We start from the raw sequence: 132,748 nt of genomic DNA, 5'->3' as shown, positions 1-132,748 counted from the left end.
TGACATCATCAGATTCCAATTAACAGGTAGTTTTCTTGTTTTTTCGTTTTTGGGCAAAAACGAAAAAACAAGAATTCAACTCGTTTTCTCGTTTTTCCATTCTGACTGACAAAACGGATTTTCCACTGTTTTTTTCATTTTTGACAGGTAGGTGGGGCTAAACACTTCTCGCTCCTGATTGGCTCATGTTTGCACCGTGCTCTTCAGAGTAAAAGTCTATCTTTACATATCATAACATATATATATATATATATATATATATATATATATATATATATATATATATATATATATATATATATATTTAGATATCATAACAGTTGCATTAGTGTTAAACACACAGGCTCACTCTGTGCTGTACTGCTCTTTTGTCCTGATTGTTAGACGCTAAACTGAATTTTTTTACACCCGACTTAGTTAAAAAAAATGACCAGCAGGAGTCGCCCTACGTGGATCTCCTCATCACTCCGTGTTCCGTGATCAATATCTTAATCAATAGAAATGTGGATTGATGCACTAAAAATAAAAAAAGATTATTGTTATATTTTTATTTTCATGTTTCACCACATAAATATCATTAAACCAGTACAAAGTCTGTCTCCAATACATATTTCAAACAGAACTTCTAGTAGAATTCTTCATTTCCACAGATATGAACATGAAACTGGAGCCATCAGAATCACAATATTCATTTTTGTGCTTCTGCAGTGTACAATGAGATTGGAGAATTTCTTCTTACCAGTGCAGGCACAACAAATATAACAGTACTACATTTCCCTTGTTCCAGACCATAATAATATCTGGGATGAGTCAGTATTAGTCCTCTTAATGTGCTTGGGAATGGTCAGAATCCATTCTGATGGTCGTCTCATGTCAGCAGTGTGAACCCATGCTCTCAGACTGTGTCATCCTGGTGGTGTGTAGGGTGGTGGTATGGATTTATGTAGATGGAGTCTTTCTAAAGTGGAAGACTCAATCCCAAACTCTCCCCCTACCAATTTGCATGTGTTTATTTTAGTGCTGTCAGTTTTAATCGCATTGATCACAATTAATCGTGATTAATTCATGGAGAACTGTCAACAATTAACTTTTTTAAAGTTGAAATTAATTGCAATGAAGAATCTAATCCTCATAAATCAGTCCCAGTGTCAGGAAAAAACACTATTATCCTCTAGTTATTTTCTTTGACCCAATTGGCAGACCTCAATGGATTAATCGCGATTAAAACTGACAGCACTAGTTTATTTATCGTTTGCATATTTCTAATCACATGAACATTCAATAAATTAATAAATTCTCTCTTTTATCTCACTCCTTTGGAGTGTCAGTTGCCTGCAGAAAGAGTTGAAGCTCTAACAGGAGTTATGAAGTTTGTCTAAATGTAGAAATTGCCATGTGCAAAGTCTGAAACTTTGATATATAACTAATCAGGATATTTCCAGTAGTGACAACAAAGACAGGAAGCTGCAGTGGTTGTTTGACATTGAGGAGCACGACCAGTCTAAAGTTTGGACACACTTTCTTGTTCAATGTTTTTGTCTTTTCTTTATTTTCATGACTGTCTGCATGATAGGAGTTCAGTGAAGGTATCAAAGCTATGAATGAATACACATGGAGTGTGAAATAAGACAAAGCATGTTTTATATTTTCCTTTTCTCAAAGTTTGCACCATTTGCTTTTGTAACCCAGGTGGGAAAATGGGTTTTTGCCTCAGAATATCCTTTATTAGTTTCCCTAAATAATTATTCAAAAATCCTCCTCGTTCTCCGCGCGTCATTACGTCACGCGGTCACGTGACGCCGTGCGTCCAATCACGATCTATAAACACCGGTGGCCGGCTGGCACCCGGAAGTAATGAGAGGGGCGCACGACGGACAGGGACGCTGCCGGAGCAGTTTACCGGAGCCGCGGTGCTGTGTGGAAGCCAGCTGTGCGCGATCAATCTGAGGAGTTGGCCAGGTCGATGGCGAGCCGCTAGGCCCGAGCTGAAAGCTGCACCTGAGAAGCAAGTCTAAGTGGAACCCAATCTGCTCAGGTTGGGTTGGTAGGACGGCTTCTACCCTGCAGCTTGATCTCCTTGTCCTTTCTGCAACCTATCTCTGGGCCACCTTTCTATCATTTCATTTCCCCTCCTAAACCCTTGGATTTTTCTCTGGACGTTTCAAGGTGGACTCAAGAACTGTGTTGCTCCGTCTCTGACGGGAACCTCATTGATCCCCGGCTGGGTGATCAACAATCAAGAAAACAGCGTTGGTGTCCGCTGTCGACACTGATTTGTTTGTACGAAGATCACTTCATTGGTTAAGGCTTCATTGTTTTTTTTGTTTTTTCACTTATGTTTGTTGTTGTCTGTGGTGTTGCATTTATATAAAAAAGGTACCGCTTCACTCAGACGTGTTCAGTCTCCTACTTCTCCACTCCATGAGCTGATCTAGTCTTCTGATTGGTCACTGCCCAGAATCTTCACGATCATTAAAATGTAACTTCCAGGCTACATGAAGTGGCGAGCCCAGCCAGGAGTGGGGAAAAAAAAAAAAAAAGCTGAACATTTTTTTGATTTGTTTTTGGTATTTTTATATATTGTGTAAACATGGACATATTCGAGAAACATGGTATTAAGATTTCAAATGCAGTTTTGATAAAAGAAGGGACCAAAACTAAAACGGATGACGAGGTTATCGAATTCCTAAAACAATACGGCTCCATTTCAAAGTTTGAATATATCGATGAACCGCATTCCGCTTTTCACCGTTCGATCGTGGTTGAATATAATTCGGGCGCAGCGTTGGTTTCACTACATCCATATTTACCATATATATGCGTGTGTGACGATGGCGAGGTTTCGTATGAGATTTTGGATTTGGCTACAGCCTGCGTGAAAGAGGCAGGGAAGTTGCAGACAGAAACCTACTTGGCAGAGCTACAAAGAGTCGCAAAACTGACAGGTCAGGATTTCGCTGTTGTCCTTAATGGGGTGATGTCTCTGCTTGGTCACACTGTCACCAAGCTCCACCCCGCCGCCACTGAGGGGGAGTGCTCTCTGGTGGATAATAAGAATGGGTCTCCTGCTGTCACAGCCAGTCCGCATACTCCATCCCCGTGCCCTGCTCCTGCTTTGATTTCTCGGCTGATCCTGCTGCTTCAGGCCACAACTCTGTGCCACAGCCAACCGTCCAGCTTGATCCCACAAGCCGACATAACTCAAGACTCTCCTTGCCAGGCGTGTCTCATGCCGACCTCAATCCGCCGGAAGTTCAGCGTTATGTGGTTGAGCATATCGTCAAGAATGATGATAGCACTATGCACTCCACACAGCGTCTTAGAGCTTTTTCTGGGAGATCACCCAGACCTCAAACTGAGTCAGACTATGACACATGGCGGTCTGGAGTTGAGCTATTATTGAAAGATCCTGCTGTGTCAGACCTCCAACGTTCCCGCAAGATCTTTGACAGTTTGTTGCCCCCTGCTGCTGACGTAGTTAAACATCTGAGGCCCGACACCCCACCAATGGTTTATCTGCAGACCCTTGACTCAGCATATGGGACTGTTCAAGATGGTGACGAACTATATGCAAAATTTATGGACACGTTCCAAGACGGTGGAGAGAAACCATCCGACTATTTGCAGCGCCTGCAGGTCTCACTGAACCAGGCAGTAAAACGAGGCGGAGTTTTGGATAAAGACTCTGACGACACCTGGTGACCCAATTCTGCCGTGGCTGTTGGGATGATTCCCTTATTGCTGCACTTCAGTTAAAGCAACGCAAACACAACCCACCATCGTTTGCTGAGTTTCTGCTCCTTCTGCGAACTGAGGAAGATCGTGAAGCTGCAAAAGCCATCCGCATGAAACAACATCTCGGTTCATCACGAACCAGAGCTGCAGCCCATGCACAGTATGCTTACTCAGACGGTGCAGAAAGGGGAGAGATTGCTGTGCTTACTAATGTCACGCAGCAACTCGCTCAACAGATAGCTGACATGCAGAAGCAACTTGCAGCCCTCACTGCTGCCCAATCAGGCATCAGTCAGCCTATTGCTGTCAAGTCCACACCAGGCCGTAAGTTAGGTGAGGGGCAGAGGGCGGGCAAGCCACCAAAGAACCCGTCTTCTGTTCCCAGAGCCGGCTACTGCTATCGGTGTGGTGAAGATGGTCATATTAAGCCACAGTGTGATAACCCCCCAAACTCTGCACTTGTCGCAGCCAAGAAGAAACGGCTCACTGAGAAACAACAAAGATGGCAGAAATCAAGTACTCCTGCAAAATACCCTTTAAACTAGGGTCAGTTCCTGTTGAGGGGCGAACTGGAACTGTTGTGGACCCACAATGTCCCACTGAGGAAAATCATGTTAAATGTCATGAAATAACCCAGGCCGCTTCTTCTGTTCCAGTTGCATTACCCAAGGGGTTGGTCGGATCCCGCTGCACTGCCAACATTGGGATTGCTGGTGACAAGTTTAATTGTCTTCTAGACACCGGGTCGCAGGTCACTACGATTCCAGTGTCATTCTACAACCAGCATCTTGCTGACCAACCGGTGAAATCGTTGTGTGATCTACTGCAAGTTGAAGGAGCCGCAGGACAGGCAGTTCCTTATCTTGGGTATGTAGAGATGGTGGTTACATTTCCTAGTGAATTCCTGGGAGCTGATTTTGATGTTTCTACACTGGCACTTGTTGTTCCTGACGGCGAGAATCATCAATCCCTGGTGTTGATTGGTATGAACACCTTGGAGCCGCTGTATAGCCAGTGTATGGGGAGTGAATACGCCAACTTCCAACCAGCTGCCCATGGTTACAGAGCAGTGCTTGAACTGCTGCAGATCCGCCACCAACAGCAACTGGTGGGCAGTGACAGTGTTGTGAGGTTAGCTGGCAAGTCCCCAGTCCTGATTCCCGCTGGTCACACCACCCGTGTCGATGGCTCTATCCACACCAGCATGTTGTTATCTGACCAATGGGCGCTGGTGGAGCATCCAGCTTCGCCACTGCCGGGTGGGCTGTGTGTGCAGAACTCATTGATTATGCTCCCAGATCAATCTCATGAGAAGATCCCAGTCATTCTTAGAAATGAGTCAGATCAGGATGTGACCATTCCACCTCTCTCTATCATTGCTGAACTTGCAGTTGCACCCCAAATTCTATTGCATACATTGTCAAATCGTTCATCAGAAAGTTCCCCTATTCTGAAGTTAGAATTCGGAGATTCTCCTATTCCTTCAGAGTGGAAGACCAGAATCACTGAGAAGCTTAATGAGATCCCTGATGTTTTTGCTCTCAGTGACATGGACTTCGGACGCACAGACAAGGTGAAACATCAGATAAAGCTCCATGACGAAACTCCATTTAAGCATAGGGCCAGACCTATCCACCCTCGAGACATTGAGGCGGTCCGTCAGCATTTGAGAGGCTTGCTGGAAGCTGGAGTTATTCGTGAATCTGAGTCGTCATTTTCATCACCAATTGTCGTGGTCCGTAAGAAGAATGGTGACATACGATTATGTATTGATTATCGAAAGCTGAACCTGCAGACAGTTAAAGACGCATATCCCCTGCCAAACCTGGAGGAGTCGCTGTCTGCCCTGTCTGGTTCTAAGTGGTTCAGTGTTCTTGATTTGAAATCTGGGTATTATCAAATCGAAATGCATGAAGAAGACAAAGCAAAAACTGCTTTTGTGACACCCCTCGGATTTTGGGAATTTAATCGGATGCCCCAAGGAATAACCAATGCTCCATCTACTTTTCAACGGTTGATGGAGAAGAGCATGGGAGATCTTCATTTGAAGGAAGTTTTAGTTTTCCTTGATGATCTCATTATTTTTTCAGATACGCTGGAGGAACATGAGCGGAGGTTACTGCGAGTACTGCAGCGTTTGAAAGAATTCGGGTTGAAGCTCTCTCCTGAAAAGTGCAAGTTTTTCCAGAAATCGGTTAAATATCTGGGGCACATTGTCTCAGAGAAGGGAGTTGAGACTGATCCGGAGAAGATCATTGCTTTGAAATCCTGGCCAATTCCTAGAACTTTAAAGGAGCTTAAATCTTTTTTGGGGTTTGCCGGTTATTACAGGAGGTTTTTAAAAGGCTATTCCACCATTGCAAAGCCGCTAAATGACCTGACGCGTGGTTATGCGCCTGCCTCCAGAGCCCAGACGAGGTCTAGTCCATCTAAAGCCCAGGACCCGAAACAGCCTTTCGGAGAGCGATGGTCGTCAGCCTGCCAGGTTGCATTTGAGACGCTCATTGAGAAGTTGACCAGTTCCCCTGTTCTTGGTTTTGCTGATCCGAAACTGCCATATATCCTACACACTGATGCCAGCACCACTGGGCTTGGTGCGGCTTTGTATCAGGAGCAGGAGGGCCAGCTGAGAGTAATTGCATATGCCAGCCGTGGTCTTTCAGAGAGCGAATCGAGGTATCCGGCGCACAAATTGGAGTTTCTTGCATTAAAGTGGAGTGTGTGTGAAAAGTTTCATGACTATCTGTACGGGACCAACTTCATGGTGGTGACTGACAACAACCCGCTCACTTACCTGTTAACAACAGCAAAGTTGGATGCTGCTAGTCACAGATGGCTTGCGGCTTTGTCCACTTACACTTTCAGGCTCCAGTATCGAGCTGGGAAGCAGAACCTCGATGCCGACGCTTTGTCTCGTCGCCCTCACAGCCACACTACTGACCAGGCAACTCAGAAAGACAGGGATCTGATCAACAAGTTCGTTGGAGAACATGTCATCGAGCCTGGTGAGGTGGAAGAGCTTGATTCAGCTGTTGTCTCTGCCATTTGTCACCGCTGTCTTGTTACCAGCCAGCCGAGCGGCTGGGCAGAGAGCCCCATCGCCCTCGTTGAGTCTTTGAGCCTGTCAGCTCAGGCTATTCCTGACTGCTATGCCAGTGAGGACCTCCATGGTCTACCAGTCGTTCCCTCCGTGTCACATCAGGACCTCAGGGAGAAGCAACGTGCTGACCCTGTGATTCGTGAGGTCATCCACCAGATGGAGACTGGGGAGAAAGTTTCTTCAACAACGAGGCAGGAGCTTCCAGATATTGTGTTGTTGTTGAGGGAGCTTAACCGCCTTGAGCTGCAGGAGGATATCTTGTACCGGAGGAGACAAGATGGGGAACAAGTCTTGTTCCAGCTGGTGCTGCCAGAGGATCAGAGGTCGGTTGTCTTCAAAAGCTTGCATGATGACATGGGCCACATGGGCATCGAGCGGACCATAGACCTTATACGCTCCCGTTTTTTCTGGCCTCGCATGGCAGCTGATATTGAAGCTAAGATCAAGGCCTGTAACCGTTGTGTGAGACGCAAGGCACTTCCAGAAAGATCGGCACCTCTGGTTAACATCAAGACCACTCGTCCTTTGGAGTTACTTTGTATGGATTATTTGTCACTTGAACCTGATCAAAGTAATGTGAAAGACATTCTAGTTTTCACTGATCACTTTACAAAGTTTTCAGTGGCTATTCCCACACCAAACCAGAAGGCAAAGACAGTAGCAAAATGTCTATGGGAGAACTTCATAGTGTGTTATGGAATACCAGAACGTCTTCACACAGATCAAGGGCCTGATTTTGAGTCAAAATTGATCAGAGAACTTTGTCAACTCGCTGGTATCATCAAGACCAGGACCACTCCTTACCATCCTCGGGGAAACCCAGTTGAGAGATTCAACCGGACCCTGCTCAACATGCTTGGGACTTTGGAGCACAAGCAGAAGGCCCGGTGGAAGGACTATGTGAAACCGTTAGTGCACGCTTACAACTGCACGCGGAATGACGTTACTGGTTTCACACCATATGAATTGATGTTCGGTCGTTCCCCACGTCTTCCAGTAGATCTAGCTTTTGGGTTACCTGTACGGGAGAGTAAGTCTGTTTCCCATTCTCAGTATGTTGAGAACCTGCGGTCCAGACTGGAAGAAAGTTTCCAGTTGGCTTCACAAAATGCTGCAAGAACAGGTGAAAGAAATAAAGCTCGCTTCGATCAGCGAGTCACTCCATCAAGTCTTCAGGAGGGTGATCGCGTTTTGGTGCGAAATGTCAGACTTCGTGGCAAGTACAAGCTTGAGGACAAGTGGGAGAGAGATGTGTACGTCGTCGTGAACCGTGCGAGGGACCTGCCTGTATATACAGTGCGGCCAGAGGATAAGGCGGATGGGCCAACTCGTACACTGCACCGAGACTTGCTTCTCCCATGTCCCTTTTTGCCAACCTGTGGTGATGTAGACCCTGTACCAGTCACGCCACCACGTCGTCCTCAGACACGGAGTCAGAAACAAACCAGTGTTGATCCAGCTGAAGATCTGGTCGAGGAGGAAGATGAATGGGATGTGCCTCAAATGCAGATCCGTCCAGCCACATTCCTGTTCAAAAGCTCACCGGTGTCTTCAGTGAATCCTGTGGGTTCTACTCCAGGAGCTTTGCCCTTGCCTGTCTGTGGTGAATCCCCTGCTGAGCCTGACGCTTCTTCATCTGTAGTAGAAGAGCTTGAGCCTGTGGAAAATGTATCTGAGCCTGAGGGAATACTACCACCTTGTGTTCCTGAAGAACCAGTGCTCGCTGGCCAAGCAGAGATGTCACCCAGCCAAAATGAGCAGTTATTCAGTCCACAGGAAGTACCGATTGAAACCTCAAATGTACCTGATCCGGTTGTCGATGCGATCCCTGTTGTCCGACAGTCTAGTCGGCAGCGTCAGCCTCCTAATCGTCTTCAGTATGCGGCGTTAGGTAATCCGGTTATTTCAGTTGTGCAGACACTATTTCATGGCTTCATCGATGCTTATAGTAATGCGCTTAGCACCGCTGCAGCAACTGATCTCGTGCCGTCCCGTATTTATGAAGTTTAGCATGCACCGGGAGTTGCATGATCTAAAGCGGGGAGGATGTAACCCAGGTGGGAAAATGGGTTTTTGCCTCAGAATATCCTTTATTAGTTTCCCTAAATAATTATTCAAAAATCCTCCTCGTTCACGTGACGCCGTGCGTCCAATCACGATCTATAAACACCGGTGGCCGGCTGGCACCCGGAAGTAATGAGAGGGGCGCACGACGGACAGGGACGCTGCCGGAGCAGTTTACCGGAGCCGCGGTGCTGTGTGGAAGCCAGCTGTGCGCGATCAATCTGAGGAGTTGGCCAGGTCGATGGCGAGCCGCTAGGCCCGAGCTGAAAGCTGCACCTGAGAAGCAAGTCTAAGTGGAACCCAATCTGCTCAGGTTGGGTTGGTAGGACGGCTTCTACCCTGCAGCTTGATCTCCTTGTCCTTTCTGCAACCTATCTCTGGGCCACCTTTCTATCATTTCATTTCCCCTCCTAAACCCTTGGATTTTTCTCTGGACGTTTCAAGGTGGACTCAAGAACTGTGTTGCTCCGTCTCTGACGGGAACCTCATTGATCCCCGGCTGGGTGATCAACAATCAAGAACCAGCGTTGGTGTCCGCTGTCGACACTGATTTGTTTGTACGAAGATCACTTCATTGGTTAAGGCTTCATTGTTTTTTTTGTTTTTTCACTTATGTTTGTTGTTGTCTGTGGTGTTGCATTTATATAAAAAAGGTACCGCTTCACTCAGACGTGTTCAGTCTCCTACTTCTCCACTCCATGAGCTGATCTAGTCTTCTGATTGGTCACTGCCCAGAATCTTCACGATCATTAAAATGTAACTTCCAGGCTACACTTTGTTGACAGCACTGCAAACAACCAGCCTTTTCTTAGTTTCAACTTGGTTAAAAGAGACAGTTTGACCTGGTGAGGATTTGAGGAGCTGCTCATCCAGGCTGGGTTCATGGTTGGTTTTGGTCTTTGGTCACATGGGGTCTCTGATTTATTAATTTCTAAGCAAAAATACTGGTAATCTGGGTTAACATGATTGTATATTCTAAAACCTGTATGGCATATATCAGTAAACCTGGCCTGCCGGCTGTCCCCTCCCCTCCCTCAAATCGACTCTACCTGGTGCCTCAGCAGAACTCAGAACCTCATCAAGGACAGATCACATCCAGTTCTCAGCTTGTTGACCTGTTGCCCTTTGAGAGGCTTTACAGATGCATTAAAGTGAAGACAAACAGACTGCAAAACTGCTTCTTTCCCAGAGCCATCGCCATCCTAAACTCTCCCATGAAACTACTGCTGAACAGTATAACCAGCTGTGTCTCTGCTGCTGTTCACTGAGTCACATCCACTCAATTCCTGCAATACAGTCACACTAAAGTGTACAATTCACCTTTTTACATTGTTATTCAAAATTCTTTCACACTTAAAAAAAATATATTAATCCTTTGTGACATTTATGTTGTATATTTTCTACATTTGTAATATTTGCTTTTCCTGCAAGGAGAAATTCTCCAATCTCATTGTACACTGTGACAACAAAGAGACCATTCTGACTGTCATGGCTCCAGTTTCAGAGTTCATGTCATCTGTGGAAATGAATTATGATGCTTCTCTGTCAGAAGTACCGTTTGAAATGTGTATGGAAGCGAGCTGTTGTCCTGGTTTTATGATATTTACATGGTAAAAACATGAAATATGACAATAAACTGTGTGACTCCACTGATCACAAATGAAGGCTACAGTCCAGTGAGGCTGGATTAGTTAGAAATAACCACAGGAGATGTTTTTATTTTTCAGCATATCTATTGATTATTAAGATATCAAGTTTATACATTCGGTGTGATGAGCAGATCAATACAGGGCGACCCCTGCTGGTCATTTTTTAAACTACTTTCATGAAGTCATGAATCGAAAAAAATGCAGTTTTTGTTTTGTCCGACAATTAGAACCAAAGAGCAGTGAAGCACAGAGTAATCATGTGTGTGTAGTAGTAGTATTACTGCTATGAGATATTTACAGTCCTGACAGGAGGCTGGACCCTCCAGCAGACAGACATTTACCGCTGTGCTGAGAAGACTTTTACTTTGACGAGAGCGGCCTAAGCCCCGCCCACCTGTCAAAAAAGGAATAATGGGTGGAAAATCTGTTTTGTTAGTCTGAGCGGAAAAACGAAAAAACGAGTTGAATTCTCGTTTTTTCGTTTTTGGCCAAAAACGAAAAAATGAGAAAATGACCTGTTTATTGGAATCTGATGATGTCAATCTGACAGGAAATCAAACTAACAAAAGGTACCTTGTCCGATTACGACCAAGGTACGTTTTATCAGTTTGATTTCCTGTCAAATTGACATCATCAGATTCCAAAAAACGGGTCATTTTCTCGTTTTTTTCGTTTTTGGGCAAAAACGAAAAAACAAGAATTCAACTCGTTTTTTCGTTTTTCCGTTCTGACTGACAAAATGGATTTGCCACTCGTTTTTTCCTTTTTGACAGGTAGGCGGGGCTTAACACTTCTCGCTCCTGATTGGCTCATTTTTGCACCATGCTCTTCAGAGTAAAAGTCTATCTTTACACGATGACTGCAGCTGCTCCAGCCTCCTGTCGGGACTGCAAATATCTCATCGTAGCTATATTACTACTATGCAAATATGATTACTCAGTGCTTTGCTGCTCTTTGGTTCTAATCGTTGGCCTCTGAACTGCATTTTTTCGACCCCGACTTCATAAAAGTAGTTACAAAGACAGCACTAGTTGCCACGTAAATATCATAAAACCAGGACAACAGCTCGCTTCAATACACGTTTCAAACGGTACTTCTGACAGAGAAGCAGCATAATTCATTGTCACACATGACATGATCACTGAAACTGGAGCCATCACAGTTTAGTTTATTTTAGTTTATTTAGTTTCAGTGATCATGTCATACGTGGTAATGAAATGAGATGCTTCTCTATCAGAAGAACCATTTGAAATGTGCACTGAAGCCTCCTGTTGTCCTAGTTTTATGATATTCACATGGTAAAAATATGAAAATAATATAACAACTCCACTGAGTTAATCCACTAATCACAGATGATGAGGCTACAGTCCAGTGAGGGCTGTAATAATTAGAAATAACCACATGAGATGTTTTTATTTTTCAGTATTTCAATTGATTATTTAAGACATTAAGGGTATAAATTCGGAGTGATGATGGCTGTTTCCAAATGTGCACCCTATTCCCTACATAGGGCACTCCATAGTGAAGACGCCATTTCTAGGGCTGTCCGAATGTCCAGATAGCAAAAAGTAGGGCACTAGAAATTTCCCACAATGCATCTTGAAAAGTAGTGAGCGTCGATGCTCCCCAGATGGACCAAAAGAGTAGGTCTGATCGGGGTGACGGCTGATCAGCGTTTGTTGTCTCGCAGCCTGCACGATGTTCCGAACTTCAACAGCTTCAGTGGAGAAAGTGAGCTGCTGCCAGTGTAATGACATGGATGAGGAAGGGGGGAGTTGGGTGAGAGCTGAAGGGAAACCTAGTCGGAAAAGATCGAGTAGGAGTGACAGGAAAGATCAGGGGGAAAGCGCTGAGACAATGAGAACGGAGGACAGTCAGGCAGGAGAGTATAAAGTTATATTCAGGCTGATTGGAGAGCAGGCGGGATTTAGATCTATAAATCCTGTGCGACTCGCTGGAGATTTGAAGGGAGAGCTGGGTGAAGTGCTTGATGCGAAAATTTTGGCAGATGGGAAATTGTTTGTTTTATGTAAATCCGCAGCCCAGCTGGCCAAAGCTGTCTCTCTGCAGACGCTAGGGAGGAAGCGGTTGTCGGGATTTGTCCCTGGAGGTAATGCTGTAGGATCACAAAAGGGCTAAAGTCACAGTTGCATCCAGGATTTGTGTATTTCGTGATGGAGGGAAACAAGACACAACAACTGTGGTCCTGACTTTTATAGAAGAGGCTTTACCAGAGCGGGTTTTTTTTGGGTTGCCTGTCCTTTAAAGTGCATTCGTATCGCAAGCCTCTGTTGAGATGCTATAAGTGCCAGCCATAGGCGTCAGTTTAGGGGGGGACGGGGGGGACGTATCCCCCCCACTTTTTGCCAGGGATAATTTTTTCTCCACCTCACACAAATCCTTCACCTGTAGCCATTGTAACCCCGGTTATTTTCAATAATAAAGAACATTCCGACGTTCCTGAACGATCCGCTAGCGGCAGAGACGCAAACAGACGTTCAGAGGATTAAAAACAATAAATAAACGTTCCTCTGCTGTAAATGTGGTCTGTTCCAGTGAAAGCTCCGACCCAGAGCAGCTCTGTGTTCTGAAACACCTGTGGTGAGTTTGAAAACTTGGTTGCTAGTTTAACCCTGTGATTATCCCAGGTTATAAACACGTGCAGGAGGCGGTAGTTTGTTTTGAAAAGTGGAAATGTCCTGAAGAAGTTTACTCTCAACATGCTAACAGCAACATTTTGAAGCTGTTTAGCCTCATTCTAGTAGAACCTCAGCTAAAGTTGATCATCATTAACAGACTGATCGTCCCTGGGGGACCTGCTGCTTTTGATTTAAAAGAAATGCGAGTTTTATTGAAGGATGAATTTCATATTTTTATATTTGAACTGTAATGAGGAAGAATGCATCAAAGATGCTTTAATTCATTAAAGAAAAACAATTTATTGTAAGATAGATGTAAATGTGCACACTTTAGTGCAGACTATGTAGAGATGACTGCTCCTTGGTTCACAGCTCACTGGACATTTGACAGTGAACATAGAAAACAGAGCTGAAACTCAAACTGTCATTTCATCCCCAACAGAACTGCAGCTGTGAGGACTGGAGGTCCTACAGGTCCAGATTTCTAGGCTACAAGGTAACATCTGCATTTTTAAAAATGCCCAAAAACATTGTCCTGCCGTTCTGAAGTGCTAATGAAGACATGACATCTGTCCTCCTCGTCCTCCTCCCAGCTTGTCTCTATGGACATGGCAGACAGCCACACTGCTGAGCCTCTTCTGGGACATCGTGGAGCAGAGCCTCGTCTTCAGACGCCGCAGAGCCTGAGGCTTCTCTCTGCTTCACAAGAGAACACTGGACCACCAGCTAGAGCCAGACCAGGGTCTGACCAGGGTCTCCACTGGAACCACCAGCAAGAACCAGGGTCTCCTGATTATTTCTGTTGAACTCTGCTCCTGGACAAATAAAATAATGGAAACAGAAGACTGATGGTTCTCTGTGTCTAACACGCCTTGGATGTTCAGTCATGTTTGTCCTTGTTTCGATGGTGCAGTTAGTATTTTTATATATTTCTTCAATGGAGCATCTTTACCCGGCCAGAGACATGTCAGTGTGTAGATTTGGTTCATTAGTTTGATCAGCCTAAAGTTATTTGAGGACGTCTGATGGTGATTCTGTGGATTAACAGACTGCCTCCTCTGATGTCGGCTGCTTTTCTTTCTGACATGTTGATTTGTGATCAGGTCTTTCCTCAGATTTTATGAATGAGAGAAGGAAACAGAGTGACTGGCCGTACGCAGGTTGTACAGGAGGCAGTGAACGCAGCACAGCAGAATCAAACCTTCCATGAAACACCAGAGAGCAGGAGAGGAAGACGTCACGTCAGAGTTTTGCTCCAATAATTAAAGCTAATAATAATTATAATAATGATAGTAAATGTCTCCAGCCTCCCAAAAACAAAGGTCAGACAATAAGGCTTCATGTTGTTGTTCTTCTGCTGATTCACCAGGTTTTTGTGGCAAAGTTGACAAAGAGTCATCAGACTGATCATTGTGGTGTTTCTGCTGTGGCTGCCTGACTGTGTTTTTGTAATTTTTCCATTTACTCCTTGAGTTGCTTCGTGTTAAAATGTTAGATTTGAGTGGGAATGGATGGTGAGGCTTGAAGTCAAGATTCTTCCAGTCAGATATAACATGTTCTGCTAACAGCCTGTATTCTGATGTAGCTCCAGCTGTCCTCCAGTGAGCCGAGGTTTATTCTTTCATTCTGGAAATGCTTTAACTTTATTCCTATTAGTGATGAATAGAGTTCAGTGGTTTGTTTCTGTGTTGTCTCTGAGCTGTAAATCCTGTTGACAGTAGCTGATCTATCTGACATGGAGCTGATTTCAACATGAAGCTCAACAGTGTTGGGTTTGTAATTCATATCAAAGTTTCAGGCCAGAGGATTTTATTCAAAACTTGCCAACTGCCTACAATATGAAATAATTCTCAGCATCCTAAGGCAGCCACACCAAAGTAAAATCAGTTATAGTCATCATGTCAAGCAGTACTCAAAAGCAGTGGTGACTGGTCATGAGGGGCAGGTGGAGCACAGCGCCACCAGGAGGCACCATCAAGGACTGCAGGCAAACTGTTATAAATTATTTAAGATTATCTGAAATATCTGCTGCTTCAAAGAGACCGAGCAATTTTTTTGACAAGTGGGGCTCAGACTGCAGCGTCATCTCCACACTGAAAGCTGATTGGCTGCCGCCGATATAGGCGGGTCCTGATTAGTGACTGACAGGGAGCGTGGCAGTTTTGCGCTGCTAAAGCTAAAGCTAAAGCTAGCGGTCGGAAATCAAAATGAATGAAAGTCACTGAAAAGTTTATCCAAAAGAAGAACCACGGTGCCCCTTTGTTTTAAAGTGAGTCCTCAGCTTTGGTGAGTGAAAGCATATGTTGTCAGACTTTTTATATGTGCGCGCACACTCACACACGCTCACACACACGCGCACACACAGCTCCAAAGTCACTTTTTGCCAGTAGCTAGTTGCCCCCCCCCCCCCCCCCCCCCAATTTTTCAAAACAAACTGACGCCCTTGATCTGCTGTATCACAACTGTCAGTAACGTTACCTGTTTCAACTTCACTCTCAATGTTCTCTGAATGCTTGGAGTTTAAATGTTTCCTTAAACCAGAAAAGGTACTAAAAACATGACATCATCCTCTCTGAACACATTTAAGGCGAAGTGATTTGCCTGGACACAAACCATGACTCAACCGCATATGCCTCACAAGCGCATTGGTTCCCACAAAATGACAACGGCAAACAAAACAAATCAGGCCCATTGTGTCAGTTACTACTGAATGACAGGAAAGTCACTCACGATACTGATAGCGGGTGAAACGTGATGAATGTCTAATTATGCAGCAGCCTGGCCCTCACCTCAGCAACACGTGGGCTCTCCTGGACTTTACCAACATCTCTGTTGTAAGTGGTCGTCTGAATGAAGGCGTACATGTTGTGGAGCATCTGGTGGTACATGGTACCGAATACAAAGTGTGCCTTGAACAGTTCGTCAAAAGCTCCAAGGGAACTGGTTGAGTTGTACGGTCTGACTTGCTTGTCCAGAATGATGAAATACTCATGGACGGTGCTCCTCCTCATCCCAACAGCAAGAAGGTATGGCTGAGTGGTGCATTTGATTGCATCAACATGTTCTTCAATACTTGTTCCATTCTGAAAATAAACAGTAAGTCAAAATTAAAACTTGAAAATAACTGATAAAAACAGGTCCAATCTTAGTGCTAACTGTAAAGATAAAAGGCTTTGTCTATGACAAATAATCAGTGTTGCTGAACAAGATTTCTGCAGAACAGTTTTGCACCACAACATTTTTAACATCCTCTGAAGCAAAACCACAAACCTTCTCGAACAGGACAAGATGCTTCTCAGCTTGGCTGCAGACACCTTTCCCGGTCTGTTCCGGGCTTGGTCTGAAGGAGGTATCAGGTGGAGGAGGAGGATAATTGATGAAAGATCACTGTCCCAGCCTGTACATGGAAATCACAGTTAAAACTTAAATAAACATACTATGCTACAATTTGAATATGTCATATTTTTAAATATAGCTGTACCAAAAACAGATTACTGAATAAAAACAGAAAAAAAATATAAATTTTTTAATTATTTAATATTTTTAAAATTAAAAAATAAATTTTAATTTAAAAAAAGAATCAACAACACTACCAAGGGCACAAGCGTCATCCATTTCCTCTTCAACCGATGTCGCCTCAGCACAATGGATAAGTCCTTCAAGGTCACTTGAAGAAGGGAGAGCCTTACACTGCTGAATGGTCTTTTGCTTGAATGTTGTGGGCCATCTAGAAAGAAAAAAAACATTATTTATTACCAAAATTCAAACACTCATAGATTGTGAGAGAAAGACAATCAATATTAATTTATGAGAATAATAAATATACTGAGTGTCACAAATATCAAGGGAACATTATTCGACAAACCGAAATCCCACAATGTCCCTCTATAAGGTAAGTGTAGATACGACAGAATAAGAAACACAACTATTTGGATCAACACTCAAAATTAGTTTATGACTGAAACTACTGCAGTTGGGACTAACCTTTCCATAAATCTTGCCGCCACATCTTCTCCAAATTGTAGGATGAAGTCCTGCTCGATCTGCAAAACAAAAAAAAAAAGAAGAGAGAAAGAAAATGAAAGAAATTTAAGAGATATTGAGAGAGAAGTGTTTGTCATTAACACTGAAAGGATAACTGCACATTCAATTAGCAGGCCTTTGACATCTTTGAAACGTGTAAATTCAATCAAGACATCTGAAGATTTTTCTCCATCAGGAACCATACTGCCACGATGTTGGAATGTAATTTTCATCTTCTGCTTGATGGTGGGCTCGTCAGTACTGTATCTCATCAAGGCCATGGCCTGCTGGCATCGCTCTTCACTTAAAGTCATCTCAGGACCAAAGGAAGCCTCTCTTCTGGAAGCTGGCCCTCCAGTCAGCTGACCTGACGGTCCTCTGCTCTCTGTTGAAGCACTTCTTCTCTGAATAGTTTTAAGCCGCCATGCCAAATATCCAGTTCCACTTTCACCATCACAGAAATGTTCCTTCAAAATCACAACAGGTTCATTCGTCCAAATGCAGCAAATGAGTTGAAATCATTAAGATATATTCATGCAAAACTGAATAACAACACATTATTCAGTATTTGATTTTATGAGCATATGCACACAATAATTTTTTTCTCATGCAAACACTTACGTATCCATTTTTAGAGTAAGGATCCATCAGGTATGGGAAGAGCTCGATTATACCTCGGGCGTACATCTCCCTCACATTCCGTGGTGGAGCCGTCCTGACAAATGGAAAGTCAACACTGTTAAAAGACAAAGTATCCTTCACTGCAGTCTGTTTACGAAACTTCTGTCTTGACACAGGCAAAGAAAATCCTTGAGAAACCTTCTCATGTGCTTTTTAGTGAATATCAGCTGTTACCTTCAGGACGGCGATATCGGGCTGTTTGTTGTGAATACCAAAGATATAACTAGTCTTTTATCCCAAAGTCTATTACTCTTCTTAATAAAAGCAAGTAGCACTGCACAGAAACAAATGCACTATAACACTTATGGCAGTTCTTGGTTTGTGGTTGACAGTGAGTAACATTGTTGAATTGTTGCAGGCGCCGATTGTTGTCATTTTTGCATACTTTGCACTGTTGTTTTTATTATTAATGTCTTGTGTAATTATGAAATTATTTATTTTGCATTGTAACTATACTGTGTGTTTAACCTACAGCACAACAAGCCCAAGACAAATTTCCGTTGGGGACAATAAAGTTGAACTTGAACTTGAAATGACATACTTCTAATGATTTCACAGTAGAGCAAATAACAAGAAAACCACAGAGGAAACATTCTGGCAGAGGCAATTACCCATGCTTTTCAGTCATGTCAGCCACAAGTATATTGATCATTTGTCGGCGTGAGGAGTCACTCAGACTTTTGGTGCGGTGGTACTCTTTGATGACACGAGCTCCCCCAGGTTTCTGTGTTAGCGCCAGTTCAACCACCTGTGAAGAAGACAAGCCTTTCACTACTGGCAATACTTCAGTGGCAATTTCTCTAAACTGCAAGGGAAGCTCAGCCTCCCCGATGTGTCAGTTACTGCTGTCATTTCTTTAACAAATACTTTCATCATCAGATATCTCACCCATTCCTCTCTTTGAAAGACCAGACGCTGCCACTGAAATACATTTAACAAACTTTGGTAACTCCCAGAGTAATCCCTTCAAGCAATATTAACCACACCAGCTCACATGTTTAGAGTGTTCATCTTCCGTCTGTCGCTTTCTGGCTGGAGTGTCATTCTCTTCCGGTATGATTGTGTCATCTGAGTTGCAGGACATGAGTTCAAGGATGATTGTATCATCACTGCTACCAGCAGGCTGCTCACTGGAACTTCTTTCTTGGGAGCTGTTGGACAAAGTCTCCTTGCAGTCTGTAGTTCAGGAGAAAAACTGAACAAAATACTTCTTTGTAGTTTTTAAGCATTATTTATCAATACCTTCCATTAAACAGTGACCTCAATATAAACAATAAAGAGCAATTTTACCATCCTCAAACTTGATGGTCGGTATTCAGTGTCGGTCTGCTGCGCTATGTCAGCGAAGACCTCCTCATCCACCTCAGTTCCTGTTCCATCAAAAACCTTCACTCCTTCACTGACATGTGGAAGTGAGAACTTCAAGAAAGCTATGACCAAAGACAGACAAACAAACCATCAATCCATACAAAATGCTCAAGACTAAGCACATTCTAAATATCACTAATGCTTAATGAGCATGGTCTGAGACAGCATGCTGCACTGATGCTGGCAGGCATTGAATCATGGTGTACAACCGCACATACAACTTGTCTAAACCAACCACAAAATTCTGATGTTAATTGCTGACCAAAAAGGTGAAGATGATTATTCTCAAATTTTAAAAACACACAAATACTCTTAGTTCCTTTCGCATTATCAACACTGTGCTATGCTGAGTGTGGCTTACCAGAATTAAAAAAATCCTTGAGGCTTGCCTTTTTAATCTTGACATATTTCTGGGCATTGTAAATTCTGGTTTTGATCAACATGGCAATATCTGCGAAGGCAACAAACTGGTAAATATTATGATCCCAACATACTGTGACATAAAACAAACAGACAACCTGAAATGGCCAATTTCAGAATTCATAATTAAATTTATAATCAAATACACTGGCACACTCACCACTGGAGAACCACAGTGAAGTAGAAGCAATCTGAAAGAAAAAAAATGTCAGAAAATGCCTATCAAAATAGCACGAGCATGAAGCTGTCTCAAGTGTGTGCATGAAAATAGTAAAAATATGACAGACAGACAGACACACACACACACACACAATTTAGTGTGATTCGCGAATTTCCAATTCATGCTACTCTCCATACAATCCCACCTCTCCAGCCAGCAGAGCAGACAGACAGCGATGCTGATGTACTGACACCGCACGGTTTACATCAGGGGTCAGCAACCTTAAAGGGATAGTTCGGGATTTTTCACGTGAATCTGTACGGCATCCCCGTCAGCAGCGTTGTGCATTCACACAGACTGACCCCTGACCCCTGACCCCTGACAGTGTCCAGTGAGCGGAGATCCTGTCTGGTTTCGGTCCAGAGGAAAGTAGTTTGCTGGAGTCACGAAAACAAAGCGTTTTTCTTCTCAAACCAGTATGTGTTTGAAAGAGTGATATATTTGCGTCACAAAACCGTTGTCGGCGAAAAAGTCAGACCTCGTAAACGCTTGGCAGTATTTTCTCTCCCTTCATATCACTCCACGCCGTCTCCAGCTGGAAGCAGCCGCGCTGGTTTCACTTTGTTTACCGCTAGTAAAGAGCTAGCTAGCTCCAGCTTTAGCTGTTAGCATCTCCACGCTGCCTGCAGCTGGAGACGGCGTGCTTCCTCGTGCTGTCAATCAAAGTGTGGAGCAGCCAGAGAGCACGGCCGCTCGCCCAGCAGAGGAGAGTTAGCTCTGCAGCAGCCGCCGCTCTCACCTCGGATATATCCACTGTCTGCTGAACATCCACCGTAAACAGCTCAACATGGAGGATGCTGCAGGACTGGAGGCTCTCATTTTCACCCGACAGATAATAGCGTGCACAATTAAAGGGGCGTGGCTTGGTCGCTCATGAAAGCAGAGGGAGGGCGGAGCCTCCAGACTTTGGATTAAAAACAAAACCTCTCTCTTTCAAAACTCCGGACACGAGCTTTAAGTCAGTGCAAATGAATAAAATGCAGAACAATCCTTTTCTATTTTCCCACTGATGGCGGCAAAAGACACAAATGAAAAGGCCACAATTGTGAAAGAGTAATAAAACAGCCTGCAATTAAAGGGCAGATTGCTTTAAAAAGTAAAACACAGTAGAATAGCTTTCTGAAAATGTAAAGCATAAAGTTAAGATAAAGCAGTTTAAGTTCGATTTCTGTGCATTATCCTCTTCTCTTTACTTTACTGCAAATAAGTCAGTGAAGGTGCAGCGCAGCAGCATCCTCTTCTCTTTTCCTCCTCCTCTCTCAGCAACAGACAGCACAACACCAGCAGCAATCCTCGGACCTGAGCAATAAAACACAATAACATCCCTGCGTGTCATTCAGAATACTGACAAAAATCGGAAATCTCTATAAAAACAAATTTGATACTAAATATGTGCCTTTGACAGGATTGTGTTCTCACCCGTTTAATGTGACTTCTGTTTTCGGACATCACTGGACAGCTCGTCAACATCGGACATGTGAGATGAAACTTCAGTCTTCACTCAGGACTGCAGCTCCTCTGAGGCGGGCCGGTTTTTGCGCCTGCTGTTTCTCTCACCGTCTTTGTGGAGAGAGGCAGTTTTCCTCGCGTTATTATCTCTCGGGTTGCAACAAAAATTGCAGCAGTCGTGGAGTTTGGAGATGCAATGCACTTCTTAAATCCATCTTTGCGCTCCTCTAATTTCTTCAGAAGCACTTTTTCTCTCACTGTGAACTGGGTGGTCGGCTGCAAATGTAGCATGCCTTCCCTGAAAATGTCTTTCCAAATGACTATTTTGTTATTTGATAACTTCTCGTTACAAAGCAAACATGCAGGCAATCTCCGCACTTGCAATACAAGCAAATGATTCAGTCCATTCTTCCTTGAATATCTATCTTTCTCTTTTTACCTTTGGGATCCATGGCCCATGACAGACCGGCTGGCTTGTTTACAGCAGCCACCTGCCTGGCGCCGCGCCGCGCTGCAGCGCCGTCGCAGGATGTGACACAAATCTTCGTTGACAGAAATGTTGAAATGTAGTATTATGCACGCCTTTACAGCATTGTAAAACGCTAAGAATGTTTGTCATGTTTGTCCTACAGAACCCACATTAAAACAAAAAATATATCCCCCCATATTTTTCCATTTTCACACATTTTTGAAGAGGCTCCAGGGAGCCACTGGGGGGCGCTAAAGAGCCGCATGCGACTCCAGAACCGCGGGTTGCCGACCCCTGGTTTACATTATCAGGTGCGCGGCGCCTGGAGCACCTGTTGCACTAACCAATACACCACAAACCAATATATTCACGGCCACTAAGACTAAATCTCAATACCATCTTTTCTGTTTATCTCCCCATGGCCTGGCTGCATTACCGCCCGCACGCACGCACGCACGCACGCACGCACGCACGCACGCACGCACGCACGCACGCACGCACATCAGCTAATTTAGCCGATTTCTGACATGAGCAGTGGCAACTATTTCATTGGAATTACCCCTCATGCACACTGGATGCGGTCCGGCTGCGGCCCGGTACACCGCAGCACTGTGATTCTTCGCCTGCGGTGTCTCCGCAGTCAAGCCGGAGGAGGTTGCCAGATCTGTCGTTATCCCCCGTAGACAATTTGAAACCCATTTTACTCAATAGAAAGCAGCCAAACTGCCGTCTCGGATGAAAATGCAGGTTAAAACCGTACTTGTATGATAAAAAACACGTCATAAACACATCATCATTTCATCAACCCGTCCGACGTGTTCAAAAAAGACGCTTGATTTGGCAGAAACCCGCCCAATCTGGCAACACGGAGCTGCTCCGGTCACAGAGCTGTTTTGAGCCATTTTGGAGTCATTTGGCTTCTCAGCAGTGATGAAGAACAAAACGGTTCATTCTTCTAAAGCGTATAATGACTACATCACGTTGTTTGTTCTGTATTCTACCAGATGAAGTAAAAAAAAAAATAGAATATTAAGGCAAAAACATGACACAGATTTTATTCTGAAGTGACTTACTTTGGAACACGTGTCGTGTTTCCTTCCACCTTATGGCACCCGACTTGCTTCTGTCCAGTGTTGCCAGATTGGGCGGGTTCCCGCCCAATTGGGCTACTTTAAAAGTCATTGGGCTGGGAAAAAGAGCCTTGGGCGGGCATGTAAAAATTGGGCTGGTTTTAACTCCTTGGGCTGGAAAAATCAGATTTGGGCGGGAGCCCAAGTTCCGCGATAGCGGAATTTTTTACGGAAATCACGCCTGTCCGCTCTTCCGCGGCTGGTGCAGAAACGCGACACGCCCCCCTCCACTGTGTACCGTGCTGAGACGACTGCAAGGCGGCAGATACGGAAAACCAGTAGTCTGCAGCAACCATTGTCATCCTCCACAGACTGTTACTTGAACGGCTCTTTTAAGTGAACGATGAGTTTTTGCCTTGGGTGTGGGGTGAATGGGTATTTAATAATTCATATGATGTAATATCGGCCTGGTGTCTTCGCCCCCCGCACTGTTGCTCGGAGAGCGGATCACGTGTTGGATCGAAACAGAGGTGGAGACGGGGGGGGGGGGGGGGGGTGTCACCGGGCTGCGTATTTCTACAATGTACAGAATGGTATTTGTATAAATATTACAAGAAGATATTATTGGAAAACGTTAGACCTTGAGAAGATGTATTAACACTATGGTGCACTTTTGGTACTGTTTTGTAGGTGTTGGCAAGCTTAATGTGAGGGTCTGCTTGAAAAAGGCCTGTTGTGAAGCGATCATTTTCTGTTTTAAAGAAAAAGAAATAAAGCCAGTCAGATTGAGAAAAAAAAAAAAAAAAAGTGAACGATGAGAGCCGGTTCACAGCTGTCTGAGAGCCGTTCCTTTGTGCAAATTGTCCACGTTTCCTTCACGTGTCTCCTGAGTGTCTCCTGAGTGTCTCCTGAGTCCAGCTGTCACCGCTGCCTTCATGTGAACGACCGAGTTTCAGTTTTCCGCAGCAGCTCACTAGCGGAGGAGAAGAGTCCAGAACCCAGAGAGGAGCCGGGGTTTTGGAAGAACTGGTTTCCCTATGAATTGGCGAGTTCAACATTCAAAGTAATAAAAAGAAAAAGAAATGGAACTTCAGCCTGATTCTTCATGAAGGTAAGATAATTTCATTAGGATGTACGTGTGTGTGTCCGCGTGCGTGTGCGTGCGCACACGTGCGTGCATGTGAGAGCCGTGCTGTGCACATGAGAGAGAGCAGCTGCTGGTTTTGAAATGCATTGTTTTTTTTTTGCTTAATAATTTTATTGTGGCAACAGAGAGGTGTTACTTGCGTCGTCTTATACAGCTGTTTATCCTCGTCATGGTCACTATATGAAGGTTTGTGCGCTTAGGAAGTGTTTTCTGTTGTGTGTGTAATGTTTTGGCACTATCTCATGGGTTTGGCCAAATTGGGCTGGTTTTTATAAAAATGGGCAGGTTTTCAGTAGTGCTTGGGCTGGAAACTACCATGAGGATCTGGCAACACTGCTTCTGTCTGAATTGACGCGGTAGGGCTCCGGCATGCGGAAAAATAGGATCTTTGCGGAAAGAGACCGGAGCTCCGCAGAGGCTCCGCAGCCGGACCGCGGCCGGACCGGAGCCGGACCGCAGCCGGACCGCGGCCGGTGTGCATCACAGCATTGATTTTAATGACTACAGATTAGCTGCGGTGTCCGGACCGGAGCCGTTCTGGAGCCGGACCGCATCCAGTGTGCATCGGGGGTAAAAGTGCAACCACGACACATACCGCACCACAACAGTCGCCCCGCTGACATTAACAGTAACTTGTGCCGTGTTCGTTCACCTTTGCGTTGAGTCGTCAGCCTTAATTAGCTCCACATGGCTGCTGCATTCAAGCTAGCTCCGACCCGCATCTTGTTAGCCATCCCAAATTCGGTATTTGAAGAATTACAACAACGATGTAACTTTATTCTTACACAGATTGTGCTTGAATAAACTAACAATAGCAAAACTTTTAGAAAAACTTACCGCAGTCTGTCGATGGGCGCCGATGGTCGATCAGTCTTCTTCCTCAGGTTGACCGGGGAGATTGGTTGGCGGAGCTTTTCAGAGAGTTTTTTTTTTTTTTTTTTTTTTTTTTTGAACACTGACAGGTATCCTACTGTAATCGGTGTTAAATTCACTCTGAGAGTCACTTTGCTTTTATAGTGAACATGTGACACTTACAGTGTAAAACCTCTGTTAACTCCAATTATTTTCACCAACACTGGACATTTTTTTCTTCAGTTTTACTCTGTCCATTGTTGGATAAACTCTGAAAGAGTTAAAATTGTTTTGACTATGCATTTTTGACACCGGCAAATTTACTGTGTGGAGGGACCTGGTGGGAACAACACCTTCGCACATTGGTTCCGCTCCTCATCTTTCACATAAACTGAGTCCAGATCACAACACATCTCAAATTAATTACAATGAATGCATGGATGATGCAGTGATTTGAGATAACCAAAATAAAAAATTGCATAAATGCACAGCAAATTGAGGGGAGTTATATTTTCGGTGTAAATGAAATCTTAGGAAAAGCAGAGTTAATTCTACTCTGAACAGAGTCAGATCAGTTATATTTAACTCCAAGTGTACAAAACGTTGGTGCAAAAACAAAGAGTCAAAGCAAAGTGTTTTAAAAATCTTTTATCAAATCTGGCAGTGTTATTGCACTAACATCAACTCTGAACCATTTAACTCCAAACTCCAAACCTGCACCTGACACTTCAGGTGTTAATTAATTGGCCCCGCCCCCGGACTGTGCCAGCAGCAGCTGCAGCGGTCAGACACGGACCGAAGAGCTCCTGGAAATCTGCGGATTACTCCGTTCAGTCCACATTATTCGGTAAGTAAATAAAACTTCTGACAACGTTATGTTTTGAAATGTCGTCTCCTCTCTGACACATGATCTGTTTTTAAAGGCGCAGCCGCTGCTACACTGTCCTGTCAGTCTGATGTTTCTTCGTTAGCCTCCACAGTTCGCTAAAGCTTTATGTTTGTTCTTAAGATTGTATCTGGTGAGATAAAGGTTTGAGGCACTTTTCCTGCTGTGCTGTTTATGCAGAGAAGCTAGCTAACATGAACTGAGCGGTGTCGGGAGCTCGTGTCATCAGCAGTAGCTAAAGCTAAAGCTAAACCTCGTGGGATGAAAACCCAGCAGTCTGAACACGGTGACCGCCAACCACGAGCGAGCGCTCGGTATCCTGAAAGCCTGGACTTTCTTGAGAATGAGTCATAGCTGATGCTCAGACCGGGACATGATGCGTTGATAGCGCTTACTCTTTTAATCGGTCAGACAATGTCATCCACTTTATTTCATACAATTCACATTAAAATAAGGCCTGTCTCTTAGATTCACCAAACTACATTTAAACAGAGAGAAGTGGCCTGCTGACGGTGATTTGTTAGTGGTTTTCTCCATGTATCTTCAGTTTCCATCAGAATTCGCCCTGTTATTCATGAAGTTCAAGTTACAATATAAATTAAAATGTAAGGCAGTTCTTTATTTAATTTGATTGTTGATGTACTGCCTTTTTTGTACTTTATTTGCATTCATTGTATGTGCATTTATAGTTATGAATGATTTTTACTGTAGCAACTGCAAATGTAGGTGACCTGTATAATAAAAATAAATAAATAAATAACCACAACCTCTCCATGTCTTAGGTTCTCCTCAGAAACGGATGCTGCAATATCCTCTCCCGACACGTCTTGTGTTAAGGTATATGTGCTTTAAGTGATACTGGCTCAAACTGACTGAAATGAGCTCTACTCATCTGGTATGTTCTCTTACTGTACTGTGTACATGTATTTGTGTCATTCTACCTTCAGCAAGGAGCCAGCCTCACTGCATTCCAGGAGAAAATTGACGCCACACAGCACTTCCTCCTCTGCGTTGGTGAGCAAAAGACGAACATCCAAAAATTCTTCATCGTTGTGGACCAAAGCTCTCCCATGCAGCGCTCTGACATCACTGGCTGCTTTTGGACCATTCAAAGTTGACTTTGTTTTCAGTCTCTCTTATGATGAAGCTCTCTGCAGTTTCTATACAATCATTCAAACCATGGTCTACAACATCATTGTTGGAAATGAGCTTTGATGAACATTTTCACATTTACTGTATAGAAGAGCAAAATAATGAATATGCTGTGATTTGTATTGACAGACTTGTTTACTTTAAGCCTTTTGACAAAAATTATTGAAATGAGAATGAGAATGGATACATTTTTCCATACTGTTGTGCTTAAAAAAATGTTTTTCTGTGGTACACCAGTTAAATAAACATGTTTCAAATAAACATGGCCTTGTTATTTTAAGAAAATCTTGCTTTTACATCTGATAGAGTTAATATAAAGGTAACAATTGAAGAGTTCATATAAGACCTAAGTGAGAGTTAATGTCTAACACCTTCTAAAAGACTCATCTAAAATCTAACTCTTAACGGTGTTAAGAAGTGTTACATTTTAACTCCAGAGTCAATAATTACACCTAATTAGTGTTAAAGTACCAACACTCAAAAAAGAGTTAAAGTAACACTATGGGTGTGGACCCATATAGACACTTTAAAAGTGTTAAAATCAAATCTGACAGTGTTAATTTGGGTATGCTGATTTTGCTGTGTGTAATCACATATTTTGAGTGCATCACACACTCCCCCACAAACAGAAGTGGCTCCTGACATTTGACCTTTATATAATCTTAATCTGTGTGAACAAAAATCTCAGTTAATCATCATCTAACTCAAAACAGTCGATGAAATGTAATAAAGTCACATGGAATTGTTGCAATAAAGCCCTTGATTCAGATAAACACGGCTTTTTAACTGTGTATTATAAGTGTCTTTTAGTCTTTGGATGGGTGACTCAAAAACAATGAATTGGATAAGCAACAGGTACGTATGGGTTGGAGGGGCAGGGGGGGCAGGAGGAGTCGAGATAAGGGTGAGGGTACTCTGGTAACTGTAATGCATGGGCTGGACTATAACTGCATTCACAGTGGGTGTAGTTGGTAAGCTGGTTGCCCCATTGATTGGTATGTGAACAAGTAACCAGGCTGCCTTACTCTGCTAGACTGTCTCAGGTGGGGTTCTGGAGCATCCTCCTCCTGGTGAGGTACCTGAGGCAACTCTTGGTCATTGTCGGGCTGGAGCTGTTCCACAACCTGCTCATCCTCACTGCATGTCCCTTGCATCTCATCCATGGCATTCTCTTGGCTTCTCTCTCGCAGCTGCATCTCACTTTGATGAGGCTGGTTTTGTGTCTCACCAGTAAAACCTTGACCTGGAGAGTTAATCTCATTTCTTGGTTTTGCTGCAGGTACCCTCAACCAGTAACGAAATGACCCTTCCTATTCTTCAGAGTTGCTTGAATCAGAGCTTTGTGTTCGTTCTGGTGCCTTTGGATGTTCTGTCGGCTTTTTAGTTTTCTTTTTGGACTGAGACGTGTTCATGGCTTGGTTCTGCAGAGATGTCACAGGTAGGTCATTGATTGTAGCAGCAGGTTTCGATGTAGAGTGCGAGCAGGGCGGCCTCCTGTCTCTGGACTTACTTCACACACAGGATTATCCGCTACCTGCTCTCTCACTATGTAGATGGTCTGCTCCCAGTAGGGTGGAAGCTTGCCAGGACCATCGCTTTCACTGAGATTGCGTACCAGGACTCTGTCCCCAGGCTGGAGAGAAACACCTTTGCACCTTTAGTCGTAATACACCTTTCCCTTTGAGCTGGACTGCTGACTGTTTGCTGACGCTATGCGATATGCTTCAGTCATTTTTCCTGCCCATTTTTCAGCATATCCTTGTGGGGTTTCGGTCTCTTCATCTTCCAGGAGGCTGAAGACGAGGTCCACAGGGAGCTGAGGGTGACGACCATACAACAGATAGTGAGGGGAGAAGCCTGTGGCTTCGTGTTTGGTGCAGTTGTAGGCGTGAATGATGTGGGGAAAATGGATCCTTCCAGTTCTCTTTTTCTTTCTCTCCCCGGGTCCGGAGCATTTGCAGTAGAGTACGATTTAGTCTCTCAGCAGGGTTGCATTGTGGGTGATAGGGGGATGTCCTGGAATGACTAACTCCTGCTAGCTGTCTGAGCGTCCTGAACAGTTGGTTTTCGAACTCCCTGCCCTGGTCGTGGTGGAGTTTGACTGGGTACCCAAATCTGGGGATGAAGTCATTGAAAAGTCGGTCTGCAGCCGTCGTTCCAGCTTTATTTTTAGTGGGGTAGGCCTGTGCGAATCTGGTGAAGTGGTCTACCACTACCAGGATGTACTCAAACCCACCTGGAAAAGGCTTTCAGGTGAACAAAATCTATACACACAAGATCAAGGGATGAGTTTGATGTGATGCTGCCCATGGGTGCTCTTTCCGGCATGGTAGGTTTTTTCTGTTTAATGCACGGGTATCTTCTGGTGACAGACTGCTCAAGCTCATTTTTCATAAAGGGCCAGTAGAACCGCTCCCTCGCCAAACTCAAGACCTTTTCAGTACCAACATGGCCCATGTTGTCATGCAGGTGAGTGAGAGCTGTGCGCTTATAGATGGCAGGGAGGACCAGTTGTCTTCGGTCTGTGGTCTTTCGGTAGAGCAAGTCTTTTTTGATGTGTAACCTGTTCCACTCCATTAAGATTCTTCTCGTTGCTGCATTCATTTCCCCTTTGTGGTGTTCTGTGGGTGGCGTGTTGTTTTCCTTTAACTTCATAACTTTTCCAATCACTGGGTCAGCTCTCTGTTCCCTCACCAGTTCATCATGACTTAGGCTGAATCCCATTTCACCCCTTAGCCCTCCCTCTTGGCCCTTCCCCTCCGTTTTGCGCGTTCACGTGGAGGGGGAGGGGTGTCCCGATTGTCATTATGACAGAGGGGAAGGGGGAAGGGGGAGGGCTATACACCCCTCCAAACGGAGATTCTCCCGAGGCACACTCCAAACGGAAGAGTATGATGCAGTGGCGGCCGGTGGCGAGGGGCGGCGGCGGGAGCACTTGTTATGTCCGCCTACACCGTGAGTGGCTGGTGGCGTTAGTTCACTTCTGCATTGGCGGGAGCGCTCGTTTCCACACCCGCGCATTCCAGGCGGGCGGTGTTGAAGAAACCAATTTATTGAAATAATCGTCTATCTGTTGTGTTTGGAATGCACCTAGAATGTGCTCCTGCCAATGCGGAAGTAAACTAACACCGCCCGCCACTCGCGGTGTAGGCGGACAAAACAAGCACTCCCGCCGCCGCCCCTCGCCACTGGGTATGACAGATTTCCCAAAAAGCCTTGCAAAATCAGCAAGATGGCGGCGTCCGCGATGAAAGAAGTTCATAAATGTAAGTATTTTCTCAATGAGTAAAGTTTTAAAATGTAAGAAAAACCTTCTTCGGCAAACAATTTTCGCATCTGCTACGTCATCGGCAGCGCCGACTACTGATGACGTACGCGATTGTCGAAGGGGTGTTCCAATTCGGAGGGGTTTACTTTCTGCCCCACCTCTTAGCACTCCGTTTCAAAGGGGTAGGGCTAGAAAGAGAAATGGGATTGGGCCTTACCGTCTGTAGGGGTTCTGTGTCAGGTTGGTTTTGTGATGCCAAGCTAAGGGCTGCCACCCAGGCTACATCTTACTGTTGGGCCCTCTGGCTACCTTCCCATATGGCACCAACTGCATCTGCTGACAGATCCTCAGAACACTCCGACATTAACGCATTTATGTCAAGGAGACAGCGTGATAATGTGTCGGCATCAATGTTTGCTTTGCCAGGCCGATATTTAACATCGAAGTGAAACTCAGCCAGCTGGCCAACCCACCGGTGGCCCACCGTGTTGAGCTTTGCGGTACTGAGAATGTAGGTGAGTGGGTTGTTGTCTGTGAATACTGTGAAGTGAGGGGCATAGAACGAATAGTCATTAAACTTATCACATACTGCCCACTTTGAGGGCCAGGAATTCAAGCTTCCCGCTGTGCAAGTGGTAGTTTTGTTCAGCTGGTGTTAGTGTACGTGATCCATAGCCAATCACCCTCAACCTCCCTTCCTGTTGCTGGTAGAAGACGGCTCCCAGGCCTTTCTGGGAAGCGTCCGTATGGAGTACAAAAGGGCGTGTGAAATCTGGAGAGGCCAGTACAGGGGGAGAGGTGAGCAAGTCAATCAGGCGTTCCAAAACCTGCTGATGTTCTTCAGTCCACTTCACTGGGGTTCGGGATGACAGCTGGGAACCTTTTGTCCTTCCTCTTGGTGCTTTGGGCTGCGGTATGTCTGGCTTTACCTGGAGCAAGTCAGAGTGGGGCTTGGCAATGCGTGAGAAATCCTGTACATATGTTCGGTAATAGCCCAGAAACCCAAGCAACTGCCGAACATCCCCAACTGTTTGTGTTCTGTGTTTAAATACCTGCACGGCTTCCAGGTCCTTCGGATCAGTTTTCGCCCCTTCTGCTGACACCAATCGACCAACATAACGGACCTCTCGGCGGAATATCTCACGTTTCTCAGGCTTTAACTTTACCCCATGACGCTGTAGGGCGTGGAGGACTTTTTGAAGAACTTGCAAATGCTCATCAAAGGATTTGGAGAAGCAGAGAACGTCGTCGAGGTAGGGGATGCAAAGTTCATCATGGAGTGTGTCGAGCATCTCCTCCATACTCCACTGGAATGCTGCTGGGGCGTCATCAAAATGCGTTAGCTTCTCTCAGGGTTAGCATTAGCTCTTTAGCTCTAGCAAAGACACGCTAAAACATCTTTTCCTGTTAGAACCTTTCCAGGCGCAGACTCTTGCTCTTGCTTTATTGTTGTAATTCTCGGTATTTTGACTCTAACTTTACTTATTGCAGCCTTCAGACGATGGTTAAAGTTTATCTCCATAATCTCCGCTACGCGCAGTGATGGCGTCACTTCCAGTTTACCTGCCAGAATTTGTCAAAGAAATTTGAAAACAAAAAGCGGCAACGCTGATTGGCTCAGCCGTTTCATGACCGAGTCGAATTCCCTTCTGTGGGCTCCAACCCAGACTGAGCCCAGCTCCAAAATCCAAACTGGATGAGGAATCGGCGGGGCTGGTTTACGAGGCCAGCCTGGCAGACACCAGTCTCTCTTTTCCCTGAGCACTGCCTGGCAGGCTGCAGTTGAAAAACCTTTTTAGAAGACTTGGATGCATGAAGCTCAATGGAGGACGAACACGAACAAAACAAACAGAGACTAAATCATTCTGGTGGGATTTTTTTTTTTAATCATGAAAATCAAGCACTGCTCATCCCACAGATGCACGATGCTCAGTTCAATTGGAAAAGTTCATATAAAGTGGTTCCCTGAGAGAAAACAGATCATCTTCACAAGTGATTTCAATAAAATATGAGAAAATTAATCTTTCAACACATTCAAGCGGTCAAAGAGTTCCAGATCACAGTGGCTAAGCTAACAGCTGACTCGGCTAGCTAGCTCTCCAGTGGAAGGTTCTCTAGTTCCCCGACGGTGGAAAAGAGATGAAAACGCTGTGCGTTCCCATCAGGGACATGCTAAACCAGAGACCAGCTGGCAGAAAGAAAACTCGACCAAGTGAAACTGATAAAAACATTTACATTCTGCTGTCGACAAAGTTTATAACAGTAATCATGGATTTTATTTATAACGCATTTCACATTTGTAGGCAAATCTCAAATTGCACAATCAAGAAGACAATAAAAATAATGACAAACACAATTAAAAAACAGTAAGACAGTATAAACAGTAAACACAATCAGCAGCAAAATCGATCAGGGAAGGCAGAACGTAGTGAAAAGATTTTCAGCCCTTTTTGAAGAATCCACCGTCTGTGGAGCCTGAGGCGGTCTGGAGGGGGGTCCACAGACGGGGAGCAGCAGCCTCTAAGGCCCTGTCGGCCCTGGTCCTGAGCCCAGTCCTGGGCCGGGTCCTGAGCCGGGTCCTGAGCCGGGTCCTGAGTGGGGCTAACGGTGCAGCTGGCCTGACCGGGTTCTGGGTGGAGGAGGTCAGTGAGGTGGGGGGGGGGGGGGGGGGGGGGGGGGGGGCTGCACCGTGCAGACAGTGGTGGGTAGAGAAGGATTCTGAACTGAAAGCGGAGGTGAACAGGAAGCCAGTGGAGGGTGTGAAGGATGGGGGTGATGTGGTCCCTCATCAGGACCCGGGCAGCGCTGGTCTTTGGAGGCTCCGGCCCGGGACCTGATGAGGACTCTGATGTCGTCAGCATAGCAGTGGAGTTGTATTCCCTGCCTGGTAGGGGGAGCATGTAGATGATGAAGAGGGTTGGACCGAGGACAGAGCCCTGGGGGACACCACAGGGGACAGTGAGGGGGCGGGACTTAGCGTCCCCCAGGGCTACGAACTCAGTCCTTCCTGTGAGGTATGAGTGAAACCACTGGAGGGCGGAGCCAGAGATACCGATGTGTTGGAGGCGGTGAAGGAGGAGGTGGTGATCAACAGGGGGAGAAGGACGAGGAGGGAGGTGGAGCTGGGGTCAGAGGTCATCAGTAGGTCATGTGTGACTCTGATGAGAGCTGTCTCTGAGCCGTGAGAGAGGAGACCGGACTGGAATTTCTCTACAGATTATTTGATTTAACATGGTTGCGGAGCTGGATGGAGACAGTTCTTTCAAGGATTTTGGAGATCAAGGGGAAGATGGAGATGAAGGAGGGTGGAGATGGAGGGTGGAGATGGGTCTGTAGTGTGACAGAGGTTCAGGATCCAGAGTGGGTTTTTTGAGGAGGGGCTTGATGACGGCTGTTTTGAGGCTGGTTGGAACAGTACCGGTTTGAAGGGAGAGAGTGATATTTGTGATCAGCTGACTGATGGAGTGGCAGTGAGCTTTGGGCAGAGGGGAGGGGAGGGGTGGAGGGAGCAGGTGGATGCTGCACTGTGGGGAAGAAGAGAGAGAGCTGTGTGGGGGTGCAGTGTCGCATTGGGACTGAACTGTTGGCGAGAGAGAGAGAAGCCGGATGTTGTCCATTTTAGAGGTGAAGAAGTTCATGAATGTGTTGCCCTGTGTGACTGTTTGGTTGCGGTGAGTCTGAGGGTGGAGCAGGTGGAGACTGAGGGTGGAGCAGGTGTTTGATGGTGGTGAAGAGTTGTATGGAGTTCTTGGGTTAGTGTTCATGATGTTGGTATTGTGCTGACCTGGTCTTGGACAGTTCTTTGGCATATCTGTGTTGATGTTCCCGGTAGGACAACTGATGCCCCGTCAGCCCAGATGAGACCCAGACCCGGTCCAGACCCGGTCCAGGACACGGCCAGTCCTTTTCAGATTTCTCAGCTCGTCTGTGAACCAGGGGGCGGAGCGGGTGGAGGAAACCGTCCTGGTTTTTAGTAGTGTATGAAGGTCCAGTGAAGCCTGAAGGTCGGTACTGAGGTAGTTGTACCCGGGGGGGGGGGGGGGGGGGGGGGGGGCTCAAGGATGGAGAAAACATCCGGCTGTTGTCTGGTCTCAGTAAGACAGAGAATGTTTACATTATTTCCTGTGGAGTCGTTCATGAGTCCAGCTTCGTTCGATAACGACTGAACATTGAAGAGTTCCAGAGTGGAACGGGAGGCGGAGTTCAGTCCGTTTAGGAGGCGAAGGATGCTGTGATCCACTCCGGGTTTTCTGTCCAGCAGACCGCCGTCTTACTGATCTGACTGACAGGTGGAGGAAGACTGAAAGGCCAGAGGTGGTTCTGCTGTTCTGGATTCTGAAGAGGCTCGGCTGAGCGGCTGAATCACTGGAGGATTTATTTTTAATCGTATTTCTGTATTTCACTTTTTAAATTACATCAGGTTCATTTAGACTTCAAAGTTTGACAGAGCTGCAGGGTCAGGGTTTCTTCTGGAGGTTCTTCGGTTCTGTCCGTGTTCCCCGCAGGCCGGCATCTCGTCACACGGACCTCCCTGAGTGGTTGTCAGAGTCTCGACCGTCGTGGCTCGACTGATCGGCTGCAGAGATCAACGGACCGTCAAACGTTCTCACAGACGGTTCTTTAGTTTCTCAAATGGAACCGTAAAACCAAAAGATTGGACACAATCTGGAATTCAAGGCACTTCTAGAACCTGTCACAGATCTGGAACATGGAGGAGTTCTGGAACATGTCAGATCTAGAACAAGTCAGCGTTCTAGATAGGGCTGAACGATATGGGGAAAATATTGAATTGCGATATTTCCCCTCAATATTGCGATTGCGATATAGATTGTGATATTTAATTTAGTCTTTTTTTTAATTATTTGTTTCAAAGTTTAAACATTTCTTTCCCATAGGTTAGTTCTATTTGTTAGAATTAAATATAAAGATATATGACTTGTAACAAACTGAACTTTATGAGAACACTCATTAAAAAATAGAACAAAATCTGTAGATTCAAAATTTAAAAGTCACTAAAAAACAACTTGAGACACGAGGAATGAAGCACCTGCGAAATGCTTTGGCCTGTTCCAGCACTCTGGAGACCATTTTCTCTTTTGATCCCATCTTGCTGGGCTCTCTGTAACGAGGTTCTGCTCAGGGATGCTGGTCCCTCTGCGCCTCAGTCAGAGCTCTTCTTCTTCCAGCTGTGGGACAAGTGTCCCACCAGCTTCCTGCACATCCTGTTGCCCTTGAGACAGTTATTCCTGTTTACATGATCAGGATCTTCCCATTCAAACCACGACCACAGACGACGCTATGACTGCACTTCTACTTCATGCCACTAGGTGTGCTGTTTGCATGTTCAACCTTATTTTACACAGACACCACAGAGGAAGAAGGGATGCAGGGTCTCTGCATGTTCTTAGAAAAGCGTGTGAGCCGGCAAGACGTGGTAATATGTTCAATGATGCGATGCAGCGTTTTTCAATAAAAGAGAAGAACTGAACGATCGTTTCCGCACATTTTATTTACTTAGTAGCAGCTAAACTGTGTCACAAGTAGTTCCTGTACTCAAAAGACCAAAATTCCTTGCAGATAGAACATGCGCAGAACAGTATTTAATGTGCCTTTCGACCACGATATTCTTCTCTCGCTCTCTCTCTCTCTCTCTCTCTCACACACACACGCGCACACGCGCACGGAGCACGGCATTCCTAGGACGTGTTGCTGTTCTACATCTTTCTTAAATCCGCTGCCATTGTGCAAAACGAGGCTCGGTGGTCACGCTGCTCCAGTCAGCGGCACCTTGTTAAACCAGCAGTCTGCACGGCGCCCTCTGATGGAAATATGCGTCATGTGACTGTCCTATCGCGCACCTTGCGATGTGCAAATTGCTTTTTTGCAATATCGCGATTATCGCAAATGCAATATATCGTTCAGCCCTTGTTCTACAGCATGGCAGGGTTCTAGAAGATGATCGAGTTACAGAACAGGACAGATCTGGAACATGACAGGGTTCTACAACATGTCATCTTAAGGTTCCAGGTATTTGAAGAACTGTGAAGGTCTCATACTCACAGGTGACGCCAGAGTCTGATCCAGTTCCCGTAGAACCTAGAGAAACTGAGGAACAAAGCAAACAACGGTTGGAACCACTGGACACATCGGTCTGATTCTCCATCTCAGCTTCCCCCTCGGTGAGAACGTCCAGCGTGGAACCGACTTCAGCTGCTGGAGGATCTACAGAGAACCGACTCCGAGGAGGAAGATGCTCCGACGGAGCCTGAACGGTGTTCCTGTTGTCATGGTAACACTCACCACTTAACAGAGGGACGGACACAGGGGCTCCATCGGTACCTACACACACACACACACACACACACACACACACACACACACATTAGGACCTGCTTGTTCAGTGACACTGTATCTCATGTTGTGACTGAGTGGAGGGAAACACTGACCGTTGGGGACCTCAGTCGTCGGTACACCAGTTGACACTGACACACACACACACACACACACACACACATCAGAGAGCTGCACCACAACAACCTGCTCGTCTCTACTGTCTTCTGTCCAGAGAGAAAAAACTAACTCACCATTCATGAGAGGCTGATCCACGCTTCCTGAAAACACACAAACACACACACACACACACACACACACACACAGGCTGAAACTCTACACAGGGCCGTTTCTCACTCACCACATGCACCTTCCTTTGTTTGACCATGCTAACGTCAGTTAGCATTAGCGTTAGCATGGTTTCCATTGAGCTGACCTCCAGAGGAGGAACTTACCCAGAGAGCTACTCGCAGCTGTGAACAGACACAAAACAAATGGTTTCATCCGGGGTCAGAGGTCGTCTCATCATCGTCAGGACATCACAGGAACACGAGCAGAGCAGCGACGGTCGATAGAACTCATCATCTTACCTGAGTCGGTTCCTTCATCTCCTGTAAACACAGAGAACCGAGACAGATTTTACCCATCATGACGTCTTAAAAGCCACCAGCCATCTGACCTTTGACCCCGTGGAGGCAGGAAAGCTGCTTCAGGTCAATGATTGACAGGTGATCGACCTTTGATTCCTTTTAGACGTTTATTATAAACTTTGATCCAGTTTATGAGTTTATGACGTGTCCAATTTTTTAAATGAAAAGCTAGCATTAGCACACGTTAGCCGCTGACAGCATGCTACATTCAAACTCAGTTCCTTTGTCTCAGCCTGGTAGCATTAGCAAGACTTGGCTAGTAATAGCATTCTACGCTAGCACCCCGTGCCCCTCTTTACCTCCGCATGGGGATTGGCATTGGCACTGGCATCTGCATTGGCATGGGCGTTGGCATTGGCATTTTATACATCCTTTCTTGCAAAGAACCCTCAGAATAACAGCGACGAGCCCAGCCCCGACCAGGATCCCGACCACGACCACGGCCCCAACAATCACCCCGGTGGAGGAATCATCAGGCGTTTCATTCGGATCAAGCGTGCGATCTGGAACACAGAACATCCTCATGAATTCTCTCCTGAGAACTCCAAAACCAAAACACATTCCCAGTTTTTCCATCTCATCTATGAGCAAACTACGAGCAAACTAGAGGATAGTTTAGATGATTTAATGAAAGATTCAAATGAAAATAAAGCACTTATACTCTGTAGTGATTTTAACATCGACCTTTTAAAGGTATCTACACATAAACAAACTTCAGACTTTCTGGATATATTATACAGCAGAGGACTATACCCATTGATTACAAAGCCTGGTAGAGTTACATCATTCAGTGCAACACTAGTTGATAATATTTCCACAAATGTTCTGGATAACAGCATTACTAGTGGCCTTGTGATAAGTGATATAAGTGATCATTTATCTGTATTTGTAACATATAAATATGAACTACAAGGAAATAATACAGAAAATTGTCGTAGATTTAAAAGGATGAGGACTCATGACTGAATAAATTCTTTTAGAAATGATCTCTTAAAACAGCAGTGGAATGGGGTTTACACAAATGAAGTAAATACTGCATATTTTACTGTCATTTTTACAATGTTATTTAGCTCTTTACGATCAGCACTGTCCATTAGTTCTATGTAAGCGTAAAACTTCTAACAAAAATCCCTGGATATCAAGGAGCCTACAAAATGCATGTAAAAAGAAAAATAAACTTTATAGAGAATTCATAAAATCCAAAACAGAAACTGCTGGAAAAAATATAAAGTGTACAAAAATAAGTTAACCAATATATTGAGAAAGGCAAAAAAAGAATATTATAATGCAATTCTACAAGAAAATAAAATTAATATTAAGGGTACATGGAACATTTTAAATAGTGTAATGGGTTATAAATCCAGCGCATTAGACCTACCCAATCATTTTATTAAGGACAGTAAGGTGATTAATAACATGAATGAAGTGGCAAATGAATTTAACTCTTGTTTTGTAAATGTTGGGCCTAATTTGGCAAATGATATTATAAAAAATGGGGGTCAAATAGATAGTGGCTGGAAAATGGATGATAAGGTGATGCAATCAATGTTTCTTAGTGAGATTAGTGGAAACCAGATTATCTCAGTGGTAGCTAATGCAAAAAATAAGATGTCAACTGACAGTGATGGAATAGACATGAAAATAGTAAAAATGACGACTGACTGTATAATTAAACCACTTTATGTTTATAATCTTTCATTCAAAACAGGTGTTTTTCCAGATGAGATGAAAACAGCAAAGGTCATTCCACTTTTCAAGGCAGGAGATAAACACAGCTTTAATAATTACAGGCCGGTATCTTTACTTTCTCAACTTTCAAAGTGTTAGAAAAATTGTTTGTTAAAAAATTAGATAACTTTATTGAAAAACAATATATTAAGTGAGAGTCAATATGGTTTTCAGACTAATCGGTCCACTCCTTTGGCAATAATGGAAATAATAGAAGAAATCACAACAGCAACTGACAGAAGGAAATATACAATAGGAGTATTCATTGACCTAAAGAAGGCATTTGACACAATAGATCATTCAATTCTATTTGCTAAATTGAACACATATGGTGTGAGGGGAGTCGCTCTAAATTGGTTAACTAGTTATTTACATAACAGACAACAATATGTGCATTTTGCTGGTAACACATCAGAATGTTTGAAGATTGAATGTGGGGTCCCACAAGGTTCGGTGTTGGGGCTGAAACTTTTCATTTTATATATCAATGATATTTGTGATGTTTCTGATCTGTTACGGTTCGTTTTGTTTGCAGATGACACAAATTTTCCTGTTCAGGAGATCATTTAAAAACGTTATCTAAAAAAATTGAAAGTGAAATGATGAAACTTAAAATTTGGTTCGACGTAAATAAGTCATCGTTAAAATTGACAAAAACGAAGTTTATGGTTTTTGCTAAAAGAAATAAAGTTGAAGTCTCATTATCCATTAATGGAGTGAATATTGAGAAGGTATCGGAATTTAAGTTTTTGGGAATCATATTGGATGAAAATTTGTCATGGAAATCACATGTATTATATGTTGAAAAGAAGTTGTCAAAGAATATTTTTATATTGAACAAAATCAAGTATGTTTTAGATCGTAACACAGTGAGAATCTTATATTGCTCACTTACATTGCCTTATTTGAGTTATTGTGCAGAAATGTGGGGTAAAACATATGAGCAGAATAATGACTTTGTTCTTACTGCAGAAAACAGCAATCAGAGTCATTCATAAAGTTAAATCTGGAGAACATACTAATGGTTTATTTATTAAATCAGGGTTATTGAAACTTACAGAGATTATAGAACTTCAGACCTTAGTAATTATGTTTAAAGCCAAAAATAGACTTTTACCAGAAAATCTGCGAAACTCGTTTGTGTTTACCACAGAAGATAAAAATCATAGAAGAAGATTTAATTTTAGGCACCAAGTTGCTCGGACCACTATGAAACATGTGTATTTCAGTTGTTGGTGTAAGAATATGGAATTCTCAATTACAAGATTTAAAAGGTTGTACAGATAATTATAGATTGAAGAAAATGTATAAACAAAGGAAAAATTGTCAATATGGACTTGAAATTTAAATTGAATGTTAATGATGATGATGATGATGATGATGAATAGTTTTGAGCTTTGTTATATTCAGAGTGCTGTTGGTGAGATTAGACTTTTTTTTCTTTTTAATTTTGAAATTGAATGTGTTCAAGTAGGGGCAGGAAAATATAAAAATTGTTTTCTTCTTGCTGCTCCTTTCCAATCATGGAGGTGTTGATTTGAAAAAATGCAGAGTGCATTGATTCACAATTTATATTTTTCACTTTCATGGAAGGAACAAAATAAATTAAAAATAAATAAATAAATAAATAAATAAATTCATTGTATTGCTACATGCCATTGATGATTGTTCCTCTTGTAGCCTATGTACCCTGTGTTTATATATGAATTGTATGTAGATACAAGAAACTGTCTGTCCTATCTAGGGTACAAGTACTTTTTCGATACCTCACGCACGGTACCGGTTCCTGAACGGTACTTTTTTCAGTACCTGCCTTCATGGCGCACAGACGACGCCATGACTGCATTTGCACTTCCTGCCACTAGGTGTGCTGTTTGCATGTTCAACCTTATTTTACACAGACACCACAGAGGAAGAATGGCGCTGCAGCTGCTGCAGGCCCCCCTGCATGTTGTGAGAAAAATAGTGAGAGCGGTAAGACGTGGTCACATGTTCAATGATGCAATGCAGCGTTTTTTTCAGTAAAAGAGAAGAACTGAACGATCGTTTCCGCGCGTTTATTGACCGCGCAGCCACTTTAAGAACCGAAACCGATCCCCGTACGCACGTCTCTTGTTTGGTACCGGTATATACCCAAGTTTTTCGGTCGGTACCACTGAGGTACCGTTTAAACGGTACCCAGCCCTAGTCCTATCTCCTTCTCTTTCTGTCCCCTCACCCCAACCGGAACAGCAGAAAGCCGCCACCTCTGAGCCTCTGAGGTTCTGCAAAGGTTTCTTCCCGTTAAAAGGGAGTTTTTCCTTTCCACCGTCGCTTATGCTTGCTCATGTGGATCTGTTGGGTTTCTCTGCAAAAGTGTCTAGAAACCACCATGTTGTAATTGGCACTTCATAAATAAAGCTGAATTGAATTGAAATGAATTGAATTAATGGTTCCTACCCCAACGCGTCTCGTTGTCGAAACCCGTTGCTTCATGGAAGATACGACAGGTGTAATCAGACTGGTCGGACTTTAGAATCTCCACCCAGTCCCTCTGCTGGAAGGTGTCGTCTTCGTTGGGACGGACGCCGGTGGTCTCCAAGCCGTCGGCCGGTTCCAGGACGCGTCCGTTCCTCTTGATCTGCAGGACGATGTCTTTGGGATAGAACCCGGTGGCCATGCACCTCAGAACCAAGTTGTCCGGCTTCTTGGAAGGGGTGGCATAGATGAACACTTCGGGAGGTTCTGGGGACGGAAACATTTCAGAAAGACGCAATTTGACCATTGACGACTCGGGGAACTAGATCCCTCATGTTCCAGTGGATTCAGGGAACTAGATCCCTCGTGTTTCAGTCACTATGAGTTTGGTTTTCCACTGCAGGTAATAAAGCTTCACTGAGTTCTTCAGGGAAAAGAAAAGAACTGTGACATTGGGACATTTACAATCAAAGAGTACTCTATTACTCTGATTGGTCCATACCATCTGTTGAAGGTCTACTGCAGCTTGTATCGTCTCTACCTGGACTTTCTCTCTGAACTATATGAAACATCGTGATCGTCTGGTTTGGACTCTGCTTTGGACTCTGGAGGACTTTGGCGTCACTGTAGCAGATTCTTATGGTAAACCTGTCGGGTTATTAAATAAGAGTCTTTGCGGTACGTTTCCTGCCTGGCTGAAGAACAGACGACCTGGACGTCACTTACTGGCTTCTCTCAGCTGTTTCTCTCCGTACGTGACGAACTTGGTCAGCCAGTCCATGCACTCCTTCTCCAGGTAGCCCTTGGTGTACTCCTTCAGCACCGGCACGTTGTCCCACTTCCTCTTGGTGGGCTCGGCCGCCGCGATGGGGGCCACCCACACCTGGTGCTCGTCGTCGAAGGACAGGAAGTCGTTCCCGTCGTAGTTGTACATGTCAACGCCGCGGACGAACTTCAGCGAGCCGTCGTCCTGGCGTTCGCCTTCGCAGCCGTGTAACCACTGCAGGACGTGGACGTCTGAGGGAAGACGGCAAGCAAGTGAGCATAGGTTTTGGTGTCTCGTTTTGAGGACAGCGAGACGGAGACGGGACGGAGCTTACCGTTCTCGCTCTGGTTCATTCTCTTCATCAGGATGTCGATGTTGACCTTGAACCACTGCTGCTTGCTCTTCCGGGACTGCGTCCCCTTGTCCCAGTAGTCGGCCGGGAGCTTGTCCTTCATCCAGTCCTGCTTGGGGACCTTCTGCTGGTTGCTGCTGTCAAAGTAGTCGATCATCTTGTGGTTCAGTCGACCCATGGCCGTGAACTCATGGATGCCCGGCAGGTCCACCGGTTTGGACAGAGCCGTGTAGATGTAGGTCAGCTTCTGGATCTCTGGAAACCACACAGTCGTTTCTGTTAGACGCCTGAAGCCTCGTCCAGACGACAGGACTGAAGGGTCAGAGGTCATCAACCTGGCAACGCGTCACACTGCGCCGCACAAAAACCATCCTGAGATCTACATTTTACACCAGAAGCAGTTTCTGCAAAAACAATTCAGTCATTAGACGATAAAACAGAAACACTGTTCTGGAAAACTGGAAGGTTCCAGAGGAAATATTACTTTTTACCAACAGTAATCTGTGTGTGTGTGTGTGTGTGTGTGTGTGTGTGTGTGTGTGTGTGTGTGTAACCCCGTCATATTCACTGTGAGCTCTGAGCTGAGATCAGCCATGACAGACTCAGCAGGTGTGTCTGTTGCCATGGAGACCAGCTGCACTCAGCAGCCATGACAGTGAATCAGCAGTTTTTCACCCAGTTTGTATGGTTGAAGAAATGGCGTTTCTCCAGAACTGAGAGGTCAAATTGTTTTTTTTTAAACTGTAACCGTCAGAAGCTTTTCATGGATTTATCCTAAAAATTTCATGTCAGTAGGATCGTCCATGTAGCCACAGCCAGTTTGTGAGGAGATGGGAGAAAATTCTGCACTCTCCTCAAACAAATGCATCTGCAGAGAGAACCGTTGGAGGTAAAGATAAAATGAAAGGATTGACAGAATCACAAGGAAAATACCTACCTTTTGATGTATAACTTGGGAAGACTGAGTCAGAAATGTTATCTCCAGAACAAGAGAAACACCTTTTTTGGCTTAAATAGTGAGCCTCTCCAAAACACACCCACTATAAACTCCAGAAAGGGCTGGAATTCTCACCTCACTTTCGCTGAATCCCATTTCACCCCTTACCCTCCCCCTTGGCCCTACCCCTCGTTTTGCGCATTCACATGGAGGGGTAGGGTGTCCCAATTGTCATTTTGACGTAGGGGTAGGGCCAAGGGGGAGGGCTATTCACCCCTCCAAACGGAGATTCTACCGAGGCACACTTCAAACGGAGGGGTATGATCCAGTGGCGGTTGGCGGCGAGGGGCGCTTGTTTTGTCCGCCTACACCGCGACTGGCGAGCGGGGTTAGTTCACTTCCACATTGGCAGGAGCGGTCGTTTCCACACCGCGCATTCCAAACACAACAGATAGACGATTATTTTCAATAAACTGGTTTCTTCAACACCGCCCGCCTGGAATGCGCGGGTGGGAAACGAGCGCTCCCGTTTATGTTTTATATGTTTAACATTGGGGAAAATGGTCAAACTTGCAAATTAGTCTAGAAAAATCAATATAAAAAAAGAATCGTGATCGTGTTTGTGATATTGATTTAAAAAAAATCGTGATATGATATTTTTGCCATATCGCCCACCCCGACCAGAAAGAGAAATGGGATTGGGACTTAGAAGCTCACAGTTTAAATTTGGTGAAAGATTTTGAAATGAGGTTTTCACATCTGGATAGAGGACAAAAATGGAAACATTTTCATATTTTAATGGCGTCTGTATGTAATGGTGCGTTCACACCGGACGCGAATAGCGTGGCGAGAGCAGCCGATTTACATAGAAAATATATGGTTTTCGCGCGGCCAGGAAGCGGCGAGCAGTCACGCGGCGCGAATTCAGCGAATTGAGTGGCGGCCGCTCCGCCGCTCTACTCACGCGAACCGCGCGGCGGCCGCGCGAACCGCTCTACTCGCGCCGCTGAAAGTTTGGAATGTTGAACTTTTGAGCGAATTCGCAAGCGGCGAACCAATCACAGAGCCGCTCTATATGACGGACCGGAGCCCTGGGAAACGCCAGAAATGGAGGAGAAACTGATCACAGCGGTCGGCGCTCGCCCTGAGCCCTTTGTTGTATTTTTATCGGGACAGGAACAAAAAGGAGCTTGGAGGAAGACCAGCGAGGAGGCCGGGTCCCGGTGACCTGAGGAGACAGACTGTGGTGAAACGGTGTTACTGTTAGTTAAACATTGAGTTCACTGAGAGGTCGGGTCCCCGGGGGAACCGAGCGCCGAAGCGGGACAGCAGCTCGTCAAACTGACCCGGGAGAGACGGAAGTCCCGCTGAAGGCATCCTTCATCCCGGCGCAGCTCCTGGAGTAAACGGTGAAACTCACCGTACTCTGAACGCCGCTGCAAAATATTCTGAATCCAGACACGTCGCCTGGACTCGCCACCACGTCGTTATCGGGTTTATCAAGCAAATAAACAGATCGCCGGCGACAGAGACGCAAATTCCCCGGCAGCCGCTGCCGGGTCACAAAATGCACAGACGGCCAACCAGGGGCGAATCGTGCTGCGCTGCTCGCGTCCGGCGTGAACACACCATGAAAGTATGGTGAAGCATGACGGACTTGTTACCTAGCGTCAATACATCTGAACACCGTCAAACAAATCACACCGAGACGGAGACAACACCTGAACCGAGAAGGAGACGCTGTAGTTCTGAGCTCCAGCATGAGAGAGGAAACAAACAACAGCTGGAGTTTGCTGCGAAAAGTGTTTGAAAAATGTGGTTGGTCCACAGCGTCATGGCGGCTGACAGGCGGAGCCAGAAGCTGCGTTCATAACGACTTCGTGGTAAACAGACACCAACAATCACCACGAGGGTTGAAATGGCCTCACAGTGAAAGGAGCCTGGAAAACACCTTTAACACACCTGTAATAACCTCCTGCTCGGGTGTAGATTGGAACTAATAATTAACTGACTGAGTAGTAAATGTTGACTTTGCTCTGACGACTCTGGCCGTCGGGTTTAACTCAGTGGTTTGATGAACGACTTCGCCTCTGGAAAAGCTGAGAAACAGGCTCGAAGAAGACGAAGATTTGAGGAGAAAATTTGGATTTAACAAGTTTATTTACTGTTTTATAGTTTTCAGCTTTAATTATTCTACTTTACATGAGATTTACGCCGTGTCTGTTGTTTTAGTCACACGTCTTCATCTAAATAATTGTTCTAGCATTGATTTGTGTTTTTATTTTCTGCTTTTGTGTAGTTTCATTTAAATTAAGTATTATTTATTTGAGAGATTTTTGTTGTATTTTAAGTTCAACTATGTAGGAAATACATTTTGTTTTCACTTATTTTATTATCTTTAACGGGCCTGTGACATTCAGGGTCTCTGTTAAACTGGTCTGTTTTAATGTTGAGTGTAAATAACAGCAGCTTTTATTCAGGCGTGTTAATCAAGATAAACTGATCTGTGAACGCGGAAGGGAGGCGCGCTCCCGAGGCAGGGGTTGATAACTTTGACAACACCTGCAATAAAAACACCTGGACAGAATCCACACCTTCCCGAGGCTGGCTTCACAAACACTCTGTTTAAACAGTAAAATCTGAGAGAACAACACTGAGAGGAAGAGAAATAAAGACTTTATGTTGTTTCTAAAAGAAGAAATCTATATTTTAATCTCACCCTGAGTAACATCTGGACATTTACATGGATTTCAAGAAGAATTCTGAATAATGTGTTAATAACGTTATGGAAACAGAAACTACTTGTGAAAATAAACTTCTATCAACTTTAGGAAAAAACTTTGAAAACAACGTTGGATTTTAAAGACATCTTTGGTATTTTCACTTTCGCTTTTCCGGGTTTGAGAATAAAGGAGGAACTTACCGCAGTTTACCGCCACAGCTGTCCCCAAGAGGACGAGCAGAAAGAGGGGGGACATGTTGACCGTCCAGGCGGACCCCGTCCCGCTCCCCGGACCAGCTTTATTCGCCTTCAGGGCCGACTCTCCCGCCGGAGTGACTCCGCTCGAAGCGTCTGCTGCTCGGTCTCCGCTTCCTGCTTCTGCCCGCTGCCAGATGCCTTCAGGGTCCCTGGGACAAACGGGGCGGTGCTGCGTTCAAGGACCGCGGCGGCTGCGCACTCAAATCTGCTGCTGCCGTCTGTGAACGCAGCGCCACTAAATTATTCATTTTTATTTAAAAGAACTTCCCTCTGGCTTGATAAAGTATTTTTATTGTATATAAATACAAAACATATAAAAACAGAAATGAAAACTTATGAAAACTACAAATAAAAATAAATTAACACTTACAATAAATCACAATGGAAATATAACATTTTAAAAATAGCAATGAACTACATGAGATAGAAATTAAATCCCCAAATTCCAAGAAAAGCATAAAAATTTAAATTAAAAATAGAAATTTCCAAATAACAATGAAAAAATACTCACAAACAAAAATGAAAAATCTTGAAAATAGGAGTAAAAAACATATAAACCATAATGGCGCAATGGTTTGAGAGTGTAGGAATATTCAGCAAAGAAACTAAAATCTCAAAAAGACGGAAAACGTTGAAAAAGTGTTTTGCCACTCGGCGGCCAATCAGAGGACGAGCTGCCTGTTGCTAGGCAGCTTTCATGAGAGCAGGATGTGAGCCTGAACTTCCTGTTGTGTTGGCAGAGCAGTGTTGGAGCAAAGCGGCCAAATCATGAAACCTTGAATAACTGACCCAAAAAATGCTTCTGTTCGAAACAAAAATAACCTTCAACAAAAAAGAATGATTTAAGAAATGTATTGGTTTTAGAAAGTGCTTCACCCTCTGCCAAACAAACAAAAACAGAAGCCCACATTACTGAACTGAATGATGAAACTCCTCACAGTAGCAGCTGCTGCCTTTAATCACCAACTACTCACACACAGTCTTTATTTATTTTCCAACCGGTCCTGAACAGCATGGAAGCAGCAGAATGGAGGTCTGGCTGCTGTAATGTGCCCGAAAGATTTGACTCATGCTAACATGCTGCTTTTTTAATTTATTTTATTAATTTTGAGTACTGACATTGCTGGACTGACAGGGGGACAGAAAGTGGAAGAAACAAACAAGTGAACAGACAAGTAAACAACAACAAAAGGGGGTGAAGAGAAGGAAGAGAGAGCGAGGATAGACAATTTTTTTTTTCTTTTAACTCCAGCCTTTGGGCTGCTGCTCCTACATAAAGACATGACGGAAGACATCTTACTGACTTCTGTTGGAGAACACAGCTGGTCGTGAACTGGGGCGTGAAGCCGAGGATCCAGGTGTCAAATTACACCAAAGCATCAGGATAGGCCTACTACAGATCACGATTAGTCTAACCCACAAGAGAACAAGGGAAACGAGTCCACAGGTAGAATGTGAAGAGGGATGAAAGATCAGTGTGATAATGCAAATGTGACAGTGACAGTGATCATGCATATATGACCTCTGACCCCTGAGAAGATCAGAAGCAGGCCAGAGAGGCACTCAGGGCCCAGACAGCCGGCGGCCGTTCCAGAGTCCAGATCCAAGCCCCTCCCCCAGGCAGACCCACGCTCCGGTCCAGAAGAGGGCAGACGAAAGCCCCGGCCGGGAACCCCGGCGGCCCCGGGCCCCAGGGAGCCAGGACCGGCAGGAGCTTCTCCTGGAGATGCTCTGCTGTTCTTCACGTTTCACTGTCATGTCAGCAAAGAGCCGGTGTGTGTGTGTGTGTGTGTGTGTGTGTGTGTGTGTGTGTGTGTGTGTGTGTGTGTGTGTGTGCGCGCGCGCATTTGTTCGGGTTCATGAATGAAATGATCATATTTTCTGTGTATAAGACTTGGGGGTTTCTCAGGTTCCATACTATAAAAATCAGACAGATTAAAAAAGGATGGATGCTGTTTTTATTTTAACTGACAATAAAGTCTATTCTATTCTATTCTATTCTATTCTATTCTATTGTTTTCTATTCTTTTCTCTTTGCGATGAAGCACCACAGTGGAGGAGAAATGATGGATGATTTCAAACAAAAGCTTCTTCAGCTTCTCCGTCAGTTTTCATTTTATTACAGATTTGATTCAATAAAACTGAAAAAGAAAATTGAAATAAAAAAAAACAGTAGAGTTTCCATTCTGCGTCAGTGGATCAGTGAAAAGCTTCAGAACCAGAAACAGACCCTGCTGAATGAATGAAGAGCTTAACAACATTATCAGTAGCTAAAGGCTAAAAGCCCATCCCGACCACCCCCTCTCCTCCCACCTCCACCTGCCTTCCTCCCCCTCACAGTCCCCCCCCCCTCACAGTGTCGCCCTCCCCTCCCCCTCCTCTCCCCCCTCGCCCCCCCTCCTCCCCCCATCGGTCCACTGGTTCCTCCCGAACCGGAACACGAAGCCCCCCTTCTCCCGGCCGGCGGCCTGCAGTCCCCCCGCCATGGAGGTGAGGGGGTCGTTCCTCCGCCAGCCCTCCTCCCCCTCCCCCCCCCTCCTGGTAGTGGAGGCTCTCCAGGGACTGGCTCCCCCCGGGGAAGGGGGACAGCGGCTGGACGCTCAGGTCCCCCCTCTGGGCCCTCAGCAGTGGCTCCTCCCCCTGTAGCCACCGAGCCAGGCCTCAGGGTCCTCCCTCTGGTCCTCCCAGTCCTCCTGGTCCTCCGAGTCCCCCTGATCCTCGTGGTCCTCTGGATCCTCCTGGTCGTCCTGATCCACCGGGTCTATCAGGTCCTGCAGGTCTACCTGGTCGTCCTGGTCCACTGGGTCCACCAGGTCCTGCAGGTCCGCCTGGTCCTCGGTGCCGGCCTGGAGGCGGAGGAGCGTGGACTCCAGGTCAGGGGGGTCCTCAGTGGGCAGCAGGTTGATGGGGGGGTTGGGGAAGGAGGACGAGGGGGGGGGGAGGAGCAGGGTGAGGAGGAGGGGGGCGAGGTGGGCAGCGCCCAGATGAAAAAAAGAACTCATCTGGAAAAGAAAATGCTGATTTTAGGATGAATTCATGAAAAGCTCATTGATTTACCTTCACTTCAGTATTCATTACGGTTGCTGCTGTTGTTGTTAAAAGTCCAATAAGCATTACATCACGAAACACAACCTCAGGAACTCGCATGTGATTGGCTCAGGAACCAGGAAGTAATGACAGTCTAACCCCGCCCACTGTACCTGTGGTGGTTCCCCTCAGGGACCAAGTGGACAGTGGGTCCAGTCTTCAAAGGAGACACGATCGGTCTACGACTGGAAGCAAGACTCTCCTGGTGGAGGACTCTAATGGGAGATTGATGTTGGGAACACCTTCGCTGTCACTGAACTGCCGCTGTCCCCGAACTGCCAATGTCCCTGAGCTGTCACTGTCTCCGAACTGCCGCTGTCCCTGAGCTGCCACTGTCCCTGAACTTCCACTGTCCCTGAACTGCCGCTGTCCCTAAGCGGCCGCTGTCGTTGAGCTGCCACTGTCCCTTAACTGCCAATGCCCCTGAGCTGTCACTGTCTCTGAACTCTAACTGTCCCCAAACTGCCAGTGTCCCTAAGCTGTCACTGTCCCCGAACTGCCACTGTCCCTGAACTGCCACTGTCCCTGAGCTGTCACTGTCTCTGAACTCTAACTGTCCCCGAACTGCCACTGTCCAAGCTGTCACTGTCCCCGAACTGTAACTGTACGCGAAGTGCCACTATCCCCAAACTGCCACTGCCCCCAAGCTGCAACTGTCCCTGAACTGCCACTGTCCCTGAGCTGCCAACGTCCCTGACTTGCCACTGTCCCTGACCTGCCACTGTAAGTGAACAGCCACTGTCTGCAAACTGCCAATGTCCCGAACTGACACTTTCCTTGAGCTGCCACTGTCCCAGATCTGCCACTGTCCCTGAACTGCCACTGTCTCTGAACTGGAACTTGCCCCCGAACTGCCAATGTCCCTGCGCTGTGACTGTCCCACAACTTTAACTGTCCCAGAACGGCCACTGTCCTCAAACTGCCACTCTCCCCGAGCGGCCACTGTCCCTGAACTGCCACAATCCATTAACTGCCACTGTCCCTGGACTGCCACTATCCCTGAACTGCCACTTTCCCTGAACTGCCCCCTGTCCCCAAACTGCCACTGTCCCTGAGCTGCCACTGTCCCTGAAATGCCAATGTCCCTGCGCTGTCACTGTCCCCCAACCTTAACTGTCCCAGAACTGCCACTGTCCCTGAACTGCAACTGTCCCTGACTTGCCACTGTCCCTGAACTGCCACTGTCCCTGAACTGCCACTGTCCCTGAGCTACCCAGTCCCCGAACTGCCACTGACCCTGAACTGCCACTGTCCCTGAACTGCCACTGTCCCTGAGCTACCCAGTCCCCGAGCTGCCACTGACCCTGAACTGCCACTGTCCCTAAGCTGCCCCTGTCCCCAAACTGAAACTGTGCCCAAATTCCAAAAGTCTCTCAGCCGTCACTGTCCCAGACTGTAACTGTCCCCCAAAATGTCACTGTCTCAGATTTGCCATTGTCCCCGACCTGCCACTCTCCCCGAGCTGCCACTGTCAGTGAGCTGCCACTGCCCCCGAACTGCCACTGTCCCTTCGCCAAAGTGCCACTGTCGCAGATCTGCCATTATCCCTGAACTGCCACTCTCTCTGAGCTGCCACTGTCCCTGAAGTGCCACTGTCCCTGAATTGCCACTGTCTCTGAACTGCCACTGTCCCTGAACTGCCCCTGTCCCCAAACTGCCACTGTCCCTGAACAGCCACTGATCTAAGCTGCCCCTCTCACCAAACTGCCACTGTCCCAGAACTGCCACTGTCCCCGAGCTCCCATTGTCCCTGAACTGCCGCTGTCCCTGAGCTGCGACTGTCCCTGAACTGCCACTGTCCCTGAACTGCCGCTGTCCATGAACTGCCACTGTCCCCGGACTGCCACTGTCCCTGGACTGCCACTACCCCTGAACTGCCAATGTTCCAGAACTGCGGCTGTCCCTTAGCTGCCACTATCCCTTAACTGCTGCTGTCCCCAAACTGCCAATTTTCCTAAGCTGTCACTGCACACGAACTGTAACTGTCCGCGAAGTGCCACTATCCCCAAACTGCCACTGTCCCAGAACTGCAACTGTGACCAAACTGTTGCGGTCACCGAAATGTCACTCTCCCCGAGCTGCCACAGTCCCTGAGCTGCCACTGTCCCCGAACTGCAAATTTCCCTAAGCTTTCACTGCCCCCGAACTGTAACTCTCCGTGAAGTGCCACTATCCCCGAACTGCCACTGTCCCAGAACTGCAACTGTCCCTGAACTGCCACTGTCCCCGAGCTGGCGAGTCCCCAAGCTGCCACTGTCCCGGAAACTTCCATGGTCCCTGAACTGCCACTGTCACCGAGCTGCAACTGTCAATGAACTGCCACTGTCCCCGAAGTGTCACTGTCCCTGAACTACTGCTGTCCCATCACTGCCAATGTCCCTGAGCCGTCACTGTCCCCGAACTGTAACTTTCGCCAAACTGCCACTGTTGCAGTTCTGCCATTATCCCCGAACTGCCACTCTCCCCGAGCTGCCACTGTCCCTGAATTGCCACTGTCCCTGAACTGCCACTGTCCCTAAGCTGCCCCTGTCCCCAAACTGCCAATGTCCCTGCGTCCCCACTGTCCCACAACTTGAACTGTCCCACAACTGACACACAACTGCCGCTGTCCCTGAGCTGCAACTGTCCCTGAACTGCCACTGTCCCTGAACTGCCGCTGTCCATGAACTGCCACTGTCCCCAGACTGTCACTATCCCTCAACTGCCACAGTCCCCGAACTGCCAATTTTCCTAAACTGTCACTGCCCCCGAACTGTAACTGTCCGCGAAGTGCCACTATCCAGAACTGCAACTGTGACCAAACTTGTTACGGTCCCCGAACTGCCACTCTCCCCGAGCTGCCACAGTCCCTGAACTGCCACTGTCCCTGAAATGCCAATGTCCCTGCGCTGTCACTGTCCCCCAACTTTAACAGTCCCAGAACGGCCACTGTGCCCGAACTGCCACTTTCCCTGAACTGCCACTGTCCCCGAAATGCCACTCTCCCAAAGCTTCCACTGTTCCTGAACTGCGGCTGTCCCTTAACTGCTGCTATCCCCGAACTGCCACAGTCCCCGAACTGCCAATTTTCCTAAGCTGTCACTTCCCCCGAACTGTAACTGTCTGTGAAGTGCCACTATCCCCAAACTGCCACTGTCCCAGAACTGCAACTGTGACCAAACTGTCACGGTCCCTGAACTGCCACTGTCCCCGAGCTGCCACTGTCCCTCTACTGATGCTGTCCCTGAACTGCCACTGTCCATGAAATGCCGCTGTCCATGAACTGCCACTATCCCTGGACTGCCACTGTCCCTGAAATGCCACAGTCCCTGAGCTGCCACTGTCCCTGAAATGCCAGTGTCCCTGCGCTGTCACTGTCCCCCAACTTTACCTATCCCCGAGCTGCCACGGTCCCTGAACTTCCACTGTCCCTGAACTGTCACTGTCCCTGAACTGCCACTGTCCCTGATCTGCAGCTGTCCCTGAGCCGTCACTGTCCCCGAACTGTAACTCTCCCCGAAATGCCACTGTCGCAAATCTATTGTCCCCGAGCTGCCACTGTCACCGAGCTGCAACTGTCCCTGAACTGCCACTGTCCCCGAACCGCCACTGTCACCGAGCTGCAACTGTCCCTGAACTGCCACTGTTCCCGAGCTGCCACTGTCACCGAGCTGCAACTGTCCCTGAACTGCCACTGTCCCCTAACTGCCACTGTCCCTGATCTGCCAATGTCCCTGAGCCGTCACTGTCCCCGAACTGTAACTCTCCCCGAAATGCCACTGTCGCAGATCTCCTATTGTCCCTGAGCTGCCACCTGTCCCTGAACTGCCGCTGTCCCTGAGCTGCCACCTGTCCCTGAACTGCCGCTGTTCCTGAGCTGCCATCTGTCCCTGAACTGCCGCTGTCCCTGAAGTGGCCATGTGACGGTACCTCAGTCTGAGAGACTGGTATCTGTGGCGAGGGTCTTGTGGCAAGCTGGGGCCACAGGCAATGGGACACCTCTGGACAACACAGTCCCATCCCTCCATGGGGTCAGGACAAGGAGACACTGCTGGGACACCCTGAGGTTCTGGACAATGACAGCAGACCCAGGGGGACCACATCTGTCATAGACTTTGAAAAGTTTCAGAAAAGAGACGGATGACAGCAATCTGCTCGTCTGGAGAAGAGACAGAGGTGAAGACCACCGTCCACCCTGCTGGAGAACGGCCGGGCCCTCATGCTTGTTGTGTCCAATGTTGTCCCAGTGAAGGTCCCCCTCTGATAGGGACTCTGACCTCTGTAGAGTGACCCTGAGGCCGAACCGGGCCACTTGGGCACAGAGCCTGGAGGGATCCTGGACCACCTGAGCTCCAGAGGACCACAAAGGGGCCAGTCTGCCAGGTATGGCAACACGTTGCCCCCCTGTGGCTGCAGGGGGAAGAGCAGCCTTCACTGGTGAGAGAGAGCCTAAAAGGGAGCACTCAGAAGAGCCAGCGGCGCCCCCTGTAGGCAAACTGAAGAAACCGTCTGTGCTGAGGAGCAACAGGGAGATGAGAGCAGGCGTCAGATCGACACGTGGACCGTTACCTGGGTTACCGTTCTCAAAACAGTCAGCATGTGGAGAGTCCTCCTAGAGGCATCCACCAGGGGGCCTGGCGACATCCTCCACCCAGCTGTCCTAATACCAGAGCAGCAGTCTGGACAGCTAATGCCAGAGCTGTCCACACTGCCCCCTGCTGGGAAGCAGAGAGGGAACATGAGACGAGCCAAGGAGTTCCGGACCTGCCCAGCTGCTGCTGCATTCACGCTCCTGACAGAAGGTTGTTGGATACCCTGTCCCGGGGTGGAGGACGCCTCCCGGCCGGCCGGAGGCATGAGGGACGCCGTTGCAGGCTCAACCTCGGCCGTGCGATCCGGTTTGCTCCGGCTGCATCCAGCTGAGTCTTCATGGTAAATGGACAACACTTATATAGCGCTTTTTCATCTGCATTAGCAGAGACCAAAGCGCTTTACACTGCATTATCACATTCATCCATTTACACACACATTCACACACCGGTGGAGGCGGCTGCCATGCAAGGCGCTCAGTCCACCCACTGGGGGCAATTCAGGGTTCAGTGTCTTGTCCAAGGACACTTCGACATGCAGACAGGAGGAGACGGGAATCAAACTGACAACCTCCCGATTGTCAGACAACTGCTCTCCCCACTGATCCACAGCTCAGCCAGCGCCGAGGTCTGGGAGCAGGACCAGACCATCCCCGGCTGAACCGATGGCGCCGTCTCGGCGGGGGGTATTGTCCTCGGCTGCTCCGCCCAGCAACTCTCAGAGCCTGAGGCGTGTAGCTGCAGGTCATCAGGGGTCGTGCCACAGCAGAGGTCGTGACTCCCAGCAGCCTGGAGAGGGCGCCACCAGCGGCTCGGTGGTGAGGGCCTTCCACTGCACCCGGCTGAGGGAAGGGAGCGCCATCTACAGGGCAGATGTGAGACACGGCCCCCCACAGGGCCGGTCACGGCCTGGAACTCCGCCCAGAAGAGGGAACGACTGCATGGCTCCGCCCTCCTGATGGAGATGCTGCCTTCACCGTTAAACAGACACTGATCGATCCGGTAAACAGCCTTGGCCGGGACTATTTCAAAAAAACAAACTTAAAAAGTAAAGATTTGAAAAGAGAATGATCAAGATAAAACCCCACAGTCTTGTAGTAATCAGATTACCATGAGCCACATTCATCCGTTTAATCAATAGAAATAAATTAAAGTGTCTCAGCTTTTGAGACGAAAAATCCAACGCTCTAAACCCGTCACATTAACTGAAGAAATCCTGAATTAAAATCCACAGAAGAAGAAACGTGTCAGCTGTTAAATCTTTGTTTTATCTCCTGAATCCTCAAATCAGCTGAAACTTAACAATTAATCGACGTTTTCTGTGATCAGAAAATGAAACTTTTATTTCACTGATTTCTGCAGGAAACGGTTTCAGAGGATCGATGCAGTGATCAATAAAACTGTCAATAATATTCAGTAAAACATTATTTACATGGAACATTTGAACTCTTAATTAAATCCTCATCATGATGATCATATTACTGATTACCTTTAAAGTCTCAAATAACCGTTATTCTCGAAGTTAAAAAAACTAAATTCTATTTTTATTTTCTTAGAAAAACAAAGGAACAAAACTCACAGTTTAAGTTTAACTAGTAAAAAATGAGTGTTTCTGTAATGTGAATATTAACTGGAGCCAATCACAGGTTGTTAATCAGTGTCAATGAATCAATCCTCATAACTGCAGCAGATTAATCTGCTGAATTGTTTTAGAAAGAGAGAAACGCCGACTGAATTTAATCTGAATGGTTTTAAAGTTTCTGAATCAGGAAGCAGCAGGATCCACTTCTTACCGTGTCGCCGCTGCTGCTCGTCCTCGTTCTGCTGCTGTCTGGAGTCTCTGTCCTCTTTAAAGTCTCTGTCCTCCTCCATCCTTCCTCATGATCTCTGCCACCCCCCCCCCCTCGCCCCTCCCTCCCCAATTGCCCCCCCAACCCTTCCACCCTCGTCCCCCCCTCGTCCCTCAGTCTCATTCCTGTGGCGGGGAAACCGTCTCCTGACTGGTCATTAGTGATTGTTGGAGCTGGACGAGGAGACGGACGCTCGTCTCTCAGGGAGACTCAGACACCGGCGGAAGAATGTCCTCCACTCCGACTCTGACTCACAGCTGGGACTCACCAGCGTCTCCGTCCCGTCTCTGTCTGTCCAGACAGCTTCAGGACAATCCTGAGTCACGTCCCACCTGAGTCTCTGAATCCAGAAGAGGACACCACTGGGACAGGGACCTGGTCCCCCACCTGGAGACGAGCTGGAGACATAATCTGGAGACACACTCTGGTCCCCCACCTGGAGACACAATCTGAAGACACTAGGTGGGGACAACATCTGGTGTGTCTCTGTGTGTGTTTGTGTGTCTGTAAAAACAGGAAGTTGGGTGGACGGTCTCTGGTCTCTGGTGGTCCCTGGTCTCTGGTAGTCCCTGGTCTCTGGTGGTCCCTAGTCTCTGGTGGCTCCTGGTCTCTGGTGGTCCCTGGTCTCTGGTGGTCCCGGGTCTCTGGTGGCCCCTGGTCTCTGGTGGCCCCTGGTCTCTGGTGGTCCCTGGTCTGGACTTCCCCCAGCTCATCTGTCTGGACTACTTGTGTCCTTTGGGTGATTTTGTCCAGTTGTGGACTCAGTGTGTCTGTCTAAAGGACGTCTTTGTCTCCCTGTCTGGTCCTCTTGTCTCCTCGTCTCTTTCAGTTTTTTCAAACATGAAAGGAAACTTTCAGCTGTTTTCGCAGTTTGACAAACTTTATTTTGAAATGATTCAGAGACCCTGTCCTGAGACAGGAAGGAGACGCAAAAAAAACGCTATTCTGTCTCTGAGTTCTCCACGTTCAGAGTGGAGTGTTCTCCGTGTTCTCCGGTGTTAATGTTCAGAATGGAATGTTCTTCCTGGTTTCATAACAGCAGCGCCATCTAGTGGACCAGCACGAGAACTACATGGATGTCAGTCTCTGCTGTTTCCATGGAAACAGACCGGCGGTAGTGGGACTTTTGGTGCTCAGGATTGTTGTGGTACCTGGGGTTCTCGGTCAAGATGTCACCGATGGGTTCCAGCGCTGCAGCTACAGTCTGGAGGGTCCCTCCTCCCCTGGACAGCCCCCGTTCCCCCTGGCCCGCCCTCAGAGGGTCTGCCGCCCCTCCCCCCTCCACCCTGGTGCATCCTGGGAGTGGCAGTCCAGGAAGTAGGCGGGGCTCTGCGGGAGCGGTGCCGTGAGGAGGGACAGCTGCAGCTGGTCGATGGTGCTGGTGGGGAAGGCGTGCGACTGGTCAGGGGGAGGCAGAGCCGGGGGGGGTGGGGTGCCGGTCGCCGTGGTAACGACCCTCGGGGAGCGGAGGGCGAGTTGACTTGGGAGTCGTCCGAGGTCAGGGAGCGTCGCAGCTTCGCCCGGGCGTTCTGGAACCACACCTGGGGGGCAAGAAGCACACCTGAGGGGCAACAAGCACACCTGAGGGGAAAAACACACCCCTGAAGGGCAGAACACACACCTGAGAGGCAATAAACACACCCCTGAAGCTGAGCTTTAACGAGGGACGACTGAAAGACCTTTAATGACAGACTTTCTGATTCACAAAAAGAAAAAGAAAAAGTCTGATCAGCAGCGAGACGAGACGACAGTGAAAACCTGGACAGACTCTGGTTCCAGACATCTGCCCCACAGTCTCCAGTTTGCTCTGGACAGACAGGATGATTGCATGTGAAAAACATCTCCATGGCAACTGAAGCATCAACAGAGCGCTGACATTCCACATGAATATAGGACTAGTTTAATCGCGCTAGTTTACTCTCGTTGGTTTCCCCTTGTAGTTTACTCGAGCTACTTTACTCCCGCTAGTTTCTTGCGCTAGTTTACTCCCGCTGTTTCACTCCCGCTAGTTTACTCCCACTAGTTTACTCCCACTAGTTTACTCCCGCTGTTTTACTCCCACTAGTTTACTCCGGCTAGTTTAATATCGCGAGTTGACTCCCACTAGTTTGCTCCCACTAGTTTACTCCCCCTAGAAAAGCCACCTTATCGTGGTGGGGGAGTTTGAGAGACCGCATGATTCCAGGAGCTATGTTGCCGGGGGGCTTTATGACCCCTAGTAGGGTCTCCCATGGCAAACAGGTCCTGGGTGACGGGCCAGACTGAGAGCAGTTCAAAAGCCCTTATGAGAAGAGAGACAACAAAGGTCGTTACGGCGCCCGGTATGGCGCAGCCGGGGCCCCACCCTGGAGCCAGGCCTGGGGTTGGGGCTTGTAAGCGAGCGCCTGGTGACCGGGCCTTTGCCCACGGGGCCCGGCTGGGCTCAGGGGTGACGTGGGCCTGACCTCCAGTGGGCTCACCACCCACCAAGGGAACCGTAGGGGCCGGGTGCAATGTGGATTGGGTGGCAGCCGACGGCAGGGTGCCCGGTGACCCGATCCCCGGATACAGAGACTGGCTCTAGGGACATGGAATGTCACCTCGTTGGGGGGGAGGAGCCCAAGCTTGTGAGGGAGGTTGAGAGGTACTGGCTAGATATAGTTGGGCTCACCTCCACACACAGCCTGGGCTCTGAAACCCAACCTCTGGAGAAGGGCTGGACTCTCCACTTCTCTGGCGTTGCCCGCGGTGAGAGGCGGCGGGAGTTCACCCCAGTGAACGAGAGGGTCGCATCCCTGCGCCTTCGGGTCGGGGACAGGTGCCTCACTGTTGTTTCGGCTTATGGGCCAAACAGCAGTGCAGGGTACCCGGCCTTCTTGGAGTCCCTGGGAGGGGTGCTGGATAGAGTTCCGACTGGGGACTCCATGGTTCTACTGGGGGACTTCAACGCTCATGTGGGCAGTGACGGAATGAGACCTGGAAGGGGGTCATTGGATCGCACGGCCTCCCTGATCTGAACCCGAGTGGTGTTCTGTTATTGGACTTCTGTGCTAGTCACAGTTTGTCTATAACGAACACCATGTTCGAGCACAGGGGGGTCCATAAGACCACCTGGAACCAGGACACCCTAGGTCGGAGGTCGATGATCGACTTTGTTGTTGTGTCATCTGACCTCCGGCTGCGTGTCTTGGACACTCGGGTGAAGAGAGGAGCAGAGCTGTCGACTGATCACCACCTGGTGGTGAGTTGGATTCGCTGGCGGAGGGGGAAACCGGACAGACTTGGCAGACCCAAACGTGTTGTGAGGGTCTGCTGGGAACGTCTGGCGGAACCCTCTGTCAGCAGGGTTTTCAACTCCCACCTCCGGGAGAGCTTCTCTCATGTCCCAAGGGAGGCTGGGGACATTGAGTCCGAGTGGACCATGTTCTCCACCTCCATTGTCGAAGCAGCTGCCCGGAGCTGTGGTCGTAAGTCCTCCGGTGCCTGTCGTGGCGGCAATCCCCGAACCCGGTGGTGGACACCGGAAGTAAGGGCTGAAGTCACCGAGGTGGTTGGTAAGCTCCTTGGTGGCAAGGCACCGGGGGTGGATGAGATTCGCCCTGAGTACCTTAAGTCTCTGGATGTGCAGGGACCGTCTTGGTTGACACGTCGCAACATCGCATGGCGGTCGGGGACGGTGCCTCTGGATTGGCAGACCGGGGTGGTGGGCCCCCTGTTTAAAAAGGTGGACCGGAGGGTGTGCTCCACCTATAGGGGGATCACACTCCTCAGCCTCCCCGGGAAAGTCTATGCCAGGGTACTGGAGAGGAGGATCCGACCGATAGCTGAACCTCGGATCCAGGAGGAACAATGCGGCTTTCGTCCTGGTCGTGGAACAGTGGACCAGCTCTATACCCTCCATAGAGTGCTCGAGGGTTCGTGGGAGTTTGCCCAACCAGTCCACATGTATTTTGTGGACTTGGAGAAGGCATTCGACCGCGTCCCTCGTGGTGTCTTGTGGGGGGTGCTCCGGGAATACGGAGTCCAGGGCCCCTTGTTTAGGGCTGTCCAGTCTTTGTATGACCGGAGTAGGAGTCTGGTCCACATTGCCAGCAGTAAGTCGGACCTGTTCCCGGTGCATGTTGCACTCTGGCAGGGCTGCACTTTGTCACCGGTTCTGTTCAGAATCTTCATGGACAGAATTTCTAGGTGCAGCCAGGGGCCGGAGGGGGTCTGATTTGGGAACCACAGGATTTCATCTCTGCTTTTTGCAGATAGTGTTGTCCTGTTGGCTTCATCGAACCCGGACCTACAGCATGCACTGGGGCGGTTCGCAGCCGAGTGTGAAGCGACAGGGATGAGGATCAGCACCTCCAAATCCAAGGCCATGGTCCTCGACCGGAGGAAGGTGGCTTGCCCTCTCCAGGTCGGTGGAGAGACCCTAGGTGGAGGAGTTTAAGTATCTTGGGGTCTTGCTCACGAGTGGGGGACAGACGGAGCGTGAGATTGACAGGCGGATCGGTGCAGCGGCTGCAGTGATGCAGTCGTTGTATCGGTCCGTCATGGTGAAGAAGGAGTTGAGCCGAAAGGCGAAGCTCTCGATTTACCGATCAAGCTACGTTCCCACCCTCATCTATGGTCATGAGCTTTGGGTCATGACCGAAAGCAAGATCCCGGATACAAGCGGCTGAAATGATCTTCCTCTGTAGGGTGGCTGGGCGCTCCCTTAGAGATAGGGTGAGGAGCTCAGTCACCAGGGAGGAGCTCGGAGTAGGGCCACTACTCCTCCACATCGAGAGGAACCAGCTGAGGTGGCTCGGACATCTGTTTAGGATGCCTCCTGGACGCCTCCCTAGGGAGGAGTTCGGGGCATGTCCCACTGGGAGGAGACCCCGGGGAAGACCCAGGACACGCTGGAGAGACTATGTCTCTCGACTGGCCTGGGAACGCCTTGTGATCCTCCCAGAGGAGCTGGAGGAAGTGTCTGGGGACAGGGAAGTCTGGGCATCCCTGCTGAGACTGCTGCCCCCGCGACCCGGCCCCGGATAAGCGGTGGAAAATGGATGGATGTATGGATGGATGTATAGTTTACTCCAATTAGTTTACTCCTGCTAGTTTACTCCTGCTAGTTTACTCTAGGGTTGCACCGATACCGATACTGGTATCGGCAGTGGCCCCGATACCGCACTAAAATGCTGGTATTGGTATCGGTGAGTACTAACAAATAACACGCCGATGCCATTTTCCGACTTTCATATTGCACTTGAACGCACCGCCGTGTGAATTCATTCTTCGACATTCACGCTGTGTGATCTGTGTTTTCAGTGAATGATAGCAGTGATTTTACATCCCAGTGAGGATCAGGTCTTGTTACAGAGCGTGGATCTGAGTCTGAAGAGCAGAACAGGAGTTTTATTAGTATCATGAGTCTTTGTGAGATGAAGCTGGTCTCCAGCCGCAGGAGCAGACTGAGTCTGGAGTTTAACTAATTTCCACGGTGAAGTGAGGAAACCAGCCGGGGCTCCAGGAGGAAGTTGGGCGGAGCGGCGAGCGGTTGAGGCGGGTAACAGGAGCTAACTGGAGGTACAGGTCCAGGCTGACCGCCACATTAAATACGTTGCTATTTTAATCAATCAGCATCGTTACACATCCTCTGCGCTGCGCTTTCTGTATGAACTGCGCAGCCGCGGGAGTCAGGAGGCTGCAGTGTGGCGAGTCCCGGTCGATGGTAACATAAAGAGGCCGTAGTGCAGCCACTGGAACACAAGCTGCCGAAAAACAACAAAGAAGGAGGATCCCACAATGGCGTTGCTTAATTCGCCTTATTATTTAATTACGGATTTACTTTTGTAGCATCTTTGATGTAGTTCTTATTTTTTAACCGGTATATTGAATTCTGTGAGTTCCTATGTTTTCAAGTAACCTGAATGCACCGCTGTGGCGTGAGTGGCTGGGAGGGAGCAGGGGGCGGAGCCAGGAAGCCAGCAGGCGTGCGCTCAGGGCCGGTTTTAGCTATGGGCAATGTGGGCGACTGCCCAGGGCGCAATCCATGTGAGGGCGCACTGGCGCCGTGCGCACGAGAAGATTAAAAAAAAAAAAAAAAAAAAAAAAAAAACTCGCCAGTATTCCAGACTTGCACTATTTTCCATGTCAAGTTAGTGGTGTGAGTGCTGGGGCGCCCTCATTTGCCACGCCATACAGCTTGTATGTCCGTTCGGCTGTCCGAAGAGGCGGGGGGGGCGGCGCGGGGAGGGGGAGGGGGGGCAGACTGATGCCAACACATACTGCTTCAAAATTAATTGTATTTCATAATTAATACAGACCCATAGTAACTGACTGGGTTATGTGAAAAAAAAAAGAAAAAAAAAATCTACGTCAATTTGTTTACGTCACGTGCCTCAGGACTCGGGTGAACCGTGACCGGAAATAATAAATAATTTTCAGTGTGTCATGCTTAGTTAATAGCTCATACTGAAAATCAAGATCAAGCGAGCTTTTGCCCTTCTGCTCTACGGGAGGTTTCTGTCCTCCCTGAGCTCGCCTTAGGACACCTGCGTTACCGTTTGACAGGTGTACCGCCCACCTGCTGGAGAAAGGTAATGTTTTGATCATGGATCCAAGTAAAAGACTGAAGAAGCATCAGGAGCCCAGTTTAGAAAAAGAAGAAAAGAAGAAGAGAAACGGGCAAAAGATAAAGATATGCATGTTTTTATGAGTGATGTGAATGACATTATTAGCCATTTATTAGCCTTTTGCTAAGCCACAGAAGACGACTGTATCTGGTGTTTAGTTTTGCTGAACTACCAACTATTGTAACTGAGGCATCATGTCATGCAACTAATTTCACCCAGAGGCAGCCTGGTATAGTTTGTGTTTCGAGTGCAACAGAAAGTGCAAATTCACACAGACCTCCTGACTTATTCCCATACGCTATATGCTATGATCAATAACTTCTAACATAAAGTGACATGGCACTTTGTAAGATACACGAGATACAGCTTTTTAAATAATTTGCAGTGTGTCATGCTTAGTTAATAGGATGCTGACAAATGTTAATAAAATGGACGGTTCTCGCCCAGGGCGCAATTGTAGCCAGAACCGCCTCTGGATGCGCTTGTTGGAAAAATGGAGAGAGCCGCCTCTCAGCTGTTTTTTCTGTTGTTGTGAGACCCAGTCTGGATAAGTGGTGGATGGATGGATGGATGGATGTTTTGCTGTAGTTTTGCTGTAGTGTTGCCGTGGTTACAACCACAGTAAGTTCTGAAGCGTAATAAACCAGCATTAAGAATCCAACTCATCTTCCCTTCATGCTGCTGGATGTTACATTATCATATTCCAGTGCGTCTTGTGGCCCAAAAAATACGGTATGTAGTAAATGGGGAGAACAGAAACAAGGAGAAGGAGGAAAAACAGCAACACTGCCCCCACCTGGTGGCCGAGGCAGAGGACGTGACAGTTCCTGACAATTAGAAGAGGCGTGGTATCGGCAGGGTATCGGTATCGGCCGATGCTACACAGCCAGGTATCGGAATTGGTATCGGCGACCAAAAAATGGTATCGGTGCAACCCAAGTTTACTCCCGCTGTTTGACTCCCACTAGTTTACTCCGGCTAGTTTACTCCCGCTAGTTTTCTACTGCCGGGACGAAGTCGAATAAAACCCAGCACGGTGGAAGGACACAGCTGGACAGAGCACATCGAGACCAATGAAATCACCACAGTTCTATCAGGATTGTTCTCTTCTGGAAAATAATAGTCTGTACAGGATAGAGGAGAACAACCAGAAACTACACAACCAAAAACTACACAACCAGAACAGTCAGGTACCAGAGTCGTCCATACAGACACAACAGATTCTAACAGACAGAAAAACAACCACAGAAGACGAAGCAGCAGCTCCGGAGGTGTTATGGAGGGAATCCTCTCGCAGAACAGAAAATGTTCTCATAGAACAGCAGTAACATGGAACCTGAAGCTAGAACCTCAGACTCTGAGACTCCAAAACATCCCAGGTGAGCTGTGGAGGCCACGCCCACTCCCAACGGCCACGCCCATACTGCATTCTCCCATAGTCATTGTTTACAGTCTAATGTTTTCTGTAGCACCACCCAGTGGTCCAACATGAGAACTACATTGTTTTCATTGTTCCTGCCGTTTCCATGGAAACAGAAATCGGTTTCAGAACGTTGTAGAAAAAAATGAAAATTTTCTGAAGTGATGTTTTCACTTGAAACAGCTGCAAAGGAGACTCAGTCACAGCAGTCACGGTTCGATTCCCTGCAGCTGCCGTGGTTCACAGCAGTCACGGTTCGATTCCCTGCAGCTGCCGTGGTTCACAGCAGTCACGGTTCGATTCCCTGCAGCTGCCCTGGTTCACAGCACTCACGGTTCGATTCCCTGTGGCCTACCTGCAGGACTCTCTTGGGGAGGCCGGTCTTGTGGGCCAGGCAGGTCCAGTCTTTGCCGTCCGGGTTGTGTTTCTGGGCGAAGTAGGACTCGAGCGCTCTCAGCTGCTCGCTGCGGAAACACGTCCGGATTCTCTTGGTGTGGCGGCGGCTCCGCCCCCCTGCCGGCCTGTCATCCAATCGGGGCTCCGGGCTGCTGACGGACTCGTCCCCGTCCCCTGGGGCCTGGTTCTGACCTGCCACTCAGATTCAGGTGGATCTGTCAGCGGCTTTGTTTCCCGTCTGGCGGTTCCTGCGGACCGGCCCAGGACTCACCCTCTCCGGGTTCTGCTGGGGGCTGGAGGTCGTGGATCAGTGGGACGCTCAGCTCCGCCTGGTAGTGGGACTGACAGTACAGGTTTGGACCCTGCATGCAGTACAGGCTCCCCGGCAGCAGCGCGACGTCACACTCCTGCAACGTGGTGGAAGCTAGCCGTTAGCATTAGCATTAGCATTAGCCCCTCCCTGTTCCGTCATCTCTGACTCTAGTATTTGGAAGAGAACCTGGCAGGAGAAGCACTGCGGGTGGAACGTCAGCTCGCCGGACCTCATGACCAGATCGGAGGCGGGGATTGGCTGGAAGCAGCGAGCACACTGGCCGCCGCCCTGCGTCCTGCGGGGGGACAAAAACAGAGAGGTGTTAATGTCCTTCCGTCTGTAAGAGACGGGACAACGTGTCACCCGGACTCGGTCTCTCCACCCAGGAGGTTCTGGGTACTGGTTTATTGATCTGTGAAGCAGCTCATGGCGCTAGGAGGACCGGTTCAAACAGGACGGCTAGCAGCTAGCTTCCTGCACAGTGCCCCACCCCCCTCTGCCCCCTCCCCTCCCCCGACTGTCCTCACCTGCAGTGGTCCTGCTGGCAGAACACCTGTCCGTCCCTCCAGAACAGCGTGGCCTGGTCCTGCAGCTCGCAGCGGCAGCGGCTGCAGCGCAGACAGGCGCCGTGCCAGGCGCTGCCCGCCACCACCAGGAGGACGCGGTCGCGCACGTGCTCGCCACAGCCGGCGCACGCCATCGGCTGCTGGACGGCCGTCCAGCTCACCTGAGGAAGGATTAATGTGAGACGTCACATGACGTCCAATCAGCAGGCAGGAGGAGGAGACGCGGTATTCTGCAGAGAAAGCTGAGCTACAAGCTAGCGGGAACATCGTTAGCCTGGAGAGCCCAGCCGCCTTCGCTGAAACCAATGTTCTGGAAGAAGCCGCTGAAAAATGGGCACAACAACATAAAAACATGGAGAGTGGAAGACCTCAGCCTCTCGAAGATCCAAACCAGCAACAGCTACCAATCCCCCCAGGCACAAACAGGACACTGTCCCAGAACCAATGAGCCCCGTTCATCGGTGGCAGGTGTGCCTGTTTGACCACAGAAAGCTGCTGACTGACAGGAAGAACAACAAAATTCCTGCGGAAATTTTGGCTTTGTGCCTGTAAGCTGCTGCTGAATCTGAGTGTGTGTGTGTGTGTGTGTATGTGTGTGTAACTCCTCCATATCCACAATGAGCTCTGATCTGAGAGCAGCCATGACGGTCTGCAGCTGCGTGCCTGTTGCCATGGAAATGAGCTCCACTCAGCAGCCATGACAGTGAGTCAGCAGTTTTTCATGCGGTGCACATGGTTGAAGAAATGTCGTTGTTCGAGAACCGAGAATGGAATTTCCACATTTTTTTTCCCTTTCTGAGTCAGAAGCCTTCCATGGATTTATGGTGTGGATTTCATGTCTGCAGGATCATCCATTCAGCCACAGCGAGTGTGTAAAGATGTGTGAAGTTTTGGATTCAGGCGAGAAAATCTCTCTCCAGAATGCATTGGAGCGGATGGGAGAAAATTCGGCACTCTCCTCAAACAAATGCATCTGCAGAGAGAACCGTTTGGGACAGAGATAAAATTGCCAGATTATGAGCGTCACAACAAAAATAGGTAAAGTTTGAGGTATAATTTGTGAAGATTGAGCCAGAAATGTGGTCTGCGGGATGACAGACAGAATTTGTTTTGAATTAAATCCAGAGCCTCTCCAGCCTCTCCAATACACACTCATTATAAACTCCAGAAACGGCTGGAATTCTTTCCATACTTGAGGGCTTATCATTTAAATGTGGTAAAAGATAATGAAATGAGGTTTCCACATCTGCGTTGAGGACAAAAATGCCTACATTTTGAGATGTTAATGATGTCTCTACATGAAAGTATATCGACTCACCATGGAGTTGTTCGGGGATTCATTTTTTGGGGGATTTTTGGCCGACTCATCCGGAATGAAAGGCGAAAAAATTGCCGTTTTTTTGGGAATTTTCTTGGTTATTTTTCATTGGAATGCCGAGAAAAGTTACAGCACACCATTCCCAGAATTTACACACATTTTGATAAGAGACTTTTGTGGCACTGCTCCAAACGGTGCGGGGCGAGTTATCCGTCAAAGTTTATTAAAATGGATAAAGTCCGGCAGGGAGAGAATGATGAGCAGGAAGGAGAGGAGACTGGCGGAAGGTTCTGGAAGCTGCTGGATCCTCAGAGAACACAGAGAACATGAGCTGCAGCTCATCAGAGGAACTGCAGTTCCAGACAGTACGGAGCAGAACCTTCAAGAACCTTCGATGTGGATCTAACAGACATCAGAAGAGACGCTGCTGGGAAAGAACCTCACCTGCTGCTGCAGCGCCGCCTCCTCCAGCGGCGCCTCCTCCCACGCCTCCCGTGCCTCCTGCGGCTCCTCCCCCAGCGGCTCCTCCCCCAGCGGCTCCTCCCCCAGCGGCTCCTCCCCCAGCGGCCGGCTGTACAGCAGCTCCTCCAGGACCCGGTCCTCCGGAGACATCATGTCTGTCCTGAGGAGGAGACGAGTGACGGAGAGACGCTCAGTGATCAGCAGGATCAGTAACACCCTGCAAACCCCGGCGAGGTCAGAGGTCAAGGAGCAGCGTGACCTCTGAAGGCGGACACAGACACACACACAAAAACACACACACAGACACAGACACATGAAATACACACACACACACACACACACACACACACACACACACACACACACACACACACACACAGACACAGACACATGAACACACACACAGACACACCCACCCACACACACACACACACACACACACACACACACACACACACACACACACACAGACACATGAAATACACACACACACACACACACACACACACACACACACACAGGTGAGGATGAACCTACCGCAGCTCCTGGATGAGACTCAGTGCTGAAAGAAGAAGAAGAGAAGGAGGAAGAGGAGGAGAAGGTCGTCCCTCTGTCCTCTGTCCACCGTCCTGCTCTCCTCCCCGGTTCTCCGGTTCTCTTGTCTGCTCGTCTTTCTCCTCCCGTCCACAGCTCACCTGAGCCCCCGTCCCCCAGGTGTCCCCTCCTCCTCCTCCTCCTCCTCCTCCAATCGCCGTCCCAGCATGCCTCGTGCCCCGTCTCCCAGGTGACGTCCCCCTCACCCACCAGTAAACAGGACGGCCCAGAGGACGGGGAGGACACACCTGATTGGACGCCAGGTGAGCAGGTGGCAGCAGCCCAGGGACCAATTAACAAGAAACGTGTGTGTGTGTGTGTGTGTGTGTGTGTGTGAGTGGTCCAGCTCCTGTCGTTTCCACACGTTTCCATGGTAACGCTGTCATCCTGAACGTCGGCAGACTGACCAATACACAGTGCTGTGCTAGTTACTGAAAAATAGTAACTAGTTACAGTTAATAGTTACTTCATGAAAAAGTAGCTCAGTTAGTAACTCAGTTACTTAAACCAAAAAGTAATGCGTTACTGAAAAAGTAACTTTTTAGTTACTTTTAAAGGTTTTTCCAGAGCTGTCAGTAAATAAAGGTTGACTGGTTGAACTCCTGCTGGTTCCATTCTGGACTGATGTTATTTTACTGCTGATGAAACCGACCGTTTCAGTTCATTTCATCCACATCACTGAATCTAACGACTAACTGGCCACGGAGTATCATCCACTGAGCTCCAACACAAACACCAAAGTATTTTTTCAATGCCTATTTATTTTATTCAACAACAGCCTGCAAAAAAAATAAAGTGGCTTAAAGCAAATATAGACTTCCTGATAGAATCTATTAGGGTTGCACCGATACCATTTTTTGGTCACCGATACCAATTCCGATACCTGGCTGTGTAGCATCGGCCGATACCGATACCCTGCCGATACCACGCCTCTTCTAATTGTCAGGAACTGTCACGTCCTCTGCCTCGGCCACCAGGTGGGGGCAGTGTTGCTGTTTTTCCTCCTTCTCCTCGTTTCTGTTCTCCCCATTTACTACATACCGTATTCAAGACGCAGGGATATGATAATGTAACATCCAGCAGCATGAAGGGAAGATGAGTTGGATTCTTAATGCTGGTTTATTAAGCTTCAGAACTTACTGTGGTTGTAACCACGGCAACACTACAGCAAAACATCCATCCATCCGTCCATCCATTCATCCATCCACCACTTATCCGGACTGGGTCTCAAAACAACAGAAAAAACAGCTGAGAGACAGCTCTCTAGTTTTTCCAACATGTGAACACATGCTGGCTTCCTGGCCCCGCCCCCTGCTCCCTCCCAGCCACTCAGGCCACAGCGGTGCATTTGGGTTACTTGAAAACATAGGAACTCACAGTACTCAATATACCGGTTAAAAAATAAGAACTACATCAAAGATGTATATTCCAGTTTCTGGAACATAACATCGTCCTGCAGTCGGATCGATACGATGTGACTGTTACCTCTGCACGGCTCCACGTTGATTATGTTCCTGAGAGATGGGTCCTCTACCGCGGGGACCGGCAGCATGTTTTCCACCACATATCTGAGGGGGGAAAATCTAAAATCTGTAAAAAAATGACCATTGACATCTTGGACCAATAGCCTGATAGTGCTAACGAGCTCCAAATAAAAACTTACCTTACCGTGCTATTTTTAATCAACTTCTGTCTGGCTGTAATTCGTCTGAACTCCAGCCGCTGCTGCTTCAGTGGAGTCCGTCCCTCTTGCTCGTCTGACTCCTCTGGTTCAGATGCTAATTTAGCGGTTAGCTTGAGCACAGCATGCCGCTTTTGTAAATGCTTTAACAAATTGCTATTACTGCTGTTGGCTGTCGACATCAGCTTCGATCCAGGGCGCAGTTTACACGGTACATGGATACGAGGGGGGACCCAAAAGTTTCCGGACTGATTCTATTAATAAAAAAATACAATGAATTTCCGACTTTGGCCGCTGGATGTCGCTACAGGATAGCCTCATGCATAACAGTGCCAGGTTTGGTCTTCCCCCGTGAAGCGGTCAGCTGACAGTCACTGTTTGTGTTGACAGAGTTACACCCCGCTCTTCGATTTTTCAAGATGGCGGATATCCACGGATATGCGCTCTGTCAAAACATTTTGTTTTTTATTGGGAAAACAGCGGCAGAAACACTCACCATGCTGCAGACATTCTTTAAGAAGGATTCTTAGGGTGTCTGAGTGGTTTGGGCCCGTTAAGAGTAATCAGATTACATCACGAAGACCAGGCACGCAGAGGACAACAATCCACTTCCAGAACAGAGGAAAACGTCACAAAAACTGAAGAAGACGTCCTGGTAGATCCACGCAGGACTTTTGATGACATTGCAGATCTGATGGGAGTATTGTAGAGATCCAGACAGATGATCCTCAGGCGGTTATTAGAAGCAGTGAGATGAAGGCTCCCGGAAATGGCCGCATCATAGCAGACAGCAGACCACAGGACGCCCCGTTACGCACAGAAATAGCACCAAATGTTGTGCGTAAAGCATATTTTTGGACTAAAACCGTGACCAGCCAGCCTCCCCACCGCCATATTCCCCTGGTCTGGCCCCAGGCGACTGCTTTTTGTTGTCAAAGATGAAACTGGAGCGGCAGCGGAGAGGTAAGACAGGCATACAGGCGGGGGAGGGGAATCGAAGTTCTATCTTTCCGGCACAGTTACGCACGGTCGTGGCGACTCTTCTGAACAGTGAACATCTCCGGTGCAGCGTTGTATTCAAAACAAAGGAGAGTATTTTGAAGGTGACAGTTTCAAATAATTGCGAAGATTAAAAAATAAAAAGTTATAACCACAGTCCGGGAACTTTTGGGTCCCCCCTCGTATTTCTACCTTCTCTTTTCTCCAGCTACAGAATAACATGATTATTTTCCAGCTCAGACTCTTCTTCTCTGCCATCATGCTGCTCATCAGACCAGAGCAGTCGAGCACCGACCTGAGCGGACGCAGGAGAGCGAGCACCGGATGCTTTGTTTTTAGTTCAATGAAGCTTTATTTATCGCTGGAATGTTACAGGAACTGTGCGCCATTGTAATGAAAACATCTGAAACCTCACCAAAAGGAACGTGGTAACGTAACTTTGGTCACGGAAACGGAGTTACTGAACTAAAAAAAAGAAAGCATTACGTTACTAGTTACTGAAAAAAGTAACGCCGTTACGTAACGGCGTTAGCAGGGCCGGCTCTAGGCATAGGCGAACTAGGCGGCCGCCTAGGGCGCCACGTCCCGAGGGGGGCGCCGCGGTTGTACAAGGGGCGCCACGACGCTCTGTGTTCCGTGTGCCCCGCTGTGCAGCGGTCCGACGCACTGCGCTCCTCGTCCTCGGCGCTGCTCGGCACTGATCGGTATTGTTCGGCATCGCCCCTCAGCGCGCATCGTTCCTCAGCGCGCACCCCCCCCCCCCCCCCCACCCCCCGCTCAACAAATGTCGGGACCGCTCGAAAAACACGCTCCCAAGGGGCGCTCGTCTCAGGCTCGCCTAGGGCACCTCTGAAGCCCGGGCCGGCCCTGGGCGTTAGTACCCAGCACTGCCATACACCAGATTAACAGCGACAGTCTGGATGTGACCTGTGAGGCACTGCTGCCTGTTTGTCCAGCGACCACCGGAGGGCGCTCACATAACACCACTCAGGGAGAGAATCAAACCTCTGGTCTGCGGCCCTCAACAGGGCCCAACCAGGACATCTTTAGAACGCAGAACAAGAACCAAGAAAACCGAAAAAGAAACGGGAGGGCATGAGAACTGACACACACACACACACACACACACACACACACACACACACACACACACACACACACACACACACACACACACAGTTTTGGTGTTGGTTTCCATGACAACGCTGCTCTGAGCCTCCAGGGTGGAACTCCATCGCCATGTGAACGGAGAAAGCAGTCCATCCGGTGGAGGAGAAGCTGCTCCTGCTCCTCTGACACAAAGAAACTGACACAGGGGCATTTTGGCTCATGGACAGCTGGGGAATCGAACCTGCAGCCCTCTGGGGAGACGCCCCGCTGCTCCAGCCGAGCCACAGTCGCCTCTGAAGCTCCACCTGTTTTCAAAACGTTGTCACGGAAACAGGAGGGAAGTCAGCTGACCTACAAATCAGTCATCAATCAAATGAAGTGATGAGTGTGACCTGTGGGGGCGCTGCTGAGCCGCCCATTCATTCATTCATTCATTCATTCATTCACTCACTCTCTCACCAGAGACACAGCTGAACATAAAGATTTATTTTCTCAAGATACAAAGAGCAGTTTAATGAAACCTTTAATGATCCACATAAATTCACTGCTTCATCTGTGGCCAGCTGACGGAGCTCTGGGTTCATCTCCTCCACCTTCATCAAAGTGTTGCCACTGATGGTGTCTCGCTGCTCTCAGATCGACCGCTTTAGACCGGTTTAGACCGGTTTAAACCGGGTTCTGTCTGGTTACTGTTCAGAATGTCTTCCTTTATTTTTTTATTCCCTGAGGAGACCTTGATCCTGAACTGGATTTAAGATGGTTCCTGGTCTGGATTCACCCCGGTTCCTGGTCTGGATTCGCGTGGTTCCTGGTCTGGATTTACCCCGGTTCCTGGTCTGGATTCGCCCTGGTTCCTGGTCTGGATTCGCCCTGGTTCCTGGTCTGGATTCGCCCTGGTTCCTGGTCTGGATTCGCCCCGGTTCCTGGTCTGGATTCACCCTGGTTCTGTATTCCAGCAGTGGGTTTACACTGGGTTCTGACTGCATTCTGAACCGGTTTCAGCCGGGGTTCAGTTCCCTTGGTGCGGATTGTGGGCGGGATTAAACCGTGTCGAGGTTCCTTCAGTCTGGTTCCAGACTGGTTTTTGATTTAAGTAAATGTCATTTCTCAGATTAATCTGTAATCTCAGATTAATTTTAAACTAAACCAGGTTTAATCTGGTTTCGGTTCCTCGGGTCTCGTACAGGAACTTAAGTTCGATTTCTAGATCTTCTCACAGTTTGGACTGGCTTTAAACCTGGATTTTGACCTGGATTTAGACCTGGATCAGACCAGGATTTAAATGTGGGATCAAACATGGAATTAGACTTGGATTTAGACCAAGATCTGGATTAGACCTGGATCACATTTCGATCAGACATGGATTTAGACCTAGATCAGAACTGGATAAGGACTGGATTAGACCTGGATGTAGACCCTGATTTAGACCTGGCCTGGTTAAGACCTGGATCAGACCTAAACTTTGACCGGGATCAGATCTGGATCAGACCTGGGTTTAGGCCTGGATCAGACTTGGGTTTAGATCTGGATCTGACCTGGATTATACCTGGATCTGGCCAGATTTAGACCTGGATCAGCCAGTTGTGGATCCAGGTTTTCTTGTGGACCTGGTGGTCTCTGCGGGTCTCCTGGTCTCTCAGGGAGTTTTGATTTGAGATTAAAAAAAATCTGAAGCAGAAACAACCTTCAGAGACATGGCTGCTCAGGAAGAGGGTTCTGGAAGGTTCTCTGTGTGTGTGTGTGTGTGTGTGTGTGTGTGTGTGTGTGTGTGTGTGTGTGTGTGTGTGTGTGTCAGCAGTTCATCCTCTGGACGGGGGCCTGAAGGCCGTCGGCCTCATCTTCATCTCGGTGAACGGAATGGAAAACTCGTTTCCCCTCCAGGAGGTCCAGACCACGCCCTGCGGAGGAGGTCAGAGGTCAGAGGTCAGAGGTCAGAGGTCAGGCGGGAGGTGCAGCGCTGCGCTGGAGGAGGACGGGACGCGGCCGGCTGACCTGGTGCCGCACGCCGACGCCGTACAGCCCGTTGAGGTTGGCCTGGTGGCAGTTCTTGTACCACCAGCCGCCCCGGTAGGACATGGCGCAGCGGGTGATGAAGGGCGCCGGGTCCCGGTCCCTGGTGGAGAAGATCCGGCCGTTGTGGTAGCTGAAGGAGTCGCCTGAGCAGAAACGAAACGAGGCCCCGGGTTGTCATCGAGCGGCTGGTGGTGCAGCGGGAGGAGTGACGGCGGCGTGCGGCGCCTCTCCGGCCCGATCCGAGCCGCCGGGCGCCGGGAGTCTCACCGGCCGTGCCGCCGTACCCGCCCACCGTCAGCCTGTAGTTCCGCCCCCCCACCGCGAAGGTGGAGTACTGAGCGAAGGCCGAGTCGTCCGCGTCCCGCAGGTCCACCCGCAGGGTCATGGGGGTCATGGAGGTCAGGTTGGTCAGACTGTCCAGACCTGAAGCACAGAACCAGAGCAGACCTGAGCTGTCAGGGCAGACATTACGGGAGGTTTACTGCTGGCGCCCCGGGCCGGTGGGTTTTGATGTTACCTGGCCCTCACGCACGCTAAGCGTGCATCCTCTGTACAGGCAACTTGACATGACGCTGTTGTAACCATGGTAACTGAGCCACTGGAATCGGTCATGCATCAGTAATGAAAGCTCATTAGTTTCAATCAACGCCGTTTATCTTAGTCCTGCTCAGCAGAACAGTGTGGTCACTCAGAGGTACCGCCCACTGGACTCTAAACTATTTTAAAACAATACTTTTTATAGTTGGTGCTCAGTGTGAACGGCACTGTGGACATGTAATAAAATACATCTATGATATTCTGCTGCAGCTCACAGAGGACGGGACAGGCTGACGGAGACTGAAGTGTACGATCACAAACCGTTCTGCTCAGATGCTGAAAGCGCCGATCTGAACGATCACTGCGTCACAAACGCCGCGCGTTGTGTTCATGCAAACCTGCACCATCATATGACAGACTCCTTTTTCCCCATAGAACCCCAACAATGTTATCATACACTGCTACTCATGCACTACGGGGGGCCAGGGGCGTCTCAGCCCCCCCCCCTGATGAGACAGGAGCCCCCCTGAAAACATGATTTGTGAAATTTTTTTGGGGGGGCCTAAATATTGGGAAAATGCTGTTTCCCCCATGTATTTCCTTTATTTTATTATTGTTATTTTTCTATGATCATATCATGGATCATATGCAGAATAATTTATGATTTGCTCGTCACTATTTCACTTAAAGCTGCCGGCCTGCATGCAGTACTGGTCCTCACCGTCGAAGCGTGGGGGCGCTGTGCCTTAAATGTCACTGAAAGCAGACGTACTCACACCGATGGCCACCCCCCCCCCCCCACCCCCCACCCCCCCCCCCCCCCACCCCCACCCCCACACCCAAATAACTGAGCCCTCGGACAGCCACGGTACAGTTCGCACACCGACGTTAACCTTTCTGTAACTCTCTCTCTTCCTCCTCCCACTTTCTTTTTTTTCCTTTGTCTTTTCTCCCAGGCGCCCGGCCGGGACCTGGGGCTTTAAGAAGCATTTTTTTTTTCTTGTCGTTATAAGGTGGAACTTGTGTCATCGTCTTCTGCTCTTCTTCCCCTCCTGCGATGCAGCGCTGGCTGTGAACGCGAGGCGGGCGAGTGGCGAGCGTTCACGTTCCGCGGGAGCGAGCGTCTCTGCTGTGACAGCAGCTGCTGCTCAGAAGGAATAAAACCTCGTCTTTGATTGGAATCACGTAACGCGATGTTTTATTCACAGTACCACTGGGAATTAATGTGAAATGATTTATTTCTTTATTTTCAAGGCATTATTTTTCACTGGCCCAGTGCATTGCGCAATCTACTGGACCGGACGGTTTTAAAAGTGCTCCCGGGACACCGGCCATTTAGAATGTCCAGCCCTGGCTTTCAGCTCACCGACCCGTTTACCTGGCACCAAGCCAGACGCCACAACCCCCCCACTGCTGACATCACAGGACATCACATGACATCACAGGACATCACATGACATCACAGGACATCACATGACATCACTATGTCACATGACACCACATGACACCACAAGACACTGAAATCCTAAGAAAGGTTTTTGTCAGATGTGTTTCCAGAGATCAGACTGGAATGATTCAGAGTGAATTGAATTTAAAACATTGACGATTAATTAAGGGTTTTTTTTTTCAAATAAATAACTGAAGTCACAGTGAATAAAATGAGCCTTTTCATTAAGATTAAAATGATCATTCAGCTTCATCTGTAAATGACAGCCGACTGTTTTAGATGTGGTTTTCTGTTTTTGCCTTTTCGTTTGACAGACATGTTTTGGTTCCTCGTGTTTTCGCCTGAATATTGAAATTATTTTGTGATATTTCAAAGAGTTTTTGTCTCACCGAGCCAGAATTCTCCGTTCACATCTCCGAACCCTCGGACGTAATCTTTCCATCCTCTGAAGAAATCCTCGGAGCCGTCCTTCCTCCGCTGGAAGACCTGCGAACGTCAGAGCATTTTCACCACGAAGGAGCTTTAATCTGGATTCCTGACCGTTTCAAGTTGGATTTAAGATAGTTTTATTATGAACTGATGCTGTTTTAATCTGGACTGCCAGCAGGTTTTAAGTCTTTTTTTCTGAGCTCCTCAACAGGTTTCCTGCCTTCTTCTAACAGGTTGATGGGTGGGAGTTCTATTTCATCCCTCCTGACTTCCAGAAGGTGGCGCTGAAAGTAGATGTTCCCTTTGCACATCTGCAGTTGAAGTATGCGTATCAACAATGTCACCTGTGACCCCTGGGTGACCCCTGGGTGACCCCTGGGTGACCCCTGGGTGACAGTACGTTCCGGTGTCACCCCGGGTTCCCGAGCCGCTGGATGCAGCGCTGGGAGGAGAGTCTGCGGCCGGCCGGGAGGCGTCCTCCACCCGGGACAGAGGAGCCAGTGACCTCCTGCCAGGAGCCCGAATGCAGCAGCAGCTGGGCCGGTCCAGAACTCCGTGGCTCGTCTCATGTCGCCTCTCTGCTTCCCAGCAGGGGGCAGTGTGGACAGCTCTCCATCAGCTGTGCAGGCTGCTGCTCTGGTATCAGGACAGCTGGGAGGATGTGGGTCCGGGTCCAGGACGGCCCCCTGCTGGACGCCTCTAGGAGGACTCTCCACATGCTGACTGTTCTGAGAACGGTCACCCGGGTAACGGTCACCCGGGTAACGGTCACCCGGGTAACGGTCACCCGGGTAACGGTCCACGTGTCGATCCGACGCCTGCTCTCATCTCCCTGTTGCTCCTCAGCACAGACGGTTTCTTCGGTTTGCCTCCAGGGGGCGCCGCTGGCTCTTCTGAGTGTTCCCTTTCAGGCTCTCTCTCACCAGTGAAGGCTGCTCTTCCCCCTGCAGCCACAGGGGGGCAACGTGTTGCCGTACCTGGAAGACTGGCTCCTTTGTGGTCCTCTGGAGCTCAGGTGGTCCAGGACCCCTCCAGGCTCTGTGCCCAGGTGGCCCAGTTCGGCCTCAGGGTCACTCTACAGAGGTCAGAGTCCCTACCAGAGGGGGACTTCACAGGGACGACCTTGGACACCACCATGGCGGTGGAGCCCCTGCTGTGCAGACTGTCTTGGTGCCCCAGTCCTGTCGCAGCATGGAGATCAGGTCTGGCAGTCCAGTCCTCACCGCCTCCGCTGATGCGTTTGGCAGCTGAGAGGCCGAGTCGCTGCAGCCTGTCCGGCGGAGGATTCTGAAGAGCGTCCTCCACCTGGCCGCAGTAGGATAACAGCTGCAGGTTTGTTTGTCCACAGGGGGGACCCCGGGGTTCACCCGGTCTCCAGGGTCTTGGGTTTCTTGCAGTGTCTTCTGGGTGATGGTCGGTCTCCATCGACCCCGAAGGTGTGTGTGGCAGCAGGCTGGAGACACAACGCGGTGTCGGCTTTTCTCAATGGAGCTTTGAGCTCGACCTCCGCTGCTCGCCGCGGCTGATCAGGGAGGCAGCGAGGAGGTCTGGAGCCACCAATGCCAGTCCGGGAGAACCAGGACCACGACTACAGCCCCAGCAATGAGGCTGCTGCCGGCGGCGCCACTGCGCCGACGGAGCGCTCCCCAGCCCCGGACACCCACGTCGCCGCCCCGCAGCCGGCCCCGCCCCGCCCCCTCTTCTCCCCCACGACACTCCTGGTTGGGGACAGCAGCATCAGGAATATTCGCTTCTTTAACGCCATCACGCGGCGTATTCAATCAATCAATCAATCAATGTATTTCTGTACAGCCCAGTATCACAACAGCTGCTGCCTCAGAGGCTTCAAGATGTTACATTGGTTGGTAAAAATAAAAACAGTGAATAAGCATCATGTTAATATGTCAGATTCACAGTAACGAGAAAACGAAGCAACCACCGCCTCCAAGAACACACTCCAGAAACCCAGTGGGAGAAGAAGAACTCTAGTGGAGAACCACAGTATGGAGGGATCCCTCTCTCTATTCCTGGTGCTGCTGTCCCCACGCTCCTCCATGGACTCCCGGAGCTCCTGCGGTCCCTCCCCTCCGCTGTCCGCCGGGTCGTCGTCCACGTCGGCGCTGACGACACGGCCCGGCGGCAGTCGGAGTCACTAAGCAGGATTTTAAAGACCTTTCTAACCTGTTAAGCTGTGGAAGGTCGGTTTTTATCTCTGGACCTTTGCCGACCTTCTCCAGCGGCGCTGAACGCTTCTCCAGACTGCTCGGCCTCGACACCTGGCTCTCCAGCGCTCCTGCTCAGCCTCCAGCTTTCATCTCATAGACAATTTTAACCTTTTCTGGAACCGACCAGCTTTTTATCACCAGGACGGACTCCACCCGAGCCGCTGGCAGCTCCATCTCAGCAGCTAGCATTCAGCACACAGTGGGTTAACCCACCAGCGAGCCGGGAGCGGCTGTGGTTCAGTGGGGAGAGCAGTCGTCTTGCAATCGGGAGGTTGTCAGTTCGATTCCTGTCTCCCCCTGTCTGCATGTCGAAGTGTCCTTGGGCAAGACACTGAACCCCGAACTGCCCCCAGTGGATGGACTGAGCGCCTTGCATGGCAGCTGCCTCCACTGGTGTGTGAATGTGTGTGTGAATGGGTGAATGTGTCAATGCAGTGTAAAAGCGCTATATAAGTGTAGACCATTTACCATTTTATTTTATTTACCAGCAACGTGAAAAACGTGTTCACACTGTGGCTCCCGGCTCCACCACGGGCCGCTACATCAGTCAGGTGGAGTCAATTACCTTTGGTGGGAACACAGCCTGAGAAGACCAGCTACATGTGTGACTCAGTAAAGGTGAATCCTGGTTTCGGCCGGTTTCGGCCGGTGGAGGTGAGCCTACCGTCCAGCCGCCGCCGTCCGTCTCCATGTCGCAGTAGACCGTCACCGGAGGCTCCTGTTCTCCTCCGGGGAAGATCTCCACCTCTCCTGAGGAGACGAGGCCGTTCAGGAGCTCCTGGGAGCAGTCAGAGGGGAAGGAGAACCGGAGGGGCCCTGGGGAGGAAGAGGAGGAAGAGGGGGGGGAGGAGGAGGAAGAAGGGGAGGACGGGGGAGGGGGGGGGGGGAGGAAGAGGAGGGGGGGGAGGGTGGGAGGAGGAGGAGGAGGAACAGAAGGATGAGGAGGGGGTGGAGGAAGAGGAGGAGGAAGGGGGGAGGCGGAGCACAAGTCAGAAGAGGTTCAGTCAGATGAAGAGGAGGAAGAGGAGGAAGAGGAGGAGGAAGAGGAGGAGGCGTACCGGTGGTGAAGTGGGTGGAGCTCTCAGACGTGGCTCCTCCCCCTCGCTCCGCCTGCAGCACTGCTGAGTAGGACGATCCTGGACGAAGTCTGCTCAGGTTGAACTGCGTCACCGAGGCGTCCACAAAGACGACCTGTCCTCAAGAGAGACATGGAGACACCAGAGGGACAAATGTCCCTGACTCCACCCAGAGGGACAGCTGTCCCTGACTCCACCCAGAGGGGCTGAGTCGGTTCTGAAGACGGCTGATTGGACGGCTGAGCCGAGTCTCGGGGACAAACCTTCTCGTCCTGGCCCGCGGTCTGGTAGGTCAGTCTGTAGCGGTCCACAGGCTGTGACGGTGGTTTTCCATGACAACGTGGCGGTGCGGGGCGTCACGTCAGAGGCTCGGAGGTCCTGAGATCCAGCGCCACCTTCACCTGGTCCTGAAAACAGGATCCAGACCTCAGAGGGTTCGACAGCCGGACCGGATCCACTTCAGACAGGAAGACGCTCTGGGGCTGGACGGGTGGAGAACCGCTACACCGCTACACCTGCACACCGCAACACTACCACACCAACACACCTCTACACCAGAACCCTGACCCTCAGACCAGAACCCTGACCCTCAGACCAGAACCCTGACCCTCAGGCCTCGCTGGTCTGTACAGAGGTGTCTGGATGAGGACCTGGAGCGGAGACCACAAGAAGAACGACAGTCAGACCAGGTTTCAAGTTCAGACCAGTTGAACTGGACTGAAACCACCTCAGACCAGCAGAGCCCTGAAACCAGCTGTTGGTCTGATGTAGACCCTCAGGGTTTATGTTCCTCTAACATCTAATCAGAGGCGGTACCCAGTGGCCCCTGGTGGACCCGGCGGTCCTGGCGGTCTGACCCTCCACCCGGGGGCTGACGGAGGCGGCGGCTCACCGCTGCCGGCGGTGGTGAAGCTGGCGGACGCCGGCCGGCTGTCCTGGTCCCCCCGCCGGCTGCTGACGGTGACAGTGTAGGTAGTGGACCCGTCCAGACCGCTGAGCCACTGCTGGGCCGCGTTCCCCGTCACCGAGATCCGGAGCTCGGAACCTGCAGCCGGAGAATGTGAAGGGTCAGCAGAGAACCGGAACCAGCCTGGGTTCTGGTCTTCACACCAAACAACAGTCGGAAACGAGAGGAGACAATCAGGACGAAGACGATTGGACCGGTTCTTTTTGGTCTCACTGGACCAGACTTCAGTCCGGCTGAATTTGACCTTGAAATCAGAAACATGAAGGTCGGAGACGGAGGACAAGACATGTGGACGTACCGGTTCCCGCTCCGTAGACGATGGCGTACTGATCCACCGCCGCCAGCACCGGACGCCACAGCAGCAGAGCCGAGGACGAAGACACGTTGACCACTCGCAGGTCTGAGGGTGGGTCAGGACCTGAGACCAGGGACAGAGACAGACCTGAGACCAGGGGAGAAACCTGAGACTGGGGGGACAGAGACAGACCTGAGACAGACCTGAGACCGGGGGACAGTCCAGGTTCAAAGACAGAGACCCTGCCCCTGTCGTCTAAAGGACAGAAATCTTAACCCTGTCCTCCAGGGGACAGAGACCCTGCCCCTGTCCACTGCAGGACAGAAACCCTGACATCATGCTGGCTCAGCCCAGAGACCTGGATCAGGTCCAGGACTCCAGAAAGGAAACATGTCTTCCAGGTTCTGCAGCTGCTGAAGACATTAAAGCAGACAAGAGACTCCAGTCTGCAGCTGGAAGACAAACAGGGACAGACGCTTCGCTTTGACTCTACTTGACTCTAGATTGTTCTACTTTATTTTGTTCTGAGTGACGGTACTTTATCAACTGTACAGAGAAACCCTCTGTGTCCTCCGTCGTCTCCACTCTGACAGAACTGTCTCTAAAGCTACTGGTTCCTTCTGGACCGGGCGTCCCGGGACTCACGTGTCTCCAGCAGGCCGTGGAGGGGGTCGCTCTCGTCCAGGCCCAGGGTGGAGACAACGTTCACCTCGTAAGAAGACCCGGGGGACAGCCGGGACAGTCCCACAGAGGAGTCCTCCGAGTCCACCGAGACCGAGACCGGCTCACCTGCACCCAGAACACCACCCATCAACATCCTCCACCCTTTCAACAAGCGGCTCACGTCTACAGGAAGCTCTGTGGCAGCAGGTCTGCCAGGTCTGGAGGGAGGCGGAGGCTCAGGGGCTGGACTGGATCCGAGGAGACCAGGTCTGAACCCCAAAACCCACAGGTCAACGGGTAGAGCTGCCGAACTGTGAGGACACTCTATAATCTGGTGTTAGAGGGGGAAGATGCTCTATGATCTGGTGTTAGAGGAGGAAGATGCTCTAAAATTTGGTGTTAGAGGAGGAAGATGCTCTATAATCTGGTGTTAGAGGGGGAAGATGCTCTATAATCTGGTGTTAGAGGGGGAAGATGCTCTATAATCTGGTGTTAGAGGAGGGAGATGCCCTATAATCTGGTGTTAGAGGGGGAAGATGCTCTATAATCTGGTGTTAGAGGAGGGAGATGCCCTATAATCTGGTGTTAGAGGGGGAAGATGCTCTATAATTTGGTGTTAGAGGAGGAAGATGCTCTATAATATGGTGTTAGAGGGGGAAGATACTCTATAATCTGGTGTTAGAGGAGGGAGATGCCCTATAATCTGGTGTTAGAGGGGGAAGATGCTCTATAATCTGGTGTTAGAGGAGGGAGATGCCCTATAATCTGGTGTTAGAGGGGGAAGATGCTCTATAATCTGGTGTTAGAGGAGGGAGATGCCCTATAATCTGGTGTTAGAGGGGGAAGATGCTCTATAATTTGGTGTTAGAGGAGGAAGATGCTCTATAATATGGTGTTAGAGGGGGAAGATACTCTATAATCTGGTGTTAGAGGGGGAAGATGCTCTATAATCTGGTGTTAGAGGGGGAAGATGCTCTATAATCTGGTGTTAGAGGAGGAAGATGCTCTGTAATCTGGTGTTAGAGGAGGGAGATGCCCTATAATCTGGTGTTAGAGGGGGAAGATGCTCTATAATCTGGTGTTAGAGGAGGAAGATGCTCTATAATCTGGTGTTAGAGGGGGAAGATGCTCCAAATCTGGTGTTAGAGGGGGAAGATGCTCTATAATTTGGTGTTAGAGGAGGAAGATGCTCTATAATATGGTGTTAGAGGGTGAAGATACTCTATAATCTGGTGTTAGAGGAGGAAGATGCTCTATAATCTGGTGTTAGAGGAGGAAGATGCTCTATAATCTGGTGTTAGAGGGGGAAGATGCTCTATAATTTGGTGTTAGTGGAGGAAGATGCTCTATAATATGGTGTTAGAGGAGGGAGATGCCCTATAATCTGGTGTTAGAGGAGGAAGATGCTCTATAATCTGGTGTTAGAGGAGGAATATGTCCTATAATCTGGTGTTAGAGGGGGAAGATGCTCTATAATCTGGTGTTAGAGGGGGAAGATGCTCTATAATCTGGTGTTAGAGGAGGAAGATGCTCTGTAATCTGGTGTTAGAGGAGGGAGATGCCCTATAATCTGGTGTTAGAGGGGGAAGATGCTCTATAATCTGGTGTTAGAGGAGGAAGATGCTCTATAATCTGGTGTTAGAGGGGGAAGATGCTCCAAATCTGGTGTTAGAGGGGGAAGATGCTCTATAATTTGGTGTTAGAGGAGGAAGATGCTCTATAATATGGTGTTAGAGGGTGAAGATACTCTATAATCTGGTGTTAGAGGAGGAAGATGCTCTATAATCTGGTGTTAGAGGAGGAAGATGCTCTATAATCTGGTGTTAGAGGGGGAAGATGCTCTATAATTTGGTGTTAGAGGAGGAAGATGCTCTATAATATGGTGTTAGAGGGGGAAGATGCTCTATGATCTGGTGTTAGAGGAGGAAGATGCTCTATAATTTGGTGTTAGAGGAGGGAGATGCCCTATAATCTGGTGTTAGAGGAGGAAGATGCTCTATAATCTGGTGTTAGAGGAGGAATATGTCCTATAATCTGGTGTTAGAGGGGGAAGATGCTCTATAATCTGGTGTTAGAGGGGGAAGATGCTCTATAATCTGGTGTTAGAGGGGGAAGGCGCTCTATAATCTGGTGTTAGAGGAGGAAGATGCTCTATAACTTGGTGTTAGAGGAGGAAGATGCTCTATAATCTGGTGTTAGAGGAGGAAGATACCCTATAATCTGGTGTTAGAGGGGGGAAATGCTCTATAATCTGGTGTTAGAGGAGGAAGATGCTCTATAATTTGGTGTTAGAGGGGGAAGATGCTCTATAATTTGGTGTTAGAGGGGGAAGATGCTCTATGAGCTGCACCGGGCGGGACCGGTTCCTCACCGTTCTCCGGGTGGCTGTAGGTGACCTTGAATCCGCTGACGGGGCTCCTGGGTTTGGTCCAGGAAACCGTCACGGAGTCCTCCGTCACTTTGCTGAAGACGATGTTGGTCGGCGGCTCGGGGCCTGAGGAAGAGGAGCAGACGGCTGGGGATGAAGAGGAGGAGCGAGGAGCAGGGAGTTCAGAGAGGAGGAGGAGACGCAGAGCAGGCTGAGGACAGGGTGCGCTTCATTTATTCATCAGTGTACACATGTCCGGAGCAGACATGCGTACAGTATCCAGGCCGCATATGGACACGGCATGGAGACCGGGACCCGCGACGGCGGCGGACGCCAAGACGGGCTCCGTCCTGAAACTGGAGCAGCGGGAATCAGACACACTGAGATGAGAGCTGGAAGGAGACAATCACAGTGAGGAGCAGGAAAGACACTGACGTCCTGGACCGGGGGATCAATCGCCATGACGATTGATCCTGGATCTGAAGGTGTGTGTGGAACCTGCAGTTCCTCCACCAGTCCAGCAGGAGGTGCTAACATCTAGCCCTGGAACTCACTAGGGGCCGTTTCCATGGCAACGGTTCCAAGCGAAGGTGTACATCTCTGCTCGTTTCCGTTTCCATGACGACGGAGCTGAGAGACACTGAGATCACAGCTTTTTGAAAACATTCCGACTCCGTCTCCGTGGAAACGCTGCCGCGTTCTGCACACGCTCAGTGGACGGAGCCAACAGGGAACCTACACTGTGTTCAGTCTTTCTGCCGCTGCCATGGAAACAAAATCATCTTGAAGATGTTGTCATGGAAATGTCGATGTTACTTAAACCGTTGTCATGGAAACCGCAGCCGTGTTCACCGACTGTCATGTTCAATTTAAATTGATCACATTGATCACAGATCCATCTGTGCTGTGATTGGTTGATGGAGGAAAGGGGCGGGGCTTGAGACTTATCTGACTGAGTCTTCTATTGTTGGGGGAAGACATCCTGTCCTGTCCTTCACACACTTCAGATGCTGTGTAGGTGGGTGTGGTTGTGGGGTGTGGTGCTGGTGGGTGGAGTGTGGGGGTAGGTGTGGTGTCGGGGGTTAGGTGGGTGGGTGCTGGTGGGTGTGGTGTGGGGGGTGCAGGGGGGTGCAGAGGGGGACAGACCAGACGAACAGAGACCACTGTGGTCTTACCCTGGATGGGTGGAGGTGGGGAGGTGGGGTCAGTGAAGCTGTTAGCTTACCCTGAATGAGAGAAGACCAGAGCAGAGTGAACGGATGAACAGATGAATGGATGAATGAAGTTACGGTGTTACTGTCGCTTTTGATGCCAGCCTGGAGAACCTGCCTCGGAGAACCACAGAGAACAGTGTGAGAACCGCCGTCCCGGGTCCGGTTCTATCAGGACAGCAGATCCAGCTGCTCCACCTGCAGCCAGCTCCCCGCCCCCACCCGCCGTCTGGCCAAGCCCCGCCTTATTTCAGACTGCAAGCTGACACCACCCGGGACGGCCGCTTCCACGCTACGTCACCTCCAACCGTCGACACTACGTCACCTTTACCCACCAACGCTTCAGCGCTACGTCACCTCCAACCGCCTCAGAGTCCACAGTGGACTGAGGGACGAGCTGTTAAAGAGTGAGCCCATCACACTTTAATCATGTTTAGCATGTAGCATGTAGCATCACCGGTGTGTGAGCCATGCAGCTCTTTAGCATGTAACTTTTAGCATGTAGCATGTAGCTTTTAGCATGTAGCATGACTCAGTGGAGTTAGATTACTGAGCCACATCTTTCTAACTCTTCTGCTTTTTAAGTTGCTGGTTTAGCTGTTGGTTAACTTGTTGGTTAACTTGCTGGTTAATCTGCTGGTTAACTTGCTGGTGTTGTACCAACTATCTTTGTCCTCTTGATATTTTGTCAGAAGATAATTTACGGTTCGTCTTACTTTGGTTATTCTCATGAATATCAAAGAATCTCCGAACCGTGGACCTCATCTCCCTGCTGCTGACGCTGGTGACGGTGCTGAAGCTACCGACGGTGGTGACGGTGGTGACGGTCCTGTTGCATGACGTCATGAACCTGCCGGGTCTACGGCGGATTGCGCCGTATTGGACCGATACCTGACACTGGTATCAGTGTTGCTCTGACCTTAGGACTAGAGATGAAAGCCGGCTGAGCTCCCAGAAAACCTGAATCTGAGGTGAGAGGAGGTCCTTCGATCTGGACTCAGTGGGTCTACAACCAGAACCGGAAAGTTTTCACACAGTGGTCTCCCCAGCTGAAGGATTCAAGCTTAAATTCACCACAAAGCTACAGACCCAGCGGGGGACTGCACGGCCGAGGCTGGACATCAAATCGGTGGGCGTGGCTGTTACCATGGCTACACTCATGAATATGACTCTTTCACATATTCATGGCAACAATGAGAACATGAACACAGCGCCAACACAGTCTCAATCAGGACCAGTGGAACCGAGTGAGACAGAGATTAGTGAGAGCTGAGACAGACTGAGGACAGGACGACCAGGACTGCTCCTGAACACAGAGGACATGGGGACCGGTCTCACCGTGTGGCGGTGGCTGTACCTGTGCTGATGACCAGCTTGTGCAGTCTGGACAGAAGACCGGGACCCGTCCCCAGCAAAGTCAGGGTGTATTCTGTCTTTGGGAGGAGATCCTGGACCTGGAGGGAGCGAGCTGAGCCGGGCGCCACCGTTTGGAAGGAACCGGTCTGGACGGTGGACTCTTCGGTGATAGAACCCTCTGGGACTCTGTTATTGTGTTTGGATGGTTGAGTCTTCTCACTTCCTGTTTCAGCGCCGTCCCTCGAGTCTTCTCCTTCTTCGTCTGTCCCAGATACTTTTCCAGTAACGACAAAGTTTTGGTACTTCCCTTCAGGGGAGTCCCAGACCAGCGTAAATCCATCAGACGTCTGGTTCGTCACGCCAACGAAGTCCAGAGGCTCCCTGACGGGTTCTGGATCCTCCCTCATGGGTTCTGGAGGCTCTCTCACGGGTTCTGGAGGCTCCCTGATGGGTTCTGGACCTGCTGCTGTTCCACTGCCCAGCAGCCTTTCAGTGCTGTGGCCTGAACCGGGCCGGTCCCTGTCCTGGTTGACTCGGTGTCTCATGGGGGTGTGAAGCAGCCCGGTCTTGGTTTTCTTGGGACTGGTGACTGGTCCTGGTCTGGAGGCTCTGGAATCGGTCAGTTTGAGGGTTGGTCGATCTCTAATGACGGAGCCATTGGTCTGTCCAGTCCAGACAGAACCTGCAGATACAGGACCTTCACTGTCCCCCACTGCTGACTCACTAGTTCCTGGTCTGACAGTCTGACTGTCAGATCCTCCTGTCCCTACTCCACTTCCTGTTTCTGAGATTCCAGTTCCTGGTCTGACTGACTGACTGCCAGAGCCTCCTGTTCCTACTCTCTTTGAGAGTGGTACTGGTCTTGAGGGTTCTAAGGCTCGACCTCCTGGTCTGCCTGGATCTATCGGTGTGTGCTGCTCTTCTGGTCTGGTTCTTGTTGGTGGGAACCTCTTTGGGGGGATAACTGGTCTTACGGGTCTGGAATGGGGTTCTTGGAGAGTTGGTGGACCTGTGGCTTTAGTTCCTGGGAGTCCTCTGGTTCCTGGTCTGCGGTCAGTGCCCTGGCTGCCTGTCCTGGCATGGTTCTCTTCTGTTCTTACTCTTGTTGATGGCTGTCTTTTCAGAGGGGGGACTGGTCTTGGGGGTCTTGAATCAGGATGGTTGACAGTTGGAGTACCTTTGGGTCCAGTTCCAGTCTTCTCACTCCCTTTGCTCTCGCTTCCTACATTATCCACTAAGTCTGAGACAGTGGTTCCTGGTTTGATTCTACTGTGCTGGCTTTCTATCTGGGTTCTACCTGGGTGTCCTGGTCTTGTTCTTGTTGGTGGTTTCCTGCTTATTGGTCTGACTGGACTTGCAGGTCCTGAAGTGTTCTTTCTGGGACTGACACTGTCTCCGGTGATGGTTCCTTCATTAGCTCCCATGACTGAGAAGGTGTTTGATGGTCTGACTGTAGCACCATGGCTGCCTGTCCGACTGTAACGTGCTTCGGGGCCGGTTGTTGGTGCTGGTTCTCTCTTCGGCGGACTAAACGGTCTGATGGGTTTCATTGTTAGCCCACCTTGAACCAGAATGTTGGTTCTGGTTCTGGTACTTGCTCCCTGTTCTGACTCATCAGGTCTTGTTGTAGATGGTCTGAAGGCTTTAGAACCAGGTTCTTCTGTGGTGGGCAGACCTTCAGCTGGCGTGCCTGGACTTTCCTCCGGAGCTAGACCTTCGTTTAGAGGGTCAGAACTTGTGGGACCAATCCTTTCACCGTCTTCCTGATCGGACTCTTTAGTTCCTGACCGGATCGAAGAGTCACGGTCATCTGCCGGAGTGGAACGTTCCCCTTTCATGGTTCTTAGTGGTGCTGGTCCCGTTGGGGGTGGGACTGACCCTGAGAGTCCTGGATGACTGTGACTTGACTCTTGAAAGTTGGTGGTCTTAGATTCCTCTGGGTTCTCCTCTTCCAGCTCATTGGCACCACGACCGTTGTCCTCAGCGATGGACGCTGCCGTCGGAGAGTCTCGTTCCACTGAGTCCCTGGTTTGGTCTTGCTCAGACTGTCTGGGGACATTCTGCTGCCCCGCTTGGTTCCCGCTGAGAGGATCCCTCTCCAGTTGGCTGGGTGGATCTCCAGGACCGGGTCTCAGGCCCACATTCAGCTTCGTGCTCGGGACAGGTTTGCGTATCAGACCCCTTTGTGGAAATGTCAGGTTGGTGCGGTTCTGAGGAGTCCGGTGGAAGAGTCCAGCTCTCCTGGGTGGGTGACGGGAAGAAGGCGGTTCTCCAGATAATGTTCCTCTGACGGTTCCAGCTTTCTCCTCCGTCTCCGGTCCTGAACCGGATGGACGGTAGCCTGTCGGTTTCACAGGAGACGAGGTCTCTGTGTCTGCTGGACCAGTGAGAGGATGCCGGAGTGGACGGGTTCGGTTCTGAAGAGGTCCAACATGAAGAGAGGGCTGACGGGAGTATCCTCCTTCTGGAGGAGGACGGAGAACCGGGGATGGTTCTCCATCTGTCAGTGCGACGTTCTGTCTGATTCTGGACAGTGTGGACGGTTTGGACGGAGTGGACGCTGCTGTCCTCTGTTTGGTGTCCCTGGGAGGATTCACCTTCCCGACCTCCGGGTCTGAGGACGACTCATCTCTGGACTCGGTTTGGACTTCAGGGTTCAGGCGAGGAGGGAACCGATGAGGAACCCTGGTGTTCTGGAGGGTTCTGTTCTGGAACAGACCAAGGTTCGGGTGAGGGCGGCGTCGAGGAAGAGTCCGGCGGAAATACGGAACTTTCTCTGAGAGGGACGGCTGTTTCCTGTCAGTCGGACTGTCGCCATGGTTACCGCCTCCAGAAGAGTCTGGGTTATCTGGGACGGATGGTGATGAAGAGGAGGGTGATGAAGGTGAGGAGGGTGATGAAGAGGAGGAGGATGATGAAGGTGAGGAAGGTGATGAAGAGGAGGAGGATGATGAAGGTGAGGAAGGTGATGAAGAGGAGGATGATGAAGGTGAGGAAGGTGATGAAGAGGAGGAGGATGATGAAGGTGAGGAGGGTGATGAAGAGGAGGATGATGAAGAGGAAGAGGGTGATGAGGATGACTCTGTGTCTGATGAATCTGATGAAGATGAAGAGGAGTGTGATGAAGGTGAGGAAGACTCTGATGAAGGCTCTGAGGGCGAAGCCAGTGGAACCAAGCCGCCGATCAGCTGCCTCCTCGCCGTCCCGTCGTCCCGGGACAGGTTGGACGTTCCGGACAGGTGGACGGAGAACGTGGAGACGTTGAGGCTCTGAAAGGTCTCAGTCAGGAGTTTGTGCAGCGGGTCCAGTTCCCCAGAAGGGGGCGCCGCCGGGCCGCCCTGCAGCCCCGCCCCCCCCCGCCGGTCCTTCAGCGGGAGCCTCACGTGCGTCACTTTCACTCTGTTAAGACACTTCTGCTCCTGGCTCCCAGCAGGACCTGGATCTGGACCCACTGGACCTGGACCCGCTGAATCAGGGCCCGCTGGATCTGGACCAGCTGGATCTGAACCCAATGGATCTGTACCGGCTGGATCTGAACTCGCTGGATCTGGGCCTTCCAGATCGCTGTCGGGTCCACCGTCTGGGTGTGGTGTGTGGAGACCTGGTCCCTGGGACCCGGTCTCTGGCCCTGCAGCTGGAGTTCTTCCGTCGGTTCCCTCAGAGCTCCGGGTCGTCGGTTCTCTCGCTCCGAGAGCTTTAGATCGATCGGGTCCTTTAGTGGAGTCTGTCTTCGGTGGTCCTGGGCCGGGTCCATCTGGACCGGGTCCATCCGGACCGCCTCTGGCCGGGCTGGACCGTGACGGCTTAGGCCCGCTGACCTTTGGCCTCCCTGCGACCCTGAGCCTGGTCCCGTTCGCCGCCAGGGCCCTGCTGATGAGGGTCTGCGCTCTGGGCGTCAGAGGGACCCGGTCCCGGACGGAGTCCGCCTCCTCCGGGCGGCCGGGCGCCCCGGGTCGAGGGTTCGAGTCCCGGTCCGGGCCGGGCGCCTGTGTGACCTGCAGGGTCAGAGCCGCCGTGGCGACGCCTGAAGGCGAAGGGAGCAGGTGGGTTAAAGGTCAGATTATCTGCAGACGTCTAACGGGAGGAAACAGTTTGATTAATGATGGAACTCAGATTCAGAACGTTCCATTTGTTCTCAGGAGAACGTTCTGTTTGTCTCAGGAGAGAACGGCGGCACCCGGCAGAACCTGAGGAGGAAAAGAGGAAGTGAGGGCGTTCTTCGCTGCGGGGAGGAAAACATGTCGGCGGCTCATTGGTAAATGAACGTTCAGTGTGGAACCGTCGTTGTGGAGAACATTGGGTTCCAGATGTTCCAGATGTTCTCGGCGCTGAGGCTGGACTAGAAACAAGCAGCGAGGTCAGTCAGCGGTCTGGACGAACTCGCTCTTCATGTCGGAACATGTTAACGCTGAGTGAAATTCGTTTTGTTCTAAAACAGAGGAACGTCTGATCGGGTCTGGGTTCTACTCACCCGGAACCACCTGAGTGGTGGCGGCTGCGCTCCGACTCTCGCCTCGTTCCGCCACAAGCGCCAGGTCGTACTCCCGCCCCGCCTCCAGCTGCCGGATGTGGGCGGAGCTCTGTCCGTAGGGGACGGCGATCTGCTGACTCCGCCCCTCTCCGTCGCCGGGCGTGACCGTCAGGAGGTACCGGTCGACGGCCGCCGCCGGCTCCTCCCACTGCACCACGGCGGAGGTGGAGCTGGTCTTGACCACGTGGAGGTGGGCGGGGCCAGAGATGACTGGGGAGACAGCAGACAGGTGTTCCAGGTGTTTCCTTCCTCCAGCGGTCCGGAGAACCCTGACGCTCACATATGGAACCTTGACCATATGAAGGCGGAGCTCCACCTGAACCTCCCTCCACCTCCTGCACCTGATGGAGGGCTGCCGCCAGGGAACTGTTAGCTCCACCCTGCAGGCGAACACCTCCTGATAGAACCCAGTCTGAGAGACGATCCACCGTCTTGAACCACCGCTCTGCTCCCAGGAGCCACCAGTCACTCCTCGCAGGTTTGGTCAAATGACGGTCATTCGACATGTTATCAAAGCTGCTCCAACAACGGGAAACCACCTGGCAACCCACTAACCAACTGACCAACCATAAAACCAACCAACCAACCAACCAACCAATGCACTGAACGACAGGCCAACTAACCAACCAACCCACTGAACAACCAACCCACTAACCAACTGACCAACCATAAAACCAACCAACCCACTGACCAACAGGCCAACTAACCAACCAACCCACTGACCAACCAACCCACTGACCAACCAACCCACTGAACGACAGGCCAACTAACCAACCAATCCACTGACCAACCAACCCACTGACCAACAGACCAACCAACCAACCAACCTACTGACCAACCAACCCACTGACCAACCAACCCACTGACCAACAGACCAACCAACCAACCAACTAATCCACTGACCAACAGACCAACCAACCCACTGAATAACATACCAGCCAACCAAAAAACCAAAAAACCAACCCACTGACCAACCGATGGACCGACCGACCGACCAACCAACCAACCAACCAACCCACTGACCAACAGGCCAACCAACTAACCAACTAACTGACCAACCAACCAACCAACCAACCCACTGAACAACAGACCAACCAACTAACCAACTAACTGACCAACCAACCAACCCACTAACCAACCGATCGACCGACCGACCGACCAACCAACCAACCAACCAAGCAAGCAACCAACCAACCAACCAATCAACCAACCAACCCACTGACCAACAATCAACCAACCTACTGATCAACATAGCAGCCACCCAACCTACCTACCAAGCAAGCCACCAAGAAACCAAACAACCAGGTATCCGTTCTCTGGTCTCATCTGGTCCCAGTTTTCATCTGGTCTCATCTGGTCCCAGTTTTCATCTGGTCTCATCTGTTCCCAGTTCTCGAGGTTCCAAGTTCTGGCAAACCCAGGATTAAAAACCGAGATCAGTCTCACGTGTTCTGAAGGTGGTGGAGGTCTCGGCTCCTCTCCGCCCATCCAGCTCCCCCACTACGCTGACGCTGTAGTCCTGACCGGCTGCCAGACCGGTCTGAGTGAAGGAGACCAGACCGCCATCCACCTGGACCGGGATCAGCTGGTCACCGTCCTTCTGTTGGGTCAGAACCGGACAGGAAGACACCAGCTGAGCTGCTGGTCCATACAGGAACCGATCAGAGGTTCCAACACAGCGGTCCATCAACAGGCAGTGGTGGGCCGTCAGGGCCTGCAAAGCCTTCTCTGCTGGCCTAAAAGGTATCTGAATTACAGACTGATGTAAATTATAATTGTCCATAAATACTTACTAAATGATTCCAAACGGTAGGTTCTGGTTCCTTTCATAGTTTTCCCGTGGTCGCGCTGCTTCCAGACATGTTTTTTCATATTAAATCATTTAACCAATCAGATTTCAGGCATCATCTGTTGCTAGGGTCAAAGAAATCTGCCCGCGGCCTTCACTGTCCGTTCTGATGGCCCAGTAAAGTAAAGTAAAGCGTCAAACAGACAGCTGCTTCAACCAATCAGATTTCGAGTTGGCGACTCAGCGCCTTCTAGCTAGCTACACTAACAACAGCATATCCAGGCCCTCTAATTTACATTCACCAAGAGATACAGTAGGGGGCGCTATGCACCTAAGTTGTTGGTCGCCACCCGCAATTATTCCAAAGAAGAAGAAGAAGAAGAAAAAGACCTGAAGAGAATTAAAACTTATTCCAGAAATCCCACAGGACAGCTGGACTTTCAGCTCTGGCTTTATGGAACTGAAACGCACGGATAATCTATATGACAGAGCAGTTGAACTCTTTTTGAGGAAGGAAAGGAGGATGGATTTTGTTTACAAATAATCAGGATTTTGGTGAGTAAAATGTTCCTCTTTTCTTAAATAATACGAATATTGATAATAAAAATAATAATAATAATACGAATATCGTATTGCTGTTTTATTAAGTTGATGCTCATTGTATGTGCACAGATGTAGTAGAAGAGTTGTGCACTTCAGCAAAGGCTTTTATTCTGGCTGCACAAGTATCTATCTGCTGTGCAACAACTCTTTATGTGCATATCTGTTTAATAAGATTTTTTTATAGACATAAAATAGTTACTGAGAGGTGGATTGGTTCAGGCGGATCTGTTCTGAAGGCCTTAGTGTGAAATGCATGGTCCGCCACTGTCAACAAGGTCCATGTCAAGTCCAGGCCCACAGCAGGTCCAGGTCCTCATCAGGTCCAGGTCCACCTCTGGTCAACGCCAAGTCCGGGTCCACATCAAGTCCAGGTCCAGATCAAGTCCATGTTAGGTCCAAGTCCACGTCAGATCTAGATACTCATCAGGTCAAAAGAGAGATTTAAATCTTTCTTCACTACTTGTTCTCTGTTCTCTGTTCTAATGGAGGCGAAGCGGCTTTACTTCCTCGAGTTTTTTTATCCGTCTGTTTATTTAATAAATGACTGAAAATGTCTTAAAATGCTTTTATAAACAAATTAAAAAAAACAAATTAAATTTTAAAAACATAAAAACGAATCTGCTCCAAGCAGATTGGTTGGTGTGTGTGTGTGTGTGTGTGTGTGTGTGTGTGTGTGTGTGTGTGTGTGTGTAAAACCCTTCCACAAATGCCTTCTGCACATGTGAAGGTATTTAGAGCTGACCGACTGTTCACTCAGTTTTTACTATTTTCCTTCAGTGAATGCAACCACGCACGCACGCACACGCGTGCACACACACACACACACACACACACACACACACACACACACACACACACACACACACACACACACACACACATACACACACACACACACACACACACACAGTCTTGTATTTCTATCCTTGTGGGGACCGTCCATTGACTCCCATTCATGTCTAGCCCCTAACCCTGACCCTTACCCTAACCCTAACCCACACCACAACAAAGCCTAACCCTAAAGAAATGTTTTTGCACTTTTACTTTTGTCAGTAACAACAACATGGTCAAGAAAACACTGTTTCTCCTACTTAGGACCGGAAAAAGGTCCCCACAAGGCACGTCGTTCCACGTTTTGCTATCCTTGTGGGGACATTTGGCCCCGACAAGGATAGAAATATGAGAACACATACACACACACACACACACACACACACACACACACACACACACACACGTCCTGCAGACAGCTCAGTGTTTTGCCGTTTTGTCTCATTATTACCAACCTGTTTGTTTCTTAACAGATAACCGACAGACTCACTGAAGGAAACTGAGTCAAGCAGGAGGAAGATCTCTCAAGACCAGCTGAGACCAGCTGGATCTGGATCACCTGATCACCTGATCCAGAAGATCTGATCTGGATGATCTGGATCTGGGTGATCTAAGTGATGTGGATCTGTATGATCTAAGTGATCTGGGTGATCTGGATCTGGGTGATCTGGGTGATCTGGATCTGGGTGATCTGGACATGGGTGATCTGTATCAACGTACTGCCGGCAGGTCAGGAAACTCCGTCAAACAGCTGGGATCTGGTCTTCCTCCACTCAGAAATGGTTTTTCCAGTCCGAGTGATCCAGACCGGGGCTTCAGCTCTGATGGAGTTCAGGCTCACAGGACCTGGAAGGCAGGCAGCTCGGTGACCTTTGACCTCCCTGCTCTCCACGCTGCCCCCTCCTGGTGGAACCAGGCAGTCCGGCAGCGACTCCAACCACAGAACAAGACTGAAGACTGAGACATCCGGTCTCAGCGTCCCGGGGGACAGACGGCAATCTGATGGTCCCCTTCCTCCACCTCTCTCTCCACCTCTCCATCTCTCCTCCACCTCTCCCTCCTCCACCTCTCTCTCCTCCACCTCTCATCCCTCCACCTCTCCCTCCTCCTCCATCTCTCCTCCACCACACCTCCCTCCACCTCTCCCTCCTCCACCTCTCTCTCCACCTCTCCATCTCTCCTCCACCACACCTCCCTCCACCTCGCCCTCCTCCACCTCTCCATCCCTCCACCTCTCCCTCCTCCTCCATCTCTCCCTCCATCCCTCCGTCTCTCTGTGCTGCAGCTGTGGTGAGCAGTGATGTCATCGTCTGGCAGCCGCCATGTTTCTAGCAGTGTTGACAGGTTTCCATAGCGACCAGCGGCCGTCACCACATCTGCATCTTCTTGTTCCTCTGGACTTCCGGAACGTTCCCTGTTCGCCTGAACTGTCTCTGAACTCTGTTTACAGCGATCTGACTTCACCGATCGACAGGACGGTCTGAGAGGAAGAACGTCTGAGAGGAAGAACGTCTGAGGAACATTAGAGAAGGAACACCTGACATGAAGATCATGTCCAAGGCATCTCCACGACATGTTCTGAACATCTCTAGAACATCTCCAGAATGTCTTCAGAACGTCTGCTGAATGTCTCCAGATTGTCTGCTGGACGTCTCCATGACGTCTCGAGAACATCAGCAGAACGTCCAGGACGCCTCTGGAACGAGTTCCTCCCTACGTGACTCCAGATCCATTTGATGTTCAGAGGTTCTCCAGACTCCAGATGACCGGCAGACCCCCGCCGTGAGAAGAACGTTCCGGCGGAACCGTCGGGATTCACTTCCTCTTTGGAACCAGCCTGAAGGTCCTGAGAGAACGTCTCCATCCTCCCAGCTCACCCGAGTCTGACCTCCACTCCTAGAACATCCACAGACCTGCTGTGTGTGCGTGTGTGCGTGTGTGCGTGCGTGCGTGCGTGCGTGTGTGTGTGTGTGTTCTGAGTTGACTGGCAAATAGTTTCTTCCTCCAGTAAAGAAATGAAATCAATGCTACTGCTGACGCTAATGCTAACGCTAATGCTAATAGTAATGCCAATGCTAATGCTAATGCTAACAGCAACTCTGAAATGGTTTGAGTTCATAGAAAGCTAAGAGAGACTGAGAGGGCCAGAAGACAGGACAGTAGAGACAGGACAGTAGAGACAGGACAGTCGAGACAGGACGGCAGAGACAGGACGGTAGAGACAGGACGGTAGAGACAGGACGGTAGAGACAGGATGGTAGAGACAGGACGGTAGAGACGGGACAGTAGAGACAGGACGGTAGAGACGGGACGGTAGAGACAGGACGGTAGAGACAGGACGGTAGAGACGGGACGGTAGAGACAGGACGGTAGAGACAGGACGGTAGAGACAGGACGGTAGAGACAGGACGGTAGAGACGGGACAGTAGAGACAGGACGGTAGAGACGGGACGGTAGAGACAGGATGGTAGAGACAGGACGGTAGAGACGGGACAGTAGAGACAGGACGGTAGAGACAGGACGGTAGAGACGGGACGGTAGAGACAGGACGGTAGAGACAGGACGGTAGAGACGGGACGGTAGAGACAGGACGGTAGAGACAGGACGGTAGAGACAGGACGGTAGAGACGGGACGGTAGAGACAGGACGGTAGAGACAGGACGGTAGAGACGGGACGGTAGAGACGGGACAGTAGAGACAGGACGGTAGAGACGGGACGGTAGAGACAGGATGGCAGAGACAGGACGGTAGAGACGGGACGGTAGAGACAGGACGGTAGAGACGGGACGGTAGAGACAGGACGGTAGAGACAGGACGGTAGAGACGGGACGGTAGAGACAGGACGGTAGAGACAGGACGGTAGAGACAGGACGGTAGAGACGGGACGGTAGAGACGGGACAGTAGAGACAGGTGAGTAGAGACAGGACAGTAGAGAGGGACGGTAGAGACGGGACAGTAGAGACAGGTGAGTAGAGACGGGACGGTAGAGACGGGACAGTAGAGACAGGACGGTAGAGACGGGACGGTAGAGACAGGACGGTAGAGACAGGACGGTAGAGACGGGACAGTAGAGACAGGTGAGTAGAGACAGGACAGTAGAGACGGGACGGTAGAGACGGGACAGTAGAGACAGGTGAGTAGAGACGGGACGGTAGAGACGGGACGGTAGACGTGGAGGACGGACCCACCTGGCTTCTGAAGCTGATGTGATACGAGTCGTACTGGACTTCAGGCGGCGTCCAGACCAGAGTGACCGACGTCTCCGAGACGTCCTCAGGACTCAGCTGGGAGACGGACGGCAGGACTGAAACAGAGCAGAGCGTCACCCGGCAACCGCTTCCATGACAACCACACACTGAGACAGAGCAAAGAGTCACCCGGCAACTGTTTCCATGACAACCAGACACCGAAACATGACTGTCTGAATCCAGGTGGAACCGTGAAGGAAACACTTCAGTTCCATTTCTTTCATTTTAATTTTTTGAAACTTGAAATTTTCTGAAATGCTTTAGAATAAAACGTCAGATTATTGAAGAATTCAGAGAAAAAGGTGTGATGATAGAGACGGTTCATGTTTCAGTGAAACGGGGCGGAGCTTCACACCGACGGTCGATATTTCACCTCAGGACTGAAGGAAAACACTGTTCTGACTCTTCAGCTGAAATCAAAGAGAAAAACTTTCATCTGAGTCAGAATGAAAAAAAGAAAAACTGTGATGAAAACATCTGAGTTTCTCCTACTCCCACACACACACACACACACACACACACACACACACACACACACACACACTCAGGATGACTCAGTGGGAGTTCTCTGGCTTTCTGCCTCGTAATGAAGCGAGTCCCTCAGTGAAGTCACAGCAGCTCCTTAACAACACAAACAACACCGACAACAACAAACCAACAACACTAATAACACAACACTGAGAATCACAAACTAACACAAACAACAACGAGAACAAAAAAAAACCAACAACACTACTAACAAATCAACAACACCACCAACACAAATAACTCTGAGAATAACAAACTAACACAAACTAACAACACAAACAACACCGAGAAAAACAAACCAACAAACCAACAACACAAACAACACCGACAACAACAAACTAACAACACAAACAACACCGAGAAAAACAAACCAACAACACAAACAACACCGAGAACAACAAACCAACAACACAAACAACACCGACAACAACAAACTAACAACACAAATAACACCGAGAACAACAAACCAACAAACCAACAAACCAACAACACAAACAACACCGGAAACAACAAGCCAACAACGCTAACAACACTGAGAATGACAAAACTAACACAAACAACAATCTAGCAGCACAAACAAACAACACTCAGAAAAACAAAATAACAGCACAATCAACAGCAGAACTGCGGCTGAACCGTTTGTTGTTTTTTGACTGAAACGGAGATTTCAGGTCACGTGATCGTAACAGTGTTTGTCCTAACCTGCCGTCTGTCCAGCAGGAGGCAGCAGAGCGCCAGTCTGGCTGCAGACAGACCTGCCTCTGCAAGAGGAGCTCATGACTGTAAACAGGCTTTCTTTTCTTATTTATTCAATTTTTTTTGCGTGCTGAGACGTGATCCTGCCGGATTGACAGGGGACGGAAAGGGAAAGAAACAAACAAGCGAACAGACAAGTAAACAACAACAAAAGGGGGTGCAGAGAAGGAAGAGAGCGAGGATCCCACAGTCCCTTTCTTTTTCTTTAATCGTAAAAGCTTCTGTTTTCTATAACGTCACAGACTGACCCAGGATCTGTAACGTGGACCAGACTGACCCAGGGTGGGGTGATGGGTGGGGTGATAGGGTGGGGTGATGGGTGGGGGTGATAGGCGGGGGTGATGGGTGGGGTGATGTGGGTGGGGTGATGTGGGTGGGGTGATAGGGTGGGGGTGATGGGGTGGGGGTGATGGGTGGGGTGATAGGGTGGGGGTGACGGGGTGGAGCTGCTGCGATAGCCACCTCTACATGCTGGATCCTGGCTCCTCGTCCTGGACTGGTCTTTAGTGGAACCGAGTAATCCTGAACCCTCTGGTTCTGGATCACATGAGCCTGGATCAGTCAGTCCTACTTTTGATCAACAGGCCCCCGTTCATAAAATCTTTCAGACCTACAGTGAACAACAAAACTTTAACAATACAAACAACAACAACAACAACAACAACAACAACAGCAGCAGCAGCAGCAGCCAGAGGACCGGCGGATCATCAGAGGAGAAAAACAGACTGAGGCTGAGTCATGATGAACTGGACAGCATCTGGATCCACGGTTCGATTCCCACAGGAGCAAAACAAAAGCTGCTCCGCTGCCTGGAGACCGAAGCTCAGACACCACCGCATTCTGAGAGAGACACACCATCACCACCGCATTCTGAGAGAGACACACCATCACCACCGCATTCTGAGAGAGACACACCATCACCACCGCATTCTAAGAGGGACACACCATCACCGCCGCATTCTGAGAGGGACACACCATCACCACCGCATTCTGAGAGGGACACACCATCACCACCGCATTCTGAGAGACACACCATCACCACCGCATTCTGAGAGAGACACACCATCACCACCGCATTCAGAGACACACACCATCACCACTGCATTCTGAGACACACACCATCACCACTGCATTCTGAGAGAGACACACCATCACCACCGCATTCTGAGACACACACCATCACCACTGCATTCTGAGAGACACACCATCACCACCGCATTCAGAGACACACACCATCACCACTGCATTCTGAGAGACACACCATCACCACCGCATTCTGAGAGAGACACACCATCACCACCGCATTCTGAGACACACACCATCACCACTGCATTCTGAGAGACACACCATCACCACCGCATTCAGAGACACACACCATCACCACCGCATTCTGAGAGACACACCATCACCACTGCATTCTGAGAGACACACCATCACCACCGCATTCTGAGACACACCATCACCACCACATTCTGAGAGAGACACACCATCACCACCGCATTCTGAGAGGGACACACCATCACCACCGCATTCTGAGAGACACACACCATCACCACCGCATTCTGAGACACACACCATCACCACCGCATTCTGAGAGACACACACCATCACCACCGCATTCAGAGAGACACACACCATCACCACCGCATTCTGAGAGACACACACCATTACCACCGCATTCAGAGAGACACACACCATCACCACCGCATTCTGAGGGACACACCATCACCACCGCATTCTGAGAGGGACACACCATCACCACCGCATTCTGAGAGACACACCATCACCACCGCATTCTGAGAGGGACACACCATCACCACCGCATTCTGAGAGACACACCATCACCACCGCATTCTGAGAGGGACACACCATCACCACCGCATTCTGAGAGACACACCATCACCACCGCATTCTGAGAGACACACACCATCACCACCGCATTCTGAGAGACACACCATCACCACCGCATTCTGAGACACACCATCACCACCACAGCCCAGGGAAGCACAGCGTCCTCCACAGGCTGCAGTGTGTGTTTCAGGTACAGCAGTGCATCATGGGAGTTAGATGGAACAGCTGTGTGGTTCCATCTTGAATTTTCACATAGAGAAAAACTAAAGTTACAGCTTTCACTTGGTTTTTGTGAACCTGTCCTCACCTGTCCTCAAGTGTCTTTACATGTCCTCAGGTGTCCTAACCTGTCCAGAAGAGCCTGTCCTACCACCTTTCCTGGCCAGTGTACAGTCGCCCAGCAGTGGAGCTACAGTCGCCCAGCAGCGGCGCTACAGTCATCCTACAGCGGAGCTACAGTCATCCGCCAGTGGAACTACAGTCAAACTGAAGTGGAGCTACAGTTTCCACAAGTGGAGCTACAGTCGTCCACCATTGGAACTACAGTCGTCCGCCAGTGGAACTACAGTCATCCAGCAGTGGAGCTACAGTCGTCCAGCAGTGGAACTACAGTCGTCCAGCAGTGGAACTACAGTCGTCCAGCAGTGGAACTACAGTCGTCCAGCAGTGGAGCTACAGTCGTCCAGCAGTGGAACTACAGTCGTCCAGCAGTGGAGCTACAGTCGTCCAGCAGTGGAGCTACAGTCGTCCAGCAGTGGAACTACAGTCGTCCAGCAGTGGAACTACAGTCGTCCAGCAGTGGAACTCTCCAGATAGAGAATAAAACTGTCTGAGCAGCTGTTTGTTGATGGAGGAATTGTGAAGTCAAACAACCAGATCAATATGGACAAACCTCATGTTGGACTTGAAGGACAACCCTGCTGATGATGTAGGTGTAGCTCTAGAAGTTGTAGTTGTGGCTGTAGTGGTGGTTGTAGGTGTAGTTGAGGTTGTGGTTGTGGTTGTAGGTTCAGTTGTAGTTCTAGGTGTAGCTGTAGCTGTAGGTGGGTGGAGGAGGGGTGGAGGAGGGTGGGTCAGAGTGAGAACGGGGGTTTCGGGTGTTTGGGACTCACCGCTGTGGCAGTCGGGTCCGGTCCGTCCCTCCTGGCACCGGCTGCAGTCCGGCCCGGTGAAGCCCCGCCGGCAGACACAGGCCCCCTTCACGCAGCGCCCCCTGGAGCTGCAGCCGTTCGGACAGTCCCTGGAGGCGCAGTCCGGTCCGGAGAACCCCGCCTCGCAGACGCACTTCCCGTTCAGGCACGTCCCGCGGCGGCCGCAGCCGTTCGGACAGCCGTCCTCTGAACAGTCGGCCCCGGCGAAGCCGTCGTCGCAGACGCAGCGACCGTCGACGCAGCGGCCGCGGTCGCTGCAGCCGCCGGGACACGCCTTGGTCGAGCAGTCGGGCCCGGCGAATCCGGGGTCGCAGACGCAGCGGCCACCGACGCAGCGCCCCCTGTTGCTGCAGTCGCCGGGACAGGATTGGTCCGAACAGCCGGGACCAGAGAACCCGGCGTCGCACTCACACCTGCCGTCCACACAGCGCCCCCTGCCGCCGCAGCCGGCGGGGCAGCCGGGCTCGCTGCAGTCCGGCCCGGTGAATCCAGGGTCGCAGACACAGCGGCCGTCGGCGCAGCGCCCCCTGTCGCTGCAGTTCCCGGGACAGTCGGACCTGCCGCAGTCCGGCCCGGTGAAGCCGGGGAAGCAGACGCAGCGACCGCCGACGCAGCGGCCCTGATCGCTGCACTCGTTCACACAACCGGTTTGATCCGGTTGGATGGAGCAGCCAGCACCTTGAAGAACCAAGAAGCCGGTCGGGTCAGATCCAGAACCAGCCAGAGAACGAGAGCATTTCCAGGATTACAAACCAGATTACAGCTGGCTTCCTACCAGATTACAGCTGGTTTTCATTCAAGATTACATCTGATTTTCCTCCAGATTACAGCTGGTTTTCCACCAGATTACAGTTGGTTTAAACTCCAGATTACAGCTGGTTTTCCACCAGATTACAGCTGTTTAAACTCAAGATTACAGTTGGTTTTCCACTAGATTACAGCTGGTTTTCCACCAGATTACAGCTGGTTTACAGTAATCCAGGTTTCACCTTTGCTCTCTCTGGAGGTGCAGCAGTTCCCTTCCGGTTCTCCACACTTCGCTCTCAGCGCCGACACCTCCCTCTCCAGGTTCTCCACACGTTCTCGGAGGGCAGCGAATTCGGCCTCACAGCCGCAGGACCCGGAACCGGTCCCAGATCCAGACAGAGAACCCGGACCGGACGGGACCAGCTTGATCTTGTGTGTGAGAACCAGAGGAGACCCGGGTGAAAGGTCGAGTTCTTTCGCTGTGAGAAGCAGAACGGAGCAGCTGAGGAACCGTCACTTCAGGGTTACTCCGCAGAACTCCGGTTCTCCTGTTCTCACCTGCGTGGCTGGAATCAGAAGAATCTCCCTGAGAGGACCAACCTTCTGAGATGATCACCTGACGCCAGGAGGCAGCGGAACAGAGGAAAACAGGAACAGAGAAACAGAAAGGAACACAGAAGAACAGAAGAACACAGGAACACAGGAGCAGAAGAACCCAGAAGAACAGAGGAAGACAGAGGAATGCTCACAACCAGCCGGAACCCTGAGAGAACCCTGACATGTGAGCCACATGTGGGTTCCAGACCCAGATCCGCAGCCTGGATCACCTTGATGGAGTCCTGCTTGGTGTCCCTGGGTGACCTTTGACCTCTGAGCTGTAGGCCGGTGGAGGCGGCCGGGCGGGGCAGCAGGAGGGCGAGGAGAAGCGGGGCGAGGACGGGAACCATCTCTGGGCTCAGACCAGGACTGCTGCCTCGGAGCAACGCCGGGGTTCGGTCCAGGCAGATCCTGGAGAAGCAGGACGGCAAAGGTCAAAGGTCAAAAGACAAACTGATCGTACAGAGCCCCCCCCACTCTGAGCACATGGTGCCTTTAGCGGTAGACCCGCCTTGGTTCCGGTACGGCTCGGTGGAGAACCCTCCCAGTCGTCCTGCTGCCAGGTTTCTGCCGCCGGTCAGACGGAACATTTCGGATGTGGAATGTCAGAACAGATCTGGGTCCTGAGTTCGATTCCCTCCGTAAAGCTGCGCTCAACCTAATCAGCGGGTTTCTGAAAGGACGGAACACAGAAGCTGCCAGCGACGTGTTTCGCTGTCTTCTGTATCGGACCGTGCTAACGCCGCTGCAATGCTAACGCCGACACCGTTACCGTTACCTGCTGAGCTACCGTTACCTTTCTCCAGAATGCTTCTCAAATGCACTGTTAGCATTAGCAATGTGACTCATGCTAATGCTAAACTAACTTACTAAACACTAAAGTTAAAGATTAGTGTCATTTAGTCTCCTAGTTACTTAAAAAAAGCTCATGAGAAGAACCAGCAAGCTGTTAGCATTAGCCACAGTCCCGCTAAAGCACTGGTCTGCTACAGACGACAGTGCTAATAGAAATGCTAAGTTTGACTGTTGCTTTGTGTGCTGTGGGAATGCTTGGAGAGGAGGCTAACGGTTAGCGACTGATGAAACATTAGCATTAGCTGCTATGTGGTCGAGCTTCAGAACTGAAACCAACGGAACCGATGTTCAGTGTTCCTACATAAAATCCCTTCAGAGCTTCATGAGTTTCTGGTTTCACCAGAAATCAGAACGATGAAGAAAATGCTTTGCTAAGTGTTCATCTGGAACAAGTTGTTGAAACAGTCTGGCTCCGCCCACATCGACCCATAAACACTGAGATCCTCAAGAAAACACGTTATCGACACATTACCAGGTTTTATAAAAGTGTTCCCTTTTGCTCTGGACAGCAGCCAGCTCAGATTCAGATGATCAAAGATGATCCCTATGATCTGAAAAGATCCACATGAGCCAGATGATTAGTAATGGTCTAAAAGGATCCAGATGATCAGTCAGGATCCACAATGATACAAAAAGGGCCATAAGAATTCAGAATGATCCAAATGATCAATAATGACCCAAAAGGATAAGGCAATCCATGTGATCCATAAGGTCCAGATGATAAATATTGATCCAGACGATCGATAATGATCCGAAAGGATCCAGATCATCTATAAGGATACAGAATGGTCAATAGTGACCCAGATTACCAATCATGATCTACAGGATCCAAATGATCCATTAGGATCTGGAATAATCCAGATGATCAATAATGACCAAAAAGGACCCAAGTGATCCATAAGGATCCAAAATGGTCCAGATGACCTGGAATGATCCAGATGTTCAACATTATCCAAAATGGTCCAGATTATTCTGAATATTCCACATAATTTGGATTGATCCAGATGATCAATAATGATCTGGAATTATTGGAGATTGTCCAGAATGATCCCGATGATCAAAAGTTATCCAGAAGATCAATGATGATTCAAAATGATCCAGGTGATCAGTAAAGATCGAGAATGATCCAGAAGATCATTGATGATTCAAAATGATCCATGTTTCCTGACCAGCAGTCACAGGCAGGAACCAGGAGCTGAAGAACATTTGATCTGCAGTCAGAGAACCTTTCAGGTTCTGGTTCAGGTTCTGATTCAAGTTTGGCTCAGGTTTGGATTCAGCCTCTGGTTCAAGTTCAGGTTTTGTTTCTGATTCAGGTTCAAGTTCAGGTTTAGGTTTTGATTTAGGTTCTGGTTCAGTCCTTCAAGTGTTCCATTCAGCAGCATATTGACCAAACATATGGAGAACCTTTATGTAGTTCCAGGTCTTCAAGTGGTTCTTCTGAACATTGTTGTCTCTGCAGCCATGAAGATTTGCCCTCTGTTAACCAACAACGGGAGACGTTCTGCACAACCAGAGACATTCTGCAGGACCAGAGACATTCTACAAAACAAGCAGTGACGTTCGACAGGACCAGAGACTTTCTGCTCTGCCAGAGATGTTCTGCAGAACCGGAGACATTCTGCAGAACCAGAGACAATCTACAGGACCAGAGACGTTCTACAAAACAAGCAGAGACGTTCTGCAGGACCAGTCTACATTCTGCAGGACTAGAGACACTCTGCAGGACCAGACTCTGAGGAGACTTTCTAGTCGGAGGATGAATTCATATTATTTTTCTAATGTTGGAGACATTCTGTTTATTTCTTCTTGGTATTTCTGAGAACCAGACATGTCCTCCCTCCTCCTCCTCCACCACCTCCTCCTCCACCCTCCATCCATCACCCTGGAGCCTCATAAACAGGAAACACCATCAGAGCTGAGCTGAATAAAGAAAAATATTTTTTACCCACTTTTATTTTGAAAGATTTTTCATAGCTCTTGGGGTTCTGCATTCTCACTTCTTTGACTGGACTGATTTTCTGTCTTTAAGGTTTAAAACTATCAGAAAGACGGAGGACGACTCCTCAGTGTTGAGACTGACTCACAGAACCCACACCTCTCTGGGAGGTGAAGTGATCCTTTCAAAATAAAGCTCAAGGTTTCTCTTCTAAACTGGACTGCAAGTTTTCTACAGCCGAAAAATAAAAAACACAAAAACATTCACATGAAAACAACGTGGAAAAAAGAGAAAGTAGAACAGAGGGAACCTCAGAGGGAGAACAGCTTCTTACCTGAGTGATGAAGAGTTTCAGTCTGAGGAGCTTTGAGAGAGAGAGAGAGAGAGAGAGAGAGGAGCTGCAGGACAGGAAGGAGGGATGGAGGAGGAGGAGGAGCAGGGGGATGGAGGGATGGAGGGATGAAGAAGAGGAGGAGGAGGAGGAGGGGAGCTCCAGAGTTTTCTCATCCTTGAAGAATTTTCCTCCCTCTCTCTCTGATGTAACTCAGAGCTTTACTGGTCCCTGCTGGGTGGAGGATCAGCGGAAAACATCTGAGTGTCGGAAACACGAAGGTCTGAGACCTGCTGGGACCTGTTGAGACCTGCTGAGACCTGCCGAGACCCAGTGCGACCTGCAGGAACCTGCTGGGACCTGTTGAGACCTGCTGAGACCTGCTGAGACCCAGTGCAACCTGCTGAGACCTGCCGAGACCCAGTGCGACCTGCAGGAACCTGCTGGGACCTGTTGAGACCTGCTGAGATCTGCTGAGACCCAGTGCGACCTGTAGGAACCTGCTGGGACCTGCTGAGACCTGCTGAGACCTGCTGGGACCCAGTGTGACCTGCTGGAACCGGCTAGGACCTGCTGGGATCTGCTGGGACCTGCTGAGACCTGCTGAGACGTTCTGACATCAAACCAACTGAAACACAATCACCTGAAGCTTCTCATCAATGGAAGGAAGGAAGGTTGGTAGGTTTGGGGGGGTCTAGGTTGGTAGGCTGGTATGTCAGTAGTCAGGAGGGTAGGTAGGTCAGTCTTGCTCGGTAGGTTGGTACATCAGTAGATAGCTAATGTGGATAGGTGTCCAGATTGGTAGGTAATTAGGTAGGTAGTTATGTTATTCGGTAGGTAGGTAGGTAGGTAGGTAGGTAGGTAGGTAGGTAGGTAGGTAGGTCAGTAGGTTGGGAGGCAGGTAGATAGGTGGATGTGTCAGTAGGTAGCTATATAGATTAGTAGGCAGGTAGGTCATTGAGATGGTAGGTTGGTAGGTCAGTAGACTGGGAGGTCAGTAGGCTGGTATGTCAGTAGTTAGGTAGGGAGTTAGATCAGTCTCTTGGTCGATAGGTTGGTACGTCAGTAGGCAGGTATCTTGGTTGGTAGTTATATAGGCTGGTAGGTAGGTAGGTTGGTAGGTATCTAGGTTATTAGGTAGGTAGGTCATTGAGATGGTGGCTTGGTATGTTAGTAGGTTGGTAGGTCAGTAGGTTGATATGTCAGTAGGTAGCTATCGAGGTTGGCAGGTAGGTAGCTCGTTGAGATGGTAAGTCAGTAGGTTCAGATCTATGTTGGTAGGTAGGTAGGTTGATAGGTAGATAGGTAGGCCGATACGTCAGTAGGCTGGTATGTCAGTAGGTAGGTATCTAGGTTGGTAGGTAGGTAGCTCGTTGAGATGGTAGCTTGGTAGGTCAGTAGGCTGGGAGGCAGGTAGGAGAAAGAGCAGCTCTGCTTCTCTGGCTCGGACCATCTTGTGATGCCGTCAGACTTCAGAGGCTCAGCAGGGTCGGGTCTGGTCAGGACCTGGATGGGAGACCTAGAGGCACGAAGTCTGGGTGGAGGCAGTGTGAGAGGGAGGGGGTGATGGAGCAGCCCCCATCACAGAGTGTAGACAGCACACACACACACACACACACACACACACACACACACACACACACACACGGTACATGCAACATTTCGGTACTTCCTGGTTCTCTACACCCCTCACAGAACCGTGCCATGATTCCTCCAGAATGGTTCTGTAGTTCAGTTGAGGGTTCTCACCCAGACAGAGGCGCTCCTACAGACTCTAACCAGAACTAGAACCTGGTCTGGAGTGGTCTGTGTCGTCTGGAGGAAGGAGCTGGAAGAACTCAAGAAAGATCAAAACCTCCAACCCCAGTCCTCCCAGTGCTCCCGAGACCTCCCCAGCATCAACAGGCTTCAACAGGCGATCAACAGACGATCAACAGGCGATCAACAGCCGATCAACAGACAATCAACAGACGATCCTGAATCCAGGAACTGATCCAGTCCAGGTCCCTGACTGGTCTCCCAGAAGAGGAAAGAAGTCATTATAATCCAGTAGCATATTTGGCCTCTCAACACACACACACACACAAACACACACACACACACACACACACACACACTCCTCCACCCAGCGGCCTCCTGGCCTTCAGCTGTTTCCCTCTCAGACGTTACGGATCGCTGCCGACTCGCCGTAAAGACGTCAGAGAGAACTGGTCTTTATGTGACACATGTGGAAACACACACACACACTCACACACACACACACACACACACACACACACATACACACACACACACAGGTCGGCTGCAGCAGCTGGAGGCTCCACATGTGGCTGTAAATACTGAGCTCTTCATCTTCATCAGCCGCTACCGGAGACTGATGAAGATGAAGATGAAGATGAAGATGAAGATGATGAAGATCAGGTTGAGGAACCTGGTCGAGGCCTCGCTCGCCACAGGAACTTTGATTCTGGTCAAAGTTGGATCTGCTGAGAGTCGTTCTATCGCTGGTTCTGCTGATCTGAAGGTCCCTTATTGGTTCCACAGGAACGTGAGACCAGAACGTGAGAACCGGCGGGTTCTCCTGCTCGTTCTCAGCTTCCGTCATTCCCAAACACAAAGACGTTCCCGCTCTATGAAAATGTTCCTGCTTCAGGAAACTTCTCCAGAAATCGGTTCCACATCACGTCTGCAGCATCCAGCGTCCACACACTCACCGGGCTAATGCTAATGCTAACACTAAAGCTATCTGATCATTAGCATCATCACTCACCCGGCTGATGCTAACGCTAAAGCTATCTGGTCATTAGCATCGTCACTTACCCAGCTGATGCTAATGCTGTCTGGTCATTAGCATCATTTCAGGTCAGGTCCTGGCCGGGTTGGATTAGCCCTTAAAGTGGTTCAGGTCTGGTGGTTCAGGTCCGGTGGTTCAGGTCTGGGGGTTCATGGTGGTTCTCAGCATTAGTGAACTCTGATCCTGGTCTTCGTGTTCTCACGTTCTGTAAGAAGGTTCATCAGGTATTTGGATGGACTGCTGGTCCAAAGCAGCGCCCTCTGGTGGACTGAAGGTCTGGAATTTTCATTAATTCTTATATTGTTTTCTTTTATGTATATTTTTTGTGTTCTTTTGAATGAAAATGAACAAAAAAAATATATATATATATACATATACATATACATATATATCAGACCACATGGTCTACATGATTCTGGTCTTTAAGACCAGAGGACCAGGGGAATGGGGGACTAAAGGACCAGGGGACTGGGGTCGGGGAACTGGGGTACCGGGAGACCAGAGGACCGGGGGACTGGGGTACCGGGGGACCAGAGGACGGGGGACTGGGGTACCGGGGTCCCGGGGGACCAGAGGACCGGGGGACTGGGGGACCGGGGGACCGGGGGACCGGGGGACCGGGGGACCAGGGGACCGGCCCTCCTGCAGCCTTCCTGCTGCCGTCCCGGTCCCGGAGCGGTCCTGGCTGCTGGGAGGACCCGCTCTGTGTCTCTGCTCCGTCCATCTGAGGAGCTGGAAGAACATCAAGAACCGCCGAGCTGAGTTCTCCTCCGAGACACGTTTTACGGGACGGACGGGCCGACTGGACACCTGGAGCTCGTCCCGGTCCATAGCTGCCCTCGTAAAGACGGCGAGGACGAGTCCTGAGAGACATTAACCGTCTGCCTGCTGGACGGACGGACAGATTCAGGCACGTGGAACCACTAGAGGGCGCCACGGACTCAACCCGGAACCAGGTTCTGCAGTCCGTCAGTGGTGACGGTAGACGACGGGAATCGAACCGGGGGTCGCGGTGGAGCTGCTCGCTGCAGCCACAGCTGTTTAGAACATCACAACATCTGGCTGAGGGGGGAACCTTTAACAGGTGACACGTGAGAGCCTGGCGCTGCGGGTTAATGGTTCCCAGCTGAAAGGTTCCCCCCCCCCCCCCCCCCCCACACACACACACACACACACACACACACACACACACACATACACACACACACGCTCAGTCTTGTATTTCTATCCTTGTGGGGACCGTCCATTGACTCCCATTCATGTCTAGCCCCTAACCCTGACCCTTACCCTAACCCTAACCCACACCACAACAAAGCCTAACCCTAAAGAAATGTTTTTGCACTTTTACTTTTTTCAGTAACAACAACATGGTCAAGAAAACACTGTTTCTCCTACTTAGGACCGGAAAAAGGTCCCCACAAGGCACGTCGTTCCACGTTTTGCTATCCTTGTGGGGACATTTGGCCCCGACAAGGATAGAAATACAAGAATACACACACACACACACACACACACACACACACACACACACACACACACACACACACACACACACACAGGAGAATACGGTCCACTTCCACCAGGAGAGGGCGCAGCTGTGAAGGAAAACAAAGCACCAGAGAAGAAGAGAACAGGAAGAGGACAGGAAGAGAAACAGGAAGAGGACAGGAAGAGGAACAGGAAGAGGACAGGAAGAGGACAGGAAGAGAAACAGGAAGAGGACAGGAAGAGGAACAGGAAGAGGAACAGGAAGAGGACAGGAAGAGAAACAGGAAGAGGACAGGAAGAGGAACAGGAAGAAGACAGAAAGAGAAACAGGAAGAGGACAGAAAGAGGAACAGGAAGAGGACAGGAAGAGAACAGGAAGAGAAACAGGAAGAAGACAGAAAGAGAAACAGGAAGAGAAACAGGAAGAAGACAGAAAGAGAAACGGGAAGAGGAACAGGAAGAGGACAGGAAGAGCTCCTCTCCTGGATTTTCAGATTAATCTTCTCCTCATTAGAACAGGAAACATGAAGAGGCGAAACGAGAACCACACAGAACCGACGACGAGACGAGAACGTCCAGCAAGAGAACCCAGACCGACCAGAGACAGATCCAGTCTGGAGCGATGTCCTCTGTTTTAATATTCCAGAGCTTTCTTCTGCTAGAGCATCTTCCTCCTGCAGTCAGACTTTAGAGCATCTTCCTCCTCCAGTCAGACTTTAGAGCATCTTCCTCCTGCAGTCAGACTTTAGAGCATCTTCCTCCTCCAGTCAGACTTTAGAGCATCTTCCTCCTCCAGTCAGACTTTAGAGCATCTTCCTCCTGCAGTCAGACTTTAGAGCATCTTCCTCCTGCAGTCAGACTTTAGAGCATCTTCCTCCTGCAGTCAGACTTTAGAGCATCTTCCTCCTGCAGTCAGACTTTAGAGCATCTTCCTCCTGCAGTGAGACTTTAGAGCATCTTCCTCCTGCAGTCAGACTTTAGAGCATCTTCCTCCCTGGCACTGAGCAGCTGGGACCTCGTGGATGAAGAGGCTGAAATGTTCTGTCTGTTCTCTGCTGCTTCAGGATGAATAAAAACTCTGAGTTTCTCTCTGGAGACAAATGTCCTCAAGTTCCTGATCAACGTCCAGCAAGTCTGAGGAGGAAGAGGAGGAGGAGGAGGAAGAGGAGGAGGAGGAGGAGGAGGAGGAAGAGGAGGAGGAGGAGGAAGAGGGGAAAGAGGAGGAATCCAGCAGTTCCAGGCTCCATATGTGGGTCGTATAATCTGTTTGCACACACACACACACACACACACACACACACACACACACACACACACACACACACACACCTTGTTTCAGGTTCTTCATCAGAAACTTTCATATTGATATTTTGAAGATTCTCCTGATTTAAATCCTTTAAACTTTTATTTTGAAAACTGACTGATTTGATGGAAAAACTTCTTGAAAAAGGAAAAATTTAAAAGCTTTTAAATGTCTGAAGTGAAGCTCCTGCTGTCAGAGACCCTGTTCCGCCTCAGCGTTCCACCTCAGGGTTCCACCTCCGGGTTCCGCCTCCGGGTTCCGCCTCAGCGTTCCACCTCAGCGTTCCACCTCATCCTTTTCTGCTGAACTATGGAAGCAGATCATCAGAAACTCTGCAGAAATCTCCTTAGTCTGCTGGTCTGGATCGAGTCTGGGTGGGTTCTGGATCGGTTCTGGATTGCTTCCGGGGGGGTTCTGAGTCGGTTCTGAGTCGGTTCTGGGTGGGTTCCAGGTGGGTTCCAGGTGGGTTCTAGACAGTAACATGTGGTGTTTCAGTTGTTGGAAGCAGTAAAAAAATAACTGTCCACCCGAGAAGAAAGTTCTAAAATCAACACCGCTGAACAACAACAACAACAACAACAACAACAACAACAACAACAACAACAGCAACAACAACAACAACAACAACAACAACAACAATCACAGCAGCAGCAGCAACAACTGCGACAAATGATAAAAAGTCTAATACTTTGCCAGGTATTTAAATTTCCACCTGGGAGACGGACTGGGAGTCTGTCTCACGTCCAGGTTTAGTGTGTCTTCCTCGTTGTGTGTCTTCTTCGTTGTGTGTCTTCCTCGTTGTGTGTCCGAGTCCAGCTTCGTCTCTGAAACCGTCCAGGTTTGATTTACAGACAGGAGCTGGACTGGGATGTTACCGGGGCGACGGTGGAGCGTCCTGATGTCTCAGGACCCCCAGAGACCCCCAGTGTCCCTGACACAGAGACACAAACGGCATTTTGACCATTCTGATTTTAATTTTTCTGTATAAATAAATATTGATTACTTTGATTAAAAAAATGCAGAGTTAATGTTATTCTGAAGTTTCAGATCAGTAACTGTAACGCTCATCATTAGCTCCATACTGTGTGTGTTAGGACCTCTTCGGTGCCCTGATTAATGCCTGAAGCAAAAACAACTTTAAAATTGAAACATTTTAAACCTTCTTTTATTGAAAGACCAATATTCTTCATAATGTCGAATTAAAAACTGGATCACACACGATTCATGTTAACAGCGACTAATGACGAGAGCAGCAACCAGGCAGACCGAGGACAGGGACCAATCAGAGAGCAACGACAGGGACCAATCAGAGAGCAACGACAAGGACCAATCAGAGAGCAACGACAGGACCAATCAGAGAGCAACGACAGGGACCAATCAGAGAGCAACGACAGGGACCAATCAGAGAGCAACGACAGGACCAATCAGAGAGCAACGACAGGGACCAATCAGAGAGCAACGACAGGACCAATCAGAGAGCAACGACAGGGACCAATCAGAGAGCAACGACAGGGACCAATCAGAGAGCAACGACAGGACCAATCAGAGAGCAACGACAGGGACCAATCAGAGAGCAACGACAGGACCAATCAGAGAGCAACGACAGGACCAATCACAGAGCAATGACAGGGACCAATAAGAGAGCAACGACAGGGACCAATCAGAGAGCAACAACAGGACCAATCAGAGAGCAACGACAGGACCAATCAGAGAGCAACGACAGGACCAATCAGAGAGCAACGACAGGGAACAATCAGAGAGCAACAACAGGACCAATCAGAGAGCAACGACAGGACCAATCAGAGAGCAACGACAGGGAACAATCAGAGAGCAACAAAAGGACCAATCAGAGAGCAACAACAGGGACCAATCAGAGAGCAACGACAGGGACCAATTACAGAACAACGACAGGACCAATCAGAGAGCCACGACAGGGACCAATCAGAGAGCAACGACAGGACCAATCAGAGAGCAACGACAGGACCAATCAGAGAGCAACGACAGGGACCAATCAGAGAGCAACGACAGGACCAATCAGAGAGCAACGACAGGGACCAATCAGAGAGCAACGACAGGACCAATCAGAGAGCAACGACAGGACCAATCACAGAGCAATGACAGGGACCAATAAGAGAGCAACGACAGGGACCAATCAGAGAGCAACAACAGGACCAATCAGAGAGCAACGACAGGACCAATCAGAGAGCAACGACAGGGAACAATCAGAGAGCAACAAAAGGACCAATCAGAGAGCAACAACAGGGACCAATCAGAGAGCAACGACAGGGACCAATTACAGAACAACGACAGGACCAATCAGAGAGCCACGACAGGGACCAATCAGAGAGCAACGACAGGAACCAATCAGAGAGCATCGACAGGACCAATCAGAGAGCAACGACAGGACCAATCACAGAGCAACGACAGGGACCAATCACAGAGCACCACGTGCGGACAGCTCCAGGAGCCGCCAGCAGAGGGCAGCAGCATCGGATGCAAAGTGAGACGAATTGGCAGAATCAGTAATGACCACAACACACACAAGCAACAAACACATTTACAATACACACAAATGCAGCAAACACACACACACACACACACACACACACACACACACACACACACACACACACACACACACACACACACACACCATAAACATAAACATAAAGCAACAACACTTGGCAAAAACATCGACCCCATACACATCAATACACACAGACCCACAACACCGACACATAACACACACACACTTTTTTCACACAAAGGAACCCCATAGACGGGGGGGGTTTGGGGGGTTTGGGGGTTGTGATACCCTGGGTCTCGGGGTACGTGGCTGGAGCTCTGGGGGTTCTGGTCTGGGGCGGGTAGCCGCCTGTGGGGTCTGGTTCTCCGGGGTCTGGTCATGGTCCTCTGCCCGGCTGGGGGGTCGGCTCCTGCTGGTCTTGGCTCCCTGGGGCCCGGTGGTCCCGGCTGGGGCCTCCCTCTGCCCTATTCTGGACCGGGGTGTGGAGTCGTCCTGGGGGGTCTGGAGTCTGGGTCCGGGGTCTGGGGTCTGGGTGCGGGGTCTGGGACGGTCCCCGGTGTTCTGGACCCTGAGGGCCTCTCTGGCCTGCGTCTGGTCCTATCAGAGGTCAGAGGTCATGATCCTCTTCCTCCTCCACAGCCTGGTTTTCCCGTCTGAAGCGTCGGAGCTTCCAGAGCGGCTCGTTCAGCCTGCCGGAGTGCCGTGGAGCAAATCACTGCTGCTGGAACCTGAACAGCAGCGTAGTTTCTTCCCCACGGCCCGTCGGCCGCCAGCTGCAGACAGTTCTTCACACTTGAAGCCAAATTTCACAGCAGACGGCCAAACCAGGAAAAGTCATGAAGCAACGGACGCTCTGATGGTGAATACCTGCTCGCTCGCTCAAACACCAGAACGCAAATCCTGCAAACGTTTCGAAGTTCAAACCACACAAATCCGGTCCATGAAAACAAAGCCTCTTCCTTAGAAACAATGTCTACAGCTCCAGCTTCGGTTACTGTGTGACCACTTTCAGCTCAAGGCCAAAGAGTCGCGGACCGGGTCACTCCTGTCCGCTGCTGCGCCGCGTCCAGACGCCGCCGCCGCCGCCGCTCGACCCCGCCAATCGTGGTGTCGACAGCTGAGAAGCGCAGCTCCTGCGGCTCTGCGGTCTGTGGTCTTCATGAGCTACCGAATTAAGAAATGCGCGCCTGATGAAACACTGTAACGCTCATTTGCGAACCAAGACTTGGGGACAGCAAGGTGCGCATCTGTGTGTCGGAAAGGCCAATGAGCCGTAGCTTTAGTGATAAAAAGCAGATACTGTACGAGCACTTTCATTTTTCAGAGCTTTAAACACCATTTTCTTATGGCAAAGCTCCGAGGTTTCAGACATTCTGCTGCTCTGCTTCTCTTTACTGTCAGTTGAAATTAAAGCAGGCTTTGTAACTTTGTCCACGCTTCCCTCTATTTTGTTCTTCCTGTAGGTCGGCGTGGGAAAAAAAATGGTTTTAAAAAAGTGAGGACCAAGCAACAACCCAAGGTTCTCCCCTGAGAACCAGACAAAACATAACGGCCCTCATTTATCAAACGGTCGTACGGTGGTATATCGGCGTACACCCGTCCTACGTCCATATGAAAGACGGATTGGTTATTTATCAATTCGGTCATGATCATTCAGAAAGATGAAATCTCACGACAGCTCTGACATCGTGTAGCAAGTTTCAGTCAGTGCGGACTTGCAGTGCAGCGCAGAGAAACATGGCGGAGCGTGAAAATAACTATAAAGCACATCTCAAACACCCATAAAGCAGGAGCAGCACACATTCAGGACATATTAAAAATAAATAAAAAAATAAAATCATGTCCTTACAGGATATCTAATAAAATTCTTCTTTGTGGGATTAATAAAGGATTTTTAACTTTCAATAAGTCCACTGGTCCATCCTGCCACGGAGAGGAGCAGTTTAACGCAAAGACGCACAGCTGCTGCTGCGGAGCAGCTTCAGACGCTCAGATCCAGCGGGGGAAACGCTGCTGTTCCTGTTCATCCCCGAAAAGGTGTGTGACTTTATTTAGGCAGTTTTACACAACATTGCACTGGCGATAGAGTTACTTTTGATGCGCTTGTGCCACAAGAGGATGTGGGAACCAGCAGAGACTCCACTGGGTCTGGAGGAGACAGGACCTGAAGAACCGCTACTGAAATGTAAATAAACTCTAAATTTTGGCAAATTATTTATCAATTCAATCAATCAATCAATCAATTTATTTTTGTACAGCCCAGTATCACAACAACAGCTGCCTCAGAGGGCTTCAAGATGTTACATTGGTCGGTAAAAGTAAAAACAGTGAATAAGCATCATGTTAATATGTCAATATTTACAGTAACGAGACAGAACGAAGCAACCACCGCCTTAGACCCTCACATCCGGCAAGAAAAAACTCCAGAAATCCAGTGGGAAAAGAAGAAATCTTGGGGAGAACCACAGTATGGAGGGATCCCTCTCCCAGGGACGGACAGCTTTGGCAACAGCGAGCATGAGACAATAAGAAGTAAAGCCTAGGACAATGTTGAGGACAGTCCGTTGGACGGTCCAGCACAAGAACTACGGATCCCAGCAGTAGAACTGAAGCCAGTCCACGGGCAGGACCGACAGGGGTGTCCTCCCGGTCCGGACGGAGCTTGTTCGTAGGCCTTCGTAATAGTGGAGTCAGCAACTGAAACTGGAGAAGACTCCCCCTCGAAGGGGGGGACAGCAGGTGAAAAGCAATGAACGGACTAAAGGGAAGAACATTCAGACATTAGAGGAGGACAGGGCTCAGTGCACCGTACTTCCCACAGCATTCTAGCTCCTGGGGCAGCTTTGTGGATACTTAACTGTTTAAACTAGTATTTAGTTAGTATAGTTTAGTTTAGTTTAATTTAGTTTGGTTTAGTTTAATTTTGTTTAGTGTAATTTGGTTTGGTTTAGTTTAATTTAGTTTAGTTTAGTTTAGTTTAGTTTAGTTTAGTTTAGTTTGGTTTACTGTAGTTTGGTTTGGTTTACTTTAGTTTGGTTTGGTTTGGTTTGTTTGTTTAGTTTAGTTTTATCAGTTTATCATTATTTAATCAGTGATGTGATGCCAGTAACCTAGAAAATAACATGAACTAAAGGGAGATTAAATACAGACAGAGGACGTTTAGTCAAACATTTTATTAAGACTTCTATAAATTGTCTTTCATTTAAGCAGATCCGGCAGCAGGTGGCACGCGCCGCCCTCGGTGGCCTGAGTCCCGGGTCCCGCTCGGTCCGGGGTCCTGCTCGGCACCGGGTCCAGTACTGGGTGTGTCTCGGTGGGACCGTCCCCGCTGTGGGGAGGAGACCGGGCCGTGGTGCCGCTGTCCGACTTTGAGACATAATTAAACAAAACAATAAAACTCTGAGCTGTACAACATGAATCAGCCTCATTATTTGTAATATCAGGGTTAAATTAACGGACCTATAATCTGTTCAGACTTCAGCCGGTGTCCGTTCATACAGGTGACGCTGCTCACGGCTGCCGTGAACAGCGTCCTCCAGACTGCGTTTTTCTATTTTCCTTTAATTTCAGTTTTTATTCTTCCAAGGAGCTCCTCCTGATTCTCCTCCACCTCAGACCTGAGAGGATCCATTTCCAGCTCCCAAAGTTTCTTTTCTCGCCAAAATCCTCCTTTTCTATGTTTGACCTCAGTGGGCGGGGCTTCGGAACTATGAATATTTCAGGGCGTAACATGTTAATGACGATTGAATTCAGCCGCCGCATTTATCAACACTCGATCACTCAGACGCTGAGATCGGCGAGGTACGGAAGTTTCTGTAATGCCGCGCGAGCCCCGTCGTACGATGAGCTCACCGCTCAGATATACACCCGTTTGAAAGATGGATTGATAAACGAGGGCCAATATGTGCACCCCTGGTTATGATCATCCAACGATGTTTATTTGTGCTTGCTAGCCTCCTGTATGTTTATCACTGGTGATTTTAATTTCGCACGTATTTACGCGAATAAAGACGTGTCACCGAGGTGTTCTGTGTTTTCTTTTGTTCTACACCAAAATTACTAGATCACTCAGAGTAATTTGATCCCAATCAGTGCTTTTTACGGTTGGAAAATTCAGTAAAGGGACATTACAAAGTCAAAATCACATTAGTTTGTTTGCCAAAAAATGATACCGTGGACTGGAAATCTAACCTTGCTGAGAAGCTGAATTCTCGCGGTATTTGTTCACACACACCACGAGACTCCATCTTGTACCGCTCGTGCTCATACGCTCGGGCTCGGATTTTTTTTCCTTCGGACCAATCACGCGTCGTTTAGGGCGGGACATGAAGGTTTGATGAAAGCAGGAAGCAACGGACTGCGAATAATATTCGCTCGACACGAGGGGACGCGATGGCGGAGCGGACGGCCAGGCTGTGAAGAGCGTGGAGTAGCGAACTCTGAATAAGAACTGATTTAGGAACAAATAGCTCACAAACCAGCAGACGCTCCACACCTAAAGTCAAGAGGGGTCCAAATAACTCTGGGACACATCGGCAAAAGGACTGTGATTCGGTAAGGTTGAACCGTACACAAATAACAGGATGGCTAACAGCAAAGCTAACAGCAGCAAAGTTTGTAAAGCCTGCAACCTCACGATTACGCCAGCCAAGAACCCAAGGAGGTCAATCAAAAAGGCACCAAGAATGCCTCATCGTCACCAGCTAAAACTCCTGTGCCTCCTAAAAAAACAAAAGGGCAAGAAGAGGTTATCCCCAACGCTGATACAAACGTCATGCTAGCAGCTGTGGAAGGTCTGAAAGGCGCCATTGAAGAGCTCAGAAACGACCAGAAACAAAACACGCTCACGATTGCTAATGTTGTTAAGGCAGAGGAGTTTAAATCAAAGACATTAAAGAGAAGAATAAAGGAATGGCTGAGGAGATCCTGCAACTCAAGGCTTCTAACACTGAGGCTACAGACAAACTAACCAGAAGGCTGCAGATCCGGAGGAACATGAGATGGAGATGGAACCTGCGCCTTACCGGGTTGAAAGAAGAAAAGGACGAGGACACCAGGAAAAAAGTGGCCGACATCATCGCAAAGATCTCTCCACACTGGCATGAGAAGATGGATCTGATTTTGGACACTGTGCACCGTCTCAGAACAACAGTGAACGGCCGTCCAAGACGAATCACCATGCAGTTCTCCCTGAGAGCCGACAAGGAGGAACTCTGGAGGGCCACAAAGAATCCCCCCATCGGCAGAGGGCTCGGGATCAAGTTCGCCGAGGATCTTACCAAAGAAGGAAGAGAAGCGCGCCTTGCTGTGTGGCCGAAAATTCAACGTGCACGAGCGGCTGGAGGGAAAGCGGTGTACAGAGGAAGATAAGGCTGCATTAATGGACAGAGAGTGTCTCCTGCAGCACCATTTGAAATGTTCTGGAATCCTCTAATGTGAGCTGTGAATTGCACTCAGGGTTTTTGCTGCCTTCAGGTTCGTTTTCGAAGGTAACTCACCTATGTTTTATCTGGTAGGTGGTTATTCCTCTTTGATTGTTACTGTTAGTGTGATCTGTTCTGTTTGAAAAGCAACTTATCTTTGATTTCTATAAATGCAAGGGGCCTAAGAGACAGAACTACAAGGAAAAGTTTCTTCTTATTTTGTAAAGCGAAAAATGCAAATATAATATTGTTACAGGAAACTCATTGGAAAACTGAGGATAACACTTTTAGGTCAAAACAATGGGGAGATGGAGCGTATGTCTGTAATGGCACGTGGAGATCAGCAGGGGTCGCTGTGTTAATGAAGAATTTCCAGGGTCAGGTAATATCTCAGTACAAGGATGAACGTGGTCACTGGTTGACCCTGGTTATTGAAATTAATAACCTGAAACTTATTTTGACAACTGTGTATGGATATAATGATGCCCACCAAAATAAATGATTATTTGAAGAAATAACCCATCAGTTAGAACATCTTAGGCTAACATGCTCAACCAGCAAAGTTATAATAGGAGGCGACATGAACTTGGTCCAAGATGAGGTTTTTGATAAATGGCCTTCAAAATATACAACAAGTCACCCAAACAGTAATTTTTGCAATGAACAAAACTTGGTGGATGCATGGCGTCACGTCGATCCAGGCATATCTCAGTTCACATGGTTCAACTCAAACCACAAGTCCAGAATGGATCATTGGCTCGTAGCACAAGAACTATTATCTCATGAGATCAGCTCTGATATTTCTGCTGCGCCTCTAACTGATCATAGCCTGATGCAGCTCACATTAAAACCCCAAAACAAAAATCAAGGGACTGTAAAGTATTGGAAATCTAACTCCAGTCTTTTAAATAGTGACAAATACTGCGATCATATAAGATCTATTCTTTCAGATGTTATGAAGGCTGAAGAGTTAATGTCCCCTGTCAGCAAATGGGAATTATTTAAATTTAAAGTCAGGCAGTTTTCTATCTCCTTCAGCAAAGAAAAGGTAAAAGAACTTCAAAAGAAGGAAACAGACCTCGTACAACAGCTAAACTTTTACTGCAACAAAACTAATCCTACAGAAGAAGATAAACTCGAAACACAAACTCTGCAGGCAAAATTAGATGAGATATATATTCAAAAGGCAAAAGGAGCATTTGTTAGATCAAGAGCCAAATGGATCGAAGAAGGGGAAAAAAATACTGCTTACTTTTGTAATTTAGAGAAAAGGAGACAAAAACACAATGCCATACAATCCCTGATGATAAACTATACTGAAACTACAGATGAGAGCCGAATCTCAGGCGAAATGTTTAGATTTTACAGTAACTTATACTCATTTTTGTAAACGGAGCTGTGAGGTTTTTTTAAATACTATTAAATGTCATATCTCTAAAATTGATGAACATTTCAAAAAAAACTTGTGATGACAATATAACAAGGTCAGAACTTGATGAAGCAATGAACTGCTTATCTCTGAACAAATCCCCGGGTCCAGATGGGTGAACAGGGACTTTCTGTCGTCATTTCAGGGAAGATTTAAAAGACTTGTTGTATGACGTTTCCTCAGATATTTTTGAATCCTGCACACTCCCACCAACAACGTGTCAAGGAGTTATAATCTCTATCCCAAAAGCAGATAAAAACCGAAGACTCATTGAAAACAGACGACCGATTACTCTCAGAAATACCGATTATAAACTCCTCTCCTACATCTTTAAAACACGTCTGCAGCCTGGAATCACAAGCATTGTTTCAGAAACTCAGTCTGGTTTTTGAAAGGAAGGTCAATTCATAACAATATAAGACTGGTGATGGATATTACTGAATGCAGGGATCTAATCAACGATGATGGGTCTATCTTCTTCCTGGATTTCTATAAAGCCTTCGATTCTGTTGAACATCAATTTATATTTTCATTTTTGGAACAGTTTGGATTTGGAGCTAAATTTACCAACTTCATGAGAGGGCTATATCAGAATATCAGCAGCTGTGTCTCATTAGCAAAAGGAACCACTCCAAGATTCAACATCTCTGTTGGTGTTCGTCCGATTTCACCTTACATTTTTATCTGAGTAAGTGAAATGTTGGCAATTTATCTTAAAAACTGTGAGGATCTGAAGAAACTCGACATATTTGGTACAAAAATAATCATAACTCAGTTAGCGGATGAGACTACGCTCGTTTTGAAAGACAGATGCCAAGTTCCACTTGCTATTGATAAAATTAAACTGTTTTCTGACGCATCAGGATTAACTCTAAATTTACAAAAATGCAAACTCCTGGCGATTCATGACACCCCTCTTAACATGATATGCAATATACCCATCAAGTCTGAAGTGAAATATTTGGGGCGTTTATATCCAAAGACCAAAACTCCAACCTCACCATGAATTTTGAAAATAAACGTGAACAATGTAAATCTGTACTAAATATGTGGTTCAGAGGGATCTTTCCATCCTAGGGCACACATACCTGACAGAAATGGAAAGTCTTTCAAGAGTCATTTATCCAAGCTGCAGCACTGCTGTGTCAGACAAACTAATGCAATCAATTAATACGATAAATTTTAACTTCATTTGGAGAAACAGACCACACTATCTTAAAAAATCTCAAAAGGTTAAGGAAATAAAGGAGGGTGGCCTGAAAGTTATTGACTTTGACTGCCTAAATGGAACCCTTCAAACTGAAATCCTGGCTTCACAGCAGTGACACATTTTGGTACTGCATCCCGAATTTCAGATTCAACAAAATAGGTGGGTTAAGACTCCTACTTAGAACAGATTACGCTATAAATAAATTGCCCATTAAACTGTCAGAATTCCACAAGCAAGTGTTAATGTATTGGAAACTAATATATGTACACAATTTCTCACCACATTCCACTGTAAAATGGAACAGATAGGTGTTGTATAGGAGCAAGTCCCTGTTCTATGAAGAACGGATGAATAGGAACGTACGGTCTGTTGTACACTTGATGAACACAAATGGTGACATGCTGAATTTTGAGCAGTTTTGTATAAAATACAACTTCTATCCCCCGGAATCAGAATGTAACAGAGTAATGAAAACACTTCCAAAATAATTTATCTTTCAGACTAAAAATATACTGGAACATCAAGCTATCATCCCAAAACTAGGCTCTGTCGCAATACGAGGGAGTCCTCTCTCTGACAAAGAATGAAACAACCAGTTCATTAGACATTGTTTCACACAGACTGTTCCCTGGTAGAGTCAATAATAATAATATGTGTAAATATGACAAAACACATAAGACAAATATAAGAACAATGCACCTCAAGCTTCCTGCACAACCCAAAGTTAAAGAAACACACTTTAAAATGATGAATTCAGTCTACCCTGCTAAAGAATTACTTAAAAAACGTTTTAAAGCTAGGGTCGGCGATCTTGGAAAACTAGCATGTAGCACGAATGTAGCATCTCCCCAAGGCTCCGCCCAGCTCCCACCCCATTGGAGGAGCTCCGTTGGGAGCGGAGACGCACAGCACTTCCGCGTCCAGTGCGTCCCTGGCGTAACCTGTCCTCAGCGCTTCGTTTCTTCGTTTTTCTTTATTTGCACTACGCTAAGTATGGCGCACTCACCGGTAAGTAAAGCCCCAAACATTCTTCTCCGCCATTCTGCAACCACGCTCCGTCCTTCTTCGCGCACTGAATCAGGGTCAGTGCACGCCGTTGACATGTACGCGCAGGGGGCAGGGCGAACGGCGAAGGGATTTGATTGGTTTAAAAAAAGGTGTCCCGTCAAGACTATTGGTTGCTGTTTTTCCCGTTTTCCTCCTGCTGTAGATAGCGGATATTTTTCAAACTACTTTAAGAACACGCTATGAATCGTTTCCCATCGGGTCATAAAGATCATTTTAACCAGTATTTAAAAAAATGTATCTCATTCAAATCGCCAACCCGAGCTTTAATATAGAAAATAACACATGTGGCTTTTGTGGTTGTGATGGTGAAACAATAGACCATATATTCCTTGAACGTACACACACCCAACAATTCTGGAGAAAGTTTCAAGACCGGACTGGAGGACAGTTCCAAGACTTGGATCCTATTTCAAGAGACACTGTGACTTTTGAAATTCTTCTACGGGACAAGAATAAGGAACTATCTTATAATTTGATTCTCTTGCTCGCCAGATTTTTTCTTCATAAACAACGAGCGCTTAAATCACTCCCATTTTTGCAATTTTTCTCAATGAATTTCAGTTATCTAAAATCCCTAAAATGCATTAAATCTAACAAATATAAAAACATCACCGAATTCATGTGTAAACTCCCACGACCTGTAACCCCCTGCAGGCTCGGTAATTTGTATATTGTATTGTATTTTATTTTATTTTGTGTGTGTGTGTGTGTTCATCTTTGTTAAAATGCAGCTATCCCTCTGACAATGTTTTTAATACTGTTGCAATGTTTGATGACTGAAAACTGCCGTATTGTTTGTTTTTGCACAATTTCAATAAAGCTGCAAAACAAACAAAAAAAAAAAGAATTTGCTGGACACTCGACATCTTGTCAGGAATCTCCACTGTGGGCCGTTGCTGATCTTCACTTGCCCGGCGCCTGCTGTCCACGTCATTTTCTTCTTTGCGCTGATTGGCTGAAACCAAACAGTTCGGCGGGCGCACGGTGTCCATCCGTCCAATGAACGCAAAGAGTTCCACAGCAAGTCCCTCCTTCCCCGAACGGATTCACCGAGTGAAATCCCAGCCTGACGTGAAGCACTTCCTTCCTCCACATGTCAAGATGGCTTCTGCCAGATCACCTGGTCCTGGTTCTGGTCCCCACAGCTGGACTGAACCAGGTTCTGGATCAGGGGCCTGGAGGCTGCAGCCCTGCATGTTCTCCACGTCCTCCAGTCCAGCAGGAACCTGAGAACCAGCCTCACTCAACAGGAAGTGGAGCAGAAGACCACATCCTGTCAAAATAAAACAGGAGAGAGCATGTTTCGTCAAAATAAAACATGAAGTGAAGCAGAAGACCATGTTCTGTCAAAGTGAAACAGGAAGTGATGTCAGAGCAGGTCATGGTGAGAATCCCGATGATCCCCGGTGAAGTACCGAGTCACGGAGCCCACCGAGCGCCAGAACCCGGGTCCGTCTGGTCCGGAGGGTTCCGACAAGCTGGGAGAACGTTGTGGAACCAGCTGCAGCGTTCTCGTCTCACAGCTCGTTGAATCAGACGGCTTATTCTTCACTTTTTTTTCAATTATTTATTGTTTTTGTAGGAAGAAGGTCAAAGGTCATCAGGCTTCACCAACAGATCACAAACATTTACACTTTAATCCCGTTTCAAGAAAATAAAAAAAACATGAGCAGCGTTTCAACTTTACAACAAATATTATTATGGGCTAACAGCAGCTAGCGCGCTGACGGCGGCAGCTAGCGCGCTAACGGCGGCAGCTGACGTCGGCAGCTAGCGCGCTAACGGCGGCAGCTGACGTCGGCAGCTAGCGCGCTAACGGCGGCAGCTAGCGTGCTAACGGCGGCAGCTGACGTCGGCAGCTAGCGCGCTAACGGCGGCAGCTAGCGCGCTAACGGCGGCAGCTGACGTCGGCAGCTAGCGCGCTAACGGCGGCAGCTAGCGCGCTAACGGCGGCAGCTGACGTCGGCAGCTAGCGCGCTAACGGCGGCAGCTGACGTCGGCAGCTAGCGCGCTAACGGCGGCAGCTAGCACGCTAACAGCTGCTTTATCATCTTCAACCTCATTTCAGTGATTTCCTGTTGTCTCCTTCAAAATAAAGTGGCATGGCGTGGCGTGGTTGTTTGAAAGTCTCCTCCGTGTCGGTGATTTAGTGACGTTTGAAAACGTTTTCACAAAAACCACAGAACTCCACGTTTCTACAAAATAAAAGACCCTGAAGCAGGAGGAAGGTTTTCCAACTTCGATCCTCTTCAAACGTTCTTTAAATGTTCTCATCAGGTTCTCAAAGTGAAACAACTTTTTAAAAAAGTACCAAACTTCTGTCAAACTGGACGACGTTTCCCATGATGCACCGGGGCGACAGCAGAACACACAACCTGGTTTCAGACGGCAGGAACTCAGAGCGAAGCGGAACCTCAGGAACCTCGGGAACCTCGGGAACGTTAAAAAACATCCTATGTACAGGGGAATTTACAGCTGTTAAGTTAGGGTTCTCCGCGGAACGCGGAACGTTCCTCACACGCCCTCCGCCGGGCTGAGGAAGTACGCTGCCGGCCGCCCGCGGGGGGGGAGGGGCCGCCGGTGGGCGGCGGCGGCGGAGGACTGGTTGCCGTGGTGATGGCCGGGGGGGGCGGGGCGGGGGGGCGGAGCCCGCAGGGACGGGGGGACGGCGGACGACTTGATGGGGACGATCCGGGTGTCCATCACCTCGCAGTCCACCTGCATCATCATCTCCACGCCGCGGGACGCCTCGTACAGGCTGTCTGCAGAACCCGGAGGACAGAGAGCGTCAGGAGAACCCGGAGAACCCGGAGAACCCGGAGAACACAGGAGAACCCGGAGAACCCGGGGAACACAGGAGAACCCGGAGAACACAGGAGAACCCGGAGAACACAGGAGAACCCGGAGAACCCGGGGAACACAGGAGAACCCGGAGAACCCGGGGAACACAGGAGAACACAGGAGAACCCGGGGAACACAGGAGAACACAGGAGAACCCGGAGAACCCGGAGAACACAGGAGAACACAGAACATCAGAGGGATTTTAAGGAAAACGTCAGAGAACGTCATGGAGAACAGAGGATTATTTTCATTGTTCAAAGGTTCTGCCTGTTCCCTGTGTGTTCTGCAGGTTCTGTGTGTTCTGCGGTTCCTGCGGTTCCTCACCGTTCACGGACATGGCCGGCATCACCAGAGACATTTTGGGTCGACTGGTCTTGTTGTGGCTGATGGCCGGGAGCAGCAGGTGGTCCTGGAGAACCGGAACAGAGAACGGAGAACGCTCAGCCAAGGCACCCGGACAGCTGTGTGTGTGTGTGTGTGTGTGTGTGTGTGTGTGTGTGTGTGTGTGTGTGTGTGTGTGTGTGTGTACCCGTCTGAAGGACACCACGTAGAACGTGTCCTCTCTGCGCTCGATGGCGTCCAGGAAGTCGCTGTAGGTCACCTCGGGACCGGGGAGAACCTGCAGCTGGCTGGAGAACCAGAGAACCGTCAGAGAACACACCGCTTCTGCTGGAGAACACCAGAACACCGAAGTTCCACAGAAGAACAGCAGGGTTCTGCTGGAGAACAGCAGGGTTCTGCGGGTTCTGCTGTGGATCAGCAGGGTTCTGCGGGTTCTGCGGTTCCCTACCTCTGGATGGAGCGCTGGCTCTGGACCGGCAGGTATCTGGACACGTTGGTTCTCCTCAGCTGAGCTTTCTGCTGCAGAACAAACAGAACGTCAGCGCCTGACGCGGTTCTCCGGGGGAGAACGCGGCGCGGCAGAACCTGGGCGATCCGGGCCTTCTTGGCGTTCTTGGGTTTCCCTCCGGACTTCTTGCGGTCGATCTGGTGGCGGCGGACCCAGCCCCGCAGCTCGTCCGCCAGCCTGCAGGAGAACCAGGAGAACCGTCATCAGAACCGTCGGGGCCCACAGGGAGAACATGGAGCCGTTCCTCAGCTCCTCTCAGCCTCGTTTAACTTCAGCCAATCAGAACTGAGGAGCGTCAGAAGGTCTAGATCCCCTCTGGAGGCCAGAACCGGTACTGCTGGAAGAACAGGGAGAACAAGTGGGGGCGACAGAGCAGGGCTGGGTTCAGAAAATCGATTAATCGATTTTGAATTGATTCTCCTTTTAATACATCGATTCATAAAACCCTTGAATCGATCTAGTTACTGTGGCCCCCGCCCCATGTGACTTCTCACGTGACACCAGATCTCGCGCGACTAGTCCACAGCGGTACAAAACATCATGGCGGAGGCGCTGAAGGCACCGGACCTGCCAACCCGGACGCTTTTTGCGTAGCAGGTACTTAGTTTGACATGAAAATCCGCTGAACGCTTCGTCTCATTAAACTACGCAAAAAGCTGCAGACGTCTGTGAGCACCAACAAAAAACTTGGAGGCAGATGTCTGCAAAGACTTTGGATTTCATTTTGACCCCACAGGTAATGCGCGTACTAAATTAAAGGGGCGTGGCTTGGTGGGTCACTGGAGCTGAGGGAGGGCGGGACCTCGAGACGCTGGATTAAAAAAAAAAACCTCTCTTTCTGTCAAAACTCCGGACACGAGCTTTAACTGAAAAAAAAAAAATCGTCAAAAAATCAAATCGAATCCAAAATTGTGAATCGAATCGAATCGTTTTCGGAAATTCAAATCGATACCCAGCCCGACTACAGAAACTCTCTGGTCCTCTCTGGTCCTCTCTGGTCCTCTCTGGTCCTCTCTGGTCCTCTCTGGTCCTCTCTGGACAAACTCTGCCCCGGGTGTCCAAACCAGCCAAGACAAAACAACCAGGTCCATGGCTCTCTGAGGTTCTGAGGTTCTGAGAGAACAGAGCTGGACTCAGGCAGCAGAAAGAAAGTGGCCTAAATCCCAAGAACCCGCTGACTGGTCCTCGTACAAACAGAAACCTGCTTCCTTCACCTCCCGCCTGCAGTCCGCAAAGAAAGCTCCTTATCAGAACCAGATCTGTGCAGATTCTGATTCCAGAAAACTGTTGATGGCGTTCGACTCCCAGCATCGTCCTCCAGCTGCTCAGCCGTCCACTGAGCGGATCCTGACATGTTCTGGAACCAGAACCAGTTCTCTGAGCCGGACCAGCCCAGTCAGCTCAAACCCACTGCTGCTCCTTCACTCAGAGCCAGGACGAGGACGAGGTCTCCACACTCCTTCTGAGCTCAAAACCTACAACATGTCCTCTGGATCCAACACCCAGCAGCATCCTGCAGACCATCTGGTCCACAATCAGACCAGCAGTCACACTCTGTCACTTCCTCCCTGGAAACCAGCATTTTTCCTGTTACTTTTAAACAAGCCCGCATCCCCCACTGCTCAGAAAGCCTCATCTGGACCCGGTCCAGGTTGAAAACTCCAGGCCGGTCTCACTTCTACCATTCCTGTGGAAAATACTGGAGGCTCAGTATTTAACCAAGTCTCTGAACACCTGCGGAACCAGAACCTGCTGGACCCTTTTCAGTCAGGCTTCAGGTGAGACCACTCCACCAAGACTGCTCTCCTGTCAGTCCCAGAGTCTCTGGTCAGTCCTCTGTCCTCCTGCTGCTGGACAGTCCTCTGTCCTCCTGCTGCTGGACAGTCCTCTGTCCTCCTGCTGCTGGACTTGTCTGCTGAACCATCAGATCCTCCTCTCCACTCTCTGACCTCGGCCTCTCAGGTTCTGTCCTGTTGTGGTCCAGGTCCACCTCACAGGCAGATCCTTCAGAGTGTCATGGCGAGGGGAGGAGTCCAGGTCACATGGTCTATCAACAGGGGTCCCTCAGGGGTCGGTGCTTGGCCATTAACTCTTCTCTCTGTACACCACTTCACTTGGTGCAGTGATTCACTCCCATGGCTTCTCCTACCACTGTATGCTGACGACACTCAGCTCTTCCTCTCTCTTCCTCCTGACGACACTCAGCTCTTCCTCTCTCTTCCTCCTGACGACACTCAGCTCTTCCTCTCCTCCTCCTGACGACACTCAGCTCTTCCTCTCTCTTCCTCCTGACGACACTCAGCTCTTCCTCTCTTCCTCCTGACGACACTCAGCTCTTCCTCTCTCTTCCTCCTGACGACACTCAGCTCTTCCTCTCTCTTCCTCCTGACGACACTCAGCTCTTCCTCTCTCTTCCTCCTGACGACACTCAGCTCTTCCTCTCTCTTCCTCCTGACGACACTCAGCTCTTCCTCTCTCTTCCTCCTGACGACACTCAGCTCTTCCTCTCTCTTCCTCCTGACGACACTCAGCTCTTCCTCTCTCTTCCTCCTGACGACACTCAGCTCTTCCTCTCTCTTCCTCCTGACGACACTCAGCTCTTCCTCTCTTCCTCCTGACGACACTCAGCTCTTCCTCTCTCTTCCTCCTGACGACACTCAGCTCTTCCTCTCTCTTCCTCCTGACGACACTCAGCTCTTCCTCTCTTCCTCCTGACGACACTCAGCTCTTCCTCTCTTCCTCCTGACGACACTCAGCTCTTCCTCTCTCTTCCTCCTGACGACACTCAGCTCTTCCTCTCTCTTCCTCCTGACGACACTCAGCTCTTCCTCTCCTCCTCCTGACGACACTCAGCTCTTCCTCTCTCTTCCTCCTGACGACACTCAGCTCTTCCTCTCTTCCTCCTGACGACACTCAGCTCTTCCTCTCTCTTCCTCCTGACGACACTCAGCTCTTCCTCTCTCTTCCTCCTGACGACACTCAGCTCTTCCTCTCTTCCTCCTGACGACACTCAGCTCTTCCTCTCTTCCTCCTGACGACACTCAGCTCTTCCTCTCTCTTCCTCCTGACGACACTCAGCTCTTCCTCTCTTCCTCCTGACGACACTCAGCTCTTCCTCTCTCTTCCTCCTGACGACACTCAGCTCTTCCTCTCTCTTCCTCCTGACGACACTCAGCTCTTCCTCTCTCTTCCTCCTGACGACACTCAGCTCTTCCTCTCTTCTCCTGACGACACTCAGCTCTTCCTCTCTCTTCCTCCTGACGACACTCAGCTCTTCCTCTCTCTTCCTCCTGACGACACTCAGCTCTTCCTCTCTTCCTCCTGACGACACTCAGCTCTTCCTCTCTCTTCCTCCTGACGACACTCAGCTCTTCCTCTCTCTTCCTCCTGACGACACTCAGCTCTTCCTCTCTCTCCTCCTGACGACACTCAGCTCTTCCTCTCTCTTCCTCCTGACGACACTCAGCTCTTCCTCTCTTCCTCCTGACGACACTCAGCTCTTCCTCTCTTCCTCCTGACGACACTCAGCTCTTCCTCTCTTCCTCCTGACGACACTCAGCTCTTCCTCTCTTCCTCCTGACGACACTCAGCTCTTCCTCTCTTCCTCCTGACGACACTCAGCTCTTCCTCTCTCTTCCTCCTGACGACACTCAGCTCTTCCTCTCTCTTCCTCCTGACGACACTCAGCTCTTCCTCTCTTCCTCCTGACGACACTCAGCTCTTCCTCTCTTCCTCCTGACGACACTCAGCTCTTCCTCTCTCTTCCTCCTGACGACACTCAGCTCTTCCTCTCTCTTCCTCCTGACGACACTCAGCTCTTCCTCTCTCTTCCTCCTGACGACACTCAGCTCTTCCTCTCTCTTCCTCCTGACGACACTCAGCTCTTCCTCTCTCTTCCTCCTGACGACACTCAGCTCTTCCTCTCTTCCTCCTGACGACACTCAGCTCTTCCTCTCCTGACGACACTCAGCTCTTCCTCTCTCTTCCTCCTGACGACACTCAGCTCTTCCTCTCTTCCTCCTGACGACACTCAGCTCTTCCTCTCTCTTCCTCCTGACGACACTCAGCTCTTCCCTCTCTTCCTCCTGACGACACTCAGCTCTTCCCTCTCTTCCTCCTGACGACACTCAGCTCTTCCTCTCTTCCTCCTGACGACACTCAGCTCTTCCCCTCTCTTCCTCCTGACGACACTCAGCTCTTCCTCTCTCTTCCTCCTGACGACACTCAGCTCTTCCTCTCTCTTCCTCCTGACGACACTCAGCTCTTCCTCTCTCTTCCTCCTGACGACACTCAGCTCTTCCTCTCTCCTCCTGACGACACTCAGCTCTTCCTCTCTCTTCCTCCTGACGACACTCAGCTCTTCCTCTCTCTTCCTCCTGACGACACTCAGCTCTTCCTCTCTCTTCCTCCTGACGACACTCAGCTCTTCCTCTCTCTTCCTCCTGACGACACTCAGCTCTTCCTCTCTCTTCCTCCTGACGACACTCAGCTCTTCCTCTCTCTTCCTCCTGACGACACTCAGCTCTTCCTCTCTCTTCCTCCTGACGACACTCAGCTCTTCCTCTCTTTTCGTCCTGATGACACGACAGTCTCAGCTGATCAGCAGGTCTGGCTGATCCTCCACCTGGATGAAGGAACGCCACCTTCAGCTCCATCTGTCTCAGACTGAACTCATGGTCTGTCCAGCTTGTCCATCTGTCCTCAGATCAGTGTCCAGCTTCACTCCAGCCTACTTGTGCCACAAACTCAGCCAGTAACCTGGGGGTCATGATGGATGACCTGCTGACCTTTAAGGTTCACGTGGCCTCAGGTTCTCGGTCTTGTCGTTATGCCCTCTACAACATCAGGAAGATCAGACCCTTCCTGACCCAAAAGGCCCCTCAGCTCCTGGTCCAGGCTCTAGCGGTGTCTCTCTTCTGGCGGGTCTCCCTGCAGGTCCAGTCAAACCTCTACAGAGGATCCAGAATGCAGCAGGTCTGGTCTTCACCCGGTCCAGCAGAGCTCAGGTCCTCCCCTGTTCATCTCCTTCATTGGCTTCCAGTTGCAGCCAGAATCAGATTCAGAACTCTCCTCCTGGCTTACAGAACACTTAAGAACGGCTCCGGCCGACCTGGACTCCCTGATCCAGGTCTCCTCTCTACCTGGAGCTTCCAGTCCAGCTCGGCTCTAAACCTCCAGCCAGACTCTTTTCCTCTGTTGTTCCCAGATGGTGGAACAAACTCCCAGACTCTGGTTCTGCTGAGTCCCGTTCTACTTTAAGAGACAGTCGAAGACTCAGCTGTTCAGAGACACCGAGGGACTGAGTCCGACTCCATCATGGGGTAGAACAGGTCCGGTGGTCCAAAACCAGCACTAATGTACCTCTGACTAAGTTCACCAAAAAAATAAATAAAGGGGGGGGGGGGGGGGGGGGGGGGGGGGGGGGGTAGTGGCTCCTCCTCTGCAACTGGATGGCAGCTCCCTCGACCGATCACACTGGAAGCGATTGAAGCTCGTTCTAATGGTTCTTTCTTATGTCAGAATTCCTGCTTGTGTTGGACGTCGCTCTGGACAAAAGCGTGAGGAACCGGAGGAACCGGGGGAACCGGGAGAACTGGAGGAACCGGGGGAACCGGGGGAACTGGAGGAACCGGGGGAACCGGAGGAGGAACCAGAGGAACGTGAAGACTGACCTGAGCGACTCTGAGCGGTTTAAACTGTCGACAGTCTGAAGACGAGAAGAACCCATCCAGGTCCTGAAGAACCAGATCACTGAAGACACTGAGGTTCCTGGAGAACACACACACACACACACACACACACACACACACACACACACACACTCTGTCAGTCCATCTGAACCAGAGGTTCCATCGTTCTTCTCTCTTCAGTTTCAGCCTGAATCTGGAGCTGACGGAAGAGTTACTGATCAGCTGACTGCATCCCTGAAACAGTGTGTGTGTGTGTGTGTGTGTGTGTGTGTGTGTGTGTGTGTGTGTGTGTGGTGCTGTTCGCCTCTCACGAGGTATAAAAGATCATCAGGCTTCAGAGCGACTCAGAGGTCACCGGGAGGTCACCAGGGTCAGCAGCAGGTCAGCAGGAAGCGTCTCACCGGAACTGTTCGGGTTCTGCGGAGAACCGGTCC

At 49.3% G+C, this 132,748-nt stretch overlaps 4 protein-coding genes across 4 annotated transcripts in view; all 4 read right to left on the bottom strand.

Moving 5' to 3' along the window:
- Nucleotides 1–32,061: 32,061 nt before the first annotated feature.
- LOC115409193 (H-2 class I histocompatibility antigen, Q10 alpha chain-like) lies at nucleotides 32,062–46,522 on the bottom strand. Its single transcript, XM_030120251.1, has 12 exons — nucleotides 46,336–46,522; nucleotides 42,458–42,730; nucleotides 42,084–42,374; nucleotides 41,340–41,624; nucleotides 37,472–37,675; nucleotides 37,113–37,133; nucleotides 36,978–36,995; nucleotides 36,777–36,803; nucleotides 36,639–36,674; nucleotides 36,493–36,531; nucleotides 36,253–36,297; nucleotides 32,062–34,768 (listed from the first exon to the last, which is right to left on the bottom strand). Exons 1-12 carry the CDS (start codon nucleotides 46,388–46,390, stop codon nucleotides 34,710–34,712), a joined length of 1,353 nt encoding a protein of 450 aa, XP_029976111.1. The 5' UTR covers nucleotides 46,391–46,522; the 3' UTR covers nucleotides 32,062–34,709.
- Nucleotides 46,523–57,151: 10,629 nt separating this feature from the next.
- Nucleotides 57,152–67,115, bottom strand: LOC115409717 (LIM/homeobox protein Awh-like). Its single transcript, XM_030120992.1, is given in 7 exon segments — nucleotides 57,152–57,351; nucleotides 57,354–57,438; nucleotides 64,263–64,495; nucleotides 64,575–64,710; nucleotides 64,803–64,911; nucleotides 65,144–65,343; nucleotides 66,945–67,115. Coding segments are annotated over 7 exon segments (1,134 nt in total).
- A 4,727-nt stretch (nucleotides 67,116–71,842) lies between these two features.
- Nucleotides 71,843–102,969, bottom strand: tnxbb (tenascin XBb). The gene is given in 23 exon segments (XM_030120991.1): nucleotides 71,843–73,244; nucleotides 73,339–73,502; nucleotides 73,627–73,782; nucleotides 75,733–75,829; nucleotides 78,662–78,813; nucleotides 79,056–79,188; nucleotides 79,337–79,396; nucleotides 79,398–79,480; nucleotides 79,966–80,118; nucleotides 80,339–80,458; nucleotides 80,981–81,124; nucleotides 83,370–83,492; nucleotides 85,935–88,881; nucleotides 89,107–89,298; nucleotides 89,370–89,575; nucleotides 89,694–89,957; nucleotides 90,405–90,674; nucleotides 91,911–92,064; nucleotides 96,877–96,992; nucleotides 101,184–101,900; nucleotides 102,212–102,448; nucleotides 102,528–102,585; nucleotides 102,797–102,969. Coding segments are annotated over 23 exon segments (6,765 nt in total). The 5' UTR covers nucleotides 102,917–102,969; the 3' UTR covers nucleotides 71,843–73,145.
- A 22,324-nt stretch (nucleotides 102,970–125,293) lies between these two features.
- The window catches only part of atf6b (activating transcription factor 6 beta), a 12,189-nt gene continuing 4,734 nt past the window's right edge, over nucleotides 125,294–132,748 (bottom strand). Inside the window, 8 exon segments of the mRNA XM_030120244.1 lie at nucleotides 125,294–125,695; nucleotides 126,099–126,183; nucleotides 126,304–126,403; nucleotides 126,565–126,632; nucleotides 126,702–126,801; nucleotides 132,297–132,316; nucleotides 132,318–132,393; nucleotides 132,716–132,748. The exon segment at nucleotides 132,716–132,748 is cut by the window's right edge and continues 138 nt beyond it. Of these exon segments, the coding sequence (XP_029976104.1) occupies nucleotides 125,448–125,695; nucleotides 126,099–126,183; nucleotides 126,304–126,403; nucleotides 126,565–126,632; nucleotides 126,702–126,801; nucleotides 132,297–132,316; nucleotides 132,318–132,393; nucleotides 132,716–132,748 (730 nt within the window). The 3' untranslated portion in view covers nucleotides 125,294–125,447.

Source organism: Salarias fasciatus, chromosome 22, assembly GCF_902148845.1.
Source record: "Salarias fasciatus chromosome 22, fSalaFa1.1, whole genome shotgun sequence".
Lineage (NCBI taxonomy): Eukaryota > Metazoa > Chordata > Actinopteri > Blenniiformes > Blenniidae > Salarias > Salarias fasciatus.
Note: the sequence above shows the minus strand (reverse complement) of the source record. Positions and strands in the feature narration are given on the sequence as shown.

Coding starts and splice junctions, on each gene's coding strand:
- LOC115409193 (XM_030120251.1), bottom strand. CDS start 46,390: ATGTCCCCCCTCTTTCTGCTCGTCCTCTTGGGGACAGCTGTGGCGGTA. Junction 41,625..42,083: donor GAAACAGCTGAGAGAAGCCA/GTAAGTGACGTC, acceptor TTCCGTCCCCAG/AACCTCCCGAAGTGTTCATC. Junction 36,675..36,776: donor GGATCAGCCTCTCATGAATG/GTGAGTTAGTTT, acceptor TGTGTGTGTCAG/TGTCAACTGGTGTACCGACG.